The sequence below is a fragment of the Mytilus californianus genome, unplaced genomic scaffold (genome assembly GCF_021869535.1).
Source record: "Mytilus californianus isolate M0D057914Y unplaced genomic scaffold, xbMytCali1.0.p SCAF_12, whole genome shotgun sequence".
NCBI lineage: Eukaryota > Metazoa > Mollusca > Bivalvia > Mytilida > Mytilidae > Mytilus > Mytilus californianus.
Window position 1 is genome coordinate 31,463,953 of NW_026262604.1, and position 144,179 is coordinate 31,608,131.

Sequence of the window (144,179 nt, forward strand, 5' to 3'; positions counted from 1 at the left end):
TACGGCATGGGTTTATCTCATGGTTGAAGACCGTACGGTTGCCTAAAATTGCTTCCATCTACTTCATTTGAATTTTGGTAGATAGTTGTCTCATTGGCAATTATACCACATCTCCTTTTTTTTTATATCAAGACATCAAAAGCATGTAGGCCAGACGAAATAAGCCGTAGAATACTAAAAAAAATCAAATGAATAAGTACCTATCATTAATACCTGATGAATGGAAAACAGCAGACATATGTCCACTTTTCAAGAAGGCTGACTTTTCGATACCGTCAAGCTACTGCTAAGTATCCTTAACTTGCATTCTCTGCAAGATGCTCGAACATATAGTATGCTCCAACACAATGAGTCACCTAGATAATTATACAAAAATAATATTATCAATGAAAAACAACATACTTTTCGTAAATATCACAGTCTCGAAACACAACTATGAACTCTCATTAATGATTGTTCGATAAAGGAACCAAACAGATATATTTATATTAAGTTTTGAAAAAGCCTTCGAGACAACCCAACATGAACAACCTAAATCGAAATAAACATTTAAGGGACATTATAGGTAAAACACTTTGTTGGATTGAACCATTCCGCAAGTTAAGAGTCATGGTAAATTGAAGCTAAATTGCAAATTCAGTAGAAACAACCAAACGATCAGATGCGTATCTTTTTCGTCATCTTCGTGATTATTCAGTTATCTTGACGAAACACTGCTTTAAAATCTTCTTCTATAAAGAAGAGTAATTTTCAAATTTAGTTATCCGTTTAGTATGAATGAATATAAATACATATCTATGTTAATATTTTCAATTATAGTAATGCTTAAGACATCATACTGAATGAGTGACAATATTTTCAATTGTATTATTATAGAATAACGTTCACGGCTACTGTACTGTTTTTTTCCGCCAGATTTTTTCCGCACCTATTCGTATTTATTGACCTTAAATTCTATGAAAGCAATCGTTGGTTGATGTGGTTCATAAATGTTTCTCGTTTCTCGTTTTTTATATAGATTAGACCGTTGGTTTTCCTGTCTGAATTGTTTTACAATAGTCATTTGGGGGCCCTTTATAGCTTGCTGTTCGGTGTGAGCCAAAGCTCCGAGTTAAAGACCGTACTTTGACCTATAATTGTTTACTTTTTACACATTGTGACTTGGATGGAGAGTTGTCTCATTGGCACTCATACCACATCTTTTTATTTATATATATGGTATTCATGTCAATACTGTATGCTTTCAAATCTTTTTTCCTTAATCTATTTGTCTGTTTTTCATGTAAACATGTGATAAACTATATACAACATGCCCATGAAAATAAATAACCAAAAAAAAGATATAAATTATTTCTGTTTCCGTTTTTTGTTTCCGTTCCGTATTCCGTTCCGTATTCCGTTTCCGCCTTTAAGCAACACCCGTTTTACTTCCAGTCGGATGGACGAAATCCCATTTTATCAAGTATTTTACGTGAAACTTTACATTTTTTTTTCTAATTATAGTCTATGACTTCTTTTCTCCTTTCCTGAATGTCATATTTATTGGAAAATAAAAAAAAAGTCTTGAGATTTCTAAGATTTAGCGTTGTAATGCTCAACGTCTGAAGCCTATATGGCATCAAAACTCCAACTTGAGTACTTGGCTACTGCAACAGTTAGACCATACGGCCATGCTTTGTAATTTTGTTTTCATGGGTTGTTGTCTCATTAACAAACATCCGTCAAACTTATAGCTTTAAGTAGTGTGTAGGACGTTAAACCTCTAACTAACAAATTGATCAGTATTCCCACCTGTTACCCAATCTCTTAATTTCTTAAAAATCAAACTGTTACCATTAAAACGTTTAAACGCGCTGCAATTGTTTGCACCTGTCCTAAGTCAGGAATCTGGTGTTCAGTAGTTGTCGTTTGTTGATGTGGTTCATAAGTGTTTCTCGTTTCTCGTTTTTTATATAGATTAGATCGTTGGTTTTTCCGTTTGAATGGTTTTACACTAGTAATTTTTGGGGCCCTTTATAGCTTACTGTTCGTTGTGAGCCAAGGCTCCGTGTTGAAGACCGTACTTTGACCTATAATGGTTTAGTTTTATAAATTTTGATTGGATGGAGAGTTGTCTAATTTGCACTCATACCACATCTTCTTATATATATATTCTATGAAAATTAAAGAGACCAAAAATAAGACGTAGAAGGCAATTAGATTAAAAGCTTTTGGTAAATATAGTTTAATGTATAAGTAGTTCGTTAATAAATTAACAGATGTTTATTCAGAACGACATAAATATACAAAAATAACAATATATAGATAAATAAGCAAAACGTTGCATTAAGAAATGTAACTCATATTCATTGTTATTCATTAAATGGAAAGGACCAGTCTAAAATATATAATAAACTGGATCTGTTCCATCAGAATATAATCAATATAATCAAAGTGTGTAGTTGACAAATAATATCACGCTAATCACTCATCGATTTCTATCCGAAATATTTCTGTTACTATATAAATTTTACATGTAATTATTGACATACAGATAACAAAAATGCATTAGAAACACTGATCTTATCATGCACATGATGTATATGGTACAAAGATCTAAGTCTTTTGTTGTAACATCACCAGATCATCTACATATATTCTGGTCCTAAACAAAATATAAATATAACCTACATGAAGTGTGATGAACTAATTGCTTACATCCACTTCATTTGAACTTTGTTGGATAGTGTCTAATTGGCAATTATACCACATTTCCTTATTTCTATATAAATGATATCTGGATAGAATTTGTAAACAATAAGTGTTGTGTTCACACGACATAATTTTGGACCTCTAGTAAAATAGAATATATATCATTCATGCACAATCATTCTGACGTATTTGAAAATCAACGTTGTCTCAGATTCAAACTAAAGATAAACTGTGCAAATTTTAAAGACTGATATGTATAAGTAACTAACCTGATTTATATTGAATAAGTGTCCAGATTAGATAACCATATAAATATGTTAAATATGGATTATGTATGTATATCTAACATAGCTCGTCGCTGAAAAGGGTATTCAAAAAGTGTGATGAAACTCAACTTTGAACTCAACGAACGTGACCAATACAAAAACAGGTAGCTTGACACATGACTGAATGTTAAATATTACGGTTCTCCTATTTTTTTTTAATCCAACTCACGTTTATTCAATAAGTATCAAACAATAAATGGGGTTGGTGTTATATACCAATTAAATTTGTTGTTTTGAGAAAGGAAGCGTGAGACCTGAATACGGTATATAGTATAATTTTCATATTATACTTCTTTATAATTAATGTCAAATGATAAATAAATTCAGAAAATCATTTATTAAAGAAATTCGGAATAAGTATTAACATTCTTCAAGTCTGTTCATCTTCCGATTTTAATCTTAAACGAAAATGTATTTCAGCTTGAAAGATATTTATATTTTTAAAAGTATAAAGCTGATATTATACAAACAATTTAAAAATTTATTGAAGGAATACTTGATGTTAAAACAATAAAAAAAATTGCAATTATGATCTTAAGTGATCTATCATTCATTCATAGTTTTTCACACTGGAAAGAATAATAGATATGTAAAAGGACATTGTTTTTATCAGTTGTACCATTGATTTTATTTTTGAAAAATCAGAACATACTAAATGTATATTCCTATATATGTACAGTTATGAATACTCATAATTCTGTCTATACTGTTTATTTATATCTTGGCATTCCATACGGTCATACGTCTCTCCAACTGTTATTGACGTCTTTACATTAGATCCTTTTGACATGCACTGGCTGATACTTAAGTCTTTGAGATCTTTATTATTCATTAGTTGTAATAGACTTTAAACTAGATTTCAGCAACTGCGAGTACTCTTGTATCGATGATTTGTGTCTATTGTTTTTCATGTTCGTTGTCTTTTTGTGCTTCGTAACGAGACTTTTGTTCAAAATTAGTTTCAGTGGTTAGGTAGCTCATTCCAGATTTGGGCAGTATTTAAACGAAACAGTTTGAAGATTATCTATTGACTGTATAGCATGTTTAGTGCAAAACAATTTAATTTTAATGTCATAGGTCTATTTGTACTGTCATATATGTTTGGTAAATCCCGATAAGCAAAACAAAATATATGTGTTTACGGTCCCGTAAATACAAAATAAAAGATTTTAATTAACGCTTTGCACGGAACAGTTTGTTTATATCGTTGTACTAGGTAAAGGCAGAATGATGGAGCGTTTACGAACATGTGTAACCCGCCACGTTTTGCATGTGCCTATCCCCAAGTCAGTTTGCGGTCTTCCTTTCTATCCACATTCGAAAACATATATATCCACTAAATGTCTTATTTCTTTCATCATGATAATTTACACTGGGTTTATCTTTTTTTATTATTTCATTATCGCAAAACTCCTAAATGTGGGATATCTTCTTACGCATGTGATTAGCCTTTCATTCAAATTTTTGCTCCGTACATCTTTCGGAAAGCACAAATGTAGTCTAAAAAACCTATATGAGTTACATGTACTAATATCTCGAAATTAGAAAAAAAGGTATTTCCGTTTTGAATTGTCCTAAAAGATCGGTATATTTGTTATCTTACTTTTTGATTGTTTTTTTATTGAAAATGTCGATACTAAAAAAGACAATAACAAATGCGTTTTAAAAAGATGATTTGGTGTTGCTCAACTCCAGTGCATAATTGATAGTAGTCGTTGATCTTATCATGATTGTGTTGTAGGTCGTTATTATGATGATTTTTTTATCGCCTGCTTGTGTATTTTCTAAAACCGTTATGTTTATTTTGTTGTAAGAATAGATTTGAGAACTACGTTTTTAAGTCAACGTCATACAAAGGTTTCATATATAACACGCTATATTTAAAAACACCACATTCTTCAACCGAAAGAAGTTGGAAAAACCTTACAAAATCCGGAAGTATATGTATGCATTTACATTTTTTCGTTTATCTCTGTACTTTGACAATTTGTTCAAGGTAAGGTCACCATTTCAATATGAGTAGTTAAGATGTTATATCACTCAATTTTAGTACAGATGTCATGAAATGAAGATACGTTATCCTTTAAGGACAAATATATATTGACGGAATGATAATATAAAATTCAGTGTTATTTAGGACATAAAAAGAAATGAAACTCTCCATTTATCTCCAATTAAACGCAAATTGGTTACGGAAATTCACACTTTGTAAGGCTATAAATGTGATTAGCTTGATACTTGAATAGTACTTTAAACGTGATAGATGACAACAGTGTCAAAGCCGGAGCATTGCAAACTGCAAAAAGAAAAGGAAGAAAATTTCAATAAAGCATACTTTAAAGGAAAAGGAGATATATTGTTATAGAATCATATCATTTACTACATCTCTTGACAGTATGTTTTCAATTATATCAAAATGATTGCTAAACATTAAAAAAAAGTGTACAGGGCAAATGAATTGTTTACTTTCAAATCACGTAATCTTTGCTATTGAAATATGTAAGTCATCAGCCATTGTCGGGGAGAAGGTTCATTACTAGATTAATATGCTAAACTTATAATCACTTTAGTCTTTAACAGAAAAGGAATCAATTTTGAAATCTATATTGATGACAACTTCAGTTGTAACTTGTTCTGTATATCAATAAACAAGTACATACTGCTAAATGTTTACATTGCTAATGCGCAAACATTTCGAAATAACATTTAGGACGCATTTCCTGAATGTTGGTTTACTGTATCTTTAGTATTTATAATTTTTTGATAAGAAATGATAAATTTTAATTCATTGCCATCTGTAGATGGTTTTTTTTACCATTAATTCGTCCAGTTTTGTGTGTGCAGACAAGTTTTTTTTCGAGTACAATTTTGCATGCAATCAAATTGATTTACTCCTATTTTGACAGTAAATGCAATCATTTGGTCTGTTCATTCTCTAACAAAACTTTAAAATAAAATAAATTGTGAAAATACAACATAATCAAAAGCGTTAAAAGCAACTGTTTTGGTGTGTGCTCTGTCTTTATGGTTTTTAAAAGTACTTTAATTGCACCTCTTCATTACCTTGTTAAATGTTAATATGCATTACTAGATCAAATTTTAACCCAAATGCATTTTGTTTATTCAGTCGAAAAAAAACCAGACGCCATTAGGAAAAAAAAACAGACATACAACTGTTTGCAAAATGTTGATAAATGTTAAGAGTATCCCTGATGATTAAAGGTAAAACCGGTTGGATAATGGACGATATCGTAATATTTCGTAAAATGTAATAATGTTGACTGCTGTATCCCTATTTTTGACATTTTTACCTATTATGTCTGTTTGTTTTGTTCACACATAGTTGTCAATAGAATGGAATTTTAGCTAGCTATAAAACCAGGTTTAATCCTCCATTTTCTACATAAGAAAATGCCTGTACCAAGTCAGGAATATTACAGTTGTTATCCATTCGTTCGATGTGTTTGAGCTTTTGATTTTGAAATTTGCTTAGGGACTTTCCGTTTAGAATTTTCCTCGGAGTTCGGTATTTTTGTTATTTTACTTTTTAGAATATTAGATACGAAGTTTACAAATTATAATCTTATTTCTATTTACCTGTTGATTAGGTTTATGAACGTTGATTTAAATTTCAAGATACTTTAAGTCATATAAATCCAAGGCGCGCATTTACTTCAACATTTGCACTAACTATGTTTATACAAAGGGTATTATTTTATGTTTTGGACTTATGCATTCTAATGATATCTTTAACTTTAATAACTTTAATAACTTAAATATCGCTAATACTCGTATATTAATTTCAAGCTTCGGTTTCAAGTTTGACCAATAAAAACACATCGGCACACTTAAACAAACAGCCGACACCTAAAGCGCTTCTGAAGATAATAGTTTACATTCAAGTACCATTGTCCTGTTTTCACTGTAAACAACGGTTCAAAAACGAAAATGAGTCGTAATTTTGATATAAATTCGTTCATCGTCGGTATTCACTAGTCGTACTATAATGTTAACAGCGTCCGTCTTCATCTAGCATGCTACAGCCTATTCACTAAATCACGTAAGTTAATGTAATGGCAACTAATACGAGATAAAAAAAAAATATTGCCACGTCTTATTTAGGCTCAAGCTAAGCTTTGCTAAATTTTTATTTATTCTGATATTATTTTTTTTTCGAATCCCAATTTGTCGACAGAAGTTCTCCGAAATTGTCACTTATAATAAAAGTAGACTAATATAAGATTATAAGGTTCTCATGTCTAATTGTTCATAACTTATTTGTGACTTGTACTTTACAGGGTTAGGTGAGGGTGTTTAAAATAGTACATTGATATGCATTGATATGAATTGACAAATACGTTCAATGTATGCAGTTAAGTTTAAAACCGCCAAAAACTTTGTTAAACGTGCCCGAAGAAAGGAACTGTTGCGTACATTGAGGTTCCACATGTTTATAAATGACTTAAGTTGTCATTAGATATTTAGATTTACTTGGCATATACTTCCATCCAGACCAGGAATATTAGGATTTTTGAATTCAATATTTGTCAATGGTTTTTCATTCAATTTCAATATTTCATTTGCTGTTGGTATATAATTCAATAGTGCAGTTATCTCAGTAAAGGTCTAATTAGTCTAGGGACAATTCAAGATGGTGTAGCTGAATTTTGATACTAATATCAATAGCATTATGTTGTAATAATTTCCTAGTCGTGTACAAAATAATATAACAACAATACATCATTGATTTTTGTTACCATTTTTATATCATCTAGTATTTTAAATCAAAATCAGATCACACATAATAATTCATTTGAAAGCTGAATACAGGAAGTGTCAAACATCGTTATTTATTATTTTGCTTCATACAACCACGCTTTTTTTGGATTGATTAGCAACTAACAATGAATTCGTAGATTTGTCATAATGAAGAAACTTAGGCGAGTCCAGTCCATCTTCACGCGATAAAATTTGTCCATATCGTTGTCCATTAGGAGATGTGACGACCACATTTTGAGTATCGAATCCCACTACAAACAAATTACCGTCTTGGTCTATAGAGATTCCACATGGACGACGCAGAAACTTGCATTAACAGTACGTCAATAGTATGTTACCATGGTTATCACAGCAAGTAACACTGTTATTGTCAGGGTCTGTATAGAACAGTTTGTCACCGAATGTTGTAGCGAACGCATGGTCTGACAGTTTGTTATTGGTAACATTGGTAACTTAATCATCTCTTAAACTAATCTTCTGTAGTCCTTTTCCAGCGGCACAATAAACCAAATGTCTACGTATACTACTCCATAGTTGTCTGAATGAACTTTGATAGTTTTCCTCACTTTTGTTTTCTTTAGGTCGATTATATTAATCTCATCAAATATGCCAGATGTAATAGCAATAGAATTATGACTAATAAATACCACATCGAACGTGTTACCTATCTGTTTATTTCGAAATCTTTCGATCCGTCAGATTTGAGTACCTTTATGTTGTTTCGGTAATAACATGACAACGCCAGCCTACCGTCAGGTAGCATAGAACAACCAAAGACGTTTGACAACTCTGCATTGATGCGTTTCTGTAACGTCAGAGTAAGATTTTCAATTTTTCTGGTTGAAAGAGCTGTCATAATCTCGGCTTGCTTGTGCATCAGTTTCTGAATGGAAAACATTCATTGGTCAGAACTGACATTGATATCTCCAAACTGCAGAACGTTGGCTGTGATTTGCTTTAAATACTTGTTTATTTGGAAAGAAATACTGATTTGATTCGCGGTGACACAGTTGGCAAGCGATTGAATACATTTTTCTTCAGCTGTAATATCTTTTTCGATATGTTTCATCACCAAACATGTATGTAGTTGCTTAATATGAGCAAAGTTTGCTTGGTATTATGTGATATCTTTTTCCTTTGTTCTGAGAGAAAACAGCAATTTATGTTTTTACTTCTTTCTTTTTCTTCAACTGCAATTAATTCTTTTATCAAATCATCCTGAAGTTTATCAAGGTGATTATTTACCTTGGTTCTGGTTTGTTTGATTTCTGCTTCAATTTCTTTTTTCTTGTTTTCTAGCGATATTAAATTTTCTTTTCGGTTAGTACTTAGTCGTTTAATATTCTGGGCAATTTCCAGCAGGGTTTGTTCAATTTCATCAAAGGCATTTGAAGTTTTGACGTTTGTTGTAAGTTCGTGTATATCGTTAACACTTTTACAATCGTTGTGATATTTCAAGCATTTCTTACAGCATGGACAATCATGTCTGCTACAGAAAAGCTCGTATTTCTTATTGTGTATTTTTCAGACCGTGGCAATTTCCAGGAATTCGGTCGGTAGCTTCTTATATTCGGCTATGGACACGTCTTCATGGTCTTGTGCTCCCTTGGAAATACTGTGATTTTTCTTACAATCTTGGATCTCCACATAGTCCTTCATCACATTCAGAAGACCAGACTAATGATGATTTCGCTATCTGACGATAACCACAAACACCACAAATATTCCAATTACTGGCCATGATTCTTCAATATATATTTCAAAAAAAGATATTTCATGTTCTTGTGTTGATACATTAAATTTGCACATGCACCTATCCTGAAATATACTTGTACAATTAATAGTTTGATTGTTTATTACCTAACGTCCAGTTGCAAATATTTCATGCAAATTCAGGAGAAAAAAGAATAAAAGCATGAATATGTATCCATTACTTGACCACTCTGCCGCGCTTGCACTATCTCATTTCCATGTTAACGATAGTAAAATGTTTAACATGCGTTGACATATTGTTGATAAAAAGAAAATAAAGCATAAACGAATTAAACTTCACTAATTAAGTTGGTGTATGTGTTATATCAGTGGGACCTGTGTGCATTGTGGTTTTAGTTTACCGAAAACCTTATTAAACCTTATATAAAATATGACATTTCTTCAGAAAAGGAAGCTACATGGTCCCTTTTTTAATGTTTTTTCAAGTAAGGGGACATAGTTCTTTGCATGAAAATTGAATGGAGACAATATTTTATCTTAACATAATATACACACTCATGCCCAAACCTGATTGATATGATTCATTTTCAAGTTTTTTTCTTCAATGTATATTGTTATATATATAATGATCGAGTAAGTTTATGCTGTTTTTATTAAAGTTTACTTAGAACATTTTTATCATGCTAAACATAATTCATATTAATTAAGACTTGAAAAGGAATATCTAACCGGATTCGTGGACGGCATAACATTCATACGTTCATAGTTTACAGATGTTTTTTTGAAACAACATATATATACACAAATAGATACATAGACAAAACGTTGCACCAAAGGATATAACTCTAAATCATTACATGAAAAGTACCGGTCTAAAATATGATAAACTGGCTCTTTTTTTTTCATAATAACCAATACAATCAAAGTATGTGATCCAAGTCAGGATTAAATGCTACAATATGTTATAGAAAAAAACCAAATAACTGTCCATTCCTGGGAAATAATAGAGCGCATGCCCGTAGGGCCAACGCCCATTATTTCCCAGGAATGGACATTTATTTGGACTTTCGCTAACTTAAAATACACCTTATTTATTAAGAAAGAATCCTCAGATTATAATATTTTAAAGAATTTATTTCATTTTGTAATGGTTTTCTTTCATTTTACGCGTGTTATACCCAATAATCCACAGGCAAAATTTAAGATCAAGCTGACCATCTACTCACTAAACGAAGTATTAATGAACAGTAGAATAATTACTATAAAAAAATATTGAATAAAGTTCATCCAGATTTATGTTTTAAGTCATTGGATACGTACGATTTTCTTGTAGTGAGATTGAAGGGATATTTATTTGTGTCTTTACTTTAAGTGGTATTTCGGGAGAGCGAGAAAACTAGTATTTATGTATATGTGTTAATGGATTATGAATGTTTTTCTTTTGATAAATCTTGGATGAAGAATCGTCTGATAAAAATGACATGGTACAACTAGAATAAATTTCAAGGTATGTAACACTCTGGTATAGGTTATTTAACTAATAAGGGTGTGCTCGATTATAAGTCATATCTGAAACAAAATATGATTCTATATTTCAAACCATTCTATTCGATCAAAAAAAATTAAACAAGAAAACAGTGTTCATGTTTCATGCATAACCCAACATGTTTTCTTTTCCTTTGCTCATAACAACGAAAAAAATGTTAAGCATGTTTTAGATGAGTCTTTAATAGCAATACAAGAAAACTGAAAATGTTTTTCATTGTTCCCTATAACCAGAAAGTAGGCAACAAGTTTAAGAAAACAAAAAAACCCGCGTAACTAAAAACATTTCTAGATTGCGTTTTGTATGTCTTTAACTGAAGTAGAAAACTACTTTTTGATTTCATCTTAACATTTCAAGATCAACGCCGCCGTTTGGACTGCCGACATAACTGTTATATTTGCCACTCGACTTATAACAACAGTAAGGGAATTCGATTATGTTACGCATTTCTGTTGAAAATTGAATAAAAATCCCACCTAATATTCAACTTAAGCCTTATTCAAATGTTATCCATACCCCCTCAAATTCTATTCATTAATACTATCATATTCAAATTATAACAACGAAAAATCAAATAATATACTAAATACGCCATTTTGACCATTTCAAATTCTTGAACTATTTATTCTATTTAACCACAATATTATTGTAGAAACTATCCGAGTAATATTTCTTTTTTTAATATACATATTAAAATGGAACAAATGATTTTTGCTGTACAAAATCAAAATACAACACTTTAAATTTCAAGCATATGATATCTTAAACGGGAAAAATAAAATCAAATCTGTAAGTGAAATATATTTTTCTTTAATTTTCCTTATTGAATAATGTTAATGTGTTCAATGTTACAAAAGATTTCAACTGAGTTAACACATTTAATACTTTGTAGATGAACAGAAGAGGAATGGCACTCAAAATATTTCTGTTAAAATATTCGTTTTCACAACGCTTAGATACTATCCGTGACAAAAATTCAGCCAAGATTTGCATAGGAAAACACATTGTTGATCATGTATTTTATTGAAAATGTTATACAATGGAATTACGACTCGCAAATAAAAGCTGTTTTTTAATATTGAGATATTTGGTGTTCATTGTATCACTACGATCCCAATTAAAAAAGAAAACTCTAGTATCAGCCGTTTTAGTAAGTTTTCATCTTCATTCAATATCGCATTACGTCCTTTAGAATTATTTCCATGGGTGAACAGTTTTTAAGAAAGTGCCCATGGAAGTATGAAAAGGGCAAAACGTCCGGATGAATGAAGCTGAACAAAAGAAAACAACTCTCCATTCCTGAAAAATAATGGAGAGTTTGAACAAAAGATTTACGTCACTGGTGTATGTAAAGTTTCATGAAATAATGCTTATCCTTCGTCGATATATAACTGAAATATTTCTGTTACTATATAATGTTAACATATAATTATTGACATACAAATAACTTCTTTTATCAAGGCACACACAAAAACTGAATTTAAATTAAACAGACAAATACAGTAAACTTAAAAATATAAAAACACTGATCTTACCATGTATATGGTACAAAGGTCTTATTTTATAATTGTAACATCACAAGATCATCTTCATAATATTCTGGTCCTCAAGAAAATATAAATATAACTTACATAAGTGTTATGAACTAATTGCTTATATCAAGTTCATTTGAACTTTTGTGGATAGTTGTCTCGTTGCAATCATACCACATCTCCTCATTTTCATATAAATTATATCTGGATTGTATTTCAAACAATAAAAGTTATGTTCACGAGACATTATTTTTAACCTATAGTAATAATAATATAACTGTAGCAACACTTGTATCATTTAAATATATATTAAATATTATTTCGCCCTAGTATTTGAAAATACGTCTTTAAATAAAATATATATATATGTCATTGATGAACAGTCTTTCTGTCATATTTAAAAATACATTTAGTCACAGATTTAAACTTAAGGAAAACTGTGCAAATTTTAAAGACATAGATATATTAGTAACTGACCTGATTACTATTGAATAAGTGTCTAAATTACATAACTATATTACATATTTTAAATATGAATGATGTATATATATCTAGCATAGCCCATCGTTGATAAGGGTATTATAAAAGTGTGGTAAAACTCAACTTTGAACTCAATAAGTGTGACCAATAGAGATTTAAAAATAAGTGTAGGACTCCGACCTGAGTTTAAATACGAGCCAGAGTAAGACAGTTTAAATGACGGGGGCGATCTCAAAATAATAAATTTATTGTAAACATTGAACTTTAATCATTATAGTATTAATTGAAAAGTTGCTTTCGGTGATTGACAAAATAATGGATACCACAAACTTTGACCGTGATTTTAATTGTGTGACGAGAAGGCCTCCAACGAGTTCCAATGAATTTATAACTATTCAATTTGCCAATAACGTGTTCAACGGAGACTCGGTATTCTGCAATGAGTCTGTCAATCCTCCTACACTTTCTCTTTTTTTTTTTGTGTTCCGGCTTATGGAAACATCTATTACAAAACAGGTTCCATAACTGTCTAAAAGCCTCGGAGTTGATTAAGATTATTATGACACCCGTGTTAAAACAATCATACATAAAACTTAATGTCTTACTAAATTAACATTTTCTTTGTCTGTATGTAGAATTCTTGCAAGATTTTTATAAAACATTATATCGAAGGTGTATATGAGTAGTGTTTTGGACACTTCGAAAATCAGTGTTGATCAACAATTTTTAAAAGATGTATGTCTCTTTGAAATAGGAATTCTATAGAAAATTGAATTGCAAGTGCTCTCACGTGTACAATTCTTGCCAGGTATTTATAAAATATTGGTATTGCCTAGGACAGATAAAATATGAGAAACAACGGGGACATTAGCACTCTTATTTTCACCAAAATCAATGCGAAAATGAGTATGCATTACTACGGAGCCCTATAAGTTCCATTTTAAAACTGGTGTGCATGACTTTTAAAAACTGATGCGCACGACTTTCAAACTCGTGTGCATAACAAAGTTTGACTGACGCTATGCGACCTGAGAGTCGTGCAGACGATATTTCAACTGGTGCAAACCAGATTAAATCTACGGGAAACGAATATATTATATTTACATAGCAATCCTGAAGCTTAAAGGGGCTCTGTACTATTTTCCAAGACTATTTACATCGGAAACAAATACATTGTAACCCCAAAACAAACAAAATAAATAAAAAACTCAACAATAGTATTTTCCAATTCCCTTTCAAATAATTATCAGTTTTTAAACTTGAAAGGGGTGTTTTTTAATCTTATCTGTATAAATTATCATATAACTGGAGCCATAAATATTTGTTGTGAAAGTTTTTAAATTCTGAATATATCTGTAAGCAAACTTAAGCAAAAAAGTGCACTTTCTACACTTCAGTAAAAAAAAAGTAAATTGATTTGATAAATGGTTTTGTCCTTTCACCACACAAAGATTGAAACGGTAAAATTAATTAGCGTACACATTAGTTTGAGATCACCCCTATAGCTTATCAATATGATTTGTAGTCGTAGTCGTACTCAGACTCGGGGTCTGATAGTTATTGTATATCTCTAATAGAAAACCAGACAGCTTGAAACATGACTAAATGGTTTAGTTCTACGGTTCCCATTTTTTTTTCCAATCCAAATCATGTTTATCCAACAAGTATCAAACAACAGATGGGATTGGTGTTATATACCAATTAAAATTGTTGTTTAGAGGAAGGTATCAGGAGACCTGAATGCGATATATAGTATAATTTCATATCATACTTTTTGATTATTAATGTTAAAAGATAAATACAGAAAAATGGCAAAAGAAATTCGGATTATGTTTAAAAAAAGGAGGCAAAAGATACAAAAGGGACATTCTATTTCATGAGTCGAAAATAAACTGACAACTCCATGGCTAAACAAGATAAAGACCAACAGACAAACAACACTACAGAAAACACAACATAGAAAACCTAAGGCTGAGCAACACGAACCCCACCACTGGGGTGATTTCAGGTACTCCGGACGGGTAAGCAGATCCTGCTCCACATAATATAAACATTCTTCAAGTTTCTTTATATTCCGATTATAAACTATCTTTATCAGCTTGAAAGATATTTATTCTCTTATAAGTATATAGCTGATATTGTTTTAACAATTTAAAATCTGTTAAAAGAAATACTTGATTGTTTAGAAACAATTATTTATTATATTTATTATCTGCAGTAAGCTATCATTCATTCATTGTTTTTATACTGATAAGAATAATGGATGTACAAAAGGCTACTGTTTTAATCAGTACTATCATTGATTTTGTTTTAGAAAAATTAAAACATAACTAAATGAATTTTTTTATATGTATGCACAATTATGAGTACTAATAGTCCTACATCCTATCATATGAGTCGGAGTTCCTTTAGTCACATTTCAAAAACAAGAAAATCAAAGAAGCCAGAACATTTAATTTCATATTCAGATACATTGATGATGTTCTTTCCATTAACAATTCAAACTTTTCTGATTGGGTCCCATTAATATATCCCCCAGAATTACAAATTAAAGAAACAGCAGGCACGGCTTCCTCCACATCATTTTTAGACTACTTATACCTCGAATTTGACATTAGCGGTCATCTCAGTACCAGAATCTATGACAAACGAGACGATTTTTAATTTTGAAATTATAAATCCCCCCTTCCAACTTCACCTGAATATAGAATATACATTTCCCATCTTTTTTCCGCATTCAAGAGCTTGCAGCTGCTACTCTAACGTCACCAGTGTCTGAGCAGACAGTTGTAAATCAGGGTTAAAAGATCTCATCCTTTTTCTAAAAAAGTTCATCAGCAGATACCAATAACTTGTTGATAAATATTGCGTATCAACTTCACAAATAATACATAATGGTCTTCAAGTATATATTCTAGGTACTGACGTTGTTTATTATCCTAATTATGTGTTATATTGTTCTTTTTATATGTCTTTGTATATTTACCAGTTAGTTGTTTTTTTGTTATATCATATTGGCGTGGCTCAGTATTTATACGTCCCGCCATTGTGTAATTGTGCTATGGTCATTTTTTGTATTCTGGTCTTTAAATTTTGCTAATGTGCTTTGTTTTCATGCCTTTTTGTTTTATTGGCATTGTTGTGTGTTTTTTTTTTATGATTACGATTATATTATTTTGTGCTTGTAGTGATCTATCAAGTAGATACTTTTGCTCAAAAGATGTTTAAGTGTTAAGGTAGTTCATTCCATATCTGTGTAGTTTTAAGACGAAACACTTTGAAACATATCCTTTGACTGCTTACCATGTTCAGTGCAAAACATTGAATAATGATAATGGCATATGTCTATTTGTATCATCAATGTTTGTCTACTTAATACGTTTTTTTTTATTCAGAGAAGTTGATGTTGTTGATTGAGGTCTGCTTTACTGTCGTACATTTTTGATAATTTCCAATAGGCAAAAGAAAATCACTTACTTACTACTTACTGTTTTTGATAGGTTGTTGTCTCATATAACTATACAGGAGATCTTCCTGTATTCTATTTAAAATGGTTTTTTTTAATTTATTTTGTCGATGAGTTGCTGTTTCAGTTACGTATACAACACATTTTATTTCATTTATTATTAACTATCTATCGGTAACTGTTTTCGATGGGTTGGTGTCTCATATAGCTATACCAGACATCTTCTTTTATCTTATTTGAATTGTTTTTCATTTATTTTGTCGTTAGGTTGCTGTCTTATATTCATATACACAACATCTTCTTTTATTCATATTAAATGTCTTTCGGTTACTGTTGTCCATGGGTTGTTGCTCATATAGGTATATCCGACATATTCTTTTGTATATATTGAACTGTTTTTTTTTAAATTTATTTTCCTTACGGGTTGTTGGTTGATAAATATATACCCGACATATCCTTGTATTTATAATAAATAGGCTTCTGGTAAATGTTGTGGATGGGTGATTTTCTCATATTCGTTTATCAATGTTTATCCGAAATCTTTTTTATTCATTTGAACTGTTTTTGTTTGTTTAGTTTGTCGATGATTTGCTGTCTCATTTACATATACTGAACACCTGCTTTCGTTTAATTTGAACTGTCTTTCGGTTTCTATTTTCGTTGAGTGTTTTCTCATATAACGATACCAGTCTTGCTCATTTATTCAGGTTGAACTGTTTTTCATTTATTTTTTTCGATGTGTTGCTGTCTCATATTTATATGCCCGAAATCTTCTTTAATTCCCACTGTACTGTCTTTCAGTTAAATTTGTCAATGAGTTGTTGTCTTATATTTGCATAACTAACATTATGTTTATTCATTTTGAACTGTTATCTATTTTGTCGATGGGTTGTTGTCTCATATAACTTTTCCATGACATTTTTGTATATATATTGAACTGTTTTTAATTCATTTTGTTCATAGGTTGCTGTCTTATATACATATTGCCGACATATTCTTTTATTAATATCGAACTGTCTTTAGGTTAATGCTGCCGATATCATCATTTATTCGGTTTGAACTGGGTTTTTTTGTTCATTTTGTGGATTGGTTGCTGTCTCATTTATAGAAACCCGACCTCTTCTTTCGTTTATTTGAACTGTCTTTCGGGTACTGTTTTCGATGGGTTATTACTGTACCAGACATCTTCTTTTATTCGGTTTAAACTATTTTTTATTTATTTTGTCGACGGGTTGCTGTCTCATATACATAAACTCGACATCTTCTTTTTTAATATTGTATTGTGTTTCGGTTACTGTTGTCGATGAGTTGTTATCTCATAGAACTATATCAGACATCATCTTTTTCTCAGTTTGAACCGGGTTTTTTTTATTCATTTTGTCGATTGATTGCAGTCATGTATACATGTATCCCCATTTTCTTGTATTCATATTGTACTGTCTTTGGGTAACTGCATCTTGGCTAGCCAAGGGTTACTATCCACTCCCCTCCTCTCCACCCTTGGTGGATTAAGAGAGAATTTCGGATCCACGATGTAATAATTCTCATTGGTTGCAGTCGTAACTGGCTGCATCCAATCAAAAAGCGCCTTTAACATGATCACGTGTAGATGTAGAAAATGTAGGTAAACAATTGCCACGTGCTGATTGTGCAATAAGTCTTTATCACCCAAAATATACGACGATATTTAGTGACAATTTAAATGTTCTTAATCAACTAATAGAAGTTCCTGTGTATGTTTCTTGCACAAATGTTGAAATGTCAACGTATATTTTCATTTCCTGCTTCACCAAGTTTGTAAACTCTAGATGCTACCGTGTTTACACCTCCATACTAAAGAGAGTTCAAGTGTTACCATTGCTCAAGAATAATGTATTCGGAATAGGCGTGACTTTAATCAACCGATAGATGGCGCAACATTGTTATCACACATGTTTGCTTAATCTGCCAAGGGTGGAAAGGAGGGGAGTGGATCGTAACCCTTGGCTAGCGAAGATGGGGGTACTGTTGTCGATTGTTTGTTGTATCATGTTTGTATACCAAACATCTTCTTCTTGCTAATTTTGAACTGTTATTTATTAAGTTTGTAGATGGTAGGCTGTCTCAAAGATTCATAACTACATCTTCTTTCATTCATCATGATCCGTCTTTCAGTTACTGTCGTCGATGGGTTGCTGGCATATATACGTAAACCCGACATCTTCTGGTGTTATTCTTATAGTTTTAATTTCAATAATAAAATTGTATTTTTCTTTTCATTCCTTTCCTGGCAACTTTTAATCTGATTCGAGTATGCCATCTGTTGATGTATCGAACAAAAGTAAAAAATATTCAAAAAAGTTATTTCAAATAATGTTTTTTTTTCTTAATTAAAAACGTAAGTGTTACTCTGAATCCATAAAAGTTTGCTTATTATATATGCTATCTCCTATGGATCTTTTTATGACTTTAATTGGACCATCTTTTTTAATATTTAAACAAACCATGCGATATAGAATAAATTGTTTATTTTTTTCAACTCAAAATTCTTTTTCATCATAGTATCCTAAATATGATTTAATATTTAAAAAAAAAATAAAATATAAACATTTAATGGATCCAATTAACATATAAAAATCACTCTGAACAAAATCATATCACACCAAATAATATGTTTGAAAGCTGAATAAGGTATATATATATATATATATATATATAAAATTGAGAATGGAAATGGAGAATGTGTCAAAGAGACAACAACCCGACCATAGAACAGACAACAGCAGAAGGTCACCAACAGGTCTTCAATGCAACGAGAAATTCCCGCACCCGGGAATATATATATATATATATATAAAACATCACTAATTTTCATTTAACTTCATACATCCACGCTTTATTGGATGCATTTGCAACCAACAATGCATTGGTAGATTGATCATAATGCAGAACCTGTGGTAAGTTAAGTCAATCTTCACGTGATAAAATTTGTCTATAGTGCTGTCCATCAGGAGATATGACGACCACATTGTGAGTAAACCATCCCACTACAAATACGTTACCATCATTGTCTACAGAGATTCCATATGGAGTTTTCAGAACACTAGTATTACAGAACGTCCACAGTTTGTTACCATGGTAATCACAACAAATTACACTGTTATTGTCACCGTTTGTGTAGAACAGTTTGTCATCGAATGTTGAAACGTATGACGAATCTACTAGTTCGTTATTTGTAATATTGGTAATAGATTCATCATTTAAACTAATCATCTGTAACCCTTTTTCCATGGCACAATACATCAAATGTTCATCTTTGCATACTAGTCCATCAGTGTATGAATTAACTTTAAGTGTTTTCTTCAATTGTTTTTTCTTTAAGTCGATTATATTAATATCTGAATCGACAGAAGTAACAGCAATACAATCATCATCAATAAATACCACATCAAACGTCCTACCTATTTTGTTTATTTCGAAATCTTTCGATCCGTCAGATTTGAGTACACTTATTTTGTTTTCCTTATAACAGGAGAATACCATTCTACCATCAGGTAGCATAGAACAACCACGGACGTTTGACAACTCTGTATTGATACGTTTCTGTAACGTCAGAGTAAGGTTATCAATATTTCTTGCAGGAAGAGTTATCATGATCTGTGTTTGTTTGTTTTTCCGTTTCTGAATAGACAAATCGCATTGATCAGAACTGACTGTGATATCTCCAAACTTCTGCACGCTGGCTGTGATTTGCTTTAAAGACGTGTTTATTTGGAGCGAAATATTAATTTCATTCGTGGTATCACTTTTGGCGAGTGATTGGATAAATGTTTCTTCGGCTGGAATATCTTTTTCGATACGTTTCATCACCAAATATGTTTGAAGTTTTGACGCATGTTGTTTAATATTAGCAACATTTATTTGGTACTCTATGATCTCTTTTTCCTTTGTACTGAGAGAAGTCAACAACTTTGTTATTTTACTTTTTCATTTTTGTTTAACTGCACTTAATTCTTTCATCAAAACTTCTTGCAGTTTATCAAGATGACGATTTACCTTGGTTCTGGATAGTTTTATTTTTGTTTCAATTTCTCTTTTCTTCTTTTCTAGCGATGTTAAATTTTCTGTTCGGTTAGTACTGATTCGTTTAATGTTTTCGACAATTTGAAGCAGGTTTTTTTCGATTTCATAAAAGGCATTTGAAGTTTTGACGTTTTTTATGAGTTCATTAATGTCGGTTAGACCTTTACAATCGTGGTGAGATTTCAAACATTTCTTACAGCATGGACAATCATGTCGGCTACATAAAAGCTCGTACTTCTCATTATGTATTGTGCAAACCGTAGCATTTTGCAGGACTTCGGTCGGTAACTTCTTGTATTCCGCAATTGAAATGGTTTCGTGGTCTTTTGTTCCCTTGGAAATACTGTGATGTTCCTTACAATCTTCACATAGCCCTTCATCACATTCAAAACACCAGACTACTGATGGTTTGGTTATATGACGATTATCACAAACACCACAAAGACTCCAATTACTGGCCATTATACTGCAACATATTTTAAAACGATATTTCATATACATGAATTGATATATAAAATTGAAACAGTTTACTATCCGTGTGGTTTAGATCTCATGTTCAGATTGTATGATTAGCTGATAGCTTGGAAACATATGAATGAGTTATGGTTTTGCTATGAAATACATGTTTTGGTATCGATTTAAGATAAACTTCAGCCGGACGTCTGTACCCAAATTGACACCACCCTCTCTTCCGTCAGAAGATTCTGGTCTACAAATGTAGGACGTTAAACGACCCAATTTACTAACTAATTGATCATCATATCCACCTGGTACCCCATTTCTTAATTCCAAAAAAAATTTGAAAACATCCATGAACAAAAGAAGAGAACAACAAAAAGACGAGGAAGGCAGTCAGGTAAAAAAAGCATTGGTGAGTATAGTTAATCGTTCAACATGCTCAAAAATATATACTACAATAAGGATTGTTTATCATGTGAAGCCTACATATGCATTAAAATCTAAAAAATAGTACAACATGGTTTTCAAGTATTAATCTTATAATGAAAGCACTATGGTTATCACTTAAATGTAAGTCTTGGACGATTATTCCAAATAGTTACGGATACATTATTTGAAAGAGTTCAGAATTATTGAAAAGATTTTAGAATTAATACTTTTAAGACAGATAAAGTTTTACTCTTGACTTATTTTCATTTAAAATATTTTGGTACAGAAAAAAAACATTTTGATTTAAAAGTATTTTTGGATAGGCATTTGCTTTTATGTTGTACTCTTACATCACTGTCCGAGATTTGGGTAGGGTTGAGGACTCACATGTTTTAACCCCCCACATTCTTTATGTGCCTGTCCTAAGTCAGGAGCCTGTATTTCAGTGGTCAGTGGTTGGTTCACGTAAGTCATATTTGTTTTTCGTAAATTTTTTTGTTATAAATTAGGCCGTTAGTTTTCATAATTGAATTGCTTAATATTTTTATTTCGGTGCCTTATATAGCCGACCCTACGGTATGGTTTCTTGTCATTGTTGTAACCCGTACGGTTGCCTATACTTGCTTACATCCACTTCACTCAAGTAAAAGTCCAACTCAGGAGACATAGTTCTTTGCAGGATGATTAAAAAGATATAATATTTCGTCTTAACGTTTTATGCCCATTCACACACATGCACACCTGCTTGTTATAATTTACTTACATGTTTGTTCTTAAATGTATAATATTTTATACATTATAAGTGAGTAAGTATATGCTTCTTTAATTTCCGTTTATTTAGTACATCATTCTAAAAAAAATTTCTATTGATTAAGACTTGAAGAGTAATATGTGGACGATATAGCAGTTATTCAATTATAGTTTACAGATGTTTATTCGACACAGCATGTAGATACATAGACAAAACGTTGCACAAAGGGTTATAAATCTCCTTTACTCAACCCGCCTTAAATATGACAAACTGGCTCTGTTTTATTTAAATATATCCTAAACAATCAAACTGTAAAGTATGCTCAGTCAGGATTGAATACTACAATCTGTTTAATAATATCACACTAATCACTCATACTTGTATAACTGATATATTTGTATTACTATATAATATTTACATGTAATTATTAACACACAGATAACGTCTTTTATCAAGACAATACGCAGTACACATACTGAACTTAAACTAATAAGACAAATACAGTTAACTAGAAATAAATTGATAACATTGATCTCACCATGTATATGGTACACAGGTCTTTTCATATTATTATAACATCAAAAGATCATATACCTATACTCTGGTCCTAAAAATAATATAAATATAACCTACACAAATGAATGAGCTAATTTCTTACATCCACTTTGGTGGATGTAAGCAATGACAATCTTACTCATGGCAACCCTACTACGTCATCTTCTTTTTTTATATAAATTATATTTGGATATAGTTTACAAACAATAAGTACTATGTTCACAAGACATGATTTTTGACCGATGGTAATAATGGTATCACTATTTTAACTGTACCAACACATGTATCATTTAAATACCTATAACATATTATTTCCTCTAAGTTTTTTAAATACTTCTTTAAAATAAAATATATATCATTCAGGCACAATCATTCTGACTTATTTAAAAAATCATGTTGTCTCAGATTCAAACTCAAGGACAACTGTGCAAAATTTAAAGACTTAAATACATAAGTTACTGACCAGTTTACTGTTGAATAAATGTCAGGTTTATATAACTATATAAATATTTTAAATATGGATGATGTATGTATATCTACCTTAGCTGGTCGTTGATAAGTGTATTATAAAGTTGTGGTAAAACTGAACATAGAACGTAATAAGTTTGACCAATAGAAAACCAGATAGCTTGACACATGACCGAATGATTTAATATTACGGTTCTTAATTTTATTTTAAATCCAACTCACGTTTATCCATTAGTATCAAACAAAGGATGGGGTTGGTGTTATTGCTATAAAAATTGTTGTTTTGATGTTTATACGAGAGACCGCATACGATATATAGTATAATGTCATATAATACTTTTCGTTAATCAATGTCAAATGATAAATACATTCATAAAATCACAAAAGTAATTTTGAAATAAGAATATGGCGGATATCCCCTTCAATATATAGCTGATATTGTTTTAACAAATTGAAAATCTGTTGTAGAAATACTTGATGTAAAAACAATAAATATTGATTGCAATTATTATTTGTTGTAATATAATATTCATTCCTTGTTTAGTACCGGAAAGAATGATGGATATGCAAAAAGACAATGTTTTTATCAGTACTTACATTGTTTGTTTTCAAATTAAAACATAACTAAATGTATGTTTCTATATATTTACAGTTATACATACTCGTGATTCTACATCCTGTTGATACTGTTAACCAATATTTTGGCATTGCAAACTACCATTAGTTTCTTAAAATTTTATAATCGTCATTACTTTTAGTACATTGTATGTGTATTGATTTTATGTAATTGATAATCATGTAATTAGCTTTGAAATAGGTTTCAGCAACTACGAGTACTCTTGTAAAAATAATTTGTTTCGTATGTTTTTTATGATAGTTGTTTCATGTGCTTCGTATCGAGACTTTTGTTTCAGTTGTTAGGTAGATCATTCCAGATTTATACAGTATTAGGACGAAACAGGTTCAAGGATGTCTTTGGACTGTTTATTTTATTTAGTGCAAAGCATTGGTTATTTTATCATGAAAATGTACGTTGTGTTAATCTTTTCTTTATTAGTTCAGTATCACAGACCCTTAAATATGCGATATCTCTTTACTCATTTGTAGAACTTTTAAAAATCAATTTTGGATAATTAAAATTTTACAAAGACATACCAATTGTAGCTTTAAAAGAAACGAAATCAGTTACATGAAATAGTATGGCGGAATCTTATGATATGTTTTGTTGAAAAAAAAAATTGATACAAAAAATACAATATTGAGTTCGTTTCTAAAAACGTTGATTTCCTGTTGCTCCACATATTATAAAGTTTACTTGGCTAATTGTACATAAATTATTTGTGAGGTGTACTTTCATGATTAGGTGAGGGTATTTAAGATAATACATTGATATGCATTGACAAATATATTCAATGTATGTAGTTAAGTTTACAATAGTCGTAAACTTTGTACAACATGCCCGAAGAAAGGAACTTTTAAGTATTTTGAGGTAACAGAGATTTGTAATAACTTATGTTTCCATATTAGACATTAGACTAACTTGGCATATACATCCATCCAGACTAGCCAAATAAAGGCTTTTTGTATTCAATATTTGCCAACTGTTTTTTTTTTTTTCGATTTCAATATTGCATTTGTTGTTAACATTTACTTCGGTAGTACAGTTATCTCAGTAAAGGTCCACTTAATCTAAGGAAAATTCAGGATGATGCAATTGAATGTTGAGACTAATATCAATGGCATTATGTTGTAATGATTTCTTAGTCGTGTACAAAATAATAAAACAACAATACGTCATTGATATATTTTTACCATTTTTATTCCATCTTGTATTTAAAATCAAAAACTATGTCACATAATAATTCATTTGAAAGCTGATTACAGTAAATATCAAATATCGCTATTTATTAATTTACATCATACAACCACGCTTTTTTTGATTGATTAGCAACTAACATTGTAATGGTATATTGGTCATAATGCAGAACCTGCGGTGAATCCAGGACATCTTTACGTGATAAATTTTGTCTATAGCGTTGTCCATTATAACATATGACGACCACATTCTGAGATGGAAGACGCAAACAATTGTATTACAGAACGTCCACTGTCTGTTACCATGGTAATCACAGCAGGTAACACTGTTATTGTCAGTGTCTGTATAGAACAGTCTGTCACCAAATGTTGTAACGTACGCATGGTCTGATAGTTTGTTATTGGTAACTTTGGTCATGGTTTCATCTCTTAAACTAATCATCTGATGTCCCTTTCCTCCTGCACAATAAACCAAATGTCCATCTTTATATACTGCTCCATAATTGTCTGAATTAATTTTGATTGTTTTCTTCACTTTCCTTTTCTTTAGGTCAAATATATTAATCTCATCTAATATGCCAGATGTACCAGCAATAGAGTTATCACTAATAAATACCACATCAAACGTGTTACCTATCTGTTTTATTTCGAAATCTTTTGATCCGTTAGATTTTAGTACCTTTATTTTGTTTCGGAAAAAACATGAAAACGCCAGCCTACCATCAGGTAACATAGAACAACCAAAGACATTTGTCAGTTCTGTGTTAATGCATTTTTGTAACGTCAAAGTAAGGTTTTCGATTTTTCTGATTGAAAGAGGTATCATAATCTGGGCTTGTTTGTGCTTCCGTTTCTGAATGGAAAAATTGCATTGGTCAGAACTGGCATTGATATCTCCAAACTGCAGAACGCTGGCTGTGATTTGCTGTAAAGACTTGTTTATTTGGAATGAAATACTGATGTGATTCGTGGTGTCACATTTGGCGAGCGATAGAATAAAATTTTCTTTGGCTGTAATATCTTTTTCGATATGTTTCATCACCAAATATGTCTGTAGTTCGGACGCAAATTCCTTAATATGAGCAACGTTTGCTTGGTATTGTGTGATCTCTTTTTCCTTCGTTCTCAGGGAAATCAGCAACTTTTGTATTTTACTTCTTTCTTTTTCTTCAACTGCAATTAATTCTTTTATCAAATCATCCTGAAGTTTATCAAGGTGATGATTTATCTTGGTCCTGGTTTGTTTTATTTCTGCTTCAATTTCTCTTTTCTTGTTTTCTAACGATGTTAAATTTTCTTTTCGGTTAGTACTTACATGTAGTCGTTTAATATTCTCCGCAATTTCCAGCAGGGTTTGTTCAATTTCACCAAAGGCATTTGAAATTTGACGTTTTTTTATTAGTTCATGTATATCGATTATATCTTAACAATCGTTGTGATATTTCATGCATTTCTTACAGCATGGACAATCATGTCTACTACAAAAAAGCTCGTATTTCTCATTGTGTATTTTGCAGACTGTGGCAATTTCAAGGACTTCAGTCGGTAGCTTCTTGTATTCGGCTATGGATATGGTTTCGTGGTCCTTTCTTCCCTTGGAAGTACTGTGATGTTTCTTACAATCTCCACATAGTCCTTCGTCACATTTAGAAGACCAGCATAATGATGATTTCGCTATCTGACGATAACCACAAACAACACAAATATTCCAATTACTGGCCATGATTCTGCAATATATATTTATTAAAAAGATAGTTCATGTTCGTGAGTTGATACATTCAATTTGCACATGCACTTAACCTGAAGATGCTTGTGCAATTGATAGTTTGATTGTTTATCTAATTAACGTCCAGTTGCAAATATTTCATGCGAATTCAGGAGAAGAAAGGATAGAAGCATGAATATGTATCCATTATTTGACCCCTGTGCCGCACTTGCACTTTCACATTTCCATGTTAACGAAGGCAAAATGTTCAACATGCACGGACATATTGTTGATAACAAGAAAATAAAGCATAAACGAATTACACTAAATAGGTTGATGTATGTGTTATATGAATTGTACATGTGTGTATTGTGGTTTTAGTATACCGAAAACCTAATTAAACCTTAACATTTCTTCAGAAAAGGACGCTACATGGACCCTTTTTTAATGTTTAATGTTTTTTCAAGTTAGGGGACATGGTTCTTTGCATGATAATTCAATGGAGATAATATTTCGTCCTAACATGATATTCACACACCTGATTGATATTGTTCATTTTCATGATTTCCTTCAATGTATATTGTTTTATATATAAAGAAGGAGTAAGTTTATGGGTTTTTTTATTTAAGTTTACCTAGTACATCTTTATCATGCTAAACAAAATTTATATTGATTAATACTTGTAAAGGAATAATTAAACGGATTCGTTGACGGACTAACATTCATTTGTTTATAATTTACAGATACATAGTTGAAACGACATATAGATACAAGTTTAAACGTTGCACAAAGGGATATAAATCTAAATCATTAAATGAAAAGTACCGGTCTAAAATATGTTAAACTGGCTCTGTTGTATTGCTTAATAACTAATACAATCAAAATATGTGATCCAAGTCAGGATTAAATACCACATTCCGTTTAATGAAATCATGCTGATTCTTCATCGATATATAACTGAAATATTTCTGTTACTATATAATGGTAACATATAATTATTGACATACAGATAAATATATTTCTTTTCGTTTGAAATTGGGTTTTCCCGTTTGGTATTTGTATTAATTATATATAGATGGGAACTAGTGTAACTAGTTCTGAAACTAGTTCTGCAAGAGTATGTACTATTTATAAAGTTTGATGTTACGTGTACAAGGCACGAGAAAAGTTTTGGCGGTTTCTACGGGTGGGGTTTTATGGTACTATATAAAGTTTGGCATTTAAATGTATTAGTATCAAAGGTGCTCGCAGTTACGTCGAATCGTCAAGAAGTTATTCACATTAGTATATATACAGTGGCTGCTATGTTTATTACATGTATTTTTATATTTTGGTTGTATCAAAGATACCTGTATTGTAAAGTTTAATAAAATAATGTATCGCAAGAGAAGATAATATGTTACTGCGAGCAACTAATCCTATTTCTGTGTTTGTTTTGTTTAAAGCCTATTGAATTTAGAGTAGAAATACTTTAAATTCGGACGAGCAGGGCGAGGGAGAATTTAACTTCTTTTATCAAGAAACACATAGATCAATAATTTAAATTAAACAGACAAATACAGCTAACTTAAAAAACCAACGGATCTTACCATGTATATGGTACAAAGGTCTAATTCTATTATTGTAACATCACAAGATCATCTACATATATTCTGGTCCTGAAGAAAATATGAATATAACCTACATACTAGTTTTGAACTAATTGCTCAAGTTCATTTGAAATTTTGTAGATAGTTGTCTCTTGGCAATACTACCACATCTCTTAATATTTATATGGATTATATCTGGATAGAACTTCAAACAATAAACATTATGTTGACGAGACATTATTTTTAACCTATAGAAATAATAATATAACTGTAGCAATACTTGTATTATTTCAATATATATCAAATAGTATTTGGCCCAGTGCGTGAAATATGTCTTTTAATAAAACATATATATCATGAACAGTATTTATGTCTTATTTAAAAATACATTTAGTCACAGATTTAAACTTAAGGAAAATTGTTCAAATTTTAAAGACATAGATATATTAGTAACTGACATGATTACTATTGAATAAGTGTCCAAACTACATAACTATGTACATATTTTAAATATGAATGATGTATATATATCTAACATATGATAACCCGTCGTTGATAAGGGTATTATCAAAGTTCGATAAAACTCAACTTTGAACTCAATAAGTGTGACCAAGAGGAAACCAGATTATAGCTTGAAACATGACTGAATTGTTCAATTCTACGGTAGTTATTATATTTTTTTTCTCTAATCCAACGTTTATCCAACAAGTATCAAACAACAAATGGGTTTGGTGTTATATACCAATTAAAATTGTTGTTTTTAGAAATGTATCGGGAGAGACCTGAATATTATATACAGTATTATTTCATATCATCTATTTGACTATTAATTTTAAAAGATATATAAATTCAGAAAATCACAAGAATAATTCGGATTAAGGATAAAAAAGAGAGACGAAAGATACCAAAGGGGCATTTTATCTTATAAGTCGAAAATAAACCGACAAAGCATGATTAAAAAAGATAAAGACCAACAGACAAAATACAGTTCACAAAACACAACAGAGAAAACCAAAAGCTAAGCAACACAAACCCAACAAAAACTTGGGTGATTGCAGGTACTCCGGAAGGGTGAGCAGATTCTGCTCCACATAATTTTAATGTTCTTTATCTCTGTGTATCGTCCAATTTAAAACTATTTATATCAGCTAGAAAGATATTTATTCTCTTATAAGTATATAGCAGGTATTGCTTTAACAGTTTTTTTTAAAGACATACTTGCTTGATTAGAAACAATTATATATATCATATTTATTATCTGCAGTAACCTATAATTCATTCATTGTTTTTTTTATACTGGGAAGACTAATGGATGTTCAAAAGGACACTGTTTTAATCAGTACTCACATTAATTTTGTTATAGAAAAATTAAAACATAACTAAATGAATTTTGATATATATGTACAGAAATAAGTACTAATAATCCTACATCCTATCATAGTCGGAGTTCCTTCAGCATTGTTCAGTCACATGTCAAAAACAAGACAACCAAAGAAGCCAGATCATTTAATTTCACATTCAGATACATTGATGATGTTTTTTCCAATAACAATTCAAGTTTTCTGATTTGGTTTCATTAATATATACTCAAGAATTACTAATTAAAGAAACAGAAGGCAAGTCTTCATCTGCCTCTCTTTTAGTCTTCTTACACCTCGAATTTCACATAAACGGTCGCCTCAATACCAGAACCTATGACAAACAAGACGATTTTAATTTTGAAACCCCCCCCCCCCCCCACTCCACTTTCACCTGAATATAGAATTGATATTTCCAAACTCATTCGGTATTCAAGACCTTGCAACTGCTATACAGACCTTTTCAAAACGTCACCAGTGTATAAACAGACAGTTGATAAATCAATGTTAGGTAATCTCGTCCTTTTTCTCAGAAGATACACCTTGTTGATAAATATCCCGTATCAACTTCATAAATAATACATGATAGTCTTGAAGTATAAATTATAGGAACTGACGTTGTTTATTTTCCTAATTACGTGTTATAGTTTGTTTTTTATATGTCTTTGTATATTTACCAGTTATTTTTTTTTTGTAATATCATTTTGCCGTGGCTCGATATTGTGTAATTGTGCTGTGATAATTTTTTGTATTCCTGTCTTTCATTTTTGCTTATGTGCTTTGACTTCATGCCATTTTGGTTTTTTGGTTGTTGACATTGTTGTGTGTCTTTATAGTGATTAAGATGATATTGTTTTGTGCTTGTAGTGATCTATCAAGTAGATACTTTTGCTCAAAAGATATGTAAGTGTTAATGTAGTTCATTCTATATCTGTGCAGTTTTAAGAGGAAACAGTTAGAAAAATGTCTATTGACTGTTTATCATGTTTAGTGCAAATAATTGATTAATGATAATGTCATGTGTCTATTTGTATCATCGACGTGTGTCTGCTTAGTACTTTTTTTTTCAGAGAAGTTGATATTGTTGATTGAGGTCTGCTGTACTATCCTACACTTTTGATAATTCCCATTAGGCAAAAAGAAAACCACTTACTTACTCCTTACTGTTTTGATAGGTTTTTGTCTCATATAACTATACAGGAGATCTTCCTGTTTTCTGTTTGATTTTCTTTAAATTGATTTTGTCGATGGGTTGCTGTCTCAGTTACGTTTACAACACATTTTTCATTTCGTTTAATTCTAACTGTCTCTTGGTAACTGTTTTCGATGGATTGGTGTCCCATATACCTATACCAGACATCTTCATTTATCTAATTTGAAATGTTTTTCATTTATTTTGTCGTTAGGGTGATGTCTCATATTCATATACACAACATCTTCTTTTATTCATATTTAAATGTCTTTCGGTTACTGTTTTCCATTGGTTGTTGTCTGATATAGATTTACCTGACATATTCTTTTGTATATGTGAACTGTTTTTTATTCATTATGCTTACGAGTTTTTGGTTGATATAAACCTGGCATATCTTTGTATTCATATTTTAAAAATAGACTTCTCGTAAATGTTGTGGATGGGTTATTGTCTCATATTCGTTTATCCGACATCTCTTTTGTATTAATTTTGAACTGTTTTATTTTGTTTACTTTGTCGATGATTTTCTGTCTCATTTGCATATACTAGACACCTGCTTTCGTTTAATTTAAACTGTCTTTTGGTTTTTTATTGTCGTTTAGGGTTGCCTCTTATAACGATACCAGTCTTGTTCATTTATTCGAGTTGAACTGTTGTTCATTTCTTTTGTCGATAGGTTGCTGTCTTATATATATATACCCCAAATCCCAAATGTACTGTCTTTCGGTTACATTTGTCGATGGATTGTTGTCTTATATTTGCATAACCAACATTATGTTTATTCATTTTGAGCTGTTATATATTTTTTCGATGGGTTGATGTCTCATATAACTATTCCTGGCATCTTTTTTATATATTGAATTTTATTTTTAAATTTATTTTGTAGATGGGTTGCTGTCTTAAATACATATAGCTGACAAATTATTTTATATCAATATCGAACTGTCTTACGGTTAATGCTGTCGATTTTTTTCATTCATTCAGTTTAAATTGGTTTTTTTTCGTTCATTTTGTGGATTGATTGCGGTCTCATTTATATAAATCCGACCTCTTCTTTCCTTTATTTATAATGTCGTTCGGGTACTGTTTTGATGGGTTATTACTATACCAGGCATCCTTCGGTTTGAACTATTTTTTTGTCGATTAGTTGCCGTCTAATATACATACAATCGACATCTTCTTTTTTATATTGTACTGTGTTTCTGTAACTATTGTCGATGGGTTGTTATCTTGGATAACTATATCCGACATCTTCTTTTTCTTAATTTGCACTGTTTTTTTTTTATTCATTTTGTCGATTGATTGTAGTCTCTTATACATATACCCCACATTTTCTTTTATTCATATTGTACTGTCTTTGGGTTAATGTTGTCGATTGGTTTTTGTATTATGTTTGTATACCAGACATCTTTTCTTACTCGTTTTGCACTGTTATTTATTTAGTTTGTAGATGGTTTGCTATCTCAAAGATTCATAACTACATCTTCTTTCATTCATCTTGATCCGTCTTTCGGTTACTTTCGTCGATTGGTTGCTCGCATATATACGTAAAAAGCAAAATCACAAAAATATTGAACTCCGAGGAAAATTCAAAACGGAAAGTCCCTCATCAAATGGCAATAATAGTATGGACAACAACTCCCATTCCGGACTTGGTACAGGAATTTTCTCATGTAGAAAATGGTGGATCAAACCTGGCCTTATAGCTAGCAAAACCTCTCACCCGTTCGTCTTCTGGTGTTATTCTTATAGTTTAAATTTCAATAGTAAAATTTTATTTTTATTTTCATTCCTTTTCTGACAACTTTTAATCTGATTTGAGTATGCCATCTGTTAATGTATCGAACAAAGTTAAAAAAAATATTCAAAAAAGTTATTTCAAATAATTTTTTTATTTTCTTAATTAAAAACGTAATTGTTATTCCGAATCAACAAAAGTTTGGTTATTATATATGCTATCTCCTGAGGATCTTTTTATGACTTTAATTGGACCAATTTTTTTTAAATATCTAAACAAACCATGCGATTTAGAATAAATTGTTTGTTTTTTTTCAACTCAAATTTCTTTTTCATCATAGTATCCTAAATATGATTTACTATTTGAAACAAAAAGAAATATAAACTTTTAATGTTCCATATATTAATAGAACTTTGAACAAAATCAGATCACGCTAAATATTTTATTTGAAAGCTGAATACAAAAAAATCAAAAATCACTATTTATCATTTAACATACAACAAAGCTTCATTGGACAGATGTATTGGTAGACTGGTCATAATGCAGAACCTCTGGTAAGGTCAGTCCATCTTCATGTGATAATATTTGTCTAATGCGTTGTCCGTCGGGAGATATAACAACCACATTGAAGGTTCTAAATCCCATTACAAACACCTAACCAGCGCTGTCTAAAGAGATATCATATGTAGTATACAGAACACTTCTATTACAGAACGTCCACAGTATGTTATCATGGTAATCACAGTAGGTTACACTTTTATTGCCAGGGTCTGTATAGAACAGTCTGTACCGAATGTTGAAACGTACGCATGGTCTGATAGCTTGTTATTGGTAACTTTGGTAACGGTTTCATCTTTTAAACTAATCATATGATGACCTTTTCATCCCGCACAATAAACCAAATGTCTATCGTTATATACTGCCCCATCAATGTCTGTATTTACTCTGATTGTTTTCTTCACTTTGTTTTCTTTATGTGGATTATATCAATCTCATCTAATCTGCCAGATGTAACAGCAATAGACTTATCACTAATATATACAACATCAAACGTGTCATCTAAACATGAGAACACAAGCCTACCATCAGGTAGCACAGAACAACCGAAGACGTTTGTCAGCTCTGTGTTGATGCGTTTCTGTAACGTCAGAGTTTGGTTTTCGATTTTTCTGGTTGAAAGAGCCACCATTTTCTGGGCTTGTTTGTCCTTTCGTTTCTGAATGGAATCATTCCATTAGTCAGAATTGGCATTGATATCTCTAAACTGCAGAAAGCTGGCTGGGAATTGTTGTAAAGACTTGTTTGTTTGGGATTAAATACTGATTTAATTTGTGGTGTCACCTTTGGCGAGCGATAGACTACATTTTACTTTGGCTGTAAAATCTTTTTCGATATGTTTCATCACCAAATATGTGTGTAGTTCGGACGCAAATTGCGTAATATGAGCAACGTTTTTTTGGTATTGTGTGATCTGTTTTACCTTCGTTCTTAGAGAAATCAGCAACTTTTGTATAAACTTCTTTCTTTTTCTTCAACTGCAATTAATTCTTTTATCAAATCATTCTGAAAATTGTATGTAGGTGATGATTTACCTTGGTCCTGGTTTGTTTTATTTCTTGTTTTCTAGCGATGTTTAATTTTCTTTTCGGTTAGAACTTAGTCGTTTAATATTTTCGGCAATTTCCAGCAGGGTTTGTTCAATTTCATTAAAAGGCATTTGAAGTTTTGACGTTTTTTATAGGTTCATGTATATCTATTGCAACTTTACAATCGTTGTGATATTTCAAGCATTTATTACAGCAAGGGCAATCCTGTCTAGAACAGAAAAGCTCGTATTTCTCATTATGTATTTTGCAGACCGTGGCATTTTCCAGGACTTCGGTCGGTAGCTTCTTGTTTTCGGCTATGGATATGGTTTCGTGGTCCTTTGTTCCCTTGGAAATACTGTGATGTTTCTTACAATCTCCACATAGCCCTTTGTCACATTCAGAAGACCAGAATAATGATTTCGCTATCTGACGATAACCACAAACAGCACAAATTTTCTAATTACTGGCCATGATTCTACAATATATATATATATTAAAAAAGATATTTCATGTTTTTGTGTTGATACATTAAATTTGCACATGCACCTAACCTGAAAATGCTTGTGCAAATGATAGTTTGATTGTTTATTACATAACGTCAAGTTCCAAATATTTCATGCTAATTCAGAAGGAGAAAAAATAGAAGCGTGAATATGTATCCATTATTTGACCCCTGTGCCGCGTTTACACTTTCACATTTCCATGTTAACGATAGTAAAATGTTCAGCATGCTCAGACATATTGTTGCACCTAACATGAACATACTTGTGCAATTGATAGTTTGATTGTTGGTTACCTAACGCCCAGTTCCAAATATTTCATGCTCAGACATATTGTTGATTAAAAGAAAATAAAGCATACACTAATTACACTAATAAGGTTGATGTATGTATTTTATGAATTGAACTTCTGTGCATTGTGGTTTGAGTATACCGAAAACCTTATTAAACCTTAACATTTCTTCGGAAAAGGAAGCTACATGGACCCTTTTTATAATGTTTTATGTTTTTCAAGTAAGGAGACATAGTTCTATGGATGATAAGTCAATGGAGATAATATTTCGTCTTAACATCATATACACAAACCTGATTGATATTGTTCATTATCATGTTTCTCCTTCAAAGCATATTGTTTTATATATAATGATGGAGTAAGTGTATGCAGTTGTTATATAAGTTTACCTAGTACATCTTTATCAAACAGTTTGGGACCTGAATATTCTACATAGTATTCTATAAGAAATGATTCATGTGTGTCATGCTCTATGCTCATTTTAGCATGTATAGGCATTCTATTGTCGATATTTTACACTGAGCGTTCGTGAGGTGTAAAACAGGGTCAAATATAATGCCTACCCAGGTGAAAATGAGCATAGGGCACGACGAGATGGAATTATTTCGATTCTAATAGGACAAATTCAACATTTTTATAGGTCGAAACGTACGAAAATACCGTAGAAATGTTTGGCTGTTTCAGCTTCCTCTTCATAAATTATGCACATTACATTTTCATATTTAATAAGTTAAAAAACCAATAGCAGGGTAAATATATGATGCTTTAATAACAATATTATTTAAAAAAATTATGTAAGCAGCTAATATGTATATATATATATATATTTATTTTTAGGATCGATATTAAAATCAGGAGAATGCAAATAGTTAGATTGTGCGCATGAGTCATACATATGTTTGTGTTAATTAGAACACAGCTTTGTTTTCAAAGCGTGATAAGGACGTCATATTAGAAATCATATCATTCTTTTTTACTATTAATGGTAAAAGATAAATAAATTCAGAAAATCACAAGAGTATTCGGATTAACTATCAAAATGAGACGAAAGATACCGAAGGGACATTTTATCTTACAGGTCGATAATAAACTGATAACACCATGATGTAAAATGATAAAGACAAACAGACAAAAATCAAATTACAAAACACAGCATAGAAAACCAAAGGCTAAGCAACACCCCCCCCCCCCCCCCAAAAAAAAAAAAAAAAAAAAAAAAAACAAAGAAAAACAAAACAAACTTGGGTGATTTCAGGTACTCTGGAAAGGTAAGCATATTCTGCTCTACATAATATAGACATTCTATAACTTGCGATTTAAAACTATCTATAGCAGCTTGAAAGATATGTATTCTCTTATCAGTATAAAACTGGCATTGCTTTAACAATTTCAATTGTTTTTGAAGAAATACTTGCTTGTTTAGAAACAATTATATATATTATAATTATTATCTGGAGTAAGCTATAATTCATTCATTCTTTTTGTACTGAGAAGATTAATAGATGTGCAAAAGGGCACTTTTTTATCAGTACTCACATTGATTTTGTTTTAGAAAAAATTAAAACATAACTAATTGAATTTTAATATATATGTATATGTATAATAAGTACTTATAACCTACAACAATCATAGTCAGAGTTCCTCCAGTCACATGATAAAAACAAGACTTCAGAATGGACACTAAAGAGATTTATCCTGCTAAACTGACTTTAAATAAAGCTAATACTAACAATTAACACTGTCCTTTGCTGGATCTTGATATCTATATCTTTTACGGGTTGCTTAATACCAAAATTTATGATAAAAGAGATGATTTTTCATTTCCTTTTGTTAATTATCCATTTTTAGATGGTGACGTACCCTTGTCACCATCTTATGGTGTTGATATATCTCAACTTGTTCGATTCGCTCGTGTATGTAACAACATATTTGATTTAAACGAAAGAAATCTCTGTAATACTGAAAAAATATTACACCAGGGTTTTCGATATCACAAACTAGTCAAAACATTTACTAAATTTTATCGTCGGTACAAGGACCCCGTTCGTAAATATAAATCAACATGCAGACATCTAATACGTTGAGGTATTTCACATCCAATATTTTAAGGTAATATTCTTTACAAAGCACAAAAATGTCGGCATTCACCTCAAAAGCTAACCAAACCTTTGAACAGACTTATCGGAAAGGATATAGTTACGATACTATTGTCAGGTCATTAAGAACTGCATATTTTGGTATTAATATTGATTCACTCATAGGGTCTTTGCATCGGAAATAAACACGTTTATTCTAAAACCAGTTGTTGGCATGATACGGGTTATGTTCTTCTCATATAATTATGATGGTATGATATTAAACCCCTAACGGACGGGAATGTACTTGATGTTCATATGATGAAGAAATAATCTTTCAATCAGTTTAATTGAGATCTGGAGCTTGCATGTCAGTAACTGCTAGTAGTCTTTTGTTAATATATGTATCATTGTTATTTTGCTTAGTTTCTTTTGTTACCTTTTCTGACATCAGACTCTGACTTCTTTTAAACTGAGTTTGTACTATGCATATTGCTATGTGTTTTATTCTACATTGGCTAGAAGTATAGGGGGAGGGTTGAGATCTCACAAAACATGTTTAAATAAACTCATCATAAATATCAGGATTGAATTTTTGTATTTGCGCCAGACGCGTGTTTCGTCTACAAAAGACTCATCAGTGACGCTCGAATAAAATGAGTAAAAAAGGCCAAATAAAGTACGAAGTTGAAGAGCAATGAGGACCAAATATTCCTAAAAGTTTTGCCAAATACAGTAATCTATTCCTGAGGTAGAAAAGCCTTAGTATTTCAAAAATTTAAAGTTTTGTAAAGAAACCGCATTTTGCGCCTATCCCAAGTCAGGAGCCTCTAGCCTTTGTTAGTCTTGTATGTGTTGTAATTTTAGTTCATTTATATGTTTTGGAGTTTAGTGTGACGTCCATTTTCACTGAACTTGTATACAATTTTATTTAGGGGCCGGCTGAGGACCACCTCCGGGTGAGGGATTTTCTCGCTGCGTTGAAGGCCAATTGGTGGCCTTCGGCTGTTTTCTGCTCTTTGGTCCGGTTTTTGTCTTTTGACATATTCCCCATTTCCATTCTCAGTTTTATAGAATATCAATGAAGCCAGGTCATTTAATTTCACATTTAGATACATTGATGATGTTTTTTTTAAGAATTACAAATTAAAGAAACAGAAGGCACTTCTTCATCCACCTCTTTTTTATACTACCTTTACCTCGAATTTCACATAAGAGGTCGATTCAGTACCAGAATCTATGACAAACAAGACGATTTTTATTCTGAAAAAAAAAAAATCCCCCTCCCCCCCAAAAAAAGAAACTACACCTCCACCTTAATATAGACTTGATATTTCCTAACTCATTCGGTAATCGAAACCTTGCAGCTGCTATTCAGACTTCAGAAAACGTCACCAGTGTATAAGCAGATAGTTGATAAATCAGGGTTAAGGGATCTCGTACTTTTTTCTCAGATATTGATATTGATATTGATGTGTTTTAACGCCACTTTTAAGCACCGCTTTTAGGTTATATCGTGGCGGCCAGTTTTTATTGGAGGAGGAAGCCGGAGTGCCCGGAGAAAACCACCGACCTTCGATAGGAAAACTGGCAATTCTAGTCAATTAAGATTGGAGTCGAGTGCACCCGCACGAGCGGGGTTCGAACTCACAACCTCAGTGTTGACTGGCTAGTGATTACAGTAATAACTCATTAGACCACTTGGCCACATAGGTTCCCTTTTTTCTCAGAAAATACCAATACCTTGTTGATAAATATTCCGTATTAGCTTCATAAATAATGATGGTCTTGAAGTATAGATTCTAGGTACTGACGTTATTTATTATCCTTATTACGTGTTGTAGTGGTTTTTTTATATGTCTTTGTATATTTACCTGTTAGTTGACTTTTTTGTAATAGCATTCTGTCGTGGCTCGGAATTCATACATTCCGCCATTGTGTTGTTGTGCTATGGTCATGTTTTGTATTATTTTCCTGAATTTTTAGTTTTTTGTTGTAAACATTAATATTGTTGTGTGTTTTTATAGTGATTAGGATGATATTGTTTTGTGCTTGTAATAATCTATCAAGTAGAGACTTTGACTCAAAAGATATTTAAGTGTTAAGGTAGTTCATTCCATATCTGTGCAGTTTTAAGACGAAACAGTTTGAAAAATATCTCTTTACTGTTCATGATGATTAGTGCAAATAATTGATTAATTATAATGGGATATTTCTATTTGTATCATCAATGGTTTTTTACTTAGTACGTTTTTTTTTATTTATTTAGAGAAATTGATATTGTTGATCGAGGTCTGCTGTACTGTCGCACATTTTTGTAACCCGGATTTGTTTTCTCTCAATCGATTTATGACTTTCGAACAGTTTTATACTACTGTTGCCTTTATTTGATTATTCCCATTAGGCAAAAGAAAATCACTTACTTACTACTTACTGTTTTTGACAGGTTGTTGTCTCATATGACTATACAGGAGATCTTCCTGTATTCTGTTTGAATTTTTTTATTTTTTATTTATTATGTCGATGGGTTGCTGTCTCATATACGTATACAACACATTTAATTCATTTATTATAAACTGTCTTTCGGTAAAAGTTTTCGATGGGTTGGTGTCTCATATAGCTATACCAGATATCTTCTTTAATCTAATTTGAATTGTTTTTCATTTGGTTTGTCGTAGGTTGCTGTCTCATATTCATATACACAACATCTTCTTTTATTCATATTACAATGTCTTTCGGTTACTCTTGTCCATGGATTGTTTTCTCATATAAGTAAACTCGACATATTCTTGTGTATGTATTGAACTGTATTTTTTATTCATTTTGCTTACGGGTTGTTGGTTAATAAATATATAACCAACATATCTTTGTTTTAAATAGACTTCTTGTAAATGTTGTAGATGGGCAATTTTCTCATATTCGTTCATCCGACATCTTTTTATTCATTTTGAACTGTTTTATTTTTTCGACTATGTCAATGATTTTCTGTCTCATATACGTATACTGGACATCCTTGTTAGTTTTATTTGAATTGTATGTTTTATTGCAGTTTTTGTATTCGTTGAGTGTTGTCTCATATAACGATTCCAGTCTTCTTCTTTAATTCAGTTTTTTCTTTTATTTTTGTCGATGGGTTGCTGTCCCATATACATATAACCGAAATCTTCATTAATTCTCATTGTACTGTCTTTCGGTTACATTTGTCGATGGGTTGTTGTCTTATATTTGCATAGCCAACATTATATTTATTCATTTTGAACTGTTGTATTTTTTTTCGATGGGTTTATGTCTCATATAACTATTACAGACATTTTTTTTATATATTGAACCGTTTTTTTTAAATTCATTTTGTAGATGGGTTGCAGTCTTATATACATATATCCGACATATTCTTTTAATAATATCGAACTGTCTTAAGATTAATGCCATCGACATCTTCATTCATTCAGCTTGAACTATTTTTTTTTGTTCATTCATTTCTGTTTCATTTATATAAACCCGACCTCTTCTTTCGTTTATTTGAACTGTCTTTCGGGTACTGTTTCCGATGGGTTATTACTGTACCAGACATCTTCTTTCATTCGGTTTGAACTATTTTTTTTCTTATTTTGTCTATGGATTTGCTGTATCATATCCATTAACTCGAAATCTTCGTGTTTATATCGTACTGTGTTTCGGTTACGGTTGTCGACGGGGTTGTTATCTCATATAACTATATCAGACATCTTCTCTTTCCCAGTTGGAATATTTTTTATTCATTTGTCGATTGATTGCAGTCTCATATACATGTACCCCACATATACATGTACCCCACATTTTCTTTTATTCATAGTGTACTGTCTTTGGGTTACAGTTGTCGATTGGTTGTTGTATCATGTTTGTATACCAGACAGCTTATTCTTATTTATTTAGTATTGTTTGTTGATGGATCTTTGTTTATTTATACTGTGATGGGTTAATGCCACAACCTCTTAACTGAAAATTTGTTACTTTTCAGAAACTAGCATACAAAGTTTGAATGTCAGTATAAATTTCATTTTACTTCAAAAATGTATCAAATTAACTCCTAATGATTATAATCTAATATTTTGATGCTAATTGGAAGACAGATAACCAATAAAATGCACTTGAAATGTTTAACGGATATTGGTATTCCATAATGATTAAATTTAATGCAGATGTGTTTGCCATAAGGTCATAGCTAGTGATAAGAGGTATACCATATTCTAAATTTTGTTAAGTAAGCATCATTGCATTTGCAAGCGATAACATGGATAAGGAAGTAAAATTGAGAATGGAAATGTGGAATATGTCAAAGAGACAACAACCCGACCAAAGAGCAGAGAACAGCCGAAGGCCACCAATGGGTCTTCAATGCAGCGAGAAAATCCCGCACCCGGAGGTGGTCCTCAGCTGGCCCCTAACTAAAATTGTGTGCTAGTTCAGTGAAAATTGACGTCACACTTAACTCCAAAACATATAAATGAACTAAAATTAAAAAACATACTAGACTAACAAAGGCCAGAGGCTCCTGACTTGGAACAAGCGCAAAAATGCGGCGGGGTTAAACATGTTTTGTAAGATTCACCCTCCCCCTATACCTCTAGCCAATGTAGAATAAAGAAACACATAGCAATACGCACAGTAAAACTCAGTTTAAGAGAAGTCCGAGTCCGATGTCAGAATAGGTAACAAAAGAAACTAAGCAAAATGACAATGATATCTAGCCAATGTAAAATAAAGAAACACATAGCAATACGCACAGTAAAACTCAGTTCTATCCAATGTAGAGAAAAGAAACACACAGCAATACGCACAGTAAAACACAGTTTTACTTTCCAATAGCTTTCCTGAACAAAGAAGTCAATATTTAGCCATATGTTTCAGAGGGGCAAGAAAGCTGAAATAGGTGAGACATATTCATACAGGATAACATTGAGCTGTGGCAAAACTGAAGACAATATTTTTGTACACCACTAATCAATGGCCCCATTGCTTTCTATGTTAAATTCCTCAATTTCAAGCAGGCACAGCTCTTTTGTTTTAAGTTCAAAAAAGTGACAATCATTGCATGTCAAAGCAACACGTTATGGTGTCTTTTACTGAAAAAATCAACATACCTTTATTGGCATATAAGAAAGAACTGGTTCCTGGAACTTCGGAAGTACCAAAACAGGTACTTCAGATATGACAAACAGGCAAAATGTACCCTCTTTTTTTAAATTTCATGCATTTTGTTTTATTATTCAAAATCATAAGTAAAAAAGTGTTCTACAATGATCACCAGTCATTCAGCTTTCATTTGAAACCAAAATTACCTAAATATTCTAAATATTTTGAAAGTTACACCCATGCGTAGGAACTATTTTGTGTTAAATATGTACTACTTTCTGGTATGTGCTTTCTGACCGAGCCCGAATTAGTGGTGTTACACCATAAGAGATTGTGGAATTTTAAATATGACTAAATATAAATGAATGAGTTTTATTTACTTTGAATGATATATTAATTTGACAATTATATTCATACACATAATGTTATAAAACATTGTTAAGAAAATAAAAAGATAATGTAAAGCAATACAGTACATACAGGAATTATGGAAAGTGGATTTAGCTATACAGAAGTACATACACATATTTGAAAACTTTTATAATTTATTTTTTGTCAAATATTATATTATTCAATTCGCAATATCCTAAACCAATAAGAGATGGTTACAACATTTCTGAAACGAAAGATATGTCATTGTATTTAAAATTCTTGTTTGGCCTTAATAACGAATAATATAATTGAATCAGACTATCTACACAAAGACCTTGGATTGATGAATTCATTGTGGTAATTAATATTCATTGAATCTTAAAGACATAGAAAAGCAATAAAATGTATCAAAGTTCCTAAAGAAAATCGTGTGTTTCAGCTGTGTTTCACAAAAGAATATACAGTAACCCCAAATAAGATTGAAATCATAATCTAACATGTTTATTGGTTTTTCGAAATCAATAATATCATTTTGCTCGCATGAAAGAAAATAATATTGATTTAGATTTTCCTTTCAGTATATTTCTTTTCCCCAAAAGTTAACCAAGTTCTCTGGATTCTTATCTGTTTATATTATATGATTATCCATGAGAATAGACTTTAAAACTTACATACTGCACTATTTATCACACTATAATATACCATGGCAGAATTTTTGTTTTTGTCTTAAGATTTATCTAATGCGAATGAAATAAACATTAAAGATATTTTGTGTGTTCGAAGCGCTAAACTTTTTTGAAAGCTTTTAAATAAATAGAATGTTAGGAACTATATGATTATGACAAAAAAAAAAGGACCTAGACGGAAAGGACCAAATATTTCTAAGTCGTGCATATATTTAAAGTGGTGTTTTTGTAAACGTATTACATTTTATATAAATGTCTTTAAGTTTTCGTTTGCTGTTAATCTATAATGAGGTGATATTTCTTTTTTTTTTCAAAAGTTTTGAAATCTTTAATTATATTATCTTTTATACAATGGAAACACATTTGGTTTTGAAAAAAAACAATATTAATTTGTTTGAAGTTTTGTATGTTTAAAATATTATCTGAATACATTATTTGTAAATTATAGAACTCGTTATTGAATCATGATTATTAATCTCTTAACTAAAAAAAACACATCTATAAACAGTAAAAATCAAAAACAACGAAATCATGATATTACTGCAAATTAGTTGATTGAAATTATAGTAAATTTGTAATGTTTCTAAACTAGAAAAAAAAGGTTAAATTTTTAAAAATAAATATTATGTTTCTTGAATGTTTTGTAACATAAAAAACTCATATTACAGACATATATAATAATAACATTGTTATTATATCATGTATATAATTCAAAGTAAATTCTATTAATTATATTATTCATTATATAAACCAAATTTTACAAACACCTTTCTGAATTAGCTGAATATAAAAAAAATCTATATCAAAAACCATTAAAAGCATAACAATTACTTGTTTCATTCTCAGTTGATAGATATAAGAAGATGTGGTATGAGTGCCAATGAGACAACTCTCCATCCAAGTCAAAATTTATAAAATTAAACCATCATAATGTTTATATTATATACTATGAGGTCATGCCAGATACACTTAATTGCCTTTACGTGCTTGATGACCTGCTGATATTCACTTCTCTTTTACAGCTGTAACCCATTATCTGATGTTGAAGGGGGTGTGGTATAAGGTGTCAAGATAAATCAATAAAAATGTCAAATGCAATAAGCAAGTATTTCGAGGTACTGTGTTATTGCATACGAGTTTGCAAACGATATTTGTTATTAGGAATGCAACACACCTTATCTAAAGTTACTGTGTTGTTGTTCTCTGGGTAAGCTAAAGTGCTTCGGAGGCATGAAATTATTTAACGTGTTGTTTTCAATTTTTTACTATTTAATAAAGAGTATTTAACCTGCATTTAAAAAGTAATAAGACTTAAGTCTTTCATGCTGGCAGACATTTATCAAACTGATAATATATTGATGAACATATCAATTAAAACTTTACTGTATATTCAATTGCTCTAAAAAAAAATGAGAATATTCGTTAATAACCATTACGTTTATAAAATCTATAAATCTCAAAACTGCAAATTTTTCGGTTAAGTGGTTGTTGCATTAAACCTTCGACTGATATGTCTTTCGGTAACTTTTTGCGACGGGTTGCTGTCATATTTACGTAAACCCGACATCTTCTGTTGTTCATACTAAACGTTCTTTCGATAATTGTTTATGACGGGTGGCTGTCATATTTACGTAAACCCGACATATTCTGTTGTTCTTATTGAGTTTCTTTCGGTTACTGTTGTCGATATGTTGGTGTCATATATGCGTAGATCCGACATGTACTGTCGTTCTAATTGAATATTTCTTCGGATACTTTTGTTGATGGGTTGTCTATTTGGCGTGTTTCACACATATTATTATAGCAATCTAATTTACAATTTACAATTACAAATTTTTTCATACTAAATACAAGTAAAATATTTTGTTGTTATTCTCATAGTTTTATTTCTAATATCAATAGCAAAAGTGCATTATTCTTTTTATTCCGTTCCTGACAACCATTCATCCGATTCGGGTATGCCATCTGTTAATGTATCGAACAGCTATATTTGTAGAAGTTTGGTAAATAATGATTTCGGGCGTCTAAATACTTTGTTACTGTTCTTTTTCTTTCTTTCCTATCACTAAGGAGAATTGACGTGATGAATATGCTTTAGATTCAAGTTGATCGTATTTTTTTTCTACAAAGAAACACGTGTTAACGAAATTCTTTTAGATTTAAGGAAAAGAGTAAATACTGCTGGCATGTGCTCGGGAAAGGTATGGAACAGTTAGTATATTGATACTTATTACGATGTAATACCATTAATAAATCAGTGTCAAAATCTACAACGGTTTAACTTTTCTTGAATTCAACAGTGACGTAGCCTTTGAGACAATATACAATCAGGTAAAATCTGTTGTTTATACTTGAAATTGGTAACAAGGTCATAACAAAAAGGTCAATGCTTTTTAAAAAAACTTGAATGATGGGTACTTTTACGATTGTTATGATTATAATGTACATCTGAAATTTAACCATATCTCTTTTCACATGTCGGATACTGGTGTCGTTGTATTTTTCTAATATACGTCTGCATTCTCGACATCTTCTATCACTCATATTGAACTGTCTTTTAATTACATTTGTTGATGGGTTGATGTTTTATATACGGCGTATATACGGCATCTTCTTTCAATCATATTGATGGGTCTGACATTTTTTTTTGTTGATACGTTGTTGTCTTATAAACGTATAATCGACATCAACTTTTATTCATATTAAAATGTATTTATTTTTTTCGATAGGTTGCTGTCTAATAAACATAATAAACGTATATCTCACATCTTCTGTTATGCTTATGGAGCTATGTTTTGGTTTATTTTTGTCGATATGTTGCTGCCTTATGTTGAACTGTTCTTCGATTACTTTATCAAGAGTTGTTTGCTAAATCACGTATGTCCAATAACCCTATATATTATAGCGCTTGTTTTATAGTTTTATTCCTTTCTTCCAGTTGCCGACATCTAGTTATCTGATATGACATGATTTCTCTGCGTATGCCATCTGTCAATATGTCCAACAAATGTAAACACTCTTACATATAAATATTGTAAATGTCCTATTTCTATATTAAACACTTAAGTTTTTCTTTGCATTGATAAACGTTCGGTTATTATATGATATAATGGTAAGTTTCATTTTATAACTTTTAACCTTCAGTCTACATTATTATGAAGTGATGTTTTATTTCTTTCAATATTATCACAAAACAAAGGCATCCAAGTTATCTTTTTTTTTTATCTTTTTTTTTTGTTTGTGTCATAACTTAAACAAATTTAAATGGTACTTAATAACATATAGAATAATTTTGAACAAATACATGATATATCAAACATCACTATTTATCTTTTAAGAATGTTCTCTCCTCTGTTTCAAATAACAAGTTTTTTTAAAAGACCTTTTAAGTTGATAAATCATTAAAAAGGGAACTTTAAAGGAAGAAACAAAAGATAGCTTAGTGTTCGTGTTTTTGAGATATAGTAAATTGAAAATTTGGCGGGATATAATTCTCTCTAAAGTTTTCTTACATTTAACATTGGCACCTTGTTCCTTTTAACAACTATGGAAAAATAACAAGCATTTTATGCGATTTTCAAAAATGGCTCTTTAAGCTATTTGCAATGAAATTATGAAAAGAAAAGTAGCGGTTAGCAGGCAAAATTTGTATTAGCGCTACATGGAAAAAACTAGAGGAGTCCAAAGGTCTGACAATAAGTCAAAAATAAGAGTAGCGAGCATCCTTAACTTCATACAACCAAGCGTCTTCGCTTTGATTTGCAACTAACAATGTATTAGTGGATTGGTCATAATGCAGAACCTGTGGAAATAGCAGTCCATCTTCACTAGATAAAAGAAGTCTAAAGCGTTGTCCATCAGGAGATATGACGACAACGGTGTTAGACAGGTATCCCACTACAAACGCGTTTTCATCATTGTCTACAGAAATACCAAATGGACGACGCAGAACATTTTCATTACAGAACGTCCACAGTATTTCACCATGGTAATCACAACAGGTTACACTGTTGTTGTCAGGGTCTGTGTAGAACAGTTTGTCACCGGATGTTGTAACGTACGCATAGTCTGATAATTTGTTATTGGTAACATTGGAAGTAGATTCATCATTCAAACTAATCATTTTAAGTCCATTTTCCTTGGCACAATAAATTAAATGTCCATCTTTGTACACTACTCCATCACTGTTGGAATTAACTTGAATTGTTTTCACCACTTTTCTCTTCTTTATGTTAATTATATTGATATTTTTTGATACGCGAGTTGTAACAGCAATGGAATCATCACCAATATATTCCACATCAAAGGTGTCACCAATTTTGTCCATTTCAAAATCTTTTGATCCGTTCGATTTTAGTACACTTATCATATATGGGTAATGATTTGAGAATACGAGCCTACCATCAGGTAGCATAGAACAACCATAGACGTTTGTCAACTCTGTGTTGATGCATTTCTGTAACGTCAGAGTCAGGTTATCGATATTTCTGTTTGGAACAGTCATCATTATCTGGGCTTGTTTGTTCTTTTGTTCCTGAATGGACAAATTGCATTGATCAGAACTGACATTAATACTTCCAAACATATTTCATGTATTTGTAATACAGAATTAAATCTAAAAATATTCCAACATGGTTTCAAGTATTATTTTTTTCGTAAGAGAATTCATGTGTGTCATATTCGTTTTTCTATTTTGTTAATAATTAGACAATTAGTTTTCTCAAATTGAATTAATTCATATTTTTAGGGCCTTTTATAGCCGACTATAAAGTGGGTTTTCTCATTGTTGAAGTCCTTACTGTTGCCTGTACCTGTTTATATCTACCTCATTAGATCTTTGCAGGTTAGTTCACCCATTAGCAATCATACCAAATCTTCTTATTTTTATAAAGGCTTACAGAACTTAAATGTATTGGGCGATAATGTAAAAAAGTGAAAGGATACATTATCTGAATATGTTCAGAATTATTGGACAGAATTAAAGAAAATACTTTTTAATAAGTCAGATAAAGTCAAGCTCATTTTTGTACATAAAAATATTTAGAATTTAATGAAATTACAGAATGACAAACATTATGCCAAATTAGAATACCTGAACACCCTTAGAAAAATAAATCGATGAAGTTGACGGGAACAAATTTAAGACTAAGAAGACTATCAGGTAAAAAAACCCATTGGAAAATATTGGAAAATGTTCAACATGCTTAAACATCTCTACAGATGCAATTGCTAAAACGAAAGTTGATAAAAAGGAAAGATAGCGTAAAACAACTGAAGAAAACATATTAAAGTTATATGTTTTTATGTGCTTATGAGTGAGACGGGTGTGAATTTATACTGTATTATACGGAAAATAAATGCCGTAGGATTAGGACATTTCTTTGGGAAGAGAATGTTAATGGTCACATGGTTCAAATATTTTTGAATAGGGAACAAACTTATTTGCATCATTGAAAAGATATAATAGTTCGTCTAAATAGACGTGTTACAAAATGGTATACACTTGACAATGAGGTTCAAAACTAGACCTTTAATGGGGGTATCTTTTAAGATACAAAAGTGATTCAAAGATGTAAGTTACCTGTGTATCAGTTAAATTTTTGTATTTAAGATGCATATAGTACTACTTAATAATTTATAGTAGGGGTTTCAGTATCAAAAAGGCCTCTAGTAAACGAGTTAAAGTTAACGGAATAACACACTGCTAAATTTATTCGCAAATTATATAAAATCATTATATTTTACAATAAAGTTTGTGGTTGTTACAGCTCGTGGTCACGATTTTCTTAATTTCGTGTTTTACGGGGTATCTCAAGATACCGTTTTGTACGGTGAATCTTAAGCATGAAAACTAAGATTATTTCGGTCTTTTTTGGTGGTTGAAGTAGTAATAAGTATATAGTGTATATCATATTAGATATAACAAAATCGAAAAATATTAATGAGTTTAGTATAAGTATTTCAACATTCAACTTCGAAAGCAAAATTGTTATGTATATCGTCACACGATTTTTTAAAAATCCTAATTAAATCAATATCACACAGTTCTCGTTTGGCCAAATTTTTCTTCTCTATTCTGGATAGATTGTTAAATGATAGGGTTGTTGCCTCACTTACAATCAGTAGTCCAACTTAGTACATTAAGTTGTTGGGTGGAACGTTATGTTCCCCCAATTTACGAAAAAAAAGATAATCATAACCTCCCATCACCATTTCTCCTAATATCGTAATTTGGCGTTTAATTGAAGACTGTGAGGTCAAAACTCTTCTTAAGAAAGGACCTATCGTCCTACATCTATTTAGATTGGAAACAGTTTCGTCAATTGTCATTTTTTCTACATTAAGGTCCGTACGCTCCACAGAGAGTCAAATTGTGAACAAGTATATCACTGCTACTACTCAGCCTAAAGCCTCTTCCGAACAAGTCCCGACCATGTACTGGTTACCTATATTACACAAACAATCATTTGTCCTTTACTATATTTAGACATTTCAATTTCTATAGGGATATATAAGTTTTAACTCATAACTTTAAATTGCTAGTAATTTGTGTTAGAATGTGTTGAAAATATTACATTATTTTGAATGGTGATTTTGTATGAAATAACATTTGTAACTTATACAAAATAGTTGTATGTACATAATAGCGCTTTTTAACAATTTTGAACATTGTTGAAACGTAGGACGACCCTATTCATTTTAAATAATGAATTTAGTTCTACTTGGTTAAGTTATGGTATCTGGATAATCTGTTATATGACAACTTGTTTGAAATTCAGAGAAAACAATATAGATAAATATCGTTCAAACCCAATGGGCATATGAAATAAAATGTCATTACCTTAGCTGTATTTAGCAAAACGTTTAAGAATTTTTGGTCCTTAATGCTCTTCAACTTCGTACTTTATTTGGCCTTTATAATTTTTTTTTATTCGAGCGTCACTGATGAGGTTTTTTTGTAGACGAAACGCGCGTCTGATGTAAATACAAAATTTCAATCCTGGTATTCATGATGGAGTTTATATACATTAACATAGGCGATCAAGCTTCTTATATGTCAAATATATCATTATGAAAAAGAAGTAGTACTAACAATTTACAGTTATTGAAATTTGTATACAGCTTTTTTTAAATGGTGTACTTCATGTTTAATAATTTTAAAAGGGCATTAGCTGTCTTAATCATGGCCACCGATTTGACTAAAACTCTCATATTTGATTAATAACATACTAAAACGTATATCTTAATTGCAAAAAGTTTGAAATAATCAATTACCAATGCATTGTCTCGGTAATATGCATGAGCATTTCGTGTGAAATTTTGAGAAGATGCCATCGAGATGACTTGTGATGAATGACGACGGTCATAACTCGATACAACCATATATTTATAAATAAATGAGATCGACCACTTGTGATTGGAATTCTCTATGTCTGTTAGATTCCATATTATAGATTACTAAGCATGTTTATCATCCTTTTTTCCTTTATAAGAAGGCTTTTTTTTTGGATCAATCCTTCAACCAAATGATTTATCCTTGTTTCGCTTTCTATGGTGACATTCTTTTCCTTTTAATAGCTGAAAACATGCTTACCCAATCGCCAGTTTAGTGGTTTAAATTGAAGGTCACATGAGTACGGATTCAATGAGGTATAATAATTCACTTACACGTGAATAATTCAGAAGCAATTTGTTTAAGCTTATTTTGACATAATAGCAGCGTTGGCTTCTAAAACCGAATTTTATGAATGAAAAAATAAAATCCCAATCAGATTTTAACTTTTTTTATACATCTCGTAAATGTTGCTCCTTTAAAAACATTACCAGTATATTTATCAAACACGATAACGTTGAGGTTTTTAAATGATATTTGATGTATTATACCATGGAGATATTCCATAAGAGATGTGTCAATGAGACAGCAGCAACAAAAAATGTATGTTTTGTTTGTTTGAGTGAAACAGGTGTGCATTGTGACTGAATAAAACCAAAAACCAATTAAACAAAATACGTACCTTATTACCATGTGATTACGCCTTATATTATAGGGAAATAATGTAAATGGTCACATAATTGAAATATTTTAAGTAAGGGGACATAATTCTGTGCATCATTGAATAGACATAAAAGTTAGTAGGAAAATCAAATACACACCTGACTAATTTGGTTTCTTTTCCTTTGTTTTGTTTTTAAAGTTTTTGTTGTTGATATAATGAATATGTTCGGACTGATGAAATTAATTACGTGTTGTTTTCATTTTGTTAACTGCTTTCAAAAACTAATTCAGTACATATTTATCAAGATGTGTTTCCATTTAAAATCGTATTCTACTTATACATTGTTATACATTTCGTAATGTTTTTAGGTTAAACAAGATACGCTTTTGTTTGATTAATGGGTTATCACCAAACCTGTTTCTTGTCAAAGAGTTTCAATATAATATAGGTAGACCAATACAGCGAATGGTACTACTGTAACTGCACTGAAAAGATCACGAAGGTCTTAAAGGGGATTACAGAATGGAGCATTGAGGGTAGAAATTATTGTCAAAATAAATAGAGAATAGAGACTATTTGTCAAATTAATAACGAATAGAAAATAATTGTTAATATATAAAGTAGATGGAGAAAAATGGTCTTAAACATTACGGGAACAATTTAAAGACCCAATCCTTTTTGTCTGTTTATTTGTTCTTCTTTATTCGCTTGGACCATGGAAGTAATATTGAAAGGAATAACAACGTCGTCACTTCAAAGGTTTCATCTGCGTTACCGCCCATCTTTCGATAACTCGTTAATTGGTTTAATATATGGCATGGTAATTGACTCTCGGCATGTGATAGATCAAATCACTGACACTTTTCGGTCATTTTCGTGTTCCCGGAAAATTACGAATAGACCAGTTGTTGTCGTATGTACGTACGAAGTAACCCGAATAGTTCACTCGTTACATTCCGCTGCTGTACGCTACCGAATAGAGTCAGTCATTCAATGTTGATTTTAGTCTATTTTTCCTATTTATGTCTTTTTCGATCTTAATAGTTTAGGCCGACAGTTATCACATATTGAATTTAAGAAAAAGGGTGGATCATTTTCAATTTTAATACTTAAAACCAGTTAATTAAGAAGCCATTTCTGAAAGTTAAGAAGATGATTGTACAAAAAAATATGTGTCGACCCCCTTTTATTAAATACGAATAATCCAAGTCTTCCGTGTATCCCAGGCAAATCAAATATTCACAATTTTAAACGTTTCTATTCTTTAATTTGTACATAAACAAATTCATATAAAATAAATTTGCGGTTAGACAGATAGCGTCAAGCTCGTTTTGTATGGTTGATTTTCTTTTTGCTGTAACGTGCTACATTAATATTAGTATTCAATTGTAAACACTTTTTTAAAATAGATATAAATTTAACATGTTTACGAACTTATGATCCCGATTTTAATTTTCCAGTTTCAATAACGTAATCAATTACTTGAAAGTAAATATTTTTTATAAATCTCGATAAACTTGGCACATTTCAACAGTAAAATATTCTTTGTCTACATCTGTCTACATTATTTTGTTCAACATCATGTGAAACCTGATCGATTCATCGGTATTTAACTGTTTTACTCGGGATCCGCTTTTAACCGGAAAATACTTTTAGAACAGTTTAAAACAAACGGTAAAAAGCAAAAATATGCTAAATTAAATACAATTTTCCATGCTAAACTGTTGTAGGTTGAACAATTCTCGTCCGTTTTTCAAGTTTTTTACATCATACGACTTCTTTCTGAAGGTAGAGGTTTTATATGATACAGCGCCACCTTCTTATTAATAAACCTCGGATTTCACACAGGTACTTTATAATTACTGGACTCGATAAAATCACGTGACTGATAAGAAATTCCAGATGCCATTTTACAACCGCGGTATCACAAATAGTAACCAAAGGGGTATTGCCGCTGAGACTATAATTGGATAAAATCATATGACTTTAGTACAAAGCTCTGCAGGCTGTTAATACATGCTAATTAGTCGTTGTTATTCCTTTTAAATATTACTTCCATGCTTGGACAAAATATTTTCTATCTTCTTTCGACTTTACCATGATTACAATTATTAATTTCTCTAAGGTTCCTTTCTTTCAACTTTTCACAATAAGTATAAATACATTTTTGCTGGTGCATTGACATCAATGAAGAAATCATTCCTAATTGTCATGGAATCAGTTTTATAAATATTTGATGACGTGAAAATTTATTCATGCATATCAGCTCTGTCTGAAATATTTCATAAAAAATTAGATAGATAATAAGAGCAGTTTTTATTTCAAAAACCTCAGTTTACTTGTATATATAAAGAGAAAACTGGTTATCATACTGCATTATATATGAGGGTCTTGATTGAGGTCCTTTAGTTCTGTATTCTTTGATTTCGTAAGTCATTTTTCTCTTTTTTCTTAAATCTTATTTATTATTCTTCATTCTTTATATTTTAGTACCACAATATTCTCTACTTTTTTATTTGTTTTTAGCCTATTCTTTCTCATTTCTTTTCTTTTCCAATTTTTCTGTTCAATTTTTCTGTAGTGTTAACGTTGATGGTAGGGAATTTGGATTACAAAATACTATTATCAGTTATGTTTCCGAGGTTGGACCTTCTTATTCGTGGATTTTCACACAAAACTGAGTTCCTCCCATACAGTGATATTTGAATTTATCTATTTGTTTTTAATTTAAGTTAATACATCATTTAGACATAAAAAAAACGGTAGTCCTACGCCAATATTTGCATTTTGCCATGAACAAAACAATTCACTTTTTTTTCGTTTTGATCTCGTAAATTTAACGTGCACCAAGTCATTAAAAGACTGCATGTTTGTGTTGATAAAGATGTCACTGATCTGGGCATCAAAATATAGGTCTTGCGATGTACCACATCAAACAAATGGCAGTGTAACTCGAAAGTGTAACTCGAAAAGGCAGATTGTTTAATGATAGATTGATTAATGATTGCTTACTTTTAACGGTTAATATTTCAATCCGGAAAAAATAAATGACAGTAATAAAACAACGCAACTTTTGAGGTACAGAGCTAGATTTATAGTTTGACATCTTTAAACATAATGCGTATCTTGTTGTTAAATTATCATGAACATGATTTTTACTTTACCTTTTTTTCTGTATTTAGATAATTTTTGTTTTGTTTTATATAGTACATCGTAGAATTTCGTAGTATTATAAGTATAGTATTACCTTGTTCGTTTATTTTTCACAGTTATTTTTTATACTTTGCACCACATAATCATCAATTCTTTTTTTTTCTCATTTTGTTAATTTTGCTCATGGTGGCCATTATTCTCTTTTCATTCTTTTTTGGGTGGTCCTTATTCTATTTCACTTATTTTTTAAAGTTTGATGACTATATTCAACTCATCTCTCCATTCGAAATTGAAATAAAGGTTACAACAGATACAGCTGTCTGTCTCATACTGGACTTTTAGCTAGAAATTGACAGTGAGGGTCGGTTGAGAACAAAATGTTACAAGGAAGCAAGCTATATAAACCAAAGGTTCCAAGTGGTGAAGTCATCCCTACAACGAACAATGTTACGGACGTTAAAACGAGTTTGGTGACCGTTATTGATATGAATATCTGTTTCACAAATGACGACGGATATGTTCCACTAGGCTATTTCGGGAATTATGTCTTTCATTGGAAAAGATTGTCATACTACCGACTTTTGTCTCCGGAATTTACATTTTTTCGACAGGTTACCTACTCTGTTGTAGGATATCCTGGTACTCGGTCAAGTAAGAGCAACGTAAAAAAGTGATATCAATTTTTTTTTAAACCAACCAATTAAGAATATAATCCCGTTTGCTATTGTTTCGTAAACCATGTCATTGTTAGTTTGTCTTCGACTTATGATTTTGTTGACATTGATATCTTCCGCCTATCTCTCTTATTTTTGATATTGTTAAGTTTTTTGTTTCCGTTCACATCCAATTTGAAAGTTCCCGGGGGCCATTTTAGACATATTGGTATTATAATTCAAACTTGACATGCCTGTTTCAGAAAAAAAGTGTCCATTTTTCTATTCGAAGGTAAAATATCTACCTTGTTTTCTGTGCGGATACCATTTTAACTTTACGATGTTGTTATGCTCGCCGCCAATGGTTTCTGTAGTCAGACGTGATTGGTATTTATAGGAGAAGCTTATTTTATGAATAAGTCACTGTATGGCCTTCTACAATGAGCAATATAAAAGCTATTATAGGCCCCGAAATGAAAAAAAAAACGTAATACAATTCAGAGAAAACCAACGGCATGATCTATGTTTTTACAAAAGGAAAGAAAACCAATTTTGGTAAACAGCAATGAACGACAACCGCTGGATATAGGTACGACAAATTTATTTTTTTGGGGGGAGGGAGGTGTATTTTGAAAATAAATATCTTGGTACAAGACAGGATGAAAATGAATATTCCACAGCATAAAATGCAGGAAATTAATGTGTGAAAAAGTGGAAATAAATTTTCGCGCGTCAAACAAGCGGGGAAAAATAAGCACGTGCAGCAACAGATGGTTATTTTCTTAACAAATAATGATTACTGAAACATCTATTATACCAAAGGAACGAATTTGCCGAATTTTATGTATGATTGTTCTGATGTGATTAAAATTGTCCCCCTTCGCCTAGTGTAAGGGGAAAATTCAAACATACGAGATATCGTACATGTATACATTAATAAAAATAGTCCAAACAAATGGCTCAAAATAATAATGATTAACCGACAGTTTTTTTTTCTAAAGTTCATGGGCCGTTTGTCGGATCGCTCTTAGGACTAGGACGTCTCCTTAGATCACCTAATAACATATATGTGTCCTAAGTGGGTTTATAAAACATGTCGTTACTTAAAGTCATATGAATCGTCCTAAGTTTATGACACCTATTTATGCGTCTCAAGATGGTCATATAAATGACAATGATTATGGTTAATTCATGAACAAATACGACAGCCACCTATATATGTTTGTTCAAGGAGCAGTAACAAATATTTTTTTTGTAAAAATAAACGGTATAAGGACTATATTAAAATCACTGAACATAGATCATACCGTTCGTAACACAGGCGCTTGGGGACTCCCCCTTTTTCAAAATTTTTGTTTTGTGTATTTTTTAATTTTTATTCAGTTGATGTTCTTTAATATTTAAATCTATTTTTACTTATTTGATGTATTCTTACGCTTATCCAAAAGATATTTCAATAAAAGTAGTAAGTTTATGATGCCCCTTTTTTAATTTGTTGTTTCCCACGTGGAAATACTTTGACCAATTCTTATATAAACGTTGTTACATTTTTTATGTTTTTGTTTCATTAAGATTGAATGTACAAATATTAGATAATTGCAATTTATTGTATTATAAAACTGCTAATAATATTAGTAATAATTGTAGTTTTTAATCATATATGATTACAAAAAAATTAAAAAAGGAAAGACTACAAAAGTAATATAGATAGAAATAAAGTTGCTGGTATATGTAATTGATTGTCTGCATGTGTAATGCTACTAAATATATGATCATTGATGTGAATAATATTGTTACTAAATATACGATCATTGATGTGAATAACATTGTTACTAAATATGATCAATGATGTGAATAACATTTTTACTAAATATGATCAATGATGTGAATAACATTGTTACTAAATATGACCATTGATGTGAATAACATTGTTACTAAATATGACCATTGATGTGAATAACATTGTTACTAAATATGATCATTGATGTGAATAACATTGTTACTGAATACGATCATTTATGTGAATAACATTGTTACTAAATATGGCCATTGATGTGAATAACATTGTTACTAAATATGATCATTGATGTGAATAACATTGTTACTAAATATGATCATTTATGGGAATAACATTGTTACTAAATATGGCCATTGATGTGAATAACATTGTTACTAAATATGATCATTTATGTGAATAACATTGTTACTAAATCTGACCATTGATGTGAATAACATTGTTACTAAATATATGACCATTGATGTGAATAACATTGTAACTGATATTTGTGATACTTTAACCGAGTCTGCTAAGGCAACTTTCGGAACTTCAGCATTTATTAAATCAATGTTTAAGTATTCAAAGAACCAGTTTTATAAAGCGGATTGGTACAATAAAGATGGTAAATAGGCGCAACGACAATTAAGAAAATCTCAGAGGTTAAACAAACATTATGGGTCGAACATTTGTAAAGAAGAACTCAGACAGAGCGAATTGCATTAGAAAAAGTTATGAATGTAAATAACTGAAATGAGTAAAAAGATGAAGGAATTAAAAACTAAAAAAATTGTCCAATAACCCGGGATGAAATTTTGAAAGCTGTGAAAAAAGCTAAAAATAATAAATCACCGGGTGAGGATCAAGTTATTAATGAATATATTGCTTCTTCTTTTGATTGTATGATTGATATTTATGTACATTTGTTTAATGTTGTAACTCTTTGATTCGAGAATCTGGTCTGAGGCTTGTCTTATTGGAAATACATATTTAGAAAACAAGGGGAGTAAATTAGACGCCAAAAATTATAGGCCGATTACACTTTTTGTCTAGGGAAAGTTTTCACGTCTATTCTTAACGACAGACTTGGTAATTTTATCGAAAATTCTAATATCTTAAATGAAAACCAAACAGGTTTCCTGCAAGGTTATTCCACAACGGATCATAAGTTTTCATTTTATGCTTTATTTGTGTTGCTACTGATGAGAAAAAAAGAAACTATTTTATGTATTTGTGGACTTCGAAAAAGCTATTGATTGTATTCACCGAAATTCATATATTTTTAACTGAAATTGAACCATGTGAACTGATATTTTTTAGAATTAAAAAAAAAAAAACACATATGAAGATGTCAAATCTAGAATTGTTCATAATTCGGAAGTTTCTGATATCTCTGCTTGTGAAACACGTGTTAGACAGGTTTTCTCCTTTGGTTTTTCCTTGTATCTAAATGATGTACAAGAATTTTTAGAAATTCTAATATTGTTGGAATTCAGTCTGTCACATTCGATATTGAGAACGAACTTTTTGTATATTTAAAAAAAAATCGGTTATTTTATGCAGATGATACAATACAGTAACTAATTGCTGAATCTGACCATGGCTTACAATGAAAGGTTGGATAATTTTCAGAGTATTGTAAACATTTTTTAATTTTAATATCATATTGCTTTCAAAGCTAAAACGTAGGACAGCGGTTAACACATCCTAGCTAAGATAATCCTAAATTGGCTTCGATGTGCATGTCGTAAGTCGATCTTTAATTTGAAGGTGAAATTTGAAATCACTTGTCATTTCAGCAGTTGAAATAACTTCAAAATGTGTGATCCGATATTTTACTAATATTGCAAGTTATATAGACCTTGCCTTTAGCTTTTACTGCTTTACTATTTTAAATATAGACTATGTGATGCATTTGTATCCACAGCGGCCATGTTGATTACTCAAGTCAATGTTCAATGTTCAAAAGCTTTATTTATAGACGAAAATCAGTATACAGAAAACATAAGCTCTATTGAGCTTTTATATCGTCTTCTTAAAAACAAACCATTTAAAACAAGCACGTTTAAAACAAAGCAAACATACAACACACAACAGAGCTACACGATCAAAGCAAATCATTACACTGAAGCATACATATACAACATAAAAGACATGAAGAAGTTAAAATATGTTATACTATGCAGAAATATTAAAAGCCACTAAAGCACTTTAAAACACATAAGCAGTTATTGCACATTAAGCAGAAAAGCACTATAAATAAAGCATTATTTATTTGCAAGCATTGTATTGGCATGAACTACCATTCCATGTAACAATAAATTTAGAAAATTGGTTAAAATGTCCACGAATATAACTTTCAAACCAGATACCTTAAGGAGCATTCAGGTACAGATTTGTCACATTTAACCAAATCGTTTCAGACGAGAAGGTTTTTTTTTTTGCTTCAGGTCTACGACGATGGGCGATAATGACGAAAGTCAATTGACACCAATAGATCAAATGGCCTCTTGGATCAGGTGACGATCCCCGTTTTAATTAACTACAGCAGAAGATCATGAGACATGTACGAGTCCATTTGAATATGTTTTCGACCTTCACCTTTCCCTCAAACAATTTTATGGTTATACCTTCATTTTACCAATAACATGTTTCAAAGAAATCCGATTCTAGCTGTTGACACGTATTACATGCGGAATCAAGAAGTTGAAATTCGAATGTATGATTAGAAAAAAAAAGGATTACACAACGAAGTTAGCATTTTTGCTACGGAAAAGAGATCCAGGGTACTAAAGTTTATTTCATTGCCTAAGGTTTTGTATCGGGAAAGACATTTTTTCTAAACTGCCCCCCCCCCCTTTTTTAAAAATGACACAACGTTCATTTTTATAGTCATTACGATTTCAGCGCTCCATTTTACTTCGAGCCGTATATTAAGGCTGCATAATCTAATTTATTTTTAGACACACCTTTTTAAGGATTACATTTCCACTTTATACTCATATATTCATAAAAAAAAGAACACAGTACCAGGACATTTTTCTCATCACAAGCACATTGTCAGGACAATTTTTGTTTGCACAACTTTTACAATTAGAAATTATTGTAACAAACCTAGCGAGGTTCGTATAACAAATTGCTGAACACACCCAACTGCACCAATCAGAACCAAATCACGGACAAATAGAATGTATATATAGTGCATGAAATAATATTTCTTGAGGAATATCGCATTCATTGATATTTACTCCAACGTTCTTAACAAAAAAGATAATCGCTGTTTGATTTAAGGAAAGAGTTTAAATTGAAATAATATGATTAAACAGTAAATAGATGAGGTTTTTCTGCTACGGTATTTTTAAAGGCAGTGTATTTAATCTTTGTAGACAATATGATATGTTCTCCCAAGAAATTTTTGCAGGGGCAAACATTTGTACCGTGTAATCTTTCTTTTTTATGTGAACTATTGTGACATGAAAAAATCCTTCAGAAATACAATATGTATTTCATCGCTTCGTGACAGGCTAGGTGTTTAATTAGGTACACTATTTATATATATCATATAATATAATAATAATATATTCACTTTACACACACATAAAACACAATGATCATGTAAGTGTCACAGTCCATTTATAGAGTTAAAATTCAATCATAAATATCAGTTTACTTTACGTTTTTTTCACATTAAACGACTTTCATTCAGAAAAAATCAGTTGAAAAAGACTTAACTCATCAGATTGATACATAGCAGAAAACAAGTAACAAAAATAAAAACACAGATTGGACGTGGCAGGGTATTTATACATCCTTACAAAAAAAAAAGACACTAAGTACAGATCAGAGAGTACACGCAATTATATTACTTAAATACCATCATGCATATTTAAGCTAAACAACCATTTTTATTAAAGAAGTTATGTCTACATAATTGATGAAAAGTAGTGAATTCCTATTGACACTTTGAGAAAGATAGAATCTTGGAAATGAGTAGTATTTGTCTTGAAAGTTGAGACATGTCACTTAAGAATCCCCCCCCCCCAAAAAAAAGTTGTTTTAATATAAAAAAAAGATGTGGTATTATTGTCAATAAGACAACTCTCCACCATAGGCCAAACGACAAAGAAGATTACAGCACTATATGTCACTGTACAGCCGTCAACAATGAGCATAAACAATACCACAATGAAAATGACAAAATGTAAAACAATTCAAATGAGAAAACATACGGTCTGATTTATGTACAAAACAATGAACGAAAAACAATTATGATATTCATGTACAGCAACAAGCTACAACCTGACATGGCTTTGAATATCTTATCAAGATGATGTTATGCTAACCAGTAATTTTTTCACTACTGCATTGCAATTTTAATTTAGATTTATGGTCAAAGTAAATGTGAAGAAATTAAAATTATCTCCCCTACATGCATTGTCTTTTTTTATTTCACCTACGTACATGTATGCACCCATTTTGAACTATGAATTTATATGATTTACTCTGAAATATCTATCTGAATATGTAATTAATCTAATACAATGCATTTCTATAGATTGCTGACATTTCAGAGCTTCACACATTTAATAGACATTTGTCTATTGTTGAAGATACAATTTTAGTTTGTTGCCCTCTACATATTGTTTGGTTATTCTGCATTGCAATTGGCTAAAGGAATCAAATTAAAAGTTGTACTTTCAGAAATGTATGAAATGTTTATTATTGTTTAAACTGTGACTCATAGATTTCACAAAAATATAATATCGAATTTTAAATTTTGATTATTTATTTTCAACTTTTCCATTAGCCTCTATCAAAAATTTCATATTTTTGTCAACAGTCCAGTAATTACAATATTCAAGCAAGCAACCATTTCTAAATTTATCAGTTGTCAAGTCTTGTTTGATCTGATATAGAAAATTAAATCAAAGTAATGATCAGTCCAAGGTTAACTTAAACATTCTAAACAATCATAAGAAGTAAAGATAACAAAAAACATTAAGGATGTTTTTATCTCTCCAATAATTTCCATAATTTCCATATTGTTATAACAAGAGTGTACACGCTGACATGTCTCGCCTACTAAACTGACCACTGATTTTATGTTGATAGTCCTACATATAAAGTTTTACTACAAGTATCACATTAACATTTATGATCCAAGAAAATGAGGTCAAGGTCAGATAAACCTAGCCTGAAATACATGTACACCTTTAATACAATCATTCCATACACAGAATATAGATGACCTATTGCTTATAGTATAAATGAAACAGACCAAACCATGGAAATTCTATTCTGACCAATGAACCATGAAAATGAAGTCAAGGTCAGATGAACCCTGCCAGACAGACATGTAAACCTTAAAATCATTTCATGCATCAAATATAGTTGACATATTGCTTAAAGTATCTAAGAAACAAAGTTAACCAGGAAAACTGAACATTGACCAATCAACCATAAAAATGAGGTGAAGGTCAGATGATACCTGCCAGACAGACATATACAACTTACAATCATTTCATACACCAAATATAGTTGACCTATTGCTTAAGTTTAAGAAAAACAGACCAAAACACAAAAACTTAACATTGAGCAATGAACCGTGAAAGTGAGGTCAAGGTCAAATAAAACCTGCCAGACTGACATGTTCATCGTAAAATATTTCCATACACCAAATATAGTTCACCTACTGCATACAGTAATAGAAAAACAGACCAAAACACAAAAACTTAACATTGAGCAATGAACTATGAAAATGAAATCAAGGTCAAATAAAACCTGCCAGATTGACATGTACATCATAAAATATTTCCATACAACAAATATAGTTGACCTACTGCATACAGTATTAGAAAAACAGACCAAAACACAAAAACTAAACTTTAACCACTGAACCATGAAAATGAGGTTAAGGTCAGATGACACCTGCCAGCTGGACATGTACACCTTACAATCATTACATACACCAAATATAGTAGACCTATTGCTTATAGTATCTGAGATGTGGACTTGACCACGAAAACTTAACCTTGTTCACTGATTCATGAAATGAGGTCGAGGTCAAGTGAAAACTGTCTGACAGGCATGAGGACCATGCAAGGTATTCACATACCAAATATAGTTATCCTATTACTCATAATAAGTGAGAAATTAACATTACAAAAAATCTTAACTTTTTTTTCAAGTAGTCACTGAACCATGAAAATAAGGTCAAGGATAGTGGACATATGACAGACGGAAACTTCATATCATAAGGCATTTAAATACAACGTATGAAGCATCCAGGTCTTCTACCTTCTGAAATATTAAGCTTTTAAGAAGTTAGTTAACACCGCCGCCGCTGGATCACTATCCCTATGTCGAGCTTTCTGCAACAAAAGTCGCAGGCTCGACAAAAATGTAAACACAACAATTGTTTGATTAATGATATATAACAGTAGCATACATCATGTACATGTACAACTAAAACATTTTATAAGGATGTCAAATCTATGTTTAGGAATGTGATTTTGAAAGGCAAAAAATGACAAATAAGACAAAAGAAATCTTCACATATGTTAATCGTTTTAATGAAATTAGAACAATTCTAACACATAAGATCACTTGAATACAATTTAAACATTATAAATGAAAAGACACAGAAATATCAGAACATTAAAATGTTATCCATGATTTTGTTAAATCCTATATAACAGATGAGTAATTCTAAATACATTTGTATGGCACATTAACATCTAAGTAGCACTTATCATAAATGAAAAGTTGGAAATACATGTGTTAAAATTTTGCAAAAACACATGGGCAAATAGATAAATCTAATGTTTGTCAATAAAATTGGAAATGGAAACTGGAATGTGTCAAAGAGACCACAACCGGACAAAAGAGCAGTAAACAGATTAAGGTCACCAATGGGTCTTCAACACAGCAAGAAAATACCACACCTGGAGGTAGGCTGCAGCTGGACCGTAAACAAAAAAGTGTACTAGATCAGTGAAAAGTGGATAATTTCTATTTGGAGATATTTTCAGTTATAATCTTTGCATTGGTGCATAAAAACATGTCTGGAAATTTTTTTGTTTTCATTATTCATCACTCATCACTTATTCTACTCAAGGAATAGATTACCTTAGCTGTATTTGGCAAAACCTTTCAGAATTTCGGGTCTTCATTGCTCTTCAATTTCATGCTTTATTTGACTTTTTTTTTACTTTTTTGATTCAAGCGTCACTGATGACTCTTTTGTAGACAAAACACACATCAGGGATACAAAATTTTAACCCTGGTATCTATGATGAGTTGATTTGGAATTCTATATTCATTATACAACACGACAGGTGCCACATGTGGAGCAGGATCTGCTTACCCTTCCGGAGCACCTGAGATCACCCCGTGTTTTTGGTGGGGTTCCTGTTGCTAAGTCTTTAGTTTTCTATGTTGTATCATCTGTATTATTATTTGTCTGTTTGTCTTTTTATTTTTGGCCATGGCGTTGTCAGTTTGTGTTCGATCTATGAGTTCGACTGTCCCTCTGGTATCTTTCGTCCCTCTTTTGTTCTTCTTATGAATTTCAGAACTGTGCAAAATTAATTGCAATAGAATACATTATCATTCATTTTAAATCAAAATTCAATTTTTAAGGCAATTTGGACACACAGTAATTAAGAACTGTACATACAAAATCAGACAACTTATTCATTCAATAATTTCGGAGTATTAAATTTGAATTATATCCTTGTCTTCATCTTTGTCAGCTTGATAAGTTCTCCATCAAAGAATCTGCCTGCTTCAACTCTGATAAAAAAAAATATTATAATTATATTTAAATTATGGAGACAGCATCCTCACAACACAAATAACTTCAATATTTTTTTTACAGGAATAATAATTTGAACTATATAATTCAATATTTATTAACATATCATTATATTTTTTCGCCTAGTTTAAAAGAAATTACATGGATGGTTATGATTAACCAACCTAACTATATTTCATTGATTCGCTAGCTAATTCAATATAGTTTTACGGTCAAATTAAATCTTAATAAACTGCTTCGCTGAGCGCAGCTGGATACGCCCGCAGAGGTCCAACCCTGAACAGTTGGGGCAAAAATGGACACAATATTCAAGCTTGATACCAGTCTGAATTTGGATTGTAATTAAATATTTGACATATTATAGGTTTCTGAATAAATGAAGTCAAAGAACTTGAAATTGGTTATATGAATTGAATTTATACTCAATTAAAGATTTCTTGCTGTTGTGCAAGACACTGTGCTGTTGCGCAATACTTAGTAAATCTGTTGCCAGACTATAAACAAACAATAACTTCTCAATGTTATATCAGAAATTTATAAAAAACTAAAGGGAGGTTATCTTAATAGATATAAATCAGTCATCAAAGTTTAATGAAAACTGCTCTAAGCACTTTAAGGATATTGTCCAAAAACTTGAAAATCGACCCTTTTTTTTATGAATAAAATCTTATAACTTGGAAACGTAAAATCTTAAATTTATAAAAATCAAAAGGGAGCTTACAACAATAGATATAAACAATTTACCAAAGTTTCATAAAAAATGCTGAAAGCAATTTTGAGTTATTGTCCCAAAACTGGAAAATCCCCCTTTTTGTAATGAATAAAACCCCATAAATCGGAAACGTATAATCTAAAATTTATAAAAATCAAAAGGGAGCTCATGTCGATAGAAATAAACAATCCACCAAAGTTTCTTGCAAATTGGTGAAATTGTTTTTGAGTTATTGTCCACAAACTGGAAAATCCCCCCTTTTTTAATGAATAAAACCCCAAAACTCGGAAACGGTAAATCCGAAATTTATAAAAAACGAAAGGGAGCTCACTTCAATAGATATAAACAATTCACCAAAGTTTCATGCATATTGGTTAAAGCGTTTTTGAGTTAATGTCCGACATGTTGACGACGGACGGACGGACTGACGGACGGACGGACAGACGGACAGACAGACGGACAACGGTATACCATAATACGTCCGTAAACGGGCGTATAAAAATTAAATTTATCCCCCTTACATGCATTGTCTTTTTTCTCAACATTTTTATTTTATCTACACCCATTTTAAACTAATATAATTTTATGATACATAAAATCCTGATTTTTGATGGGATTGATGAGGCTCAACCTTTAGTAATGTTTGTTTTTTTTCCTCTTTTTGCCACAGTGCTGTCTTGTCTTTCTTCGACATTTGGTAGTTGATTGCGCCCTTGATAACTTCCCCCTTTTCTGTCAAATATCATGAATATACATATCAATCTTATTAGTCAAAGTTAGTCAAATGTGCAGATACAAGATTCCAGTCAAATATTACCTCAGGTGAAGATTTTCATAGTGACTGATGATAAATTTATGTGATTTACTCTGAAATATCTGACTGTTAATGAAATATATCTAATACAATACATTTCTATAGATTGCTGACAATTCAGGTTCTTCACACATTAAATAGACAGACAGACAGTTGTATATTGTTGAAGATACAATTTTAGTTTGTTACCCTCTACATATTGTTTGGTTAATCTTGTGGTTGGGATGCTGTCTCATGACATAAACAAAATAAGGAGATGTGGTATGATTGTCAATGAGACTATCCACCAATTTGAAGTTCAAAAGAAGTGGATGCAAGCAATTATATGCAACAGTACAGCCTTTAACTATGAGAAAAAACCCATACCAAATAGTCAGCTATTAAATGCCCAGAAATATATATATGTATCCATTTCCCTCTTCATGCACAAAGTGATTCTGTTAAAAACTATCTGTTTGTTGTAGAGTGAATCCTAGTAAAATAGGGTGATTGCTGGTGAATTAGAGTGAAAACACTTTTTTCAGGGTGAATATCCACAATCAGTGGGAAAACAGATGACATGAGAATGATAGAAAAGTGACTCTCCTTACAATAAAGGCGACAAAATCAATAGTTTGTTTACATTGGTAACCATACTATATTTACATTGGTAACCATACTGATTAAAAGTAATTTCTAAACCACAATCCTATATTATTTGAAATTTAAAAAATGTTTATCTTTGCTGCATATCAAAATACAAATCGGAAAAAAATCAAGAACATGCAAAATCTTATACTCTTTCCAGTCTGCCATCAATTTTTGGAGGGTTCCATATGCATGTAGTCCTAAGCTTGATACAATTTTCCACAATTAGATTTTCGAACACACCAATCTGCTCATTGTCACACTAACTTTCAATATAATAATATCATCACTCTTGTAATTTCAATCATGTGATAAACTTTCAGCAGCACATTTAAATTCAGTGTAAATTTCCCTTCAGTGACCTACTTTCAGATATTTAGGTCAGGCAGAAAACATTGTTGGCAGGAGTGTGGTTTTAGGAGGCAAATAAGAGAACACAGGAATACCATCATTAAAGTGTAACTTACCATTTAACAAAATCCTGAATTTATCAGCTGTGACAGTAAACGTGACTGGTTTGACATTATCTGTATTTGGATCCTTGACCTTTAACCTCAGCTGAACACACGGTTCATCAATATTCTTCAAGTGACTGGAACTTAATATGTAGTCTACTCTCCATTCAACAGAGTCTAACTGTGACACTGAAATAGAATTAATCACATTACAAATAAACCTATATTATTTTGACCATGGGCCTTGGTGGCCGATTGGTCTAAGTATTCCAACCACTGTACCACTAGCCAGTCAACATTGCGGTTGTGAGTTTGAATCCTGCATGGGGCAGGTGCACTCAACTCAAATCTTAATTGACTAGGAATGTCATTTTTACTCCTGAAGGTCCTTGGTTCTCTCCAGGCACTTCGGCTTTCTCCACTAATAAAAACTGACCACCACAAAATAGCACAATAGTGTTGAAAGTTGTGTTAAACACCAATAAATTGATCAATCTTTTGACCATGCTTCAAATTTAAGTAACTTTGCATAATTTTCATCTCAGTACAATATTTTATTTAACAGATGGTAAATTAATTGAGGGACCTTATATAATTGTGGGTACGTATACTTGGACTGGTATTCTGTAACTGGGATCCTGTTCTAATTCTCTCTTTGTTTTAAGGTGACGTGGTATGAATGCCAATGTCAGAGACATCTATCCACAGGAAACCAAAGGATGTAAACAATTTAAGGCACTAATGGCACTACTACTTGTATACCACCTTAAATAATGTGCAAAACCCATAGCCTTAAATAATGTGCAAAACCCATAGCCTTAAATAATGTGCAAAACCCATAGCCTTAAATAATGTGCAAAACCCATAGCCTTAAATAATGTGCAAAACCCATAGCCTTAAATAATGTGCAAAACCCATAGCCTTAGATAATGAGCAAAACCCATAGCCTTAAATAATGTGCAAAACCCATAGCCTTAGATAATGAGCAAAACCCATAACCTTAAATAATGTGCAAAACCCATAGCCTAAAATAATGTGCAAAACCCATAGCCTTAAATAATGTGCAAAACCCATAGCCTTAAAAAATGTGCAAAACCCATAGCCTTAAATAATGTGCAAAACCCATAGCCTTAGATAATGAGCAAAACCCATGGCTTTAAATAATGTGCAAAACCCATAGCCTTAGATAATGAGCAAAACCCATAGCCTTATATAATGTGCCAAACCCATAGCCTTAAATAATGTGCAAAACCCATAGCCTTAAATAATGTGCAAAACCCATAGCCTTATATAATGAGTAAAACCCATAGCCTTAGATAATTTGCAAAACCCATAGCCTTAAATAATGTGCAAAACCCATAGCCTTAAATAATGAGCAAAACCCATAGCCTTAAATAATGTGCAAAACCCATAGCCTTAAATAATGAGCAAAACCCATATTGTAAGCTATGCAGCCTCTTTTCACTCTTAAATTTTGGAATTAAAACAGACAGCAAATATTATACACAAATAACGTATTCATATTTTCAGTAGTCTGTAAATTCAGAAATTAATGCATCTTTATTATTGTGCATCACTGACTACTTGTCATGCTGGTAACAATGCGATATCTAAATAATGCAACTGAAAAATTTTGTGAGAATAATCAGTACAAGTTATTATCATTGCAAACCTGATACTGTTGCATGTTTAGCATTTATAAAAACATTGCAATATTTTCTGCATTTGCAGTAGTTTTTGTTGCTGGTTATCAGCTGTCTATATAAATTAGAAGATGTGGTATGAGTGCCAATGAGACAACTCTCCATCTAAGTCACAATGTATAAAAAGTTAACAATTATAGGTCAAAGTACCGCCTTCAACATGGAGCCTTGGCTCACTCCAAACAGCAAGCTATAAAGGGCCCCAAAATGACAAGTGCAAAACTATTCAAACAGGAAACCAATAATATTATTTATCAAAACACGAGAAACACCTATGAACCACACCAACAAACGACAACCACTGAACAACAGGCAATTTAACACATTTGTTTTCTTCAACATCAACCAGTGTTCATTCATCAATTTGGTATCTGCTTCTTATCAATCTAGGGTTGCCGCTCACAAGGATGCTTTAAAACCAAAAGTTCCAAGTGGTGAAGTAAAAATCCTCTCTCAGAAAATTGTATTGTCCATCATAAGTTGGTTGACCACTATGGAATTCCTGTTTTATAGATGTCAAAGGATATGTTCTAACTGTGGTAAACACAATCCCATCCAGCTTTTCCTTAACGAAGACCTATCTAAATTGGGCTTATAGAAGGGTATGCACTTACAAGATCCACACAACAAGTTGAGCGTGATCTGCTTACCCTTCCAGAGCAACTGAGATCACCCAAGTTTTTGGTGGGATTCGTGTTGCTCAGTCTTTAGTTTTCTATGTTGTGACATGTATACTGTCGTTTGTCTTTTGGTCTTTTCTTTTTTGCCATGGAGTTGTCAGTTTATTTTTCATGTCCTTTGCTGTCGCTGACCTAGGCTTTCTGTGTCCATGATGTCTTGTTGCATGGGGAAGTCTAGAACCTCATTTATTTGGAAAATCATTATATTCGTTATAAGCATTTTATCAGTACACACAGTTATGTTTACACACATTCCTTCTGTCGTCTATCTGGTTAAAAGTGATTGCCATTTGTCTTTCAACTTAAAGAGTTTGAATGTCCCTTCAGTATCTTATGTCTCTCTTTTATAATACATCACATTTAAAATTACTAGGGATGTCAAAAGATCTGAAATTTAATACACGAGTACTCGGTCATGAAATTCATGAGTACTTGAGTACTCGGATAAATCTTGAACGTCTAGTGAAAAGTTTTGATGTTTGTTGGGATGTGGTACCTTTCATAAACTTAATTATAATATGATGACAATGTCACATCGCTTGATATTTTAACAGAAGACAAACGTATTGTTGCAGAATTCAAAACTGTATGACTACAAAATATAACTTGATCCTTGGTTATGTGTATCGCTAGTCCTGTTTGGTGTCAATAGAACAATGCATAACAGACCACCTTTTCTAAAAAATAACCTATCATAATAGCAATTATTGTTTATGTGTTCATGAACCATATCAGAACATGCCAATAAAACCATCCATATGTTCATAAAGTCCGACTTGATAGACAATCTGTATCATCTGTTCCTGTGGAGTAAGTATTTTTAAATATAACGACTTATCTAGTAATTTGTCAAAAAAATTTTGAACTTCAAATTACTTATACGAAACGATATTTAATTATAAATTAAACAATAATAAAGTTTCAAATAAACATTAATTACATTAAATGTAGATCTCATACCAATCACGTTTACAAAGAAGTCTTGATTAACAAACAAAAGTAAGTTTATGGCTTGTGAGTTATTAATTCATGAAAGTGTTAATCTGTGTACAAACACCGTTACAAATGTCGCTAATCAGTTGTGTAGGGTTCACCGCAGGGCACTTTGATTTTGTTCTTGTTCAGAAATATGATCTGGGCCCGTATGCATAAAACTACTTAAGTTATGATTTGTTCTGAATGGACGGATTTTTCTACTTGTCCTATGATAAATTAGTATTACCAGGGGTTCAAATTAACATTTGGTACTGGAAGGTCCAGGACCTTTGACACTCCAAACTGAAAGGTCCACAACATAAATCCCGGGTCCTACTTTATTTGAAATATTTCATAACTCAGTAAGATTAATGTGTTTTTGGTCTTAGGTTACCTTGTTTAATTATATTTGAACTGCATGCAATATGTTGTTAAGTTTACAAATATATTGCCAGGCAACCATATAAATGTAGCACTAAACTGTCAGTGTCACTGTGGTATAACATGTATAATAATAAATGATGTAATTGTCTTACAAGTATATTATGAATTCAAATAATCTTTTTTTTTTTGGTATTGGGGAGGGTGTCACTGTGGGTGGGTGTGTTGTCTCAATTATTGGTAATTATACCATTATCTCAGAGCTTAGACTACTTCAGAATCATAGGGGGAAGTGACTTCTCTTTTTTAAACTGATAGGGAGAAGTGGTGAGATTTGAAAGAGAAGTGCTCACTCAAGGCGCTACAATGTTGGATTTTTACTATAATATAAAGGGCTATATGTATCTTTTTGTATATTGTTCAATTCATAGCCGAGTATTCAATTAAAGTAACAGTTCAAATTCATAGCTGTTTAAGTTCATCATATGTTGCACAATTATATTAGTTCCTCTCTTGATAGAAACTACCAACTAAATAAATAGCACTAATAAAGAAAGAATTTTTTTACATCAAAAAGAAAAGAAAGTGTGGAATGCTTAATTTTTCCCTTTGGGATCAATATTCTGCTATGACTTTTTTGTGCCATTCATTAATCCGTAGTCTTTATCCTTAGAATCCAGATTTCATTCATAGCTGGTCCGTTTCCCGACTCCGATCAGTAGTTTTTGACAAATATTTCAATGGCTTACGAAAAAATTTACAAAAACAATTGATGTTTGAAATGCTATATGACGTTTTTAATGCAACAAATGGATTACAAATTTACTTAAGGCAACTTTCATGACTTCTAATGGGTTAACAAACTTATTTTGCCGACAGTTAAAATGGTTTAAAGTACGCTCTCAAGGGGTATACCATGTCAATAGTAATATGGCTTTGAAATGACGATACTGATGGTTCAAAAGGTCGGCAAAGTTAATTTTTATTTTCTTTCAAATTGAAGGTCCGTCGGGCGTAGCAAGTAACCAAAATGAAAGTCCGATTGCAATAGTGGAAGGTCACGGACCTCAGACCACCGCTAATTTGAACCCCTGATTACGATTGGATTTCTTAACTTAAGTGGTTTTATGCATATCGGCCCTGACCCACAACTTCAAATGAAAGTCTGTTTCTAAGTTTTGTTACAAGTCCTGTACATAAAAAAAATCCTCTCGGAAGTAACGGACTAGGCTGGTACTGCTAAAACACGTTTTGCTTTATCATGAGACTAACGAGAATAAGTTTTAACACATAGAAGTCTCAGGATAAACTTATTTACGTACTGAATAGATATTATTTTTATTAGTATTACGAAGGATATTTCAAAGGAAACTAACATGAGGGGAAATGAAAGGAGTAATATCTCAAGATTTATAAAAGGCAAACGAGTATTCGAGTACTAAAACTGTACTTGAGTACTCGGCCTTCCGACCGAGTACTCGTTGCCATCCCTAAAAAATACCATTGAAAATTTATTATTGAATTACAGATGAGTACATGTGTGTTTGTCTTTACCTTATGCCATTTGTGTTACTATTGTCTCTTATTGTTTGACACATGTAATATTAAGATATCAGTTACCTATGGAACCTCTATTAAATCAGTTACAGACAAAATGTATCTTATTTGTCACTTTGTCTCTGGTGGAAAGTTGTCTTATTGGCAATTATACAACATTTTCTTAGAAATTTAATCAATTTTAAAAAACGAATTGCAGAGAGAACAATCTCATGTTTTTGTTGGGGTGTTTACCAGCGGTCACCATTGAAAAAAATTTCAAGGGTAGAACTTATAAAATGATAATTTGAACCATTGAAAAATGTTTATAAATTCTATACCTTTTGCAATACTTTTAAATATATATTTAGGGGCCAGCTGAAGGACACCTCCGGGAGCGGGAGTTTCTTGCTGCATTGAAGACCCATTGGTGGCCTTCGGCTGTTGTCTGCTCTATGGTCATGTTGTTGTCTCTTTGACACATTCCCCATTTCCATTCTCAATTTTATATATATATATGTAAATTAGTTTTATGACAAAATACACTAATTGTAGTCATTCAAAATTTCACTGATTGAGAAATATTTTCCAAATCATTAAAATTTAGGGTAAATGCTGAGAAAATCAAGTGTGGTGCTAAACATTCAAGGGTGGAGGAGCCCCAACCTTAAATATCTGTGGTGAACCCTGTTAATCAAGATAATGAAGGTTCAATGATACATTTAATCACAGTGTAGAACACTGATTACTTACACCTCAGACTATGTTTCCTTAGTTGAGCCTGTAACTTTTCTAAACTGTCACTGTAGGATTTTGTTAGTGCTGTAGCGTGTTCTGAAAACAACAAATTACAATATTTTTTAGAAATCTCAAAACTTTAATGGTTCATTACACATGTAATCTAAAATAAGAGTGCCTCTGAGTCCAAGCGGTATCAGTAGTTCAAAACCCTGGTCATAGCGAAACTTGTTCTGACTCTGATTTTAATAGACAAAAATTGCTAGTTGGTCTTGGTTTTCTTTGATAACTCAGGCTTCCTCAATGAAATAGATCAGATATGGAATACATTACATAGACAGCTACCCCTTGACACAAAAAACCATTTAAAAGACGACTTTCAAACTTCCACAATAGTCTACATTAAGTGTATATACAATATGTGAAGCTTGGTATAAATAAAAAAAAAAATTTTGTTGAAATAATTATTCGTTTTTATAGTGATTAAGATTATAATACAATATTGACTGCTGTACCCCAACTTTTGACAATTTTACCTATGACTATGTCTATTTGTTTTGCCAACATATTGTTGTCTGAGAATATAACAGAATTGTATGCGACTGTCATATAAGTGAGGGGTTTAGCTAGCTATTAAACCAGGTTTAATCCACAATATTCTACATAAAGACATGCCTGTATCAAGTCAGGAATATAACAGTTGTTTTCCATTCCTTTGAAGTGTTTGAACTTTTGATATTGCCATTTGTAAAGCACTTTCTGTTTAGAATTTTCCTTGGATTTCGGTATGTTTGCAATTTTATATTTTACTTTTCACTAAATTTTATTATTAAAATAATACAAAGTTCACACTGGTATAATAAACCAAAACATCATTTCATGTATGTACATCTTTTATTGAGATGTGGATCTATGGACAAAACTGCATGAATGTTCAATTAAGATTTCATATAAACTGGAGGTAAATAATAGGATCAAAGTATAAAATGTGACTTCTAATTATTGCAATTTTGATTTTTTTTGTAGTTTTTAAAATAATGATAGCATCATACAAATTTTGAATTTTCAATATTAAGAATTCTAAAATTTTGTGTTGTCTTTAGTTTTCATGCATGATATAAGTTGATAAAAGAAACCTGTGCCATATGCATTAAAACTAGTAACATATTTAGGGAAAAAAATCTTTGGGGAAATAATGAAACATCAAATAGGTTTTGAATTCACAGTATTTTGCCTCTAAAAATTGAGACTTCAGAAAAGATAAGTCATGTGCATCAAAGCTGGTATTATATGTTTACGAAACAAAAAAAGAGATGTCTAGATAAAATTTTTTATAACAATACCTTTTGGCAAACCTAACTGTTGTAGTTCATTACTCAGTGATTCACCATCCACATTATACTTGGCAGCAGAACACAAAATAAATGACAATACGGCAACACTGGCTTTTACATCTCCAGTCTCTGCCAAAAATTTTTTATATCTGACAATTATTAGGAAAATGTTGAACACAGTGACATGTCACAAATACAGTATTTTTACAAATTATCATATTTTGTTCTGCATTTTCTAGATCTCAAAGTATATACTAAAGTTCCAAACTTTTAATCTGATTTTTATAAATGTAATCTATTTATTTAAATAGTAACCATATTATAATCTAAATTTTAAAACTTTTAAATAAATAAATAAAATTAAGAATAGAAATGGGGAATATGTCAAAGAGACAACAACCCGACCAAAGAGCAGATTACAGCCGAAGGCCACCAATAGGTCTTCAACACAGCAAAAAAAATTGAGTGTACCAGGAGGCGGGCCTCAGCTGGCCCCTATAAAAAATGTGTACTAGTTCAGTGAAAATGGACGTCATACTAAACTCCAAAACATATAAATGAACTAAAATAAAAAAAACATACAAGACTAACAAAAACCAGAGACCCCTGACTTGTGACAGGTGCAAAAATGTGGCGGGGTTAAACATGTTTTGTAAGATCTCAACCCTCCCCCTATACCTCTAGCCAATGTAGAATAATGGCTACTAAACGTCCAGAGGTCAACAGCAGTATAAACTACGCAACTTCACTGAGTGGAGTATAAAAATTAATATCATTAGGATTTTAAAATAACAAGTTTAGCTGTTTGCCTTCCTGTGGGAAGATTCTAGCATACAATTTTCATTAATCCTTCATTACCAAACAGGACACTGCAGTAGATTATTTACATATGTAGCATTTTTTTTTAGAACCAGATAAATAATTGATCATGGCCTCATATATAACCTTACCAAATTTAGCATCAGCTGTTAATTTGTAGACTTTATCATACTGAAAATAAAATTTGAACTAATTTAAAATAAAATCAGGATCACTGCATATTCTAAATTAATTAAATTTCTTTTATTTAAAGCTTTAAACAAGAACATTTTGTTGTTACATTTTTTTTTTAATTTGAATTAATTTGAAAAAAAAAAATTAAATTACATCTCTGACATTACCCTATGAAAAGAGGGACAACTCTTATTTGATTTTTAAACTCTTTCAGATTCATACAAATTTAAACCAAGCTTTTTGTGTGTTTAGCCCTTTCAGGTATACATCCCATCATTTTTTTTTCATAATTCACTTTTTTGCAATTGATTACCCAACACAAATGTGGTTGCATTGCTGTAAGGAAAATGTAATGTTTTCAGTCTATACATACTGTATTGCAAAATTCAGTAGGGGCTTACAGATTATGTTTCTGAAAATGCATAAATAGAATGTGACTTAATTATGCAACTGTTTCAACCAAGTCTGGTGATTGTAAAATCAAAAATAAATGAAGCAATAACACATCTTACATCGATTCCAACATCCAGGAGATCTTTGATAACTTGTACGCAGAGTAATTTGATCTTCACCGATGTCTGTAAAATATTTTTTAAAAAATAAAAAATTATAAAATAATATGAAGATTTACAGTATGACATATTCTATCAATGCAATTTGAAGTTGCAAAACTATTTTAATCTTTTTTCATTCAGATTAAAAAAAATATATAAATCTGCAACTTTTTGAAATATAAAATTTCAAAGCACAATTGAGATATGGTAAACATTCAACTCAAATTTAAAGATCTCTATTGATCATGGTTATATATTTATAAACTCAAAACAGCCTGTCTCAGTCGTGACAAGTGTGTTTTTTAAACAAAGACAAAAAACATCAGTGTACTCCTTGGTATTTTAAAATAAAGCAATGCGATTCAAAAAAGCACTGTTTTCCTCGAATGTCATGAATATAGCATCACATTAATAATACATTCTATAACATGTTACTTTTATTAGTTTATTCCCTTAGTTTATTTATTTTGTATTGTATTTACATTGTATCATAGATCAAATTTATTTGTTCAGTGTATGTTCACTGGTGTTAATATGTCTTTTGATTGAGTTAAGCCATTTCAATTGATATTTTATAGTGTGTCTTTCTATGTTTTGATGTTACACTATTGTTTCAGATAAGGGTGAAGGTTTGGTACCATTAAAATGTTTAAACCCGCTGCAATTGTTTTCACCTGTCCTAAGTCAGGAATCTGATGTTCAGTAGTTGTCGTTTGTTGATGTGGTTCATAAGTGTTTCTCGTTTTTTATATAGATCAGACCGTTGGTTTTCCCTTTTGAATGGTTTTACACTAGTAATCTTTGGGGCCCTTAATAGCTTGCTGTTCGGTGTGAGCCAAGGCTCCGTGTTGAAGACCCTACTTTGACCTATAATGGTTTACTTTTATAAATTTTGACTTGGATGGAGAATTGTCTCATTGGCACTCATACCACATCTTCTTATATCTATAAATAGAAAAAACATATTCATATACATGTATTATAACGTTTCACCAGCCTGAGAACAATGAGGTTGTGAGTTGTAAACCATGCATATTATATAGTAGGTGTGCTTATCTCGAATCTTAATTGACAAGGATTTTCAGCTTTCCTGCAAAATGTTGCTTGTTCTCTCCAGCACTCCTGCTTCCTCCACCAATAAAAACCTGATCGCCACATACATGTAATAGGCAATAGTGCTGAAAGTGGCATTAAACACCAAACACCAATCAAACAATGATGTAGCATCACAATTAAACATTTGGGATAAGTTGTATACAAAGTAGATATTTGTTTTGGAACAAGCTAAAGAAACCCATGAATTTTGCAAAGAGTTGTTGCAAGCATTATTCAATGCACAAATCCTGAAACAGGACTTGAGATGTTAAGATAACAATATTACAAAATTAAATGTACATTGATATAAAACATGCACATTTTCAACACTACACGTTTTTACATTAAACAAGAGCACTGATCATTAGACTTAAAGATAATCAATCGTTTTTCAAATGAGAGGGTGTTTCTAGGCTATAATCTCTTTGAGATTAGACATATATATCATGTATATAGCTGAGAAACATCCTCAAGTTGGAAAACCCACTGATAATTGATCGAGATTCATGACCTCATACATTCTCTTTCTACTGGACTGAGAAAAACCCATATCTCTAGCAAACTGTTATATGCAAAATAATCGTAAAAGACAGTGGTTGATCCAGAAATTTCTGTAGAGGGGGCCCACTGACTGCCTAAGAGGGGCTCGCTCCAGTCATGCCTCAGTGATTCCCTATATAATCAACCAAATATTTTTCCCACAAAAGGGGGGCCCACTCAACCTGCCCCCCCCCCCCCCCCTCCTCCAGAATCGGCCTCTGAATGAACATCACAGCAAAAGTTAAGAAACTAGCGTTAATTAATTATCTGGAATTATCCATATATCATGTATATAAACAAATCATTTTCTACCTACCACTTTTGATAATGTACTAATTTCTGCCAGTACCCAATCAGGGCAGTCAAGATCACCACAAAACCTAAATCTCTAAAAAATAAAATAATGACAGTCAATTAAAAATTAAATAATTGAGGAGGTTATATATATAACCAATTTTTTTTCAGAATAATTGTTTTGATCCTCAATTTGTTTTTTTGGCTTCAAAAGTAAAAACATCAGAAATAGATATCAGGACATGAAATCTAAAATGTTGTTTGAGAAATTGAGATGAACTATTTCATCCCACATGTACAAGTTTACATTTGTAAAAGCCTTTCACATATATTATTAAGGCACTGGCTACAATCTGGGACTTTTATACTAACAGTTAGTATAATAGTCCTAGCTGCAATTACTTTGAAAACGTAACAATAACAAATTATTAACAGTTATTGTTAGGTTGGTCACTAATTGCCAGAATGCTAGGTTGGGTTAGGAACCGATTAATTATGAATGTAACAATACTATTTGTGTCTACGGCTATGTTGTGTTGGTGTTAAGTTAATGCATTTCAATGTATGCTGGGAATAGTAGTATAGTATGTCCCATATGTAATATTACCCCCCCCCACATTCTGTATGTCATGTATGTATGTGCTTGTCCCAAGTCAGGAGACTGCAATTCAGTGGTTGTCATTTGTGGCTATGTTACATATTTGTTTTTTGTTCATTATTTTTTACATAAATTAGGCTGTTAGTTCTCTTGTTTGAATTGTTCTACATTTGTCATTTCGGGGCCTTTTATAGCTGACTATGCTGTATGGGCTTTGCTCATTGTTGAAGGCCGTACAGTGACCTATAGTTGTTAATTTCTGTGTCATTTGGTCTCTTGTGAAGAGATGTCTCATTGGCAATCATACCACATCTTCTTTTTTATAAATACTACATGTATATCAAATACAACTTGAAAACTTTTATTCGTTAACAATTCACTGATACAATATTGCATACAGATTATATCATGTATATAATTATTTTATTCACAATAACAGCTTCTGCCCTTTCAGAATGTGCTTTTGGGTGCATGTTTTAGTCCACACATTTTTGGTGGATCCACTCTACATGCTCTAGGCAGCCATCAATTGATGACGCAAAGTGCACAACGGTTTTGCAGACTAAGCAGTTCCACTCTGCAATTTCCATTTTTGAGTTTGCTGCATAACTTGTTCATTTCTATCCGTTGTATTATCATGATTATGGGTTGTTAAATATTTTACAGGATCTCGGGAATTTAAATGGATTGAAGAGTTAATCCGAGAATACACGTGTAATTAAATTTCCAGTCACTAACCACTGTATTGATTTATGACATTCTTTTTGCACGAGTGTTTACCCAAGATTATCTCTGATCACCATGATAAACTACAGAAAATATGTTCATTGGTCTTGTCATGTGAAACCAGTGGTTCAAATTATATATTTGTTCCCACATACAAAGCAGACTTTTTATTAGCGTGATCGGGAAAATAACGGCAATATTCACAAAACATTGTCTCTGGTTTATCATCAGCAACAGCCGACCTTGCCCTGGGAATCTTTCTGTCCATGACACTATAAATATTCTTTCCCGCTTTTCCCGTTTGTATTTGGCATTCTTTGGGATGAATTTTCAGCCTCATTACCCCCTTCATCTACCGTTTTTTTTTTTTTTTGAAACTGACCAAGTTCCTGGGGTGTCCGTACTAAAACATTTCAAATATTTTGTTGCATGGTTTAGTGCTTAACAGCTGTCCGACATGACAGGTCAATATCGATCAATGCATCATACCCCCACTGGCCCAGTACCATTACCGGTAATTAAAAATCTTGGAATAAGCAATGTACAATACCCCCTGTACTGAGAAATCGATATTGAAAGTACGGGAATTGCAATCAATACATGATACCGGTCCACCCAGAGCTATTTGTTCTATTTTAAAACATGTACAAAATGAGTTTAAATTCTTGAAATCCCGGATGATGTAATTGAATCTGATTGGCTAAGATAGAATAGTGATGAGGGGATTTTCCACTTTCTATTTTGGAAACGCCATGAATTTTTTGTTACTAGTCCGTTGGGCATATTGGGTTACAAGTTTTGATTGCCTGAAGCGTAAATGCTGTAGCCCCGGGCGTCGGGCTATTGGTTTTTTTAACCCCTGTGTGCAGTTAAATACATAGACATGATAGAAGTGAACACTTTTCCTCTAAACATGGAATACTTAACTGTAATAATATCTCAAAGAACATTAAAACAGTTAATACTAATAATAATAATACACATGTATTAATAATATTATTATCAAAGAATTCAGCAATAAAACTAAATAGATATAAGAAGATGTGGTATGAGTGCCAATGAGACAACTCTCCATCCAAGTCAAAATTTATAAAAGTAAACCATTATAGGTCAAACTATGGTCTTCAACACGGAGCCTTGGCTCACACCGAACAGTAAGCTATAAAGGGCCCCAAAAATTACTAGTGTAAAACCATTCAAACGGGAAAACCAACGGTCTGTTAAAAGTTTAATAAATCTAAAGCAACTTAACCGTAGACACAAACATTATTTTTACATCCGTAATTAATCGGTTTCTAACCCAACATACATGACATGGAATTCTGGCAATTAGTGTCCAAAGTAACAATAACATATTTGTTATTTTTAGTTATGTTTTCAACATAGTAGCCATTTCAACTTCCTTTATGAATTTTTGTGTACATATATCACAGAAATTTTTCAAATTTGACACTGCAGTAGCTTTATTTACGTTTTTAATCAACAGAAGTGTACTCAATAGAATAAACATGTGCAAAATTTTGAAAACATTTCATCATGAAAAACAATGATTGCAGTTCTTACAGTGTTAACTTTCCATAAAAAGACAACTTTCAAATGATGTAGATTTATGCAATTATAGGTCACGGTACAACTCTCAACAATTAGCAAAACCAATACAGTATACTATAGTTCCCTGTAAAAAGCCACATGACAAAAGGTGAAACATGTTTACATTTATGCTAAACTGCAATTATAGGTTTTTATTGTTCTTCCCCAAAAGGACTATCTGACCACCAGCCTGTGGGATTATAGGTCTGACCCTGTGTGGATTGGATATTTTTTTTTATGAAAATGGGGTGAAATTTCGGCACTATGACCGCACAGCACAAATCTGCATAAAAATATAAGGTTACACCCCCTTTTTTGATAGATGTATTTTACGTCCATGAATGACATATTTTGCAACCGTAAAATGTTCAAGCGTCCTTATTTCTTACCATTCTTCTAAATTATCTGCTATTTGAAAAGCAAATCTAAAGCATTTTTTAACAGTTTAGGAAAGAAAACTACAGAAATTGTATCATTCACTGTTCCTTAATTGATTTTGCGTAAACCAGTCCACACCGGAATACAATATTCATGAACTGGTCCCGAACTCATCCCCTGAAAAAAATTGTCACGCATTTAGTTAAAAATTAATTATATATGCGTATTTAATAGTTGAACACATCTATTAAACGAATTAAAGAATATGAAAAACAACAAAAAAAAAAACAGATGAAAATAAGTGGATTCTAAGGATCATTATGATAAAAACCAAGAGTACCTTCTTTTCTTCTCTATTTCTTTTTATAAAATAAAGTCAAACTATTGTTAGAGATACTGACTGCATTTTCGAAATTGCAAATTTCTTTTTAAATCTTTATTTCTCTTTCTGTTGTTTAAGATTCGCATCCATTTGACGATCCCAAGTCTGGAACCTCGTCACTGGTCGTCTATAGTTGAGGGTGTGGATGGGGGTTTACAGAATGCAGAATAATGGACAAAAATATGAAGAATATAGACAAAAATGGACCAAGAAAAATAAAGAATAGAGAATAACGAGGTGCTAATATATGAGGAATATGGAATAATGGGCAAAAAGTATAAAGAATAGAGAAAAATGGCCTAAACATTTAAAGAATACAGAAATGAATGACCCCATCCAGATCCTCATAGCTATATTTCAATGTTTTGTAGTTTGATGTTGATGAAAATAAGATTGTTTTTACTTTAAATGAATTTAGATAAATTGGGGGGGGGCTCCATTCTCAAAGCGAATGTGATTGGTTACACCCGTATGAAAATTTCAACAGGAGTTCAACTGGACTCTAGCTGGACTTGAGACGTATTCCAGTCTGACTTTGAAAAGTCCAGTCTGACATGAGCCGTACACCTACTTTTTCTTATACTTGGGTTATTTGCCAGCCGGTATTTTCTTAAAAGTCCAACCGCACTTTTTGTAATGCTTACAAGAAAAATAAACACGGCTGGACTTTGAGGAAATTTATTTCTTTCTGTAGAGATGATCAGCAGGATTTTTGTCTTAGAAAATTTTACATTCATTTATGAGCAGGAATTTAGACTTAGAAAATTTTCAACAGCCAAATCTACCCTTACAGAAATAAAAAGTTTGCCACAATAGATTCTGTTCTTTCAAAGGAACAATTCTTTCAAAATGTAAAACAGTTAAAAATGAAAGTTTGCAAGTAAATAATAATAATGATAAAATATTTTTTTGCAATATACTTTTAGTTCAAACTATAAGATGTGATACTTTCCCTAGACTTTCAATTCCATTATGAAATATTTAACATAGACTGTTGATGGAAAGTTAAAATTTAATTTTGGTGACTTTTGTTTGAATTATATCCAAGTTAATATGTTTAATATACAGCAATTATTTAACATTTACTTTTTTCATAAAAAAAAAAAACACTAGCAACATCTGTTACAGGTCAAATTTATACATTTTCTAGTATATTTATATTTAATTAGATGAATGCATAAAATTAATAATTATCATTCATTCTTAAACATCAAAATGAATTAGAAACTTGAGCCATATAACAGTGATTTAATAGCAGTTAGTCTTGTAGAAATGTGCCATCTGTTTTCAATTAACCTCAGTCTGGACAGGTCACAGGAAGTACTATCTCCACAGAGATTGAGGCCATATGTGGGAGAAAACATTTCGAAATACATATTTCTGCAATTACTATCACTTTTATTAAAAATTTCACAATTAAACAAATTAATAATTGATTTTTTTTTTAATATATCACATACTCAAAATTAAAAAAAATCATGCAATTAGTCATAAGAGGAACATTTAAAACAACTCCTTAACATCACAGTTAAACAACCTCATGTATTGCAATACAACACAATTTGAATTTGGAATAAACAGGAAGATTTGTCTTCTTTCTTGAACAAAATGAGAATTTTATATCATTGGATGTAAAGCAAATGTTTGGAAGTAGTTCTTTTCACATTAAATAGAGAAGATGGATCCTTCTGACTGGCATCAATGACAATTTAGGAAGATTGCTGTTTGCATGTGTTTTGGATTGCATAATTCTGGTAAGTACAATAAATTGAATTCCACCAATTTGGTGATATTATCTGATATGCTCTTTTTATTCAACATATTAATAAAATAATTTCAATATTATAAATAGCTTAATTCTTATTTTTGAAGAGTAAAAAGAATAAAAAACCTACATCAAATATTTACATTTAAAGAGAGCACCTTTTCTACATATGAAAATATGGTTCCTGACTACAAAGGGGGTTTAAAGATAAGTAAGATTAGATTAGATTCATGCAATAATTTTCATCTTGTCTGTTATGTCACTGTCACTTCCTGTTTTGAATTGTTGTGTAAAAAAATGTATTATTATATTTTTTATTCCCTCTGTATTAACAGATTAAGGAATGGTTATTATTTGAGTTGTTTTGAAAGCTTTTTGATTTCTACACTTTAAGTGATTTTCAAAGCCAACTTTATTTTATTTTTAGCCACTTTAAAATTATTTAGGCTATATTTAATAACCACAAATTTTTAGAAGTTATCATTTAGCTTCTCAATTCCCCATTTCTTGGTTTTGCCAGTAAGACAGTACAAAAAAGGAAAAAAGAAATAACCAGTATATATGCATAATGTCATCTGTTTTTTTTCTATTTTCAGATTATAGCAAGGGATGCATGATGCAAATTAAATCAGAAGAATCAACCATCTGAAGAAAAACTGAGCAGTGGCGGATCCAGGGGGAGGGTTCCAGGGGTTGGAACCCCCCATTATTTTGACGATCAATGCATTTGAATGGGGACATATGGTTGGACCCCCTCCCCCTATCCTGAGTTAGGAACCCCCCTTTTGAAAATAGCTGGATTCACCCCTGCTGAGATCATCTTTAAAAGTCAAACCGCACTTTTTGAAGTCCAGCTGGACTTTATATATAGAGTTCAGCTGGACTTTTTAAAGTTCAGCCGGACTTTGTAAAGTCCGGCTGAACTTTATAGAGTCTATATTTTTGCCAGAAATGCCGGCTGGATTTTTTTTCAGACGTACTTTTATTAAAGTCCAGCTGGACTTTATGCACCGGACTCCTGCTAATTTAAATATTTCGAGCCGGTTTACGGCTAATTTCGCTGAAAGTCCAGCCGGGGTATCTATTATAAGCAATTCAAAGAAAAGTCCAAATGAATATTATAAGTACGGTTCTCAGTACGGCTACAGTACGGCTACTGTCCGACTGGAGTACGTGTCATGTTTTTCATACGGGTATACACAAATCCTACATCTTATATATTTTTTTACTCAGTCAGTCTTGGAACTTAAGTCAGTCAGGCAACTATGTATACTCAATGACGTGTTTGCAATTCTCAAGTTAGAAGTATCTGGTCGTAAATGACTTGACAACTTTCTTGAACAACATCTTACTATCTTCACTCATTTTATGAATGTTGGGAGATGTAGCTATAACCGCGAATTAATTGTTTAAAAACGGCACCTTTAGAATGCACTTGCAAACGGCATTATATACGTATAAGTTTTTAACCTTTGAGGGTCTGCATGGATGGGGTACTTGATTTCTGTATTCTTTAAATTTCTAAGGCATTTTCTTTATCTTTGAAAATAATACATATTCTGTAAAACTGTCATGAACATGATTTTCCTAGTAAATCTTTCCGTAATTAAATGAATTCTTTATTCCGAGTGTACATCGTTCATTTCTGTAATAAGTATTTTATTACGTAACCGTATTCTTTTATTTACCATAGTTATTCTTTATACTTTTGTACTTCATTTTTCTCTCTATTTTTTATATTTTCTGCTCACTTTTCTTTATTCTTTTTTTTAACTATTTTTCTCTGTTCTCTGTAAACCCCACCCAGACCCTCATCTATTGCTATATTATGTTACTATCCTTGTCTAACTAACAAAATATTTTGGTATTTAGTAAGCAAGTTTGAAGGAGAAAAAACATAAGGATGAGAAAAAAAAATGTATTTTCTATTTAACTATTTAAGACATATATATTTAACCATCGGTCACGGAAAAGAAAGAAAGACTGATGATATGAACTTTCTATAACTTCTGAAGACCAAACAATTTGAAGTATTGCCGCATATAAACACCTTTTCCTGCAAAGGGATTGACTTTGTATAGTTATCCATTATGTATTCATCATTGAAAAGAATTAAGCCCCTTAAAGGGCTAAATGGGACAGCATCATTAGGCATTGAATCTAACCTAAAGATGACCAGTGCCTTTTATATTTATAGCTTACTATTATACGTATGAGGGTCTGGATCGGGTTTATAGATTAGAAAATGGCTAGTTAAATAAATAATGGTAAGAGAAAAATGAGCAAAAACTATAAAGAATAGAGAATAATAGGGTGCAAAAGTATAAAGATTAACAGCGGAAAATAAATCAATTAAGCAGTAATAAAATACTGATTATAGAAATGAACAATGTACAGAATAAAGAAATCATCTAATTAAAAAAAAAACATTTCATTAGTAAAATCATTTACATGAAAGTTTTAAAGATAAACATTATCTTTAAAAATAAAGAAAAATGCCCTTAAAATTTAAAGAATACAGAAATCAAGGACCCCATCCATACCCTCACGTATTGGGTTGCTCATTGTTGAGGCCCCTCATGGGGGTGTCCAAATAATCAATGTTTTGCCAATATAATCACATAATCATTATTTTTTTTTAGACAAGATAATCAAATAATCAAAAATACAGTCCTAGTTATGAATTCAAATAATCATGAAATATTTTGTCTGGTAATCAAATAATCACTATAAAAACGACCAAGTAATCACATAATCAAAAACCCCATGAGGAGGCTCAATGTTGAATGTCGTACTGTACTCTATAGTTGCTTACGTCGTCGTCCTTTGATCTCTGATGGATAGTTGTCTTATTGGCAATCATACCACATCTCCTTAATGCAATCATACCACATCTCCTTAATGCAATCATACCACATCTCCTTAATGCGTGAACCCCTGAGGGTTCACGCATATTTATTAGTTAGAAATATGGTCTATGGAGGAATATTCGGAACCCTAATTATTGTTCATTCGGAACATTTATTCTTCTTATCTGTATTAGTTTCCTGCAATTAAAACACCTCCGTACGGAGCATTTAAGATATCAAAAACTTGGCAATAAAGAACTTTACACAGATCGCTAACTCACTTATATGCTATATGGTAATAAAAGATATAGTTGATAATCTATGTAGAAAAAAAAGAAATAGATTCCCATACGTATAATTCTTAAAGAATAATAATGATTCAAAACATGGACACATGTACCTCAGTCTTTCAAACATTCATTAAATTAATCTAGAAATAATTGATGAGGCATTGCGAAATGGTCAACTAGTAGGAGACATTAATTAATGTTCCTTACGACTGATCATCAATAAGTGTAACTCTCCCACGAGACGCATTGAGAGATAAATGATCTATTATAAAACCTTTTTTGAAGCGGCATCACTTTTAAGTTCAAGATACAAAGATTTCATTAATAAAACACACGAGGTAAAAAGGGAATGCATTCTTATTGCCTATGATGAAACGTAAATGTACACAAATATGATCATTGATAATTTAAAAGAAACAGTTATCAATGCAGAAGAATTAATTGACACAAAAGAATATTCTTTAAAGATTCTCAACGAAAAAGATTAAACTGCATTTGTTTAATTATTCTAAAAAACAATAAATTTGAGTTTAATGGAAAGTTATACAAACAAGTTATAGGAGTGCCCCCTCCATAGGTGGTATATTTTCACCATCATGCACATATCTGCATCTGTCTGTCCTATTACAGCCGATTTCAATGAGTGTGTAGGAAAAGGTAATATCTTTGGTTAGCTTGCTTGCTAGCTGAACCGTGAAGTAATTATTAGGTTAGGTAAACTACCCTTCTTTATGAGTAGACTAGTCCGACAGACTGATAGAATTGGTTATCTGTGGGACTAGTCTACTCATATAGGAGGGTGGTTTACCTAACCTAATAATGACTTCACGGTTCAGCTAGCAAGCAAGCTAACCAAAGATATTACCTTTTCCTACACACTCAATGAAATCGACTGTAATAATTATCTTAGATAAGTTCAAATGGAAAGAAAACATCAAATTACACTGTCAATATAGAGATGACGGTGTTATGGTCTTCACAGGCAAAATAGAGCAAGTTGAAGATTTCTTTAACATAGCGAACAAAATTTCCCCTATACTTAAGTTCACATATGAGATAGTTGTTGGGAGACACATGCTTAAAAAGTTAATTTTATAAAATAATCATGAATAGGTAATACTCATCTTCCTGTTATTATATGTTTTTGGACAATTGCTAATATATCCTCGCAAACCACATACCGGTAGTAATTTATAATAGTTTGTAATGCCAAACATCGAGGAATATAGCAATCCTTAATTTGTTTAATTTCATTGACCATAAGTTTTAAATAAATAGAGAGTTATCGCCTCAACTCCAAAGAATATCACTCAGTGTCTGTAAATCGTTTCATATCGTTAGAATTATTTTAAGGACTCAAACGTATATTCATTTTCGATGTTACTTGTAAATTCTGCATCTAACACACGTAAAAGGTGCCTTTAAATTTCGTCATAATTTCCAGAACCTAAGTTGTATTTTTATATAAGATTAAGTATGGTTTCTTTAAATAAAAAAAGGAAGATGTAGTATATTTGCCAATAAGACAACTCTCTACTAGATACCAAGTGACGTAGAAATTAACAGCTATTTGTCACCGTACGGCCTTCAACAATGAGAAAAGCAAAACCCATACCGTATAGTAAGCTATAAAAGGCCTCAAAATGACAATGTAAAACAACTCATACTTGAAAACTAACTACCTGATTTAATCGCGGTCATTTATTATAATTATTGCTTTTGTTTCCTTATTTATATTTAAGTTTGATAAAAATTTAGAGCCTTAATTACTATCAATAGAAATTCATTATCTTATCTCTGCATGTATCTATCATCACTCAGTCTCTATAAAAGACATTCGTTATTTTATTTCTGACTCTGTATTAGTTTTTCACCACTGCTGCATGGCAAATGCATAATCATTTTTTCTGTTATACGACATCACAAACATCAAGCCCAAACATTTAATTTTTCTTTCAGAATCGTCAACATACCGCTAAAATATATTACAAAATATAAATTTTGTTGTAGCATCTTTTTTCTGCATTTTACACACCATCCAGAAATGAACTATTAAAATAAAAACATTCCTTATCTCCCTACTTTATATATAACATCACTCTCAACATGCCATAATTGTCCTGATTTACAAAAAAAAAAAAGAAAATATCATCCTCCACACACATGGTAATGAAAATACTGAGATATAATTTACAATTCAGTTGAAATAATAATTAGCATAAAAAAAGTTCTAAGGTTCACGTACGTTTTTTTTTTTAAAAAAGCAACTTGTCTTCATATTAATCTTGTAGACGAGATTGCTTCATTAGATAAATTTCTTCGCCCAGAGTTGACTCTCCTTACCAGTATGCAGTGTGTGACCACACGAGAAATAACTAGAAATTATCGATAAATCATTTATATGATGATTCTTTATTGTCAAAGGTATTAATAATACCAGAAAAAACGATAGTAATTCATATGGTATAATTCACAATATATTTACAACTGTGTGCCCAGCATTACGTACCTCATTGTGGGAAAATAAAGAATTGAATCGTATGATTGAGTTCTAAGAAGTCTAAAACATTTGGTGTGCAGTCATTTTTCAACTTCTTAACTGACGTTTTAACTTTCTCCAACGGTTGTTTTTAAGCAGCGACATGTTGTTCACTTGTTTTCTATTTATTATAGGGTAGAACACATATCGGTATATAACACGATCTTGTTATTTTTTTTTTGTAACGATTTTGACTAATCTGCACGAAAGGGTGGCATTCAAAAATTTCTCCCGCTGAGCCATAGGATAAAGTAAATTATCTCCCTCGTATTAGCCAATCAAAGTCTGGCATTTTAACGTGAAATATATAATAAAATATTTTACGCTAAGATAGAATTTTCAATTTGAAAATGAAACAGAATTAAGAAATGTAATATCTTAATTTATTACTTGGAAATATCACTGAATGGGATCGAGAGAATTGAAGTAATTATAGAATATCTGTAAATAAATCATAACTCAGAGTATTCACTCTTGACAGAGCTGTTGAAATTTTTTCCAGCCATCTCCTAACGCCTGTGCAAATTTTAAATGTTTCTCGTGATCAAAATTAAGAGTGTCATTTGTCTCTACGAAGTAGTTCATGAGTTCCTGTCTTCTTCTTTTCATTTTCTCTCCATCATATAAATCTTTTCTTTTACTTCTCTTAAGAAGTATGATATCCTGTTCCGGTGTTGTTATATCATTTTTTATTACACCAACAGGCAAAACATCCCATGCAGCCTCCCCGTAAAAAGCACCACATCGAAAAATGTTTCCTGTATACCATGACCTATAAATTTGCTCGGTTGTTAATGGTGTTATTGGTGATCCATATTCAGGCAGCACGTGCCAAGCGCCCTCTGGAGTAAGCTGCAAATCAAATTTCACCCATTTCCTCATCCAAGGTCTGGTCGACAATGACTTCCCGGGGAGATATGCAGGCAAAGGAAACGGAACAACGTTTGCATCGCCTTTTATCGAAAATCTGTACTTCGGAATATTTCCCCCAAAACATTGTACAGTTTACAAAATCTCTCCAAGAATTTCTTGATATTCTATTACGTAATATGAAGTGTCTTCCTCTTTCCTTAAGTCATCCAGCACTTTAAAGGCATCATCACGAATGCGCTTCCAAAAAGCAATGTTTCTTTTAGTTTCAACATCTAGCACTTTATCTGTCACGACCTGCTCCTGCTGACCATTAATTGGTCCATTTTTTCCTGTTTTACTAGGAACACACCCTATATCGAATATTTACGTTCGTGTAAATCTCATATAAAGAAAGAAAAGTAAAAAAAAACATTTTCAACTTTATAAACAAGACAATTTTCATAAAACTAAATAAGATAATGAAAATAATTGTATTTGTTCCGGTATAGGTCATAGTATCGACAATACAACTTGTTGATACGTCTTACGATTTAATAAGTATACGTCCGATATCATTTTAATTCTCTTTTTGTTAACCACTGTTTATATATTTGACGCATATTGTCCATTTTAAGGCGAAAGGAAGGCGCGTTTATTTGGCTGCCCCGGATGTATAAATATTAATCAACCACGTGCATTCAGTATTAGGACCTTAATCCCAAGGTCTACGGTACACATGACCGCAACGCTAATTTTACTTTGCACGCAGTAGTTGTCACTGAACGCTAAGCAAAAATCAGAGTTAATCAATATCCATTCCAATAGAAAATTTGTTAAAATTTGGTTTTTTAAAACTAGAATTTTTTAGATGTCGTTTAACTAACATTTTTTCCCCTAGGTAGATATATAACCCTTTTTATGATTAAAATTCAAAAGTAAACATCGAATGTTAATTGTCAGTTTTCTGTCTTATCAAAACTATGTATGTATAAATGGTCCTGCTCTATGGTCATAGGATATGATATGCTTGTTGATTAGAATAGAGAATGGAAACGGAGATTGTGTGAAAGAGACAACAACCCGACCGAAGAACATAAAACAGCCCAAGGCCACCAATGGATCTTCAATGCAGCGTGAAAATCACGCGCATGGCGGTAGACTTCAGCTGGCCCCTGAACAATGTATACTAGTTCAGCGAAATGGACGCCACTCGAAAATCCGAAACATATAAATGAACCAAAATTAAAAAGAAAACAACAACACACAAACACTCAAGACATGCTAGAGGTTCCTGACTTGGAACAGACGCAAAAATGCGATGGGGTTAAACATTTTTTGTGAGATCTAACCCTCCCCCCCCTTCACTCCCTCTAATGCCTCCAGCCAATGTGGAATAACCAAACACACATCAATACGCACAGTTAAACTCAGTTTAAAAGAAGTCAGAGTCCGATGTTGAAATAAATAACAGAAGAAACTAAGCAAAAGACAATGATCAACATAAATTAACAAATGACTACTAGCACTTACTGACATGCCAGCTCCAGACCTCAGCATATTTATCAATGACCTGGTTTGGTCAAATATACATAAGTTCTGGTATTTTGTTGTCCTAACCCTCGACATTAAAGAATAAGAGTCTCAGTCAAAATAGTGTGTTCAGTGGGGTACATGATAGATCGTCCTTTGGACAGTCCTCTGAACTTAAACTCTTAAGCGCCTGCAAAGTGGTCTAATATCGAGTAGGGTTCATATGCATGACAGTAACATGTTTTTGTAGTCAACATATTTGAAAGATTGCGTTAGAAATAGGTTTGACAATTAATGTAAAAAGGTAAAAAAATAAAACGAAGATCCTTTCTTGATGTATTGTATAATTGTTTCTATGGTGCATACGCTGAAGAAGTCCGGTTGCTTAAAAAGTTCATCATGGCAATTGGTGTGACAATTGAATTGTAATGAAGAAAACTGTGTACGATTGTTTTTCACTCAAATGGGAAAAAATTGAGGGTGGCGTTTGTGTTTTTTTATAAATGTTATTTAACGTTTATGAAACAGAATACATGAAACAATATGTTAAATATATAAAAACGTCCAACTTATTGTTTTCCACTTACTGATTAAGAATTGTCTTACTAGATTAACTACTAGACGTGTTTGGAAAGTCAATACGATTTTGACGCTGATGTTAAATACCAATACCACTACAGGCTATAGTGGGGACCATCTCAAAAAGCACAGATAATCATTTATTATAGTTACCTGTATGGGTTTGTTTGATAATGCTGAGATGATTTTTAAACAATGAAATAATGACAATTTATTCCGCAATACACGGACAAGGATCCAGCAAAAGAACACGATCATTATTCTTAAAATTGCATTGTTTCATAGTAGTGATCGATTAGGTTTAAAATGGAATATACATTTTCACCTCTTGCAAAACAAAGTCTGATAAATTATATGTCGGGCATTTTCCCCCGATTTCCTTCATTTTGTTTTGCCTAATATTCACTATACACTCTGCTATTTTAATTGGACGGTAAATAGTGATGGGTGAATGGGTTCATCCGTCCGTTCTTTCGTCCTTTTGTCCATGGATTGCATTCATACCCAGATAGTAGTAGACAATACGAATCACATATAGCTCGTGAAAAGTGGTTTTCTTGAACATTAAAACGATGCGCAGCTAGAGAACCTTTTTCTGTAGCCCACTGCTTCTTAAGTTTTATACAGAAATCGCACTGTGTCAACATGTGTCAGCCTGTAGCCACCAGTTTCTATAATTTTATATAGATTAAACGTTGTGTCCACGTGTGTCCGCCTGTAGCCCCCTCTTTCTTAAATTTTATATAAAAAATACGTTGTGTCCAGCTGTGTCCGCCTGTAGCCCCCTGTTTCTGTAATTTTTATATAGAAATTACAATGTGTCCACCTGTGTCCGCCTTTAGCCCCTGTTTCTTTAAGTTTTATATAGGAAATAATACTGTGTCCTGCTGTGTCCGCCTGTATCCACCAATTTCTATATTTTTTACATAAAAATAGCACTGTGTCCAGCTGTGGCCGCCTGTATTCCCTGTATCTTTAAGTTTTATATAGGAAATAGCACCGTATCCACTTGTGTCCACTATTTATTAATTTTTTAATATATAGATATAACGATGTGTTCAGATTAGTACTGATTTGTTGAAGCCACACATACGTGTCCCTGTATCCCCGGACACAAAATGCATCTACAACTATATTTTGCAACGAAAATAGGACATATCTATTGTGGAGAGACAAACATATTCTAATCATATCTCTTAATGTATGTATTTGGACTTGTGGCTGTAAAATCCGTCATTCCCATTCTTGACTCTTACATATACTTTGTTTTGCACTCCTAAATCAAACAAATACAAATGAATGTATTAAGATCTACGTAAGCCGAGGCCAATGCACGTCGTACAATTTGGAGTCGACGTTAACCGTTCGCTTCATGTTGTATCAAACACACCACAAAGCTTAACTATACTACGCCGGGATACTTTTCAATGCAATTGCATTTTGAGAAAGTGCACACTTAAATCGTGTGTCGGTATTGGTATTTAACATCAGCGCAGAATTTAAATCCCTTTCCTAACACGTCTATTTAAATACCAACTTACGGCTGTTACCTTTTCATTTTTTAAAAACATCACTACTGGTATTATGAGGGGCTGGATGGGGTTTACAGAATAGAGAATAATGGTCAAATAAAATAAGTAATAGAGAAAAATAACTAAAGATATAAAGAATGAACGTGGAAAATAAAAGAAAAAGGTACATTTACAATACTGATTACAGAAATAGATGATATAAAGAAAAGAGAAATGAATTTATTACAGAAAATTTCAATTGTTAAATCATTTTCTTGAGATGTTTACTGAATAAGCGATATTTTAAAAGATAAAGAAAAATGCCTGAACCCCCTCCCCACCCCCCCCCCCCCCCCCCACCCCACCCCCCAGAAATTAAGGACCCCGTCCATACGCTTTACTATCTACAGGTATAATACTTTGTCTGATAGTTCAAATTTGCTGTAACCAATTCTCATGAAATTTTAACACATCATTAGAACTACCAGTTGTTCAAGCTAAGTTTACATGTTGACTACAATACATTTTTCAATTTTGTCATTCCAAAGTTATAGGATTTAATTAATGGGAAAGTTAAACATTTTTCACACATCGCATACCTACTCGAGTGTCTGGATGGGGTTAACAGAATAGAGAACAATTGGCAAAAAGTGCAGAATAATAGACAAAAAATAGAAAAATAGAAAAAATAGGGCAAAAAATAAAGAATAGAGAATAATGGGGTGCTAAATTATAAAAAATAGGGAATAATGGACAAAAGATATAGAAATAGAGAAAAATAACAAAAAAAATTATAGAATACTGAAATGAAAACGCACTAGCTTTAGTATGCTTGGATTAAATCACTACACACTTGACTCTCTTAATGTGTTTGATAAATAAAGACTTGTTTTTGATTTTGAAAAAAAAATCTGGTATGTCGTTCCAGTCTTATGGGCCTTTTTAAGTAACACTTTATATTCAATAGTTTAAGGCAAAATTCATACACCAAAGGATATCCTCATTCAAGTATTTTTGTAGCTTTGATTTACTAATTTTTTTATAAGATGCCTTCTAAACTTTTCATTTAATTCTGGCAACAATTTCAGACGGGAGGCAGCCTCGATGGCCTCGTGCTCGCCTCGTTGTTGGGTCATTTAAGGTGGTACCTAACACTACAGGGAGATAACTCTGTAAAAATCAGCTAGACGTTTTAATCACGTTGTATTGTTTAGGAAATATTAACCTTCTCAAAGATCAAAATAAGTGTTTGTCAAACTGCTACAGGTTGCAGTCTTGTAATTGATTGCTCCATAGGCTTACATGCAAAACAGCTGATCTTCAAAAATTTTTTATTCAAAAATGCTACATAGACAATTTTTTTTGTGTACAGATCATGCATTTAGTAATGTTATACTATGATTTCATGCAAAAAAGGGCACCTTGCCACGAAGAATAAAAAGTTAATCAACCTCGAAGTCAAAACTTCCTTTTTCTACTTTCTGTTTGCTGTTTTCATCCGACCGCACCACTTCTAGTAAACATTAGATCCTACCACCTTCCTAATTTAATTTCTGAAAAAAGATGCAATATTTTTGTTACATTTAAATAGTACTTTCAATTCATCACAAAGTTTTAATCAAACAGTTTATAGGCAGTGCAGAAAAAAATTCAGAAAAATTGGGACTATTTTATTTAACTCCATGTTTTGACATGCACCGGAAACTGAAATTGTAATACAAGACTGGTACCTACAACCAATTCAACATTGCTCGGAAAATTACGAAAAAATTATTTAAGAAAGAAGAACCATATTCTGACTTGTATGCCAAATTATTTTTGTTTTACCATTAAATTGCAGCTTAAATTACATTTTTTAGAGTTGTACCCTTTTTTGGGATATTTAAGATTTTTTTTTTTTTGTATATAGGGTCAACTCTAATTTTTGCTTGTAAATTTTTTCTATTGGAGATTTTTGGCCTAATGTGTGATATATTTGTACATAATACATTGAACTTTGCAATTATTAAAGAAAAAACTGTATATTTTAATATTATGTAATTTTTATGTATTTTTAATTACTGTATTGTAAAAAAATTGCTTTTTGTCAAATAAAAGTTAGATTGTTTTCTTAGTGTTTGTTTTAATTCTTGATAATTAGGAGCCACTGTGTAGTAGAAAGTAAAATCACAAAAATACTGAACTCCGAGGAAAATTCAATCGGAAAGTCCCTAATCACATGGCAAAATCAAATGACAAAACACATCAAACGAATGGACAACAAATATAGAATGTGTGTAGATTCTTTTGACTGCTTGATGATTTTATGGTACTTCACACCTAGGTTAGAATTGGGTCTTTACTGTCATGTGGTGGAATTCTATTGAATTGTCATTATCATCAGTAAGGTTCTAAGAGGCTGCCATATCTGGCATTTGAATGCTGTCAGTTGCATTTTTTGGGTGTTTTGACTTTTGACACAGTTGATTGATGATGTTGGAAAAGTATAAATTCAGAAGTATTTTCAAAATAGGCATCAGAGTTCAAAGATGCCATATACAAGTAAGTCCAAAAGTGTTCAGTTTAAGAAAGGTGATGATGATAGGAGACAAATTCCTGTTGTTGAGTGGGATGAAAAGACTGAAATTAGGAAGAAATATGTTAGACCAGATGCTGCCAAGACCAAAGAAGAAAGTGTGAATGACAAAGCCTTGACAATTTTGAAGGAAAATGTAACCAAGGTAGATAACTCAAAAGTTATATCTGTACTGAGACCACAGCCTGGGGAACCCAGTGTATTTGAAAGATATACAGACAACTTAATCAGAGGAGACAAGAACACATATAGGTTTTTACATGCAGATAGAACCTGTAAACTATTCACCAGAGCCTTTCATGAACATTTGGAGCAGTCACCAGGCTGTAAGGGGAACTTTCAATTTGACTATGATGCCGAAGAGCAGAGAACCATGTGTTGGAGAGAAAAAGTGGTTTGTACCATGTGTAAATATGAGTCCTTGATGTACCCCTTGTATGAAGAGATAGGGGAGGAAGGAAAAAAGGGCAGGAAAGCAGGTGCCCCCAACAGAAGGTTGCAAATTGGACTTGCGGATACAGGTATTTCAAATACTGCATGGTGCCAATTGATGCGGACCGTTAGCCATCCAGCTCCATCGAGGACCGACATGCAGAGACAGTCCAATGAATGCGGTGAGATGTTGGTCAATATGAACAGAGAAGATATGAAACAGCAGCGACAAATTGTAAGACAAGCATTAGAGCGCTCAGGGTTCCCAACCGACACACCGATACCTGCTGAGTGTGACACTCGATACAACAATCCGTTGTTTGGATCTCGAACAAGGACTCCCTTTCAACCTGGGACACAAGCAACAACCACTATTGTTGAAAATGTGACAGCTAGGAAGAAGATCATTGCTGTACATGATGCCAATAAGCTCTGCAAAACAGCCAGTTATCTAAGGTCAACTGGAGAGAACGCAATTTGTCCTGGACACCAAGGCCACTGTTCGGCAAACCTAAAACCATGGGACTCTATTGGTAATGAGGAATTGTATGGTGAATTACTGGCAGATCAGTTAGCAGAAGATGAACAGCCTCTAGTTATTGGACAGTTAACTACAGATGGGGACAGCCATGCCTACAGAGGATTCAGCAAGAAACATAGTGAAGTTGTTAACCTGACACCAGAAAACTTGCGCGATCCAAGACACTTGGCGTCAACCCAATTGCGTAGCATTGATAAGGCAGATTTTAGTGAATTTATGTTTCCCGGAAGGACAAAAGCAGACCGTGAGAAGATTCACAGGAGATTTTCCTTGGATTTAACCAACAGGTGCACTGTGGAATATAACTTTGCTATCAAGGAGGCTGCTGGGGAATTGAATAGACTTTTAAATAGACTAAGTTATGTAGCAGATTGTATAATTGACTGTTACACAGGACATTGTGGAGATACATGCCGCGCCTATTCCTATATTTGTAAAGGGACAGAAGGTGATTTCTGGGGAAAAGAATTCTTGCCTGAACATGCCAGATGCTTATACATGACAGAGGATGATGAAAACCTGGTACGCAACTGTATGAACATTAGATTTGGGAGAAAGAACTTAGAGAAAACGCGATTCGGTACAAGTACGCAAAAATGTGAAGCTACAAACAGAGGATATAATAAGTCTAATCCTAAAGATATTACCTTCCAGAGAAATTTTCCTGCTAGAATTCACTCCACTGCACATAGAATTAATCATAGACCTGGAGAATCAGCTGTTTTAAAATGTGAAGCTCTTGGTGTACCACTTTCTCCAAATTCGCGTCCGATTCATCAACTGAAAAGGGAAGACGAAATTTATGAATACCACCAGTTGCGTAAAAAAAATCCTGTTGTTAAACATGAACGAACTGTTTCGAAACTTGAAAGATTTGAACTTTACGATGAAAAATCTGTAGAAAAGGAGACATATCAGAAAGATCTTTTGGATTCAGAAAAAACTTTAAGAAGTAAACGGAGAACTCGTGCTGATCATTCTTATACAAAGTGACATTTCTGTATTTTACTTACATACTGCAACTAAATTATGCATTCTGGGTACATTCCATGTGTCTGACAGGTTTGTGGAACTAAATTTTTACATATTTGCCTGCTATTATTTATATTGGGAGGTTCTAGAGACAAATGTTCAGGATTAATACACAAACTATTGTGACATAGGTGTGAAACATGTAAATCCGCAGCTATCTCTGTTAGGTCATTTTGTAACATAAACATAAATCTGTGAGCCAGATAAAATTTTTTTCTTCCATTTGGCCACTTTACTTTTAGACGACCATATTTTGGACCACGAGTTAAACCCCTTTCTCTTTGATTGACTGCAAATACTGTCGACCAAATTTGGCAACCCTTGGAATTTTGGACATTTTGGTCAATTTTTGAAATTAAGCCTGCTAATTGCACAACTTTCCACTGAGGATCCATTTTAAAAATACCATGAGGTAGTATAGTACCCAGAATATGTAAATCAGTTGCAGCATCCTGGGAAATTTGCATTTTTAACATGAAAAAAAATTCCAAAAATCACTACCCAGGTTGCAGTCTTGTAATTGATTGCTCCATAGGCTTACATGCAAAACAGCTGATCTTCAAAAAAATTTTATTCAAAAATGCTACATAGACAATTTTTTTTGTGTACAGATCATGCATTTAGTAATGTTATACTATGATTTCATGCAAAAAAGGGCACCTTGCCACGAAGAATAAAAAGTTAATCAACCTCGAAGTCAAAACTTCCTTTTTCTACTTTCTGTTTGCTGTTTTCATCCGACCGCACCACTTCTAGTAAACATTAGATCCTACCACCTTCCTAATTTAATTTCTGAAAAAAGATGCAATATTTTTGTTACATTTAAATAGTACTTTCAATTCATCACAAAGTTTTAATCAAACAGTTTATAGGCAGTGCAGAAAAAAATTCAGAAAAATTGGGACTATTTTATTTAACTCCATGTTTTGACATGCACCGGAAACTGAAATTGTAATACAAGACTGGTACCTACAACCAATTCAACATTGCTCGGAAAATTACGAAAAAATTATTTAAGAAAGAAGAACCATATTCTGACTTGTATGCCAAATTATTTTTGTTTTACCATTAAATTGCAGCTTAAATTACATTTTTTAGAGTTGTACCCTTTTTTGGGATATTTAAGATTTTTTTTTTTTTGTATATAGGGTCAACTCTAATTTTTGCTTGTAAATTTTTTCTATTGGAGATTTTTGGCCTAATGTGTGATATATTTGTACATAATACATTGAACTTTGCAATTATTAAAGAAAAAACTGTATATTTTAATATTATGTAATTTTTATGTATTTTTAATTACTGTATTGTAAAAAAATTGCTTTTTGTCAAATAAAAGTTAGATTGTTTTCTTAGTGTTTGTTTTAATTCTTGATAATTAGGAGCCACTGTGTAGTAGAATGTGTGTAGATTCTTTTGACTGCTTGATGATTTTATGGTACTTCACACCTAGGTTAGAATTGGGTCTTTACTGTCATGTGGTGGAATTCTATTGAATTGTCATTATCATCAGTAAGGTTCTAAGAGGCTGCCATATCTGGCATTTGAATGCTGTCAGTTGCATTTTTTGGGTGTTTTGACTTTTGACACAGTTGATTGATGATGTTGGAAAAGTATAAATTCAGAAGTATTTTCAAAATAGGCATCAGAGTTCAAAGATGCCATATACAAGTAAGTCCAAAAGTGTTCAGTTTAAGAAAGGTGATGATGATAGGAGACAAATTCCTGTTGTTGAGTGGGATGAAAAGACTGAAATTAGGAAGAAATATGTTAGACCAGATGCTGCCAAGACCAAAGAAGAAAGTGTGAATGACAAAGCCTTGACAATTTTGAAGGAAAATGTAACCAAGGTAGATAACTCAAAAGTTATATCTGTACTGAGACCACAGCCTGGGGAACCCAGTGTATTTGAAAGATATACAGACAACTTAATCAGAGGAGACAAGAACACATATAGGTTTTTACATGCAGATAGAACCTGTAAACTATTCACCAGAGCCTTTCATGAACATTTGGAGCAGTCACCAGGCTGTAAGGGGAACTTTCAATTTGACTATGATGCCGAAGAGCAGAGAACCATGTGTTGGAGAGAAAAAGTGGTTTGTACCATGTGTAAATATGAGTCCTTGATGTACCCCTTGTATGAAGAGATAGGGGAGGAAGGAAAAAAGGGCAGGAAAGCAGGTGCCCCCAACAGAAGGTTGCAAATTGGACTTGCGGATACAGGTATTTCAAATACTGCATGGTGCCAATTGATGCGGACCGTTAGCCATCCAGCTCCATCGAGGACCGACATGCAGAGACAGTCCAATGAATGCGGTGAGATGTTGGTCAATATGAACAGAGAAGATATGAAACAGCAGCGACAAATTGTAAGACAAGCATTAGAGCGCTCAGGGTTCCCAACCGACACACCGATACCTGCTGAGTGTGACACTCGATACAACAATCCGTTGTTTGGATCTCGAACAAGGACTCCCTTTCAACCTGGGACACAAGCAACAACCACTATTGTTGAAAATGTGACAGCTAGGAAGAAGATCATTGCTGTACATGATGCCAATAAGCTCTGCAAAACAGCCAGTTATCTAAGGTAAACTGGAGAGAACGCAATTTGTCCTGGACACCAAGGCCACTGTTCGGCAAACCTAAAACCATGGGACTCTATTGGTAATGAGGAATTGTATGGTGAATTACTGGCAGATCAGTTAGCAGAAGATGAACAGCCTCTAGTTATTGGACAGTTAACTACAGATGGGGACAGCCATGCCTACAGAGGATTCAGCAAGAAACATAGTGAAGTTGTTAACCTGACACCAGAAAACTTGCGCGATCCAAGACACTTGGCGTCAACCCAATTGCGTAGCATTGATAAGGCAGATTTTAGTGAATTTATGTTTCCCGGAAGGACAAAAGCAGACCGTGAGAAGATTCACAGGAGATTTTCCTTGGATTTAACCAACAGGTGCACTGTGGAATATAACTTTGCTATCAAGGAGGCTGCTGGGGAATTGAATAGACTTTTAAATAGACTAAGTTATGTAGCAGATTGTATAATTGACTGTTACACAGGACATTGTGGAGATACATGCCGCGCCTATTCCTATATTTGTAAAGGGACAGAAGGTGATTTCTGGGGAAAAGAATTCTTGCCTGAACATGCCAGATGCTTATACATGACAGAGGATGATGAAAACCTGGTACGCAACTGTATGAACATTAGATTTGGGAGAAAGAACTTAGAGAAAACGCGATTCGGTACAAGTACGCAAAAATGTGAAGCTACAAACAGAGGATATAATAAGTCTAATCCTAAAGATATTACCTTCCAGAGAAATTTTCCTGCTAGAATTCACTCCACTGCACATAGAATTAATCATAGACCTGGAGAATCAGCTGTTTTAAAATGTGAAGCTCTTGGTGTACCACTTTCTCCAAATTCGCGTCCGATTCATCAACTGAAAAGGGAAGACGAAATTTATGAATACCACCAGTTGCGTAAAAAAAATCCTGTTGTTAAACATGAACGAACTGTTTCGAAACTTGAAAGATTTGAACTTTACGATGAAAAATCTGTAGAAAAGGAGACATATCAGAAAGATCTTTTGGATTCAGAAAAAACTTTAAGAAGTAAACGGAGAACTCGTGCTGATCATTCTTATACAAAGTGACATTTCTGTATTTTACTTACATACTGCAACTAAATTATGCATTCTGGGTACATTCCATGTGTCTGACAGGTTTGTGGAACTAAATTTTTACATATTTGCCTGCTATTATTTATATTGGGAGGTTCTAGAGACAAATGTTCAGGATTAATACACAAACTATTGTGACATAGGTGTGAAACATGTAAATCCGCAGCTATCTCTGTTAGGTCATTTTGTAACATAAACATAAATCTGTGAGCCAGATAAAATTTTTTTCTTCCATTTGGCCACTTTACTTTTAGACGACCATATTTTGGACCACGAGTTAAACCCCTTTCTCTTTGATTGACTGCAAATACTGTCGACCAAATTTGGCAACCCTTGGAATTTTGGACATTTTGGTCAATTTTTGAAATTAAGCCTGCTAATTGCACAACTTTCCACTGAGGATCCATTTTAAAAATACCATCAGGTAGTATAGTACCCAGAATATGTAAATCAGTTGCAGCATCCTGGGAAATTTGCATTTTTAACATGAAAAAAAATTCCAAAAATCACTACCCAGGTTGCAGTCTTGTAATTGATTGCTCCATAGGCTTACATGCAAAACAGCTGATCTTCAAAAAAATTTTATTCAAAAATGCTACATAGACAATTTTTTTTGTGTACAGATCATGCATTTAGTAATGTTATACTATGATTTCATGCAAAAAAGGGCACCTTGCCACGAAGAATAAAAAGTTAATCAACCTCGAAGTCAAAACTTCCTTTTTCTACTTTCTGTTTGCTGTTTTCATCCGACCGCACCACTTCTAGTAAACATTAGATCCTACCACCTTCCTAATTTAATTTCTGAAAAAAGATGCAATATTTTTGTTACATTTAAATAGTACTTTCAATTCATCACAAAGTTTTAATCAAACAGTTTATAGGCAGTGCAGAAAAAAATTCAGAAAAATTGGGACTATTTTATTTAACTCCATGTTTTGACATGCACCGGAAACTGAAATTGTAATACAAGACTGGTACCTACAACCAATTCAACATTGCTCGGAAAATTACGAAAAAATTATTTAAGAAAGAAGAACCATATTCTGACTTGTATGCCAAATTATTTTTGTTTTACCATTAAATTGCAGCTTAAATTACATTTTTTAGAGTTGTACCCTTTTTTGGGATATTTAAGATTTTTTTTTTTTTGTATATAGGGTCAACTCTAATTTTTGCTTGTAAATTTTTTCTATTGGAGATTTTTGGCCTAATGTGTGATATATTTGTACATAATACATTGAACTTTGCAATTATTAAAGAAAAAACTGTATATTTTAATATTATGTAATTTTTATGTATTTTTAATTACTGTATTGTAAAAAAATTGCTTTTTGTCAAATAAAAGTTAGATTGTTTTCTTAGTGTTTGTTTTAATTCTTGATAATTAGGAGCCACTGTGTAGTAGAATGTGTGTAGATTCTTTTGACTGCTTGATGATTTTATGGTACTTCACACCTAGGTTAGAATTGGGTCTTTACTGTCATGTGGTGGAATTCTATTGAATTGTCATTATCATCAGTAAGGTTCTAAGAGGCTGCCATATCTGGCATTTGAATGCTGTCAGTTGCATTTTTTGGGTGTTTTGACTTTTGACACAGTTGATTGATGATGTTGGAAAAGTATAAATTCAGAAGTATTTTCAAAATAGGCATCAGAGTTCAAAGATGCCATATACAAGTAAGTCCAAAAGTGTTCAGTTTAAGAAAGGTGATGATGATAGGAGACAAATTCCTGTTGTTGAGTGGGATGAAAAGACTGAAATTAGGAAGAAATATGTTAGACCAGATGCTGCCAAGACCAAAGAAGAAAGTGTGAATGACAAAGCCTTGACAATTTTGAAGGAAAATGTAACCAAGGTAGATAACTCAAAAGTTATATCTGTACTGAGACCACAGCCTGGGGAACCCAGTGTATTTGAAAGATATACAGACAACTTAATCAGAGGAGACAAGAACACATATAGGTTTTTACATGCAGATAGAACCTGTAAACTATTCACCAGAGCCTTTCATGAACATTTGGAGCAGTCACCAGGCTGTAAGGGGAACTTTCAATTTGACTATGATGCCGAAGAGCAGAGAACCATGTGTTGGAGAGAAAAAGTGGTTTGTACCATGTGTAAATATGAGTCCTTGATGTACCCCTTGTATGAAGAGATAGGGGAGGAAGGAAAAAAGGGCAGGAAAGCAGGTGCCCCCAACAGAAGGTTGCAAATTGGACTTGCGGATACAGGTATTTCAAATACTGCATGGTGCCAATTGATGCGGACCGTTAGCCATCCAGCTCCATCGAGGACCGACATGCAGAGACAGTCCAATGAATGCGGTGAGATGTTGGTCAATATGAACAGAGAAGATATGAAACAGCAGCGACAAATTGTAAGACAAGCATTAGAGCGCTCAGGGTTCCCAACCGACACACCGATACCTGCTGAGTGTGACACTCGATACAACAATCCGTTGTTTGGATCTCGAACAAGGACTCCCTTTCAACCTGGGACACAAGCAACAACCACTATTGTTGAAAATGTGACAGCTAGGAAGAAGATCATTGCTGTACATGATGCCAATAAGCTCTGCAAAACAGCCAGTTATCTAAGGTCAACTGGAGAGAACGCAATTTGTCCTGGACACCAAGGCCACTGTTCGGCAAACCTAAAACCATGGGACTCTATTGGTAATGAGGAATTGTATGGTGAATTACTGGCAGATCAGTTAGCAGAAGATGAACAGCCTCTAGTTATTGGACAGTTAACTACAGATGGGGACAGCCATGCCTACAGAGGATTCAGCAAGAAACATAGTGAAGTTGTTAACCTGACACCAGAAAACTTGCGCGATCCAAGACACTTGGCGTCAACCCAATTGCGTAGCATTGATAAGGCAGATTTTAGTGAATTTATGTTTCCCGGAAGGACAAAAGCAGACCGTGAGAAGATTCACAGGAGATTTTCCTTGGATTTAACCAACAGGTGCACTGTGGAATATAACTTTGCTATCAAGGAGGCTGCTGGGGAATTGAATAGACTTTTAAATAGACTAAGTTATGTAGCAGATTGTATAATTGACTGTTACACAGGACATTGTGGAGATACATGCCGCGCCTATTCCTATATTTGTAAAGGGACAGAAGGTGATTTCTGGGGAAAAGAATTCTTGCCTGAACATGCCAGATGCTTATACATGACAGAGGATGATGAAAACCTGGTACGCAACTGTATGAACATTAGATTTGGGAGAAAGAACTTAGAGAAAACGCGATTCGGTACAAGTACGCAAAAATGTGAAGCTACAAACAGAGGATATAATAAGTCTAATCCTAAAGATATTACCTTCCAGAGAAATTTTCCTGCTAGAATTCACTCCACTGCACATAGAATTAATCATAGACCTGGAGAATCAGCTGTTTTAAAATGTGAAGCTCTTGGTGTACCACTTTCTCCAAATTCGCGTCCGATTCATCAACTGAAAAGGGAAGACGAAATTTATGAATACCACCAGTTGCGTAAAAAAAATCCTGTTGTTAAACATGAACGAACTGTTTCGAAACTTGAAAGATTTGAACTTTACGATGAAAAATCTGTAGAAAAGGAGACATATCAGAAAGATCTTTTGGATTCAGAAAAAACTTTAAGAAGTAAACGGAGAACTCGTGCTGATCATTCTTATACAAAGTGACATTTCTGTATTTTACTTACATACTGCAACTAAATTATGCATTCTGGGTACATTCCATGTGTCTGACAGGTTTGTGGAACTAAATTTTTACATATTTGCCTGCTATTATTTATATTGGGAGGTTCTAGAGACAAATGTTCAGGATTAATACACAAACTATTGTGACATAGGTGTGAAACATGTAAATCCGCAGCTATCTCTGTTAGGTCATTTTGTAACATAAACATAAATCTGTGAGCCAGATAAAATTTTTTTCTTCCATTTGGCCACTTTACTTTTAGACGACCATATTTTGGACCACGAGTTAAACCCCTTTCTCTTTGATTGACTGCAAATACTGTCGACCAAATTTGGCAACCCTTGGAATTTTGGACATTTTGGTCAATTTTTGAAATTAAGCCTGCTAATTGCACAACTTTCCACTGAGGATCCATTTTAAAAATACCATGAGGTAGTATAGTACCCAGAATATGTAAATCAGTTGCAGCATCCTGGGAAATTTGCATTTTTAACATGAAAAAAAATTCCAAAAATCACTACCCAGGTTGCAGTCTTGTAATTGATTGCTCCATAGGCTTACATGCAAAACAGCTGATCTTCAAAAAAATTTTATTCAAAAATGCTACATAGACAATTTTTTTTGTGTACAGATCATGCATTTAGTAATGTTATACTATGATTTCATGCAAAAAAAGGGCACCTTGCCACGAAGAATAAAAAGTTAATCAACCTCGAAGTCAAAACTTCCTTTTTCTACTTTCTGTTTGCTGTTTTCATCCGACCGCACCACTTCTAGTAAACATTAGATCCTACCACCTTCCTAATTTAATTTCTGAAAAAAGATGCAATATTTTTGTTACATTTAAATAGTACTTTCAATTCATCACAAAGTTTTAATCAAACAGTTTATAGGCAGTGCAGAAAAAAATTCAGAAAAATTGGGACTATTTTATTTAACTCCATGTTTTGACATGCACCGGAAACTGAAATTGTAATACAAGACTGGTACCTACAACCAATTCAACATTGCTCGGAAAATTACGAAAAAATTATTTAAGAAAGAAGAACCATATTCTGACTTGTATGCCAAATTATTTTTGTTTTACCATTAAATTGCAGCTTAAATTACATTTTTTAGAGTTGTACCCTTTTTTGGGATATTTAAGATTTTTTTTTTTTTGTATATAGGGTCAACTCTAATTTTTGCTTGTAAATTTTTTCTATTGGAGATTTTTGGCCTAATGTGTGATATATTTGTACATAATACATTGAACTTTGCAATTATTAAAGAAAAAACTGTATATTTTAATATTATGTAATTTTTATGTATTTTTAATTACTGTATTGTAAAAAAATTGCTTTTTGTCAAATAAAAGTTAGATTGTTTTCTTAGTGTTTGTTTTAATTCTTGATAATTAGGAGCCACTGTGTAGTAGAATGTGTGTAGATTCTTTTGACTGCTTGATGATTTTATGGTACTTCACACCTAGGTTAGAATTGGGTCTTTACTGTCATGTGGTGGAATTCTATTGAATTGTCATTATCATCAGTAAGGTTCTAAGAGGCTGCCATATCTGGCATTTGAATGCTGTCAGTTGCATTTTTTGGGTGTTTTGACTTTTGACACAGTTGATTGATGATGTTGGAAAAGTATAAATTCAGAAGTATTTTCAAAATAGGCATCAGAGTTCAAAGATGCCATATACAAGTAAGTCCAAAAGTGTTCAGTTTAAGAAAGGTGATGATGATAGGAGACAAATTCCTGTTGTTGAGTGGGATGAAAAGACTGAAATTAGGAAGAAATATGTTAGACCAGATGCTGCCAAGACCAAAGAAGAAAGTGTGAATGACAAAGCCTTGACAATTTTGAAGGAAAATGTAACCAAGGTAGATAACTCAAAAGTTATATCTGTACTGAGACCACAGCCTGGGGAACCCAGTGTATTTGAAAGATATACAGACAACTTAATCAGAGGAGACAAGAACACATATAGGTTTTTACATGCAGATAGAACCTGTAAACTATTCACCAGAGCCTTTCATGAACATTTGGAGCAGTCACCAGGCTGTAAGGGGAACTTTCAATTTGACTATGATGCCGAAGAGCAGAGAACCATGTGTTGGAGAGAAAAAGTGGTTTGTACCATGTGTAAATATGAGTCCTTGATGTACCCCTTGTATGAAGAGATAGGGGAGGAAGGAAAAAAGGGCAGGAAAGCAGGTGCCCCCAACAGAAGGTTGCAAATTGGACTTGCGGATACAGGTATTTCAAATACTGCATGGTGCCAATTGATGCGGACCGTTAGCCATCCAGCTCCATCGAGGACCGACATGCAGAGACAGTCCAATGAATGCGGTGAGATGTTGGTCAATATGAACAGAGAAGATATGAAACAGCAGCGACAAATTGTAAGACAAGCATTAGAGCGCTCAGGGTTCCCAACCGACACACCGATACCTGCTGAGTGTGACACTCGATACAACAATCCGTTGTTTGGATCTCGAACAAGGACTCCCTTTCAACCTGGGACACAAGCAACAACCACTATTGTTGAAAATGTGACAGCTAGGAAGAAGATCATTGCTGTACATGATGCCAATAAGCTCTGCAAAACAGCCAGTTATCTAAGGTCAACTGGAGAGAACGCAATTTGTCCTGGACACCAAGGCCACTGTTCGGCAAACCTAAAACCATGGGACTCTATTGGTAATGAGGAATTGTATGGTGAATTACTGGCAGATCAGTTAGCAGAAGATGAACAGCCTCTAGTTATTGGACAGTTAACTACAGATGGGGACAGCCATGCCTACAGAGGATTCAGCAAGAAACATAGTGAAGTTGTTAACCTGACACCAGAAAACTTGCGCGATCCAAGACACTTGGCGTCAACCCAATTGCGTAGCATTGATAAGGCAGATTTTAGTGAATTTATGTTTCCCGGAAGGACAAAAGCAGACCGTGAGAAGATTCACAGGAGATTTTCCTTGGATTTAACCAACAGGTGCACTGTGGAATATAACTTTGCTATCAAGGAGGCTGCTGGGGAATTGAATAGACTTTTAAATAGACTAAGTTATGTAGCAGATTGTATAATTGACTGTTACACAGGACATTGTGGAGATACATGCCGCGCCTATTCCTATATTTGTAAAGGGACAGAAGGTGATTTCTGGGGAAAAGAATTCTTGCCTGAACATGCCAGATGCTTATACATGACAGAGGATGATGAAAACCTGGTACGCAACTGTATGAACATTAGATTTGGGAGAAAGAACTTAGAGAAAACGCGATTCGGTACAAGTACGCAAAAATGTGAAGCTACAAACAGAGGATATAATAAGTCTAATCCTAAAGATATTACCTTCCAGAGAAATTTTCCTGCTAGAATTCACTCCACTGCACATAGAATTAATCATAGACCTGGAGAATCAGCTGTTTTAAAATGTGAAGCTCTTGGTGTACCACTTTCTCCAAATTCGCGTCCGATTCATCAACTGAAAAGGGAAGACGAAATTTATGAATACCACCAGTTGCGTAAAAAAAATCCTGTTGTTAAACATGAACGAACTGTTTCGAAACTTGAAAGATTTGAACTTTACGATGAAAAATCTGTAGAAAAGGAGACATATCAGAAAGATCTTTTGGATTCAGAAAAAACTTTAAGAAGTAAACGGAGAACTCGTGCTGATCATTCTTATACAAAGTGACATTTCTGTATTTTACTTACATACTGCAACTAAATTATGCATTCTGGGTACATTCCATGTGTCTGACAGGTTTGTGGAACTAAATTTTTACATATTTGCCTGCTATTATTTATATTGGGAGGTTCTAGAGACAAATGTTCAGGATTAATACACAAACTATTGTGACATAGGTGTGAAACATGTAAATCCGCAGCTATCTCTGTTAGGTCATTTTGTAACATAAACATAAATCTGTGAGCCAGATAAAATTTTTTTCTTCCATTTGGCCACTTTACTTTTAGACGACCATATTTTGGACCACGAGTTAAACCCCTTTCTCTTTGATTGACTGCAAATACTGTCGACCAAATTTGGCAACCCTTGGAATTTTGGACATTTTGGTCAATTTTTGAAATTAAGCCTGCTAATTGCACAACTTTCCACTGAGGATCCATTTTAAAAATACCATGAGGTAGTATAGTACCCAGAATATGTAAATCAGTTGCAGCATCCTGGGAAATTTGCATTTTTAACATGAAAAAAAATTCCAAAAATCACTACCCAGGTTGCAGTCTTGTAATTGATTGCTCCATAGGCTTACATGCAAAACAGCTGATCTTCAAAAAAATTTTATTCAAAAATGCTACATAGACAATTTTTTTTGTGTACAGATCATGCATTTAGTAATGTTATACTATGATTTCATGCAAAAAAAGGGCACCTTGCCACGAAGAATAAAAAGTTAATCAACCTCGAAGTCAAAACTTCCTTTTTCTACTTTCTGTTTGCTGTTTTCATCCGACCGCACCACTTCTAGTAAACATTAGATCCTACCACCTTCCTAATTTAATTTCTGAAAAAAGATGCAATATTTTTGTTACATTTAAATAGTACTTTCAATTCATCACAAAGTTTTAATCAAACAGTTTATAGGCAGTGCAGAAAAAAATTCAGAAAAATTGGGACTATTTTATTTAACTCCATGTTTTGACATGCACCGGAAACTGAAATTGTAATACAAGACTGGTACCTACATACCCAATGAAATTTTTCTGATAAAGAAGTTGGTTGAAATTTTTTGATATTTTTATATTTTTGCCAAAGGGTCAAAGTAAACATTTTGTCAAAATTTTATGAAAATTAAACGAGCCAAATTAATATTAGTCAAGGTGTTGGGTACCACCTTAAACCAAAGCCTTAAACATGGTATTTGCTAACACTCCGCTTAGCATTGTGGCATCTAGAAGTAAGTGCAAAGACTGGTAGGCTCGGGGTCAGAAAAAAAATATTCTTGTTCAACATCTAGCGAACAAGAGATCACTACATTTAAATATTTTAACTCAACAATGAATCAGGACACACATATGACTAAAGTTCAAAAGGCGTCTTAAAAATCCTAATTTCTTGACATTCCAAAATTGTCTTTAATATTTTTATACACCCACTATTTCCCGTTTAACTCGTGAATTCGAACCATGTTTCGTCATGCTATACTTAATTGAAGAGTACAATATAGGTTAGATCGATTAATTGTGTGTTTTCTCTCATCGAACACGCCAAATGGCATTTTTATTTGTAGAAAAATTTCAAATCTCATCCTAGGGTTATAATCAAACAAAAGTAACGCCTCTCCTCTTCATGTCAATGACGCTTTTCATTAGGGTGTGGATGGGGGTTCCTCATTTTCTGTATTCTTTCATTTTTAGGCAATTGTTCTCTATTCTTTTTATTTTAGCAACTCAATATTTTTTAATTTTCTTTATTTGTTAACCTATTTTTTCTATTCTTTACTTTTTTGCACATTTTGCCCATTATTATCTATTCTGTAAACCCCATCCACATCCTCTCTCCAAAACGTTTTTGTAGACTGGTGCAAAACCCTTATCTATACGAACCATACTGTTTACCCCTCTGCTTATCATTCTAAACAACCCTTTCATTCATTTAACATTGGCACCTTTTTTCTTTCAAAAACTATGAAAAATAACAAAGATCTTAGAAGATTATCAAATATGTTTTTTTTAAAACTATATGTAATAAAATTACGAAAAGAAAGGTACGGGTTAGCGGACAAAATATTTATTGGCACTACATGGATAAAACCAGAGGAGTCCGAATATCTGACAAAAATTTAAAAACAAGAGGAGCGAACATCCTTAATCACAAAATTGAAATTTAATTTTTTTAATTTTTGCAAAACCTTTCCCGTCGCTCTTTTTCGAAGTATCTAATTACGCTCTTTTTCGAAGTATCTAATTATCACAGCTAGATGCACGAGTTTGCTTCAAGCAGAAAATTATCAACCGCATTTTGCAAGTGATGAATTTGACATCATCCCTTCGAAAATTTACGAATGCCATTACGGGTTGGTTGGTCGTTATGGAATATCTGTTTCACATAAACGAAGGATATGTTCCAATTGTCGTTACCAAAATCCCGTTCTCTTTTCCTCTAATGTGAACTACCGAATTAGACTATTCACCGAGTTTGTACTTACATGAGCAACACGATGGGTGCCATATGTGGAACTGGATCTGCTTAACCTTCCGGAGCATATATGAGATAGGCCCGGTTATTTGTGGGGTTGGTGGGGTTCGTGTTGCTCACTCTTTAGTTTTCTATGTTGAGTTTTATGTTGTGTTTTATGTTCTATTGTTTGTCTTTTCGTCGTTTTTGTTTTTTGCATTTTACAGTGTACTTTGTAGACATAGCATGTTATTTTCAGAAGAGGGCTGGTCATTCTTTTGTCAATAAAATTTAGTTCGTTGTCCGTTCGTGAATATTTATGACATGCGACCATTTGTTTGCACTTAAAACCCGTGCGGTCATCTTTCTGACCATCGACTCTCGCTATAGCCTAAAGAAGAGACACGTGTATTATGTCTGAAGAAGAAATTTCGGTAGTTGAACAAATGGATGAAAGTCAACTTTTAAAAGAAGACGACAGTGATCTTTCAACAGCTGATGCAGTTTCCTTATTTAATAGTTCTTTGAATAAGGCTCTACAAAGACAGAAAAGTGAAATTTTGTCGGAGTTCAAGAAGACACAAGTAAGCTCTGTAAATTCAAATACACGCACTATCACCAGCGATCAATCCTCTACAATTGATTCCCAGCCTCCGTCTTTTGATTTTAGACAAGAAGGGATTAATATTCAGTTTAATTTCAACACTGACCGTATTTCAGCTTTGAGAAGAATTGAACATTTGTTAAATTCCGAGTCACTCGACCAAACACTTGATGTACAGTCTATTGTTAAAACTGAACTTGACACTTTAAACCAGCGCAATACGATTTTGAAAATTGCAGATCGCCATGGGTGGGATACCGTTCATGAATACCTGGACGATCCTCTTGCTGACAGTGTTGAAGATGCTTCAAAACTACGAACTGCCGTTTTCAGAGCTAACTGTAAGCGTACAGTTAACAAGCCTTACAGCGGAGGTGGTGACAGAGGAGGCTTTAATGCATGAGACTTTTTTCGTGGCTTCAGCAAAGAATCTAGTCCCAGAAATGACAACTACAGTCAGCAAAACAACTTCCAGCAGCAGTACAACGACGGACTGTGCTTTTACTGTAAAAGGCCAAGACACACTGCCCGATTCTGTCCCTACAAAGGACGTACATTCAGTAGTACCAAGTCATAACCAGCCACTATTACAAGTGCCCCACCCCTGTTTTAATGAACAAGTTGAGTATGATATAGAATTTAATAGTTATGAATACACTGATGGAAATAAGACTGTACAAAATCGATTAAAAGATCATGTTCAGTTTTTAGAAGATAGTTTAAAGCCTTCTGAATTAGTTTTAAGCACTGTAAAATTTGGTTACGTATTCCTTTTATTTAAGAACCTCCATCAGTTTATTTGAATAATAACAGATCAGCATTTAATAATTCTTCATTTGTTTTGAAAGCTATATTTGAAAATGAATGGCTGTATTACGGAAGTTTCAAATAAACCTTATGTAATAAATCCTCTGACTGTAGCTATTAGTGATTCGAGGAAAGAGAGATTAGTTTTAGATCTGAGACACGTTAATAAATATGTAAAAAAAAACAGAAAATAAAATTGGAAGGCGTCAAAGAGGCCAAGCAATACGCAAAAAAGGGTTTGTTCATGTTTAAATTCGATTTACGTTCTGGTTATCACCACATTAATATACATCCAGAACATCAGAAATTTCTAGGTTTTTCCTGGGTAATTGATGGACAAGAAAGATATTTCATTTTCTCAGTTTTACCTTTTGGACTATCTTCTGCTGGACATATTTTTACTAAAGTTGTTCGTACATTAGTTAATTTTTGGAGATCACAAAGTTTCCCGATCATTGTGTATTTGGACGACGGATGGGCTTGTGATAACAAGGAAAGGTGTTTACGTATGTCCAAATCTGTTTTACATACTTTATTGAAATCTGGATTTTTACCAAATTTTGAAAAATCTATTTTTTCACCAGTGCAAAAATTGGACTGGTTAGGTTTTTCATGGAATCTAATATCTGGTGTTATTGAAGTTCCCTACAATAAAAATTCTTTCAGATAATCGTTCAACTGCTAGAAATTTGGCATGTGTTCTCGGGAAGATTATATCTTTGATTCCAGCTTTAGGTAACATTTGCCAATCGATGACACGTAATTTATGCATGTTTGTTTGCCAGAGAAATACTTGGGACTCGTATTTTGAAATTCCCACCCAAGTCAAAATCGAACTGGAATTTTGGAAAAAGTAATTGTGAATATATACCAAATTTATTAGTATGTCCTATACACAAGATTCTTGAACGAATTATTTTTTTCCGATGCCAGTATGTATGCTGGAGCAGGTTTTATCGATGGCAATGTTTTACAAATTGCTCATAATATGTTTAGTGAAACAAGAAAGACGTAAGAGCTCCACTTTGAGAGAGTTGAAATCTGTTGAGTTTCTTTTAGAAAGTATGTTTGCACAGTTAGCAGGAAAACTTGTAAAAATTTATACTGACAATCAAAATGTCGTGCATATATGCCAAGTGGGCAGCATGAAGCCTGATTTACATGAACTTGCTATGAATATTTATACAACTTGCATAGTTAACGATTGAAATTGAGTGGATCCCAAGATCGGAAAACGTACCAGCAGATTACTATAGTAGGATTTTTTATTTTGATGACTGGGCTGTGTCCGACAGCGTTTTTATTTTGTTTTATAACAGATGGGGAAAATTTACTTTTGACAGATTTGCACTATAAAAATCATAAGATTGCTCGATTTAATTCAAAGTTTTGGGTTCCAGAAACTCTAGGAGTCGACGCTTTCGCTTTCGACTGGTCAGGAGAAAACAACTGGATTGTGCCCCCGGTTGGGTTAGTTTGCCGAGTACTAAATCATGTTAACTTGTCGAGCAAAAGGTGTATTGGTAGTTCCTAAATGGAAGTCTGCTTTGTTTTGGCCTATGGTTTGGAACAACACGGAAAATAAATTTTACGATTTTATTACAGATTTTGTTGAATTTGATCGTCCAAAACATTTCTTTTTATCTGGTTCAGACAAAGACAGTGTTTTCGCTCAATCCCCATTCATCAGTAACGTCCTCGTTTTTAAACTTGATTGTTCATCATAGGAGGTCACATTCTTTTGTACGGTTCAGTGCACTTTTTTACTATCGGTTGTAAAATTACTACAAGGTAAAATAAACGTATCTAGGTAACTACTACGGAATGGACCATACGCTTACATCTGTTATATAGATTGATAGAATGGAGATGCATCTTGTGCAATTTATGTTTGAGAAGCACCTTGTGCAGTTTATGATTGAGAAGCACCTTCTGCGGTTAAAGTACAAAAAATGCACCTTGTGCGGTACCTTGTGCGGTTTAACAATAAAAATGCACCTTGTGAGGTTAAAAAATGAAATATGCACAGACTGTGTGCGGTTATTGGATAAAAATGCACATTGTGCAGTTGTTAAAGATGCACTTTGCATGATTGTTATGTTATTATGATGTATTTTGCTTATTTACCTAAGTTGTTGTGCTTAGTTCTATTTATGTTTCATTATTACAGGACAGTGTAACATGGAGGGAAATTTCTCAGTTTGCGAATTCAAATCAACAATTTACCGGATGTGAAAAAAGCATTTTCAATATTGTGAGAAGCAGTTAAGCAATTTCTAAAAATAAAAAGTACGATGTGTATTTCAAAAAAATTAAAGAATGGTGTGTTACATACAAAGTTATTCCGTTGCCCGTAAGTGTGTCATCTGTTGCAGTTTATAGGGAAAACGGTACTATTAATTCTGCCATAGGCGACAATACTAACATTTTCTAAATTTACCACTTTTTATAATAAAAACCCAGATAAAACAGTTATGCGTGGTGTTAGTACTTTATTATTCTGTTTTAAAAATTAAAGCCAAATAGTATCATGACCAACTTCCAACGGAGCTTGTTAATGTTATCCATGCCCACCATCATTTTACACCAAATTTATGAATTTTTTGAAATCTTTTCGAATAATTCTCTAGAAAATATTTCAAAAGGTTTCAAAATTTATATGGTAAATATACACACTGCAGTTATTTATAGATAAATACAAAAATATATTGTACCCTAACATCCAATCACAGCGCTCCTAAGTTGACTTCCTTCACCTGCCTTGGGTACACAAAAGGCCAACCTAATGCTGGGAAAATGTAATAGTACCGTTTTCCCTATATTAGTGGCCTTGTTCAGCAATCCGTATATGAGTCAGTTTTAATAGCTCATTTTTATAGCATAAAGTGGTATCATGATTTCTATTTAGTGTATAATCCGTGCGAAGACAAGCTTATTCAGATGATGATTGAAGGAGCGAAGAGAATCCTTGGTAAACCAATATTGAAAAAAGAACCAATTACAGCAGAACATTTACAGAAGATAGTAGACAAAATTGGCATTGATCGTTCTCATTAATTTGCTGAATGTTAGAATTTGTACAATGATGTTAGTTGGTTATGAAGGATTTTTACGCTACAGTGAGATTGCAAATTTAAAGATGTCTAACATAAACATTTTTGACACTTATGTTTCTTTAAATATTGAATCCGGGAAAACTGATATATATAGAAGGGGAAATAATGTTATAATTTCTAGAACAAATTTGTCTACCTGTCCAGTAGTCTGGTTATTGACATACATTAATTTAGCTAATCTGTCTTCAGATTCTGATGAATATGTTTTTCGTTCTGTTAGATTTTTGAAGTCAACAAATTCTTATAAGTTAGCAGAAGTTAATCGTCCTTTATCTTATACAAGAGCTAGGGAATTACCTTTGTGCACATTAACTGCGGTTGGTCTTGATTGTAATCTACATAGTTTTCGCAGCGGTGGTGCCACTGCTGCTGCAAGAAATAGTGTTTCTGATCGTTTATTTAAAGAACATGGAAAGTGGCGTACCGATTTTGCTAAAGACGGTTATATCAAAGATTATTTACTCACATTATTCAGCTCACGTATACTATTACTTTACTATTTTTCCTTTGTCTCGAGGTTATAGCGAGTAGCACACCTACGTTAAATCTTTTGTTCTTTGTTAAGGCCATAGAATATGATTACTTTATATTCGGACGAACGTAGTGAGTGAGAATATAAATAAAATTTAGTTCGTTGTCCGTTCATGAATATTCATGACATGTGACCATTTGTTTGCACTTAAAACCCGTGCGGTCATCTTTCTGACCATCGACTCTCGCTATAGCCTAAAGAAGAGACACGTGTATTCACGGATGATTTAATGTATATTTGTATTTGTAATTATGATTACTATAATTATCATGTTTGTATTTGATACATAAGATATAGAATTAAATGTTACAGCGAGTAGTACACCTACATTAAATCTTTTGTTCTTTGTTAGGCCATAGAATATAATTACTTTATATTCGGACGAACGTAGTGTGTTATTAGCGTTCAATTCGTTGATACAAAAAGCGGAATGAAAATATCGCAAATGAGTAAAAGCAAAAAAACCTTTGTTAGGATTTTACAATGTTTATGGGTAAACAAAAAATAATCGAAAATTTAATCGTTTTATTCCTGCAAAAAATACAAAAAGCAGTGTTATAACCCAATTACTTCCAAACTCCATGGACATAACCATTTGAAATTTACAAATTGTTAAACAATTTGACTTACAGACATTAAAAAAAGAAAACTTTTGAACCAAACTCAGACCTTATTCTCTGACATTGCAATTTTGTTTGACGAATTGAAAATAGTTTAGTCCAAACGATAACTGCGGCCAACTTTGTACGAAAATTAGAATTATTCATAAAGGGACGATTACCCTAGGGATGAATTGATATAACGATATGTACTTTACATACAATCTCTTTTTGGAATCTGCGTCCGAAGCGATTTTCTAATTTGGCCGGCACATTAGTTTTAAAATTAGCATTTGTACCAGTTGGTGTTGCACCAGATGCTTTTTCGACAGTCACTGTCAAGTGAGTGGTGCTCGAGTTTAACATTTTTGAAACCCCATAACATAATACAAACGTCGGAGAGCTATGCAAACCCCCAAAAAGAAGGAAAATCATGAGATCAATTCCGTACATTAACTTGCAGTTGCGTATTAAAAGCCATTCAGATGGATACAACCTAAAACAAATAGACAGATGGTAATAATCATAATAACTCACCAAAGAGAATGTGTCTGTACAGTATGAATCTTCGCTAGTTACAATTAACTCATCATATATACCAGGATTAAAACGTCTACAAAAGACTCATCACGCTAGAATCAAAAATTGTAAAAAAGCCAAATAAAGTACGAAGTTGAAGAACATTAAGGATCTTACAAATAGTGATACATAATTTAATATTGACTTAAATTGACTAAACGTCTTTCATTTGACAAAATATGATTATAAAAAAGGAAAGTTTGCATACTCAAAGTAACCTTGGCATCATATCATTATATTTTAAAAAAGAATAAAATATTCAAACTATTAAACATATAATGAATAAAGAAAAAAATATGAAAACAAGACCATAAATATAGATATAGTAAAAGATTGATTAATTGATTGGTGTTTAACGTCACTTTCAGCACTATTGGCTAATGTGTGGCAGTCAGTTTTTATTGGTGGAGGAACTCGGAGTGCCCGGAGAGAACCACCTACCTTCGGCTGAGCCATTGTGTAGACAAACACAGAGGCGGATTTAGGGGAGACAGGGGCTTGGTCCCTCCTTATGAAGGTTCATATATGATAAATTCATAGACTTTTTATCAGTACAAACGTTAGCGTGCAAGGCCCGTTTTTACTAAAACCTGGATCCGCACATGAAACATGACTTACGGACACATGCACAGCTTCTGAACCATGCATCAATTCAAAAATAATTTCCCCTGTTTGCAAAGAAAAATAGTCAATCAATCAAGGTTAAACTACAGCTGTCATTCTTGCCTTTGTAAAAGTTATTGAATTTTGGTAAGGTTGATAGCTACATTTTGTTGGGTATTCATAGCACAATTAGAGATAACTAGCCACCACTCATTGAACTAAAAATACTCAAACTATAATTTTTTTTAATGACAGTTTTAAATGAAATATTTTCGACAATTGCTTTTAAACAATTAATGCCAGTCCCTTTTTTTCAGATGTATTTAAAAAACATTGTATAACAAATTCAAAACGACACACAACATAATTTGTACATTTATTACATATAGCAGCATGAGCAATTCCATTTCAAAATGTTTGAGGTAATTTGTAAAATAAAGCTTATAATTACCTCCTCTTTTTGAAATAGTCCCCTGTTTTTAGAAGTATTCCTTTTTTCTGCTGGATATTTCGTTGTCCAAACCTTACATAATTTTAATAAGGAATCAATTAAACCGCTCCAGCTCGTAAACCGACTTTAAATACTTTTTTTTTATTTACTTACTGAACTTTTCTGAAAGACGACACTAGATAAACCTCCAGGAAAAACTTATCTTATTTTTCAAGTATGCAGATGATATATGTTAAGCATTTTTACTAAAGGAATCTTTGATATTCTCAAACTATGATGTGAACTTATAACAACATAACAAAAATGTAACGCAATGTACCAAGATTAAGGTTGCATATCATGTTATGCTTTGTAGAAGGTGTATTCTCTGACGTAGCCCAAAATGTTTTAATAAATAATTTGGGGATTACATGAATGTTTCTCCCCTGACTCCACAAAACACAGACAACAATTTTGTGGGGAAACACATTTGAAAACCCGGATATTGTTACAACAAGCTCTATTGTTGGTTTTGGCTGTTCAAAATTTTATTGCGTAATGGCCAAACGTATGCCAAAACAAAACGGATATTCTACTGCCAGTGTGAAAAAATCCATTTAACGCCATTTTTAGGAATACGAAATACTTATAGATACGCATTATATTTTCCTATTGTGAACCCTACATTTTTTTAGTATATGAATATATATCTTCCAGGTAAAACGATATAGCAGAGCTTGCATCACAATTTTCCGGATAGAAGGTAACTGCTTATAATGAAGCTATTGCACCAAGCTATTATCTTTTTTTAAAGAAGCTCCTGGATGAAAGTTTGTCTCATAAAAATAATGGTACAAATCGGAAACAGGGACACAGTTAGTTCCCATAGGAATGTAGATCGTCTTTTGAAAAACACGTCATCCAAATGAAATAAATATGTTGTCAATGAAAAGATGAATCCTCTGTCAATTTCATAGGACTTTTTGTGTTGAATAAGCGTGATTGTTGTACAAATAAATTAGAGGAAACAGTAGTTTAATGTTCTAATTTCATAAATTAATTGAAACATACAATTATAAGTAAAACAAACAGGACTGGGTAAATTGCACGAGCGGGACTTGCGGGGGGTGGGGGGCGGGGGGGGGGGGGGGGGGGGGGGGGGTGGGGGGGTTTGTAGTCGACAGGGTAAACGTCACTTGCTATGGAAGCATAACCCGACACCAACACGTCACAATCGTTAAGATATTTGTATCCATCCGGGTCATCAATTTGTTTTTGCTTATCTTTTAATATTTCAAGTTTAGAACAAGGACTATTTTTTGTACAGGGTAAAAGGTAAATAAGTCAATTGTTTGTACAATTGCACGAAGAGAGGGACTTCGATTGTTTTACCCTAACAGATCTTTTGAATAGGTTAGAACCCACGTTCTGACTTACACCACATCTGGAGTATCTTTTAGAGACCAGTTTTGATTGATGAAAAAATAAATGTTAATAATTTGGCAGAGGTTTTATGGATATCTGGTAGACCAAGCGATATACCGTTGTTTGTAAAGACACTTAATACATTGGGTATCAAGTCAAGTGCATGGTTACCAATTCATCATCGTTCTAACAAGAATTCTAGGAAATTTAATCAAAAGCTTGGTTTTCATCCTTTAGAAAAAAAATTAAATTGTCAATATGAAGGTTGTATGTTTCCAAAACTATATGAGTTGTTTAATCAAAATTGGAATAACACCCGTTTGAAAGTCTATTGTTCAGTGTCAATGTTTTGGTTGTAAAATTCAGAGAGCCAACAAATGAATGCGTTCCCAATTTTTTTCTAAGGGACTTCAAGAAATTTACAAACATTGAAATCACATCCTTTGATTCCAAATATGTATCATTGTATATGGTTTTGAAGTAATTTTCTTGAAAAAAATAGCGGTTGTGAGAATTATTTACGACATTTACAAAATTGGTATCATTTTGAAATTTAACTGTTTTACTGTGTCGACTATTATATTATTTGTTTGTGCGTTTCTCTGTGATGAATGTTCTTGCGTGTGTTTGTGCTGTATTTCTGTCACGTAGTGTTGTCATTTTAGCGATATTTTTTAACATTGTCATAAAGCGAGAGGTTTGGCTAGCCATTAAACCAGGTTCAACTCACCATTTTTTTCTTAAAATGTCCTGTAACAAGTCAGGAATATGGCAGTTGTTATCAAATAGTTCGTTTCTATGTATGTTGGCGTTTTTTTGTTGTTGTTGCACTTCAGTGTTCCTGTTGTTCCTTTGTTTTCCTCTTATAGTTGATGTGTTTCCCTCGGTTTTAGTTTCTAACCCGGATTTGTTTTCCCTCAATCGATTTATGACTTTTGAACACCGGTATACTACTGTTGCTTTTATTTTTACGTGTCAATTCTTAGGTAATAACGTTTCGTCACATATATATGGGTATTAGGTGCCTTGCTAAATTACTCTTGTTTTGAGACACTTCTTGGACATTTTACCGACTTGAAATTAAAATTCGATTGTTCCATTAGAAAGTTTATACCAAACGGTTTGTAAATTTGTTAGTGCCTAGGAAAACTTTGTTTTGGTCGGAACTTTACCAAAAATATATGGTTGCTCAAGTCTATTTATGTCGTTAAACAAACTTTTAGGAAAATTACCATTAGAATTGCAGTTTTTGAAATCCAATTGACCTATACAACAGTTTGGGACAATATATTTCCAAAATACATGGCTGCCTTGTACCTTTAGGTGTGTCAGTCTTTCAGGACATTTACTAAAATTCTAATCAAAAGATAAATTGTTATTGTCATGCTGCAAAATTTAATACAGAGAAAATCTGGTTCACTAGTTTGTTTTGCATAACGATGTGATTAAAACCTTAAAATTCTTCCACAACTTTCTATAGAAGACCCAACTACCTTTTGATTCATAATACATATACCATAAAACCACCACCAATCGGCAAATTTTAACATTCAGGTCGAGACATACAGCATTTCAATTAGTTTTGAAAACATTCCACATTCACTGTCTGAGAACTGAAATTATAATGTCCTTATATCTTTGAAAGATTTTAGACGATTCAAAAAATTTGTTGTTGAATCAAACAGCTGAATACTCAACTCTACTTTAAAATGCAATCGTATGATGAACTTCTAAGAAAAACTAATCAATGTTTTATGTATATTTTTAAGTATTAACTGTAACCTAGCTTTGTAAAAATTTAACATTTATCTTTTTCGGTTGTTGATCTGATCAAACACTTGAAGATTATATTGGTATAGTGTTTATCGATGCTATATATGTCAATTGAATTCTGAAAATAAGCCAAAGTAGACCAACACTCTTGAATATATAAAAAAAAAACATCAAACATTTTCAATCATTTGAAAGAGGGTACAGGCAATTCTCAGAAGTAATTCATATACACCAAGGACAAATATACTATATGTTGATAAAAGTGATTATTCATAGAAAACACATACCAGTACGTTATGTCAGTAACAGGTTGAAAAGTATAATTTGGAAAATGCACAATAAATGGCAATGCCGTCTTTTCGAAGTTGACTTATTTGAAATGAAGTCATTACAATGACGAACCTTTTTTTCATATTTTGCCTCTGTTGTCAAAAAAAAAAAAAAAAAAAAAAAAGACGAACACATACCATAATTCTAAAACAGTACACAGGAAACTAGCAAATAAGAATAAAGGAAAACAAATTTCACAAAAAAAAAAAAAAAAAAAACAAAAAAAAAAACAGAAGTGTTTTCAGTTGTTACAGAGGGATAAGCAGTGCCGTTATTACTAGTTGCACATAATGTTCATCTTACATTTTGACATTTTTAGGAATAAGTTTTGATGTGAATAAAAGGATGGACAATGTACATTTGTACTTCAATGAAACAGATACCAAAATGACAAATAAAATCGAAAGATACCTAGATGGCAATATACTGTAGTTTTACATGTTGCTTTTACCAGTTGTTTTCAATGTTATTTCTTCGTTAAATTTCTGCTGCTTATTGTTGATTTGAAAATGATTCAAATTAAGGTATTTGCCACTTTGTTTAGCATTATGACTTCGATTTGATGCGCAACAAACACGCACATGACATACGATAACGTCATCTAAAACAAAAGTCTTTTGGAAAGATAACGATTAGAATAAATCGTATTACGTAAATGCTACTTCAAATAATATATCTCAAATACTTTTGGAATTTAATTTGACGAAAGCTTGAATTCCAATCTCAATGTTTTTTTTTTTTCTTTTTTTGCAAATGTTCAAGTCGTCGGTTAAGTGATTTGTCCTAATATAATAACATACATTATGTATAATTTCATAATAATGGAAGATTTGATTATATATTGAAAGCTTTAAATCCACTGCGGTAATTCAATATTATATCCATAGCCACGTGCCGGGTTTGACACGCTCTGTACGCTTAATGACTCTTGTGGTAACTTTTCAGGGGACCCGTAGGTGGCCTCTTGCGTTGCCATGACATCCTTCAATAACAAACTTCTTTTGTAAATGTCATCCTATAAGAGGACGTATATATCAAGAGTCGGTATACGACCACCGAAATTACAAAAATAGTAAGAAATTCCTTCGCATAAAATTGTGAGCTTTATAAATAAATTGGGTAATAAATTATTTCGGATGTGATATAACTATAACGTCACACAGTCTACTGGGGTATAGAAATTGTAAGCTGTAAATTATCCACATTTCGTCTGGAAAACTAAAGCTAAACTGGGGCGTCCGTTTTTGGCGTACGGGATGTATAAACATGTAGCCACGTTCGACCAGAACGGGGACGTTAATTACGTTAAATCTTTTAAGGGGAAGTTAGACAACTCTTACAAGAACTCATGAGGGGTTGCAGAGCAAAATGTAACTTTCGACTAAAAATAAATTGTCATTAAAAAAAAATATACTCCCTTTCCAGTGGCACCACATAATCTCCCAATCTTCATCACTGTTAGGACTCAACAAAAATAGCAGGCGTTTATTTTGGTACACCAGACGGGTCATCTTTATAAGAGTCATTAGTGGCGCTTGAATGAAAACAGATTTGAATCAAGTTGGAAAGCATTCAAACCAAAATTCTGAAATCACATCGTGCAGAACCATCCTACTGCGTCAATTCTATAAGCTTCTCGCCCTGAATGTGCATGAAATAATGGCCACTGGGCGTTAGGAAAGCAAGCAGCAATCAATAAGTGACATTAATCTCCGAACATTTTCGTTGCATATACTATATGTTTTCATTCTTATGCTTTTTTTTTTTAAGTTAGTCTCTTTTCAACTATGTATTTTTGTATAATGCCCGAAAATAAATATTTACTTTTGTCGATGTTTTCCGTGCGCAAAAATAGCCTTAATGTTACAGTTATCAGGAACGGATGTTGAAGAAATCACGCGGAATTCTTTTAAGACGTTTTTCAATCAATTACTACCATGGTCGATGGTTGTTCCCTTAACAGTCTACACACATTTGTCGAAGTGCAACGGAAATGGGAGTCACCTATAATTGGATAGATGTGCTATTCCAACTGTCTTATAATGTCAAACAACCCCCCTGTTTGCTCTTAATTAGGTAGCTTGTCCATCGATCCTACATCAGTGTCTTCTTCTTTTCTTAGATTTTGTCTTCTTCTGAAATGCACATAAAGGTTTCATCAAAGTCTCCATTGGTATGACCCTTATATAAAAACACCGACCTGCAGAGATAAATATATCACATTTCCCTACGATAAAGGTAAGCAACATGACAATGTTTGATTTTAAATATATGTTATTATGAATGGCATGTGTTGACCAGTTAAGCTCACATTTTGACCAGTCCGTTTAATTTCATACTGAATACATTACAAATTGTCCACTGATCTTAAGAAAACATAAATCTGCACATTTATGGAAAATACACCAAAGGAAAAGAGCTACTTTTGCATGGACTAAAATTATACGTTGATAATAACGGTCTATTGAATGATCGATTGATTATTGAAAATAGTCAAATTACAGTAAACACTAAAGGACTCGAAAGACACCGGTACTATACACTACAAAGTATCATGAAGTCAACATACAAGTCAACAGATTTTACATCCTTTGTAGTTATCAAACATAGTTCACCTATTTCTCATCCTTTATGATGTAATCCAAATGACTAATAAATGCACTTAAGTAAGCTTCCTGGTTTAAGTCTAAATACACAACAGACATTACTATTGTAAAATATGCAGTAGAAACACATTAAAGAAATCTCTTAAAATGTTAACACCGATATAGTGTGTCCTACTATTGTCTTTGGTCTTTATTCGATTTATATTGCGCTGTTCCTTATTTTGGGTACACATAGCGTAGATACATGGAGAAATTAAAGCAAAACATATGGTGTTTTTGCCTTTATATCATTAAAGAGTGTTGTCACAACCACAATTTATCAAGATGTTGTAAAGTGTTCAGAGCAAATAGATTCCGTATCAAGATACAACCAAAGGCCGGGTTGACCACGTTTATATGTATGGACATCCTTACCCTCATTCCCTTCCAGCTACAAAACCCTTTTTGTCTGTACCCAATTTATAAATTCGCAGCCATGTCCGATCTCAATTGTCAAGTTATATCCGACGCCAGATTTTGTGAGATTATTACACTCTCTGCGCGTTAAAGAACCAATGTATTAACTGTATGAGATGTCCGCAGCTAAATTTATGATCCTATCCAACATACTCTCATTCTCATTTCCTGTAAGATTTTTGTAAGCCTTTGATCCCGGTCAGCAAACTTTTCACGAACTACCTTTTGTATTAATTGTTGATTTGTATTTACTTCTGGATATGCATGAACTAATTACCGCTGGAATTCAGCAAGTAACAATCAATCACTTTATTATATACTTAGTGGTAAATACAGGTATACTGTATGTGTAATACAATCAATGACAATCGTGCTGTATCAACCATCCGTGATGATATCGATATCAGTAACGGTTACATGAGCTTTATCAAACCTTTACAACTCTATGACGTCATGTCATCGATATCAGTCACGCTTTTAAAGGCATTATCAAACCCTAATCTGTATTACATAAACATACGGGAGAAAACATCTACTTGAAATATATAATAAAGTGTATATGATATGGCTTTTTCAATATCACACTCTGTATCAACCCTCAACCAATATAATCCCTCGATCTGAGCTCTTGGGATTATATTGGTGTCTCGGGTTGATAAGGGTGTGATATTGAAAAAACCATATGATACTCTCTATTTATCGTATCAAGACATGTTTTATTATATGCTGGAAGTGATAAAAGATGATAGTTTGTCTGTTAGAAAAAATTCCATAAAGGAGTCATATTTCTGTGTATATGGGTATGGCAATTATGATTGTAGTAGCTCAAAATGAAACATATTCAAAATTTCTAACATAGTTGTATTCATATTACCAGTAGCTAATTTGTTACATTTCATATCTAAGTAAACTTTATCTTCTTTTAGTTTTGCATTCTATTTAGTCATGACGGTTGTTTGATACAAGTGTGAGTAATAGATTAAATAAATATTAGAATCATCAATGAAAGTAACAGATGTAATTAGAAACAAAGGAACGACAAAGGGAAGATAGTTTAAGCAAATATTGACGAGGATCTGGTACTGCGTCTATTAAAAATTTAAAAATTTTCAAACGATAATTTATAAAAAATTCATCTTCCTTGTTCAAAAGTATAAAATTGCTGGATGTCTTACATTGTTACATTAAAAGGACAACATATAACTGAAGGTGCACTTGAATAATCGAACACATTATGATGTATTTATTCCATTTTTTGCTGGCATGTATAAGTTGTCATTATGTATCAGGTCATGGATATATGATAGAGCCTCCAAACAGGTCATCATTGTGGCGATTACCTGAATTTTCAACGAGGGCAGAACCGAACTATGATGATAATGCTTTGTTTTGTGGAGGAAAAATGGTAAGTTCCATTATAAACATATTCCCAGACAGTTATTCAACGGCCATGTTTTGAAAAAAAAAAAAAAAAAAAAAAAAAAAAAAAACACTGATGTAGCCTATAAACCTCTGGTTCATTATATATTATTTTTTTTGTTCCTTTCAAGCATTTACTTTGTTTAATGTAGTAATATGTCATGTATGTTTTATTTTAGGTTTACTTTTCATTTTTTTAATAACCTGTTTGATTTGGGCGCACACTACTTATCAAACAGAATGTAAATTCAAGATACAAATCTGTTTGCTATTATAATGCCTAATACTCATGACTTTATTCGGTAGCTACAAAAAAAAAAACTAGGTTTATACATACCACACAAATCATATATATTAAAGAATCCCCTATACCCTTTTTTTCCAGTGGAAATATTACAGTTTGCTCTCTATCCCGGATGACAGAAATTAAGGGGCATACTAAAAGATTTTATTAACAAGTTCTCATCCGGAATAGTATGAAATATTTGCCGTTGGATTTTAAGCAATTATTCCGTAAATGGTAAAATGTATTCCTTATATTATACATATGAATGGTATGAACGTATCTGACTGTGCTGCTTCACTTCTACTTCGAAGTGCATATAAATTATTAAAAAGACATTAAAAATGAAATCAATACGTTATAATTTGCATCCGAAGGGAGTTGAAGCCTTTAATTCTTTATAATTTCAAATTTTATAAACGGACAATTTTCGAAAGGTTTGTTAAGAATCTTGTCATTTCCAAAGTACTGACTACTGTGCTGATTATATCCTTGGGGACTGATAGTCTACCAGCAGATGTATCGAACAATTGCTTTAAACAAACATACGTTATCAAGTTCATGCGTCCGAAGCGCTTTTCTGGATTTAACTTCATCAGGAACGATCAAAGTCGAATATTTGAAAGCCAAGGATGTATAAGAACCGAAACAGTTGAAGAGCTAAATGACCAAAGAGGACATACAAAATAACAATATCCATCTTAGTATCTTTATAAATTCAAAATTTATAATTGAACAATTTTAGAAAGGTTTGTTAAAAATCATTACCGAAGTACTGACTTCTGAACTGTATAAATGAATACTAATACAGTAAAATGTTACTGTAGTCATTGTTGAAAAAATGATGTCGTCTGTTAACTTGCGAAATGTTATCATATTTTAGAATCTTGCCTTCAATGGTGGTAAATGTGGTGTTTGTGGAGACCCTTATCAAGGACCATACACAAATGAGGCTGGTGGGAAATATGCAAAGGGACTTATTGCTCGAACATACGAACCTGGGCAAAATATATCCGTAAAAATACAAATAATGGCTAATCATCGCGGCTGGTTTGAGTTCAGACTTTGTGTTAACAACAATATATCACAGAAAATAACACATGCATGTCTAGATAAACATCTGCTCGAAACAAGTGATCTCGGTCTTACAAGGTAAGAAAAAAATCTTTGTTCAAATATTAAAATCATCTATTAAGCAACAACAAATATAAAATGCATGTATAAAACAACTCAATCTAAAAATATCCCAATACTAAATATTGCGAAAATAACGTCAACTTAACGAAATTCAAAACCAAGTTAGATTTTCAATATAAAACAAACGCATATCGCGATATTTCAACCATTCAGGTATGTAGAAGAAATTTCACACTGATAAACATATATCTTTATCTGAAACCACCATCAATTATCTCAAAAAAAAAAAGAATGGGTGAATATCAAAAATTAAAAATAATGCACACTTCCGGAGCAACTAGATTTACCTAAGGTTGTGGTTCTGAAGAATGATACTCATATCTGCATACAAGTGCAGTGCTGTTTGGAATTTTGTTTTGTCCTTTTGCCGTTTTGAACTAACCTGACTTTATGGGAATTTGAGATACTGTCATCATTCGGCTTCGACATCGTTTTAAACACATTTAAAAATCCTTTGTCCTCTGAAAACACTTGTTAATTTTCAATTTGAGTTGATCGATCTTCCCAAGCCTGGAGTAGTACATACGGGAAGAATCATTGTCTTATATATTGAAAACTATAACAGATAAGCAAAAATTCCAAGAATGTTAAAATAAAACTACATGTACTTCCTGTTTTCTACAACATTATCAGATGATTACCCTATAGGAGCTATGGCCTATGAAATACTTATTTTGATTTCATCTGTAAATTCTATCTTTTATCTCAGAAAATATTATGTTCAGGTAGAAATCGTAAATAATAAACAAAATAAACAAAACAAGATTTACATTACACTTTTCTTTAACTTGATTGTAAAGTATTGACATCCCACACCCCTCCCTCCACCCCTTGATAATTTCGTCTTTTTGTAAATTCGTGCAGGTCGAAATAGACTTTACAACATTGCTACAAAGTCCGTTTCTTTATACATCTAAATAATATGCATTTTATTCTATTTTTGCATCAAGAACAACATTTTCCGCAAATTCTGGAATAAAAGAATTGACTTTGAAACTACCGAAAGACCTCACTTGTAGTCAGTGTGTTCTGCAATGGAAATGGCGAACCGGTATGTACTGTTTAATTTATTAATGTATATATGTATGCAACCAATAAAATCTTTTGGCACTGGGTAACCTAGTATTAGTACAGTAATTACATGTTCACAGTACGAGAATTAAATGTAAACAAAAACAGACAAATATAACTGTGACTTTGAGACGAAGAACAGCAATAAAAGCGCCATTTCTTTGCTTTTTGTATGTTGTTTTGCTGTACATGTACTGATTTTGCGTCATGGGTGGATACCTCATATCCTTTGTTTTTCTTTAATGTCATATCGACTTATTAACAAATCATCTATACAATACAAAAGTTCTTATAAAACAAATATTTGCTGAGTTAGTTATTTCCTTTCTTAAGTCTCTAGTGCCCTGAGGGTGCCTAGGGTATCTAAACTCTAAAATAACGAGGTCCAATTTGTTAGCCGGCATGACGTAAAACGACGAACCAAAGAGTTCAACTTTATATATAACTAATATAAGACAATGACGTTGTTCCATTCCATGCCCTTTTGTTTTCCACATAATTAATTATACCAATAATTAACAAGTTCCAGGTCGAATCCGATACCGTTACCAATAGTATATGTCACAGTTTCCGGTTGTAATTACCTTTTACCTTCTGTAAATCCCTCCGCTATCAGGAGAACCTGGAACTCTTCCAGTAGTTGTTTTATATCTTTGTTACACTATAGTACAAGATTTAGCTGTTTTCTTCGACCTCAATACCACTATTTATTTTGCCTAATTAGTTAAAAAAATTAAATTTAGTTTATAGTAATTTTATTGTAGTAAGAAAACTAGGAAGAGTTCAAATAGTAAGATTTGTAAGCAGATAAAAACTGTGCATCTTACAATCAGCATGACTTTAACAGATGGCAATACGAATACTAAAAATCTAGGTTAAAATAAGGCATATATACTTTAACTCAGTCACGGACCCGCGATGTCGCGGGTGTGTTGTAGTAGAAATATATTTATAAGTACTCTGGTCTTATTCCCATCTGCAGTAAAGCCGTTTCCAACGTGGAACATCCATTTGGCTGTGTCAGATGTATACATTCGCAGCCATGTCCGATCAGAATGGAGTTTCTCGTGAACAGGGAGAATGAAACGTTCACTGCACATTAAAGAACACGAGTAACCACTCTTTAACTGGGTTTGTGGAAGCTTGTTGCAATATCCCCTTCCAACATACCAGTGTTGCAAGGTAGTAGTCCAAATTTCACGTCCTTTTCCCCTCAGTTCCACCATAACAACCCACCTATTATATTAATCGGAAATTGCTTCTCGAAAATGCATCAAGTAATTGCCATTAAACAATAATCAATCAATCTAATATTTCTAGATCCTTTATATTCAAACAGGAGACGTTTAAAAACCCAGTTAAGATCTATGATTATAGCAAAACCCATGGTGTAAATCATTGTCCTTGTCATCTAAATGAAAATTATAGACGTCATTTTTTACGTTATATATTTCGGTTAACATTTCGTGTACACAAGTGAATCAATAGATGTGTCCGAAAATTTCCTGTGTATCGTCTTCTGAAAATTTGTTAAATCACGATTTAATCCATGATGTAAACTTCAAATTATATAATATTATTAATATATTGATGTGTTGGTTCACGAGCCGCTCTTTATACTATGGTAACATAATTTTTTGTATTATTTATTGCAAAGTTTTTAATATTTTCTCATTTAATTCAAGAACGTTCCATATAAACCAGCCAAATGCACTTATACGACAAAAAATAAAATTATATGGAGCGATTTGAATACTGTGGATTAATTCATTTTTCTTGATACCAATTGTCATGGATTGACAAAACAAAGTCTGTTTGTGGATATTTGAATTCATGGTTTAGCCTTAGTCTACATTATAACATATAGAAAGTTTACACTTTGTTAATTCGTGGTTTACGTATACACACAAACACTAATATCCCATAAATAAGAAGTAGTCCAAAGTAATATATATTTAGAATTCAATTGATCAGTTGTGTGAATAACTTACCAACACCGAGGATGACTAGGGTGTAGATTAAGTCACTGTCAGTAAAACCATAGCCCAAGTAGATGTTCGTTCGTTCGTGCATGATGAAAAATTAGCAACAACGTTCGGTCAGGATGGGGACGTTAAATCCGTTGCCTCGTTTAGAGAGTGGCACGCTCTCTGCACGTTAAAGAAAATCCTTAAATCAATCCCTTAAAGAGTCTGTATGGGGAATGTTTCTAAGCGTAAGTTCTGCATTAATCAACATAATACCAATTGCAGTGTCAGTCTATTTTTAAAGCCCTACATTCCTATTAGCCTTCCTTGTAGAATCTTCATATTATATTAAAGATGAATGTTTTCTCATCCTGATTTTGCATCAGATTATTTCCACTGGGTTAGCAAAAACACATAATCAAACAATCTTGACTCATGAGTAGTTTAATCAATATGTCATTTGAAGGAAGACGGATGTTTCAAACAAGTAGTATAATACGATAATGAATGTTTATCATTTCTTCAGCAAACAGCCCGGGGAGCTTAGAGGAGGAGTATTATGGCTGTTCTGATATAGCCATACAGAAGTCGAATATACCACCAAACCCATCCTTGAGTTATATTATAAAGACAACAGTCCGTCAACCAAGAACTACCTTACCAGGAACCCGAGTGCAAACTATACAGATAACAACCAGTAGAAGAAAATGTAAAGCTATTTTACCAGCATGGAAAGGAAACCCATACTTTGATAACTGGTGCATAATTCAATGTAGAAATGTTGACTGTTCAAATCTTAGTTCATTCTGTGTTTGCAATTGATTTACTAAGTCTTCAAAATATGCCGTCCAAATTTTGTTATTGAACATTGGTGAATAAACTTTTTTTTTTTTATATATGATGTATTTTGCATTCTCAAAGTTTCTTATGCAATGAATCATAAATATATGTAGATTAACTATGAATATGGGCATGTCTTTTTTGGAAAACGACATCTTGACTTATAGATGTTTTAGTTTAGACACACACTGTTTTTGTTAGTTGTTAATGACTTTGAACGAGCTTCCTGTAACTCTCAGATCTGTACTTTGTATATTTTGTGTTTTTGTTAGTTGTGTTTGTGATTTATATCGATCTGATGAATTTAGCCTTTTCAACTGATTTTTATAGTTTCTTCTTATGTTGTGCTGATTCACCATTGTCCCAGGTTAGGGGAGGTTTAGGCGACTGCAAACATGCATGTTGAACCCCGCAACATTCTGTATGTGTCTGGCCCATGTCAAGAGCCTGTAACTCAGTTCTTGTCGTTTGTTGCTGTATATCATATTTGTTTTTGCCTTATTGTTTTTGTACATGAACCAAACCGTTTGCTTTATCGTTTGAATTGTTTTCCAGTTGTCATGTGTGGCCCATCTATAGCTTACTATGCAATATAGGGTTTGCTCATTGTTGAAGGTATTACGGTGACCTATAGTTGTTTACCTTTACGTCATATTGTCAAGGATTAAAAACAGATAGAATGCGAGGATCCTGTTTTAGCCGAGTACAAAATAAATAATATTGCGAATCAATAAATTTAAGTAATGTATAGATATTCCTTTAATATATTACGTATGTTGCAACTGTACCAAATGAATAATTTTTGGTAAAACACATCAATGTTGAAATTAAAGAACACTACGTAAAAATACGCGAACCTGAATTCATTACTTTTGTCATAGATTCAACTCTACGGAAATACATTCTAAGCTCCACAAACGCAGTCTTATACGGTCAGTTACTGGATATCACAAATGTCTATATGGTCAATGCAATTTGAGCGCGTAATTAACACACTTGCAGTATAAAAGTTTATACATACTTCTAGTTTACAAATTGGGACTGCTGAAGAATCTGTGATCGACTAGTATTCTGTACTTTGCGATAACATATCACATTGTCATATTCTAATCTACCATATAAACACGATCATATAAAACCAAAAACGTATTGGTTTATAATGTTTTCAACTCATATATTGCTTCTTTTAATAAATGTTTGTAAACGTTACGAAAAGTATATCGAGCTCTGAGATAGTTTGTTCAGTAGGAGATATTGGAAGCATGTATTAAGAATAGTATAAAATTTCTAAAGTAAAACACACATTCTTCAATTAAAGATAGGATTGTTGACATCATGTCATGTTCAAAATGGTCTCACGCCTATATAAAATTAATAAGAACCTGTTTGGTATCGATCAACATCAAATTTACTAAATAAGAAAACATTAACAAATGACATAAGATAACTACTGACGTAGTAGAATATGTTATGGTTGTTGTTATCAAATAGTTCGTTTCTATGTGTGTTTGCGTTTGTTTTTGTTGCACTTCGGTGTTCCTGTTGTTCCTCTTTTTCCTCTTATAGTTGATGTGTTTCCCTCGGTTTTGGTTTGTAACCTGGATTTGTTTTCTCTCAATCGATTTATGACTTTTGAGCACCGGTATACTACTGTTGCCTTTATTTATAGACACATGTTTAGATGCTTTCACTATATTGTGTAAGATGTAATGTAATTAGGCAATGGGTTAAACACGAGAAAAAAGACGTAAATACTCTTTCCGAATGGATCAAGACTTTGAGGTCGTTGATTCAAATCAGTTTAAAAAGACTAAATGTGTCTATGAATACACGTGCTTCATGCTAAAGACCCAGATGTTGCAAAAACCTGCCCAACCTCAATGACAAATATGTTGTTATACCCGCAGATAAAACCCCAAATAACATCGTTTTTGTGTGTAAATCACTTTACATAAGCTGCCTGATAGATAAAGTTTGTATTAACAATTCACTTGGAAACTCAACATATCCCCCACGACACTTACAAATGATGAAATCTTGGATATAATAATAAGTTTATTTTCTATGTTCCTTTGGAATTTCAACCAAAGATGAAAAACTGGATCTTCCTTTGCTGTATTGGATACCTAGATTACACAAGTGTCATTACAAACAACGTTATATTACTGGGTCTTCCAAGTGCTCCACGTAACCTCTTTCAAAATTATTAACACCAATTTTATAGTCAATCAAAGCCTGGCTTCAAAGCTATTATGAAAATGCTAGATGTGGCGTGAATCAGATGTGGATACTCAAACATCCAAAGATCTTTTAGAGTACATACAACAGAATACTCTTTCATCTTGTAATAATATTAAACCATTTGATTTCTCGTCATGCTACACAAGTATGCACCATTCAAAACCAAAAACCAAATTGAAAGAACTGGTCCTGCTTTGTTTCATGAAAAAGAATGGCCAACGTAAATACAAGTATCTTGTCCTTGGGAGGGACACATCGTGCTTTGTGGAAAATCACTCTGATTCAAACAAAGATGTTCTGAAACTGAATCTATCAAGATGCTTGATTTCTTGATTGACAACATATCTGTTACGTTTGGAGGACGTATTTTTCAACAAACAATCGGCATTCCTATAGGAACCAACTGTGCTCTCTTCTTGCCGACTTGTTAATTTATTCATAAGAGGCTGACACAAAAAAAAAATTAGGAAGAAAACAAATAAGTTAGTATTATCCTTTAACTTCACATACCGTTATATAGATGATGTCCTCTCAATAAATTATTCAAAGTTTGATGACTATGTTGAACGCACCTGTCCCATCGAATTTGAGATACAGGATACGACAGATACTGCTTAGGATGCTTAGGATGCCTTATAACTTGACAGCAAAACTTTGCGACAAAAGAGTAATTTCAGCTTCCTTGTTGTGAACTTTTCATTTCTATGTAGCAACATTCTAGCAGCGCCTGAATATGTAGTCTATACCTCCCAGTTTTTATGATATTCCAGGGCTTGCATTGCCTATCATGATTTCCTTGATAGAGGGTTGCTGCTCAAAATGAAAAGAAAAGGTGAGAGATACCAAAGGGACATTCAAAGTCAAAAATAAACTGACAACACCATGACCAATTTCGTCCTCTTTCCTCCGAAGGTTATATACCAAATTAGACTTATCACCGGGTTTGTACTTACATGAGCAACAAGACGGGTGACACATATGGTGCAGATTAATGTTTTAGGGGGTTCGTGTTGCTCAGGTTTTAGTGTTGTATGCTGTGTTTTGTGTACTGTTGTTAGTTTTTTGGGTCTTTTTTTTTTGCCATGGCGTTGTCAGTTTATTTTCGACTTATGAGTTTGAATGTCCCATTGATATCTTTTGCCTCTCTCATGTTAACATGCCCGTTTCACTCCAATTCTATTTTTTGACTTGCTTATGCATATATGGTCAATGGGACTCACCAAATTTACTCAATATGAAAAAAAAAATCTGCATACGAAAGTATGTTCAACGGCATGAATTATTTATTCTGGTGCCTCATGAGAAAAAGAGCTATGAACGCCGCATGGCAGGACATTCGATCAAATCTTCCAGGTCAAAACATTTGTCAAAATCCTACATACCCGCATTTACCAGTAGCTTGACTTTACAACATGTTAAGATATTAAATTGCCCACGTCAATACCAGTTGAAAAAAACAATTAATAGAAATCATCAAATATACCTCATCAATACCATATTCTCCAAAATAACAACAGTTCGATTAATTGACATTCGACAACCCCTGACTTACTAATAATAAAGAACAGACAAACACATATAATACGGTGTTAATACTATTTCTGTTTTACATATCACCCTTTGCCGTGTTTTCCTCATCCTTATTGATTGAATGTGGATCCTTAAAAGTTCGCGTCCTATATCCTGGTCAACCAACGTTCCTAAACTTTCCTATTGTCTAGTTGTTCTGACTAGCATACACTATTTGCAACTGGAATTTAATCTATTAATTAATTAAACATCAATCAATTAATTGAATCCTCCTTCTATATACACTTATGAAGCTTTTTATTTTAAGAGATACGTGATATAAAGATTTGTATAGCTGTCAATTAATGTAGTCTTTGAGATCTAATATATTATAACCTGCAAAAACATATATACACATATATTGCTTTGTTTTTTCTATGAATAAAGTATTATCCACAAAATGTATTGAACAATGATAGGTTTGCAACTGATCAATAATCAAAGGGAGCTTATACATACTTCCTTAATGTTTTGTTTGAAAGAAATACAAGATTTGCTTCCCCCTCCACGTGCCAACTACTAAATTGTATTTGAAATACCATATATCTTGTTCAAATGATAGCATGTAGTTACAGTATGATTTATCTTTTAAACCATTGATTTATTTCACTGATTTAGAAAAGTAGACATATCTCACCAAGATGAAGTGTTTTTCAATTATCGAAATCGAATTTTTTTTAAGCACAAGTACATTCTTTTATTTCTCGTTGCATTTAGAAGTTATTATTATAGATTACAAAAATAATATTAAAGTAGTTTTCAAACTATGCATGACAGATGATTTATATTTGACCGGTATCTTATTCAGAGCAATTATATGTATGCACTTGAAACGGCCCTAATCTGGGCAAAAACATACAGATAAAGGGATCAACAAAACTCTCCATACACAGTAAAACTAGGTGCATCGACAACGTTAGTCTCTCATGATAGGCATGCATCTTTTGAAGTACAAAAGTATGGTCACACCTACAAACTTGTTAAAGTAATTTTATAACACGCGTTGATGGGTAGAGAATACACATATACTGTTCATAGTTTTTGGAATGACCGCAGTTAGCCTAGAAACAACTCAAAATCTACTATGAAGCCATATTACCTACCATCACTTATCGGATATTGATAACTAATAACCCGTTGGAAACGTCGACTTTCACTTTGGGATTCCGTGGCATTCCTGTTTCTTTGAATTTTTCCTTTGTATATTATAACTCGTAGCAAGCGCTAAAGACAGTATATTTACAAATCAACGATACTGTTAGTCACGTTGAGTCGTTTGCAAAGTTTATTTTGCTTTTCAACTGATTTGATTTGAGCGCCAATAATAGTTCTTATGTAGACAAAGCACCAACCGGCATAAGATATTGTAAGCCTGGGGTGTTTGACGAATTTTATTGAGAAATTGGAACACTGTATCAATCATTCATTCATGATATCAATAATTATCTGTCGCTTTCCGTTTTTAATCATTTATTTTAACGACTGTCCGTTTATATCCATAAACTGATTTATTTTTTGGATGAGTACTGATACATGTTCTCAAACATTTAAGAAAAAACCCAATGATTGCCAATGAGCCAACTCTCCACAATAGACCAAATGACGCAGAAATTAGCAACTACAGGTCACCGTACGGTTTTCAATGATGAGCAAAGCCCATACCGCATAGTCAGCTATAAAAGGACCCTTCATGACAAATGTAAAACAATTCAAACGAGAAAACTAACGGCCTAATTTATTTACAAAATAATGAACGCAAAAACAAATATGTAACACAGCAACACACGACAACCACTGAATTACAGGTTCCTGACTTGAGACAGGCACATACAGAATGTGGCGGGGTTAAACTAGTTTGAAGGCGCTAGCCCTCCCCTAACCTGGGACAGTAATGTAACAGTACAACATAAGAACAAACTATACAAATCAGTTGAAAAAGACTTAACTCATCAGATGGATACAAATAAAAATACATCTAACAAAAACACAAAGTGAAAGTGTTCACTAAAGACGAGCTCGAGTATACTTTACAAATCTTACAAAATACTATGACATGAAACTGCTTTTCAAACACTGCCATTTAAAATATCAGACAACTCCTGGTATAGGCGATTTTAGCTTTTTTTTGCCAACTAACTTGAAAACCGTATTATATAACAAGAACCTGTAAAAATGAAAAGGTGGCAGTTAATACACGAAATGCAAGAAGACACATTGTATTATATTATTTGTGAATAATTTGGAAAGCAAAAGATGATGACAGCAGCATTGATAACGAAGCAAATTCAGACCTGCAAATGATTTCATTGCTCTATTTATCTTGTGATTACTGTTAGTAAATGCTTATTTTATTGGGAATAAAAAGGGGGTTCCTATTATGATGGAAACATATTTGATTATCCAAGATTTTTCATAAATGAATAACTAAACCCCCTGAACCGAAAAAAAAAATATATTGAATGTGAGTATGCTATCAATAAGTCATTCATTAAATATAAAATTGATGCATTGCGTTTTTCATTATTTTAGCAGACTGAATAACGGGTTTCACCGAAGATAATATACAGCGAGAAGCATGTCGACTCAGTAATTTGATAAATCATTTAAAGGGAGGTCAGCAATATTTTCCTTCTTGTTTTATTCGAAAGAAATACAGATTTACTTCTCTTTGAATACATACATGATCTCAAAGTAAAACAATTACTACATGATTCATTTTCTTTAAAAAGTCGTATTTAAAGTATCAGTTTGCACGCAACCTCATTGTCATAGTTATGTGTTAATGTGTATAATCACTATATTTGTTTCGTTTAAAAAATTACCCTATCACAGCATTTAGTATTGAAAGATACGAATTAAAGGTTTACTAATAGTTACTTTTAAGTGTATAGGGATAATCCTTTACAAATAATAAACTCACGATACGTGTGGTTAATTACATATAGTGAATTGCTGCATAAATTTTCAATCACTACACTGATATTATCGCTCCAGAATGTTTGTAATGTTTAAAGTACATCACAATGAGTCGATGACTCAAAAGAGACTAGCATATTTAGAAATCGTTCAAATATTTTGTTTAAAATTAATTAAAAAAAATAAATTTGAATAAACGTTAAAGGGACAGCAATCAAACGACACACACTATTGCGATCAGGACATCTACAACGTTAAGCTAGTTTTGGCTAAAATAACTTTATTGGTGTTTAGCCGACTATGTTTTCTATTAATCAATAAATAGTCATCAACATTTACGAATCATATCACGAAAACTACAATGAGTTCATACTTTGTTTAGAATACGGAAATCTCTTTCGTGTTATCAAATTTGGCAGACAACTCCTTGTATGGATGGTTGTTGTAAGTTAACGATCTTAGCAGTTTTTGTCAATAATCTTGAAAACAGAAATTGTTACAGGAAATACACAAGCTACAAGAAGACAAAGTGTCTGAATCTGAGACTGTTAGTTAATTGACAAAGTTTTTTTTTATTTTGTTCCCTTAAATGATGATTGTAGGTTTTTGAAAATGTTCTTGAAAACAAAAGATGATTCAGAAAAACGGAAAACAGCAAATTATGAAAGAAGCAAATTGACAAATTTTTAAATTATTTCATTGAGATTTATATTATGATGACTGGTAGGTGAGGGGGGTCGTGTAATTGGAAATAAAAAGGGATTCGTATAAACATGATAAAGATTGATCATTTAAGTGTTTTCATAAATGAATTATAAGATTTATGAACTGAAAAATAAATGTCATTGTATATGAGTGTAATACCAACAATCAATTAGTCAGTCATTAACTATGAAATGTATGCATAGAGCTTGAGAAGACTCAATAAGGGGTTTCAATGAAGGGATAAGACAGTAAGAAGTTCGTCAGTAATTTAATAAATCTTTCAAAGGGGGATGATACGTACTTCCTTCTATTTTTTTTCGAAAGAAATTACGATTTACCTCTCTTTAAATAGACACACGCATGTCATACGTAGTTGTAACATTTTGATTGTATATATATATGTTCATGTTGAATGTCCTCGTGAGATGTTAAAACGAAGAATATACATACAAGCATTGTTCTAATTCTTCAGGTTTTGTCACATGAATATGAGAATTTAGTGGTGTAAACTAAAACACCATATTCCATATACGTAAACATGCCCCACGTAGCAACATTGGGGATAATAAAATGTACAAAACAGACATACAACATCCATACAAAGCGACTTTGCAGAGGAGCTGTTGGTTGAATCCTATTTCTCAAGTAAACAAAAAAAAGTATTTGTTAGAAATAAAAATTCCTATCAGAGTCTCATCCAAAAATGAATAGAAATCGGCATTATTTGAATATATGGTCTCAAAAAGATATAGAATACACAACTTTTACCAGAAAGAACCTGATGTTCAGTGGTTGTCGTTTGTTGATGTGGTTCATAAGTGTTTCTCGTTTCTCGTATTTTATATAGATTAGACCGTTGGTTTTTCTGTTTGAATGGTTTTACACAGTCATTTTTGGGGTCTTTTATAGCTTGCTGTTCGGTGTGAGCCAAGGCTCCATGTTGAAGGCCGTACTTTGACCTATAATGGTTTACTTTTACAAATTGTGACTTTGATTGAGAGTTGTCTCATTGGCACTCATACCACATCTTCTTATATCTATGTAAGTTTTATTAAGATTGAAAACGTGTATATTGCTTTAAGAGAAACCCTATTTTCTCAATATTCATCCGGCTAATTTAAAGTCACAACTAAAGAAATAGAAATACATATTTGCTGTTTAGTTATGCAATGTGTTCTGCAATTTAAGTGCCAGCCTAGGGTGGGGTTCGAACCCACGCGGACATACGTCCATTGGAACTTAAGTCCAACGCCTTAACCACTCGGCCACCACACTGTTACGAATGGGATTCTTAAATGTTCAGAGGCCTGCCTAAGAATCAGGAAGTGGTGATAACATGACAAACAAAAACCCGCTCAACTGTACATTAATTCTAAGTTCAGATATTTAATGTTGCATGAATATAACTTTCGTTTCGTTTTCCTGTTCTGTTAATTCAAGATATAATTTGGTTGATTTGCACTAGAAATTAACAGTTAAGGGGAGATAACTCCGTAATTTGTTATCATTCTAACCAAAAACCAAAAACCAAAAACTCAAGATGAGGGTACCTTCAAAATAGGGTGGTAAGGTTTGTGGTTTTTTTCGACCATGTTAAAAAAACTGAATGGGTCTCTGAATACTCATGCTACAGACCCAAATAATGTAAAACACCTGTCCTACCTCCATGACAAATATGTTGTTGTACCGGCAGATGAAGCCCCTAACAACATCGTTTTTGTGTGTAAATCACTTTATACAAACTGCTTTATAAATGAATTAGGTAATGCCAAGGAAATCATAATAGTAGGTCTGTTCTCTGTTCCTTTGGAATTTTGGCCAAGATGAAGTACTGGATCTTCCTTCACTGTATTGGATACCTACATACATAAGTGTCCTTACAAACAACGTTATATTGCTGGGTCTTCCAAGCGCTCCGCGAAACCCCTTTCTAAATTATTAACACCCAATTTATAAACAACAAAAGCTGGGATTCAAAGTTATTGTGAAACTACCTATTCTAGAGGTGGCGTAAATCAGATGTAGATACTAAAAAATGTCAATGATCTGTTAGACAAAATACTATCTGAGACTCATTCATCTTGCAATAGTATTAAAATATTTGACTTGTCAACACTTTACACAAGTATTCATCATTCCAACATAAAAAAAAATTAAAGGTTGGTCCTGCTTTGTTTTATAGCAAAAAATGTGCAAGGTAGATATAAGTATCTTGTCTTAAAGAGGGACAAATCGTACTTTATAAAAAATCACTCTGCTTCAAACACAAAATTCTCTGAAACCGACATTACCAAGATGCTTGATTTCTGGATTGACACCATATTTGTTACGTCTTGTGGACGTGTTATTGAACAAACTATCGACATTGCCATGGGAACACACTGTGCTCCTCTTCTTGCCGACTTGTTCCTTTATACAAATATGGCGACATTCATACAGGAGCTTCTAAGGAAAAAAAAACAGAAGTTACCCTTACCCTTTAACTGCACTTTCCGCTATATAGATGATGTCTTCTAACCAAATAATTCAAAGTTTGGTGACTATGTTGAACGCATATATCCCATTGATGTTGAAATGAAGTATACAACAGAAAGAGTCTGTCTCATATCTTGACTTACATCTAAAAATTGACAATGTGGGTCGGTCGAAAACAAAACTTATCGACAAAAGATATGATGGCAGCTTCATAATTGTGAACTTTCCATTTCTATGCAGCAACATTCAAGCAGCACCAGTATATGGAGTATACATCTCCCAGTTAATACGATATTTCAGGGCTTGTATGTTCTATCTCGATTTCCTTGATAGAGGCTTGCTGCTGACAAGACAGCTATTAAACCAAAAGTTCCAAGTGGTGAAGTTGAAATTATCCGTTCGTAAATTTTACAGACGCTATCACGAGTTGCTTGACCGTTATGGAATATCTGTTTCACAGATGATGACGGATATGTTCCTATCCTCTTCCCCGAATATAAACTACCGAATTAGACTCATTGCCAGGTTTGTACTTACATGTGCTGCATGACGGGTGCCACATACAGAGCAGGATCTGCTTACCCTTCCGTAGCAACTGAGATCATCCCCGGGTTTTAGTGAGGTTTGAGTTGCTCATTTTTTTTTCTATATTGTGTTTTGTGTACAAGTGTTTGTCTGTTGGTCTTTTTTCTCTTTATGACATGGGGTAATTTTTCGTCTTATGAGTTTGAATGCTTTGGTATCTTTTGCCTCTCTCTTAGACCAAAGTTTGAAAATAAACTTTTTAAATAACAAAATCAATGATTTCATTCTGTGAGTGTGAAGAACTTTTCCGGATTGACCTTCATCAGAAATGCTCAAACCAAAAACATGTAAAAGCCGATGATGTGTAAATTCCTGGATATGTAAAGCGATATTTGACCTAACCAGAAATAAAACTATAGCCTACATGATTTTAGGTCAACTTTATATGAGAGAGTAGGTAGTACTACGTAGCTTGATTAAATTTAATAAAAGAAGATATACATCATTTAAGTACCAAACCACTGTCTACTAGCTGATGATATTCTCGAAGACGATAGATCAACCAGCAGTGGAATAGACCCCAGGATGATAAATGACACTTGATGGATTTCGTGCGTCTGATGCGGTTTGTTGAGTTATAACTTCATCAAACAGATACCACGAAAGTCAACTATTTATAAAGTTGATTAATGTCTTGGTATATGTTAACTGTAGAGCAACCAGTTTCAAAACTATCATTTGAAGTTTTACATTATAATGTAAAATGTGATTAATTCAAAAAAAAAAAAAAAAAAAATTGTAAAACGTATTGTGATTTTGGTCATCGGGATTTACTAGTTTAAACAGTATTTTATTCAAATAAACTGAATTGGACTGGGTAAAAGGCAAACCCTATGTAAGCCCTCTCCATAAAACAAGGTACAGTATATTACATTCAAACAAAACAACACATACACAAACATAATGACAACACAGAGTTATTTTTCAAAAAAATACCACATAGCTGACTGGAATGATGCTTAAAAATAATTAACTCAAATACAAATTTTTAATATTCTAATAAAATTGAGAATGGAAATGGGGAATGTGTCAAAGAGACAACAACCCGACCATTGAGCAGACAACAGCCGAAGGCCACCAATGGGTCTTCAATGCAGCGAGAAACTCCCGCACCCGGAGGCGTCCTTCAGCTGGCCCCTAAACAAATATGTATACTGGTTCAGTGATAATGGACGTCATACTAAACTCCAAATTATACACAAGAAGCTAAAATTAAAAATGCTTCAAATAGTTAATTCAGAAAAAAAAAT

At 32.5% G+C, this 144,179-nt stretch overlaps 2 protein-coding genes, 1 long non-coding RNA gene and 1 other non-coding gene across 4 annotated transcripts in view; all 4 read right to left on the minus strand.

Annotated features, from left to right (window-relative positions):
* The window catches only part of LOC127721688 (uncharacterized), a 10,347-nt gene extending 9,995 nt beyond the window's left edge, over positions 1–352 (minus strand). The window contains exon 1 of the mRNA XM_052228490.1: positions 214–352. The gene's annotated coding sequence lies outside the window, so the exon portion shown is untranslated. The remainder of the gene's footprint in view (positions 1–213) is intronic.
* A 42,226-nt stretch (positions 353–42,578) lies between these two features.
* On the minus strand, positions 42,579–51,365 carry LOC127721702 (uncharacterized). Its single transcript, XR_007991403.1, has 2 exons — positions 51,296–51,365; positions 42,579–47,814 (listed from the first exon to the last, which is right to left on the minus strand). It is a non-coding gene; the product is annotated as an uncharacterized LOC127721702 (long non-coding RNA).
* Positions 51,366–63,407: 12,042 nt separating this feature from the next.
* LOC127721695 (COMM domain-containing protein 4-like) lies at positions 63,408–81,547 on the minus strand. The gene is made up of 8 exons (XM_052228500.1): positions 81,408–81,547; positions 78,127–78,198; positions 76,134–76,199; positions 75,579–75,618; positions 74,638–74,757; positions 73,310–73,390; positions 67,294–67,470; positions 63,408–64,651 (listed from the first exon to the last, which is right to left on the minus strand). Exons 1-8 carry the CDS (start codon positions 81,408–81,410, stop codon positions 64,608–64,610), a joined length of 603 nt encoding a protein of 200 aa, XP_052084460.1. The 5' UTR covers positions 81,411–81,547; the 3' UTR covers positions 63,408–64,607.
* Positions 81,548–141,060: 59,513 nt separating this feature from the next.
* Trnal-uaa (transfer RNA leucine (anticodon UAA)) lies at positions 141,061–141,144 on the minus strand. The gene has a single exon. It is a non-coding gene; the product is annotated as a tRNA-Leu (tRNA).
* Between the last annotated feature and the right edge of the window lie 3,035 nt (positions 141,145–144,179).

Excerpts from the sequence above, each read along its gene's own strand:
- LOC127721695 (XM_052228500.1), bottom strand. Across the intron at positions 75,619-76,133 it reads TCCTGGATGTTGGAATCGAT|TATGATAAAGTCTACAAATT; the intron begins GTAAGATGTGTT and ends TTTTATTTTCAG. Across the intron at positions 67,471-73,309 it reads AAGGAAACATAGTCTGAGGT|TGTCACAGTTAGACTCTGTT; the intron begins GTAAGTAATCAG and ends ATTCTATTTCAG.